The following is a 128,769-nucleotide window of genomic DNA, read 5'->3' on the forward strand; positions in this document are numbered from 1 at the left end:
AGTATCCTCGTGATAAACATGGAGTATTCTTTCATTATTATGTGTGGTTAGCCATAGAGTAGCATCCATGTTGGATTATCTACAATGAATACTATACACGCTGAGGAGCATTTTTGGCAGTGTTACCTATTTTTATAGAGGAACATCTAGTTGGTATTGCTTAATTGTAAGTGCGTCAAATAAAAACTAACAAAGAAATGAAATCTAATGTGTCAGATGGAATTGGAATTAGAAAACGTTGTTTTGATCCAAGTCATTTCAAGAATGGTGTCAATTGGCTGGAATTGAACTTTGTTGTTTTGATTTAAGCCATTACAAGATTGAGTCAAGTGATTCGGTTTGGCTTAATGTTTTGATTCAAGTCATTCCAAACAGTGGGTCTTGTGATGCTTTGTGAGGTCATATAGTATCTTTAATTGCTTTGAAATTTGTTGTGTTGTTTTGCCATGCTTTATTTGTTGTCTCTAGTATTGTTTGTGTTATCTTCTGTAACTTTATTGTATTGATATGATGTCTTGTGTGATTTGAATTATATGATAAAAAGCAAATAAAAGGTTCTATAGTCTAATCAAGACTAAATAAACAAAATAGCATTATATACTCTCCATATTGTTGAAACAAATGTCTATGGTCTGCACTTCAATCCTTGCTTAAATCAATCTGTCTGTTTCTCCTGTGTAGGATCTTCAACAGCATTGATGTGATAGATCCCAGCACCTAATACACAAATTAGACTCCAATTATTCTTCTAAGTCCTTGAGAATCTTCCTTATCTTGCTCAACAGGAATGATAATTTCCTTGAAGTTCTGGCGCTTCAAAATTCTAGCAATCTTATTGGAAATTTTTTAATGTAAGGAAATCTTAGCAGTTGGTCTGTTGAAACTTCAATCCTCTGCCAATGTGTTTGTGCACCAGTTGTTTTGTTGAAACCCTTCTTATTTGTTTTCTACTGCATCCATCCTTTCTGAAGACCTCAGCCAAGAGCTTTTTCTTTTGTTCCAAATGCTTCTTATGCGAGAATTAAAAGCTTTTGTCACTAATGTTTTTTAAGAACGGCCTCTTTCTGAGCTGTGTGGTGGTGAGATGAGACATGCATGCATAGATAAGCTTATGTATCTTTCCCATAAACTTGGAGTGCAAGGAAACCATACACTTTATTTTAAATGAGGTCATCTACGAAGGGTAGTCATTCCAATTCCTAGATCTATTTAGAATGCTATTAAGCTAATCAACTCTTTGAAAGAAAGTGGTGAACATATGCATGAGATATAAATGGATTGTGGTAACCATGTTGTAATACTTGATTACAGATATGTTAATTATGGTGCTTTGTTTATTTGTACAAAAATGAACTCTTAACATATTTATGATACTTGAAATTGAAATTTTTTAGATATAATTTAGGTTAGTCCTCCCTCCCTAATATTGGATCTAATTAGAGTGAGGGTCAGATTTTGACACTAAAAAAATCCATGAGCTCCAATATGCACATTGCAGACCATTTCAATCTTGCATAAACTATCATTTTGTTAATTTTCCTTTTAAATCCTTTGCACAGTCACAGTCATTGAGACATTTTGTCAAACAATTCATGTCTTGTCTGTTGCTTGTTATGGTCTATATGATCATGATGTGACCAAATAAAAAATGGGGTGTATCTTTTTCAAATGCTACACCCTCTTTATTATGTTTCTCGAGGTAATTGCAATTGTAACAGTAAAAAACATGATTGCTTAGATACATGACTGGTTTTACCATCTGCGATTCTACTAAAAGTTGTGTGTGGAATTAGTCTGATCAATATAGTATCCACCATTTTCGTTGTAAGCTGTCGAAAATAGATACCTCATCTGTTGCCTTTGCTCTACTTATTTTCATTTTCTATTCTGTACTATGCATCTATGATAAGAAGAATAAATCTGGTGGTGTGAGTTAGCTTCAATAGCTGATTCTTCTGAACAGTGTATATGCTTTTTTCAATAGCAGTGTTTAGAGTGAATTACGAGTGATGAAAATTCATTCATCTTTACTCTTTAGCCTATCCCTGATCACGAATATGAAAAAATTGTCTGAATGGTTCTTTCATCAAGTCTGACCTCAATCAAGAGGTCCTTCAGGCTGAGGATTCTTCACAATCAAGAGCCCTTGACTGACTTTAGGAGCCTAGATGGATACAACCAACTGGATCTGAAATTTTTACAGTACCACTTTCATCATCTGCGCACCTTACTTTTACTTCTGGGACTACCAATCATGAACAGTTATCTATATAATTTCTATCTATTAATTTAAACAGGTTTATGGGATTTCATCCTCTACTACATTTCCATTTACATTTTTCTTTATTTCTTCAATATTTATAAAAACTTGTTGTTTCCTTGATTCTGGAAGGTTTGGAAAACATACCTGCAATGTTTTATCCTATTGGACCTCTCCATCAAAGCAGCGGGAAATCACCGTAGGCCATTGTTGATCTACTTGTTCTATAGGGGCATATTGTTCAGTTATGTAATTTTTTCAGTTTATCCTCTCCAACTTTTGCTATATTGAACTATGGTTTGAATTTGTCAGATCTACCAAGTTAGGAAAATGAAAATAACTGAAGCAAAGGCAACAGATATACTATGCATTGTTAATGTTTTTTATTTTTTCTATTCTGTACTATTTAGTGTTAAATTATAAGCCTCTTGAACTTATGTTGGGGATGTCATCACTCTATCATTCCAGCAGCCTGACCTGCCTTCAACCATGGTTTTCATCGCTAGTTCCTTTTTTCTGCCTTGCTTTCCTTTTCCTTATTCAAATTCTCCTTCCACATATTGATGCTCTGGATCAATTCTCCCATTTTAGGTCGTTATTGGAAAACATAAATTAGGAATTGGAATTGGATTTGGAAAATGTTTTACTCTAATAGATCATTGATCTTTACTATAATAAATGGATAGTGACAACCATGTCGTAAGTTGACTATATTGAACTATGGTTTGAATTTGTCAGATCTACCAAGTTAGGAAAATGAAAATAACTGAAGCAAAGGCAACAGATATACTATGCATTGTTAATGTTTTTTATTTTTTCTATTCTGTACTATTTAGTGTTAAATTATAAGCCTCTTGAACTTATGTTGGGGATGTCATCACTCTATCATTCCAGCAGCCTGACCTGCCTTCAACCATGGTTTTCATCGCTAGTTCCTTTTTTCTGCCTTGCTTTCCTTTTCCTTATTCAAATTCTCCTTCCACATATTGATGCTCTGGATCAATTCTCCCATTTTAGGTCGTTATTGGAAAACATAAATTAGGAATTGGAATTGGATTTGGAAAATGTTTTACTCTAATAGATCATTGATCTTTACTATAATAAATGGATAGTGACAACCATGTCGTAAGTTGACTATATTGAACTATGGTTTGAATTTGTCAGATCTACCAAGTTAGGAAAATGAAAATAACTGAAGCAAAGGCAACAGATATACTATGCATTGTTAATGTTTTTTATTTTTTCTATTCTGTACTATTTAGTGTTAAATTATAAGCCTCTTGAACTTATGTTGGGGATGTCATCACTCTATCATTCCAGCAGCCTGACCTGCCTTCAACCATGGTTTTCATCGCTAGTTCCTTTTTTCTGCCTTGCTTTCCTTTTCCTTATTCAAATTCTCCTTCCACATATTGATGCTCTGGATCAATTCTCCCATTTTAGGTCGTTATTGGAAAACATAAATTAGGAATTGGAATTGGATTTGGAAAATGTTTTACTCTAATAGATCATTGATCTTTACTATAATAAATGGATAGTGACAACCATGTCGTAAGTTGACTACTGACATACGTGCAAAAAAGAACTATAACAGATTTATTATACTTGAAATTGAAAATTAATTTTAAATGTAATTTAGGTTAGTCCTCTCTCCCTAATATTGGACCTAATTGGAGTGAGGGTCATATTTTGACACTAAAAAAATCCATGAGCTCCAATATGTAGACCACTACAATCCTACGTAAACTGTCCTTTTGTTAATTTTTCTTTTAAATCCCTTGTGCAGCCATTGAGACATTTTGTCAAACAATTCATATGCCTTGCCTGTCACTTGTTATGGTCATCATATTTTGACACTAAAAAAATCAATGAGCTCCAATATGTAGACCACTACAATCCTACGTAAACTGTCCTTTTGTTAATTTTTCTTTTAAATCCCTTGTGCAGCCATTGAGACATTTTGTCAAACAATTCATATGCCTTGTCTGTCACTTGTTATGGTCTATATGATGTGCCCAAATCATGGATTGGACGTAGCTTTTTCAAAATGCTATGCCCCCTTTATTATGTCTCTTGGGGTAGTTGCAATTACAACAGTAAAAAAATTCATCTCATCGATACATGACTGGTTTTACTATCTGTGATTCTACTAAAATATTATTAAAAGTCATGTGTGGAATTAGCCTGATCAATATGTTATACATCATTTTTGTTTTAAGCTGTCAAATATAAGAACAAATTTACGGGCCTCAATATCTGACTGTTGCCTTTGCTTCACTTATTTTCATTTTCAATAACCATGCATATGTTATAAGAAGAATAAATCTGGTGGTGTAATTTAGCTTCAATGGATGGCTAATTCTTCTGAACAGTGAGAATGCTTTTTCAATAGCAGTGTTTAGAGTGAATTATGAGTGATGAAAATGCATGCATAAATCAAGAAGTCTGACCTCAATGGCTTCTCCATTGAATCTGGCCTCAATCAAGAAGTCCTTCAGGCTGAGGATCCTTCATAATCTAGAGCCCTTGACCAACTTCAGGAGCCCAGATGGATACAATTGGGTGGGTGGGTACTCAGTGACTTCTACGAATATGAATAAATTCTAATCCTTTTGGTCTCAATGGCTTCTCCATTGAGTCTGGCCTCAATCAAGAAGTCCTTAAGGCTGAGGATCCTTCATAATCTAGAGCCCTTGACCAACTTTAGGAGCCCAGATGGATACAATTGGGTGGGTGGGTACAGCCAACAGCATTCTTATCTACCTTGAGTCTATCTCTCTGCAAGATGATAGGTGTAGGTTTTGGTCTCTTCCCTATTTGTATTCTTCTATGCAAGATCATTCTGAGGTTTCTTTGTTTTTTCAATAACCTCAATGGTGTTTACAATCTATACTTGATCAGAATTTTCTCGAAAATCTACAATTTAATGCTTATAATTTTGACAGTCCAGTGTGATGCAGTCATTCACACCTGAAAAATGTTGTAATTGCTTCCAGCAACTTGAACATGTTCGAATAATAAGATAAGAAATTGAGTCTAACATTGACAATGGTTTTTTGTTATGGTCATTTTAGGCATATTTCATTTTCATTTTGGTAATTTCAATTTATTATGCCTATTCTTTGCATTTAAAGAAATGATTGTGTTGGTTTTGTTTAAACTAGACAATGTTGCCTGATAAGCACTGGGAAAACTTTTAAGTTCTACCCCAAGCAATCTTTGAAAACATGCGTTGAAAGAATTGGGGCTCCTATTTTACAGGCAGAGATGCCATAATAGTTTTTCTGACTACTGTCAGACCTATGGAAGCCCCTTCAATAAGAGAGATTCGTGGGTTTTATCGTCTTTAACACTTAGACTTAAATAGCCACATATAGAAAAATTAAATAGAGGGATATAGTTAGTTTTAATGGCCTAATGTATGTTGGTTGGTAGCGTAGTCGTGGTAGAGTTTAGGTTAAGAAAAAGGGAAAAGCAAATCTACAAGAAGATTTAGTTGGAACAGTGGATTAGCTTGATGCCTGACTCCCTGAGAGTATAACCAACACCTAAGGATTTGCTTCATGGACGGCCTCTGCTCCAGTCTGCATCTATTTATACCAATCATTTTGGTTTTGTTTTGGACCTCTGAGTTCATTTCTTAGACTAATTCCCACAACGTGACTAGTCCCAATGAACGTTGAAGCCACTATTGTCGGGACTTTAATCCATACATCTGACTTTAAAGTCCTTGTCCCCAAAGAATCCATTGCCATCTGAATTACTGCAACACCATCCAGGTCTGCTGTTACGATTGTCCAAGATTACCATCACATTGCTGGATCCCAAGCTTGAGACCACTATTCTGTATACCAATATAACAGATAAATCAAGAAGATCTGAACTATGGATTTCTGTGCCTGATTCTGCATCTGTGAGGCTTAACTTTTTCTCATAGATGACTGTTATAAATCCCAGAGAAGGATCTGTGAACATGTAGAGAGCCCAAATATTCATTAAGTATTTATGAATTAGATCCTTGTGAAATTATAGAGCTTGTTTTTCAAGTAAAACTCACTTATGAAATGGATGCTGCAAAACACTTAATCTTGCTAGAAAACTTGCATTTCTTGGTTGAGTCCAGTCCCCAGCAAGTAGGCCATATGTTTCATCCAGGGCCCAGTGAGCCCAATCCAAGTCATTCTCGGCAGCAAAAGCCAGAAAGCAATTTATGTATCTATTGTCGTTGACATTCGTTCCCCTCTCTAATCTATTTCAAGGAACATTTTTTTCTTGATGATGGTTCAGGAACACGCATATGGTCCTAATTTTAGTGCTTACAAGAGAACTTTTCATTTTATGCAAAACCAATCCATATATAATCTGTGCTTACAAATATCTATATATAATTTGTGTCTATTATTTTAAACATTTTTCTTTGTTTTTCCAATATTTATAAAATCTTGCTATTTCCTTACTTCCGGAAGGTTCGCAGGATTGCATCCTCTACCGCATTTCCATTTTGAAAATATACCTGCAATCTTTTATCCTATTAACTGTTTGATATAAATTGTATCCTTCCTAGAGCTCTGCATCTAAGCAGCTGGAAATCACCACAGGCCATTGTTTATCTACTATGGGGCATTTTGAACAGGTCTGTAAACTTTTTATTTTTTCCTTTCCAACTTTTGCTTTATTGAACTATGATTTGAATTTGTCAGATCTACCAACTTAGGAAAATGCAAATAAGTGAAACAGAGGGAACTACCATGGAGTGTTAATCTTCTTGAACTTTATGGTTGGGGTGTCATCACTCTATCGTTCCAGCAGCCTGACCTACCTTCGACCATGGTTTTCATCCCAGTTCTGTTTTTTCTGCCTTGCTTTTTCCTTTTCCCTACTCAAATTCTCCTCCTACAAATTAATGCCGTGGACCAATGTTTTAGGTTGTTTTGTTACTGGAAAACATGCACTTGCATCTTTTAGTTATATTTCCAAATGCTTCATTGTCATTACCATCCTTGTGGAATCCCTATTCCTGTAAAAAAGTTAAATGTAAACATATTTTGCTTGGGTGGGACCTGTTTTATGACAGTGACAGGGAAGTGCTATTTTTTTATTTTTTTTAAATTATAAAATTGCACACAGTATAATTCAGAAATCTATTGTAAAAATAAATATATGTAAATTGTTTATAATAGAGCACATTTAGTCTAGACTATCTTTTTATCTTTTTATATATTTCTATAGCAGAGTTAGGCAGATTAGATTTTTGTTTTATTTGAAAGTTTTGTTTTGGTGCATATGTAACATTGGGTGAGTACTCGAATATTTTCATTAAAGTTATTTATTGAATCTTCTTTGCTTTAATAATATTATATTTAGTTGTTTTTAATTTTATTGGATGGAACCAATTCAAATTAAACCATGGTTGATGTTGAGTGTTTGACAGGGTGAACAAGTGCTTGAAAGTTTTTGGTAGCTGCTGAAGTCAACTAATGAATGTAATTTAAATGTTTTAATATTGATCAGGGTTTCTAATTTAAATATTTCAATATTGATCAGGGTTTTTAAATGCAGTATTTAATATCTAAAACAGGTAAAAATGTTGAATTTTTAAATCAATTGTTAAAATTGGTATAAATGTAATTTGTAAATTGAGGCAATTTACAGAATGATCTAAAACTGAAGATGATGTTTTATTTTTAAATCACTAAATGTAATATGTAAACTAATTTATTATTTAATGCCATTATTTTTATTTGGGAGGGGTTGATTTTGCCCCCTTCCTAAGGCTGCAAAGAATGTTCATTAGCCTCTTTCAGTTTTGCGTTAATGTTTTTTTAAGTTTTTAGATTATTTTTATTGCATAAAATTTGTAATTATTAAGTATCATAATATTCTTTAATTATAACAAAGTTTGGTAATATTGTAATAATTAGTGTTGTGTTATTAGCAAGTTGTAATTTATTTACTATTTGTGTGAAGTGTGCGTTTTTTTGACATTTTGTTTGTTTAACATATAATTTGTATGCTTGAATTTTGACACTTTGTTTGCATTTGTATGAAGTGTGTGTTTGAGCTTTGTCATTTAGTTTGTGTGCGTGCTTGAATTTTGGCATACACTAATTATTTGTAAGTGACTTTTAAACTTTTATATTTAGTGTGTTTCACTTTGGCATCTTCACTTTGGCATCTACTAGTTGTGCAAAGTGTGTTTGAACTTTAGGCATTTACTTTGTGTACATTCATTGTTAGAACTTGACATTCATATCATGTTCATGTTTGAATTTTGGCATTCCTTGTTTTGTGTGTTTATATGAAGTGTTTGCTTGAGCTTTGAAGTGTTTGCTTGTGGTACATATTAATTATTTGTTTGAAGTGTCTTTTACCACACTAAACTTTTTTGTTTAGTGTGTTTTACTTTAACATCCACTAGTTCTTTGTTGAAAGTGTGTATGAACTTTAGAATTTATGTTGTGCATATTTGAACTTTGTATTCTTTGTTGAAAGTGTGTATGAACTTTAGAATTTATGTTGTGCATATTTGAACTTTGTATAAAAAATTATTTTACCACATTTTATAGTTGATCCTCTTATTGTTTGTTAGTTTGTGTGGGTGGGTGTGTTTCAAGAGTGTTCAAACTTTGACACACTTATGTGCATCTTAGAACCTTGGTGTTTATTTAATTTGCATGTGAATTGAAATTTTATTTTTTATATTCACCTTGTGTGTTTATTTACTTTGTATGTGTGAATTGTAATTTTATTTTTTATATTCACCTTGTGTTGTGAATTGTGAAGAACTTTGGCATTTACTTTGTGTATTGAACTCTAATATTTACTTCATATGGTTCGAACTAAATTTGTGTGAAGCATGTTTGAACTTGGACATTCATTTTGTGTGAAGAACTTGATTTCGACATTCACTTTCTACATGTTTGGACTTCCACATTCAATTTGTGTAAGTGTGTTCAAACTTTGACACACTTATGTGCATCTTAGAACCTTGGTGTTTATTTAATTTGCGTAAGTGTACTAACTTTGATATTCACTTATGTGCATATTTAAACTTTAGTATTTATTTTGCATGTGTGAAGTGTGTCATTGAACAAATTGCTAAGTGTGGAGTGTGTGTGAACTTTAGCAATCACTTTGTGCTTTCTATACTTCGATGTACGTATACTCTAGTATTTACTTTTTGTGAAACATTTTCAAATTGGGCATGTGTTCTTTTTTGTTTGTTTGTACTTTTGTATGCTCAAACAAACTCCATATGTGAAGTGAAATCAGTTTTATCACTTTGTGCTTTTTGTACTTCGATGTACATGTATTCTAGTATTTACTTTTTGTAAAAAGTTTTCAAATTAGGCATGTGTTCTTTTTTGTTTGTTTGTACTTTTGTATGTTCGAACAAACTCCATATGTGAAGTGAAATCAGCTTTGGGTATGTTTAAATTTAATCATGTACTTTGTATATGTGCAAATTGTGTCTAAATAAACTATATGTGAAATGTGTTTGAACTTAAATATGGAATGTGTTTATATGCTTGAACTTTCAAATTCACATTGTGTGAATAGTGTACTTTGGCATTCATTTGACTTTGACAACTTTGTTGTGTTGTACTTTGGTATGTGTTTATATGCTTGAACTTTCAAATTTACTTTGTGTGAATAGTGTATTGTGGCATTGACCCACGTTGCATGTTTGAACTATAGTGTGAAGTGTGTGTGAATTTTGCCATTCATTTTTTGTGTTTGAACTTGATTGTTTACTTTCTATATGATTGAAGTAATTTTTTTGTGAAACATTTTTAAATTAGGCATTATTCAAAATTTTAATTGGTATTTGTGTCTCTAAAGAAACTTTATATGATATATATTTAAAGTTTGGTAACCTTTTTTATGTTTTTAATTTGGCATGTGTATATTTGAACTTTCGTATTCATTGTGTGAACATTAATGGTTTAATTATCAATGTTGTAGTATTTGCAAGTTGTAATGTAAGCATGTTTGTTTTGTGCTTTATTTACTGTGTTTGATTTATTTATTGTTTATTGAAGCTTGGGTTTGAATTTTCAAATTGATTTTTGACATTTTCTTTGTATTTAATAAGTGTGTATGAATTTTGGCAAATACACTAATTGTTTGTTTGAAGTGACTTTTAAGCCTCCATGTTTAATGTGTTCCATTTTGGCATCCATTAGTTATTGGAATTGTTTTTGAACTTTAAGCATTTATTTTGATAACTTTGGTATTCATTGTGTGCATTTATTTTGAACTTTTGTATTCAATTCGTGCACATGTTTGGATTTGGGCATATTCTTAATCTCCTATATTGATTGAATGCATTCACTGTGTGTGTGTTGGAATTGTATATGAACTTTCCCATTTTGTTTGAGTGATTTTGACTTCCCCTTATTGTTTGTTGGCATTCACTTTGATTGTGTGGACTAAAAATAGGTCATTAAAATGAGTTCTAAAAATGCATTATCAAAATGGGTCAAAAACAGGGGTCACTAAGATTGAATGTATTGAAGTATGGGAATATTGCAATTTTTATTGAATGCATCTTCTCTTTTTGGGATAACAAAAACTCTCGCCACAAGCAAATGAATTCGAATATTTGAAAATAGAGAAATAAATGGGTACTCAAAATGGGTCATAAAAAGAGGGTATTCAAAATGAGTCAATAAAAATGTATTAAAAATTGGTAATCAAAACAGATACTAAAATTAAAATGGGTCTTAAAAAAAGGTATTCAAAATGAGTCATATCTAGGTTTAAAAATACGTACTAAAAGTAGGTCATCAAAATGGGTCATTAAAATGCGTCACAAAATTGATCATAAAAATGTCATCAAAATAAGTACTAAAAAATATATAATAAAAATGGGTACTAAAAATGGGTCATTGAAATAGGTGTTATAAATTGGCCATAAAAGGATCACAAAAATGAGTTGTAAAAACAAATCATAAAAATGAGTCATCAAAATGGGAAAAAAATGGACCATAAAAATGTGTACTAAAAAAGATATAAAAATTGGTCTTAAAAAAATGGTACTAAAAATGGGTATTAAAAATGAACTATAAAATCAAGTCATAAAAATGGATACTAAAAATGGGTCATGAAAATTGATCATAAAAATGTCATCAAAATAAGTACTAAAAATGGGTACTAAAAATGGGTCATTGAAATAGGTGTTATAAATTGGTCATAAAAGGATCACAAAAATGAGTTGTAAAAATAGATCATAGAAATGAGTCATCAAAATGGAAAAAAAAACGGACCATAAAAATGTGTACTAAAAAAGATATAAAAATTGGTCTTAAAAAAATGGTACTAAAAATGGGTATTAAAAATGAACTATAAAATCAAGTCATAAAAATGGATACTAAAAATGGGTCATAAAATTGAGTAATAAAAATGAATCCTAAAAATGGGTCATAAAAATATATTATAAAAAATTGGTACTAAAAATAGGTCATCAAAATGGATCATTAAGGTGGAAACTAAAAATGGGTGATATAAATCGGTCATGAAATGGATATTAAAAATGGGTTGTTAAAATGTTGAAATGGATATTAAAAATGGGTTGTTAAAATGTGATAAAAAATTAGGCATAAAACAAGTTATTAAAATGAGTACTAAAAATGGGTATTAAAAAATAGGCTATAAAAACGGGTCATCAAGATAGGTACTAAAAATAGGTCATCAAAGTTGGTCATTAAAATAGGTACTAAAAAAATGGGTAATCAAAATGGAGACTAGAAAAATAAGTCAAAAAAGTGTGCTAAAAATGGATCATTAAAGTGGATGCTAAAAAATCAGTCATAATTTTTTTTTTGATTTATATTACTCATTTTTAGTACTTATTTTTATGACCTATTTTTATAACCCATTTTTAGTATTTTTTTATGATCCATTTTTATGATTCATTTTAAGTACCCATTTTTAATGATTCATTTTTCGTGACTTATTTTTATTACCTAGTTTTAAATACCCATTTTTAGTATCCATTTGTATGACCTTTTTTTTTATGATTCATTAATATGTTTTTTTATAACCCATTTTTAGTATTTATTTTTGACTCATTTTGTATAACCCAATTTTAATACCCATTTTCAGTACGTATTTTTAATACTCATTTTTATGAACCTTTAAGTACTAGTTTTTATGACCCATTTTTTATGATCTATTTTTATCGCCCATTTTGATATTTATTTTTATGATCCTTTTTTAGTTACCATTTTTATGACTCAATTTTTACCCATTGTTAGTCCCATTTTTAAACCCATTTTAATGATCTAATTTTATAATCCATTTTAATGAGATGTTTTTAATACCAATTTATATGACTCATTTTTATGATCCATTTTTATGAATCATTTTTGGAGTCTTTTTTAACTTTTTTTTAATGAATTTTAGTATTCATTTTTATGACCAATTTTTAGTACCTATTTTTACGACTTATTTTTTATATCATTTTTTAATGACCCATTTTTAATGACTCATTTTGATGAACCCAATTTTAGTACCTCATTATTAGACTTTTTGTTTATGCTATTTTTATGACCTATTTTGAATTTCTACATTTATTACGTATTTTTATAAACCATTATTATGAATTTTTTTTTGGTACCCTTTTTATTGATTATTTTGACTTCCCATTTTAATGGTTTTTTTTACTTTTATGACCACTTTTTAGTACCCACTTTTATTACCCATTTTTATGACCCATTGTAAGTATCTGTTTTAAATATCATTTTTTAATGTCCATTATGAGTACCCATTTTTATTACCAATTTAAATCACCAATTTTTATGACCCATTTTTATGTCTCGTTTTTAGGACCCATTTTTAATGACTCATTTTGATGAACCCAATTTTATTACCCATTTTTAGTAACCATTTTTATGACCCATTGTAAGTATCTGCTTTAAATATCATTTTTTAATGTCCATTATGAGTACCCATTTTTATTACCAATTTAAATCACCCATTTTTATGACCCATTTTTATGTCTCATTTTTAGGATCCATTTTTAGCACCTATTTTTAGTAACTCATTTCATGACCCATTTTTAATACCCATTTTTATAACTCATTTTAATGCCCTATTTTATGACCCTTTTTTAGCACCCATTATTTATGATTCATTTTTATTCCATTTTATCAATACCCATTTTGATGACTCATCTTGATTACCCATTTCAGAATACTTGTTTTGAGTACTTTGACACATTTTGAGTATTCATTTTTAATTGATTTATTTTTATGACTCAATTTTAGTACCTATTTTTAATGTGTTTATTTGAAGTGTGTGCTTGAGCTTTGACATTTAGTTTGTTTGTAATGATCCGCCAAGGAACCCTAAAGGATCTAACTAAACAAACTCAAATAAGAGTGAAATATTTTTTTTGTAACATTAAATGTACATCCCATAATAGTAAAGGAACAATATTAAACCTAATTGCACAAGCGGAAGGAAACTACTAAACTATCCTTCAAGGTTCCTCAACGTCGTTACTATACTACCCATACATCAAAATTACATCATAGATACATCATTTGCCTCGAAGGCATATACATAATACAATTACATCTAATTTAAACATAAGTAAAATATGAAAGATGGATGAAATCTCCACCTAACTCATTGAGCTAACCATATTCAAGAGAAGCAACTAGAGAATGAATGAAACCAAACCACGTAACAATAGTTCAATATCTTTGATGGAAAAAGACAACTACCACTCGACCATGTGGACCCCGAAGAACCACACCCCGTGCTAGGAGATAGACATGAGGCCCTTAAGCACACAAACAAAGGATAAACAATACATGGCTTAAACTCACTTTCACCAGGTAAGGTCACAAACAAGATACCCATAGATGAATCTCATAACAAGAATACTCCAAAGGCTACGAACGCTGAGGCAGGACACTAGTGCTCACAGGGGGAGAGTGTTATCGCATATCTTGGTATGGGCTATCCTAGCAGGTCTCCATAGGCTCCGACCCCCATCCTGGGTTATCCTAGTAACCTCTCCCGACCCCCATCCCGGGTTATCCTAGTAACCTCTCTCGACCCCCATCCAAATCTAATGCGGGACCAATAGGTCTCCATAGGCTCCGACCCCCATCCCGGGTTATCCTAGTAACCTCTCTCGACCCCCATATAAATCTAATGCGGAACCAACATACCTTTCAAGAGGACAAGGTAGTTGATCATGTCATTCCATGCCTTCCCACCTCATCTTGAGCCTAAACTAGCACTCAAGCCATGAGCAGGGCATACATTATCTTAATTAATGTGTTTATCTACCCAACCCCCTAATTCTTTTATTAAGTTATCACTTATTAAGCAACTCCCCCAATGGGTTATCTTGGTGATCACTTTAGGATCCCGACCCCCATGGAGAACCACTCTCCCTTATAACACTATGGCTACTTCAACCCAAATCAAAACATAGGATGAAACATGAATCATCAACAATAGAACATCATAATTTGATTCAAATAAGTCTCTCAACAAAGATCTAAAATGTCATTGCATCCATATAACATTATAATCAATATCTCAACATAGGAGCACATAGGGCTCAAACCAACACAAGAATACATAGAGATAACACCATAAGATAATTAAGAAACCACATACATCCACAAATCAATCCACTTTAAGCAATCTTATCCAAATTTGACTACAAACAAAGCATAAATCTCATACCCGGCCTCTAGAGCCCCCAAGAGACACCCAAACTGATGAATAGAGTCAAACAACAAGTACAAGACTCAAACTGAAATGTCCCCAAAATTATTAAGGATTGATTTCAGATCCTAATAATCCCCCAATAATATATTAATGATTCATTTCAAATCTAAAAATTGATTTACAATTAATCTTGCTAAAACAATCGAAAACAACAAAACTAATCAACTAGACTTGCACAAAGGAACACCAAATTGAATATAATCTTATAGGACGTCATGAAAATATATTTTTATGATATTCAGCAGCAAATTAGAAGTTCTGAAACATGGCATCACACAACAACATATAATATATATTTTATTTCCACAATCTCTACCCAACCCACAAAACCGTGATAAAACTTTACTACTTGATTCACCCAAATCACCACAAAGTGATTCTAGCTGAATAACAAATGGGAATAACCATATATAAATGAGATTAAAACCATAGTAAGAGCAACATAATTCTGAAGCATATCAGCAATTCCCTTCACAACAAAAAAAAATCCATACAACTATACTTGAAGATCACTAAAACAACACAAAGATTTCTAAAAAAACATCCTCTAAATCTCAAGGAATGGGAGTGCATTCAAGACCTCTTACCCAATGTTTACCTAGAAATAAAATAAATTCAAATAATAGAAAAAGAATTGAAAACAAGATTTTTTTTTTAAAACAATAACATAATCATTCTCCTACATAATGGGGTATCTAGATCAAAATTCCAAAAAAAAAATAGGACTGAAAACTAGGGTTCTCTTTGGGCTCTAAAAAAAACCATCAAACCATGTCAAAATAAAAATGTGGAAAATACCCATTTGAGATGGGCGAATCCCCTTTCCATAAATGTAATCAATTTATCCCCATGATCAAACTTAAATTCACACAAGAGGAAAACTTACAAACTATTCAAAAAAACAATCTAAAGAACACACATATTTGCATTGTTTGAACACTCAACAAACAATGAATGCAAATAGCTTTCAGAATGGAACAAAAACATAGAAAATATAGAGAATATAGTCTTTTCAAATTTTTAAAAAAAAACATTTTAAACCATATAATAAAAAATGGCATTCGAATCCAACCTAGCAACTGTAGAAAGAGTAGAAGAAAGGTAGAAGAAAATCTTGCAAAATCAACTCCTCGAGATCTGCACTTCCAATCCAAGCAATAGCAACAATCCAACACCAATCCACAATAGCAATAAACTGCACCAAATCACATACAAACTCTCACAAAAGTTTCACCAAAAACTCACACACACAAAAATATAAATCAATTTAATACAAATATTGCTCTCCAATGCCACACCCAAATCTCTCAAACTCCAAATTTTTTCAGCCATCATTCCAAATTCTCAAGCATCTACACACAACAAAAAACATGTTATTTTTCAGAAAACCCCCAAAAAGAATAAAACAACAAAAATCCCTTTCTTCTGAAAATTTTCTAGAATAAAAAGGTTTCCTCCCTCGTCCCTTCACGAGAAATAGAAACCTCCTTTTAATAAATTACTTCTATTAAAGTTTTTATTTCATTAATTATCTACATCATGTATTTAATAATTTAATTAATTCACCCTTTAAATTATAACTTGATTCATTAATTATTTAAGCTTGTGTTTTGTTTTTTTCATTTAGAACATTAATATAAATTTATTAATTAATTAATAAGGCAAGGTTATTCACATGCATACGCGCGCGTGTGTGTGTGTGTGTGTGTGTGTGGGTGTGTGTGTGTGTGTGTGTATTTAAATTAGATTATCACAAATTTAAATAAAATCTTATGATAAAGGTTTATAATAAAAAATTATCAAAAACAACAAGACAAATAAAACCCATACACAACACAAACATACACTCATACCCAACATAACCAAGGTCATCGAATCTTGCTTATGTGGCATTTCAATTGGGTAAGTACAAGACATGAAACATTGCTCTATTGTCGAGCAAGGGCTAAGGGTTTGAGTAACGGGCCATATGCTATCTCCCACAACTTCCATCGAGATTATGTAGGCATGCTCAGACTTGTGAAATCGGGTGGAGTCGATGCCTCGTACCTGCAACCCTGCATCACTGACAATTGTATGTACACAAATAATATACATAAGCCTAACAATTACATGCACACTGGTGAAGGGGAATTGTGAAATCGCATGTCTCTCCTAAGATAGTGATAAGACATCATCCCCTCGCACCACAATCAGGAACACACACATAATACATGAATCCAATCTCAATGCATTTCAACTATCATAATCAATCACATCTTGATATATAACTAAATCCGATAAAGTATGGGTTAGTATCCATGAAATAATATGCATCACCTATTCACTGCTTACTCATTAGGGAACATAATCAAAATCCATTGCAACATAATTATTAACATGGCATATATCAACTTTAACATCATAGCAAAGCCTCATAAGCATAAACCATCATCAATACCTAACAAGACCACTAGAATTAGGGTGAGCACCTGATATCACCTCACAAATGGTAAACATGGAAGAGGTATCACACATAAACCTAACTTCGGAATTATTCCAGAACATAGAATCAACATCATCAAAGTAATCATAATGAATCTATCAATGTCAAAGAGAAAATCAAGAGCACAAACAAACTCATAAATATCTTACACATCCAATCACAAAGGAGGGATTGAGGAGGGGCACTACATTGTTCATGTGTTTGAATTTTGGCATGCATTAATTGTTTGCTTGAATCGTCTTTTAGACTTTCTTTTTTTTGTGTGTTTGGCATCCACTAGTTGTATGTTGGAAGAGTGTTTGAACATTAAGCATCCACTTTGTGTATATTTATTGTTTGAACTTTAGCAATCACTTCGTGTGCATGTTTAAATTTTTGCATTCACTTATTATATTTTTAAATCTTATTTGAAATGTGTGAGTGAACTTTGACATCTTGTTGAGGGAGGGAGGTGAAGGAGGAGTCTATTTGAACTCATTGTCGCTTTCAAAAAAGTTTTTAACTTCAACCTCTATGTACATGTTTGAGCTTTGGTGCATTTTCATTATATGTGTGAAGTGTGTTTTAACTTTTGACATTCAAGTTGTGTGTTGTTTTTACTTCAAGTGTGATTGAAATAACTTTCTTTAAGTGTATTTTACCTTTGGCATTTACTTTGTGTGTGGTTGAACTAATTTTGGCATTCACATTGTTTGTGTTTTTACTTAGGTGTGTTTGAACTCCAACATTTAATTTGAGTGAAATTTCATAAACTTTGACATGTGTGTTTATCTTTGAACTTTCACATTCATTTTGTGTGTTGTGTTTTAACTTTGTCGTGTTTGAGAAAATTCCACGTGCAACATGTTTGCACTTTAGCGTGGTTTACAATTTTAGCATTCCATTTATGTATGTGGTTGCACTTTTTGGTAAGTATGTTTGGAATTCACTTTTGTTTATTTATTTTTCTTTGTGTGTGTTTTGAAAGTTAAATTTGACATTCACTGCATGTGTATGCATTTTGGAAAGATCTTGGACATTTTTTTTTCTATCATTTGTTTTGGATTGTACAAAATAACTTTAATTTACACTTTGACTGGAATGTACATATAAACAACCTTAGGCATTTTAAAACTTCAACATTTAATTTGAGTGGAATTTTACAAACTTTGACATGTGTGTTTATCTTTGAACTTTCACATTCATTGACTTTGACACTCACTTTGTGTGGTGTGTGTTTTAACTTTGTCGCATTTGAAAAAATTCCACATGCAACATGTTTGCAGCATTCAATTTATGTATGTGGTTGCACTTTTTGTTAAGTATGTTTGGAATTCAGTTTGATTTATATATTTTTCTTTGCATTTGTTTTTAAAGTTAAATTTGATATTCATTGCATGTGTGCACACATGTTGGAAAGATCTTGGACTTTCTTTTTTTCTATTATTTCTGTGGAGTGTACGAAAGAACTTTAATTTACACCTTGACTGGAATTTAAATTGTATAAACAACCTTTAATGATGTTGTATGAATGCATGTGTATGGTTGAAAGTTAACTTTATGTGGTTTGTGTGATTGAACTAATTTTAGAATTCACTTTATTTTGTGTGTTTCAAACAAAATTGACATTCACTTTAGATGGTGTGTGTTTTAAACTTTGTCATATTTAAATGAACTCAATGTGTGTTTGAGGTTTACTTTGACATTCACCTTATGTGTGTGGCTATATTTTAGTATGTTTGGACTAGTTTTTATTTTGTGGTTATACGTCATGTGAAGTATTCTTGACATTATATAGGTGTGAGAACTTTGTTTGACATTGAATTGATGTGTATTTGCATGTGTATGATTAAACTTTGATATTCATTGTGTGTGTGTGTGTTCAAATAAATTTTGATATTCAATTTATGTGGAGTGCATGTGTGTAAACACAAACATTTTTGTTTCAAAACTAATTTGGTGTTCACTTTCTGTCAATTATTTGTCTAATGTCAATAGGCAATCTTGCATAATAATAAAAAAGGTTTTGTTTCTCTTTCAGTTTAGTTTTGTTGTGTTCCTATTAGTTTTTGGTGATTTACTTTAAGAGAATTTTCAAACTCATTTTTTGTCAATTTGAGAACATCCTATAGAGGATCCTAATGGGTACCTGTAGTTTTAATTTCATGAAAATTGGACCAAAATCACTTAAGTTATGGTTGATTGGAGGCTTTGATAGCATCATGAACTAAATTGAAGGTTAAGTGGGTCCCTAAAACCCCCAAACCCCTAATAGATTTTAGTTCCTATCTTAAGCCTCAACGATTCTGATTCCCACTCAAACCCCCAACAAAAAGGAATCTTTCACAAGTTTTGGAATATTGACATTCATTGATTAGTTTTGGGTAGGCCATGATCTTTGATAGAGTAGAAGGAAATGAGAATTGTTTTGAAGTTCGATTGTTCCAAGTTGAGTAGGAACCCTTGACAAAAACTAAGGTGATTTGGTTCCTAGTTGAGTTGGACTACTGACAATAAGGTGTTGGTGCTCTTATTCACAATTGAGGGAGAATCCTTGACAAATGTAAGGATTGTATGGTTCCTAAAGAGGAAAGGTTCATTGATAAGGTGATCAGTTCCTAGTTCCCCTTCGAATAGGAAACCTTGTCAAAGCTAATGTAGTGATAAACACTTATTATTAACATAATGCTTAGTGAGTTAGCAAGCTCTGACAACATGGAATCGTACCTAAAGGGATGAAATCCTTTGACTGATTGGCATAATTTCTTTGCAAAAGTGATACAAGAAACAAGGAGTTCTTAGAACTATTGAACATCGATGAGTTTTGGGTTCTCATTCCACTTTCGATAAGTTTATGTCCTTCACATAACCTCCAACCAAGTAAACATTGAATTTGTATGGTGAAAATGTACATTATTTTTGCCATCACAATTTGAAATTGAATAAATTTCTTAAACATGGGTTGATTAAATAAATGGTGAAAACAATCAAATAATTGTACAATATTAAATCTAAATTGAGGTGTAATACAAACTGATGAACATCTTGAAAGCATAATAAATATATCAAATTTTAAAGATGAAAAAAAAATCTAATAAGTAAAATTTACCATTATGAACACCTAAACTTCTATGTAAAAATATGATATTTTAATTGAAATTGATGATAATATTTTAAAACTAGTGATTACTAATATTCTTAAACATATTTGTAAAAGATAATTTATTAAAAAATAATTTAAAAAAATAAAACAAAATGGAAAGATGTCAATTGTTTGTTGAAATAATGAGAACTCTTTGAGTTTAAATCCATCATGAAGATTATTGACCTAAGAACATCAAATTTCAATAATGAAAAAAAATATTGAAAAAAATCTAATCAAAGCATATGAAAGAGTGGGCTCAACTTCAAGCATCAAAGGTAAACAATATTACACATTGTTTAATTACAACAATTAAAAGAATATAAATGAATACATCTTGTTTAATAAGAAAAATAAGTCAAGCACTACAAGTTAAGGATATTTTTTTGGTGATGAGAGAGGCTTCAAGTGAAAGATATTTTTCCCTTGTCAAAGGTAAGAGGACAACCAATAGGTGGTTGTTTGAATCAAAATTTTAATACTCGGACTCGCCACAGACTCGGCAAACCAAAAATTTGGACCCGGACTCAGACTCGTGAAAGACTCGGCAAAAAAAAAAAACCGTAGTTTTACAAAAAAAAAACATAAATAAATTAATGCATTTAGAGAACATAAGAGTCATAATTGAAACATTGCACATGTCATATGATCTACAAACACTCAATATTTGAAATTTCATCATTCATACTCATAGTTTCAACTCTAAAATGTATAATAGCAGCATAAGTTTATGAATGTTTAAAAAATTACATATAATAATATGTCCAACTCCAAATGTGAAAAACAACAATGAACAAACTAAAGAGAAGGCTACGTCTTCCTCTTTGTATGTCTCCTAATATAGCTCAATTTTTCAAGCCTTGAGCTAGAAGTAGTAGCAGTGGGTGTTGTGGTATCTAAATGGTGAGATGATTCTTCTTCAAAGTCAAATTCCTCATCTTCGTTCTCATCTTCATCCTCCATTTCATCTAGTTTTGCTCCTTCCGCTTCTTGTGTTGCTCCTCTCTCTATCTCTGCAATTTCTTCTTCGGTAAGGAGGACATCATCACCATCATTTTGTTCATTCACGATTCAATCACCATATGGATCAATTTCATCCAAGTCAATGGCCTCATGTGAAACACCCTCCACCTTTCTAACTCGGAGGCGAAGGTTGTACCAAACGAAGACAAGATCATTGAGCTGCTTTTGTGTCAATATATTTCTCTTCTTTGTGTGAATGCTCTCAAATACACTCCAATTTCGTTCACACCCAGAAGCGCTGCATGGCTAAGACAAAACACAGACGACTATCTTTTGAAGATTAGGCATGCTAGCACCATAATTCTTCCACCATAAATCTACAAAAAAAAATTAGAAATATCAGAATTGAGAAAAAAAATGTAACAATCAAGTTTGTAGTTTTTTTCTTGCAGTATTGAACTAAGTTACTAAATTTTTTACCTGGTTGTTGTTTTCCTCTCCTATCAATTGCTAGTTGTGATGAGAAGAGTCTCCCCTTTGCACTCTTGTAGATCTTGAACAATGAACATTTCCAAATTCATAAATAGATAGTCAAAGTGTCGAACTCAAATTCAATAATGAACATTCCCAAATTCATAAATAAAGATAGAGCAATTGCAAATGTCAAATCTCACCTCCAACTCATTAAGAACCTTGTCTCTCAACTTAGGATAAGGTGTCATCTTATCAATGCATGCAATAACACCTACCATGACCTCCTCATCAGCCCTAAATGAATCAAAGAAGCAGAATTTCGGGTTCAAAAAGTAGGTGAAGGCATGTATCAGTTAGTGGAGTTGGTTTGTCCACCTACGATCAATGATGCGCCAAAGGATTTCACATTTTCTTGTATTTCCATGATAGTAATGTGAAATGGCCTCTTTGGCCCTATCCATGGCCTCATAAATGAAACCCATCGGCATGTCCTCTTCATCCACCATACGAAGAACCCTTACCAAAGGTTCTGTCACCTAAAATAATGAAAACAAATTTTAAATAACTATAAAATTAACCCCTAAAAAATAAAATTAGCAAATAGACAAGATTGTATAAAGTTTACTTTTGTGTTTGTTACTTACCGCAGTCAACTCCTCTCCACTTTTGTTGAACCCTTCATAAAAAACAATGCTCACAATCTTCTTTGCTTCAGGTCTTTTGGAGTATGCAAACCCCAACCAAGCACTAGACACAAAAATCTGCTTAAGATGAGGAATGACACTAAGAATGCTCTACAAAGTGATGAAGTGGCTAGCAAATCGTGTCACTCCAAGCCGCACAAGGTTTTTGCCATTTGTGTGTTTTCTCATCAAACAAGCACCCAAGTATGGTTGTAGATGAATTTGGTGACACTTCTTGCATCTTCAACCACCTTTTTCACCCCTCCAATCTTCCCAATGTCCTCTAGCATCAAGTCCAAGCAATGTGTAACACAAGGACTCCATGTAATCATAGGATGCCTCTCCATAAGCATTCTACCTGCTGATACATATGCAACTGCATTGTCCGTGATAATTTAGACAACATTCTCAACTCCAACTTCCTGAACCACCCCATCTAATGGATTACACAAAGTCTCTGCATTTTTTATTTCATTTGAGACATTAATAGACTTTAGGAATACCATTGCACCATTTGAAGCCACCAAGAAGTTGAGAAGAGTCATATTTCGTCCATTTGTCCATCCATCAGATAAAATGTTGCATCCTTTTCTCTTTCAATACCTTTTTTGATCATCAACCACAACTTGTGTATTTTTTACAGCTTGCTCTAGCAATGGCCCACTAAAGTCGTGACCTGTTGGGGCCTTAAACCCCTTACCCGCAACTATTAATACATTAACCAAACCTTCCCAACACACATTGTTTTCTGCATTGAAAGGTATATTATTGTAAAACCAAAAGTTTGATGCTGCTATCTTTGCTTGTTCATGCTTCTCTCTATTCCATCTTGTACCTTCAAGTGAAGGTTGTGCACCTGGAACATTGTGTGGTACAAAAAAAATAGGGTCTGATCTAACATGAGTGTCACTAGCCTCACCCTCATTGCCACCAAAAGATGAAAGTGACAGACGACCATGAGTGTGACCAATGGGACCCAAAGTGGACAATGTGGGATTCATTGCAGCCGCCATGGCTTCTTTTGTTTTTTGCCTTTCTTCCTTTAGCATATCATGCTCAACAAGAAGGGCCTTCATCTCTCTAATAATCTCAGGAGTTGTTTTGGGGCATATCTCCACACCATATCCAAGAATTTGTGCAAGGTGGTATTTCAATCTATTGATTCCATTGGTCATCCATTTTGTACATTCGGTGCAAGTGACCTCCCCCTTTTTGCTTCCTTGAATCCCATATTTCCATGCTTTATCTCTTTGTCTTCCTGACCTTGGGGTTGCCCTTGGATTTGAACTTGCCATTGTTGATTTAACATGAAAAAAAATAAAAAATCAGCAGGGTTTTATGGAAAATCAACCAAAAAAATGACAATGAATCATTTGGGAAAAATAACAAGAAAAAAAATGAGGAAATAACTTAGGAAAGGAAATAGAAAATTTTTTGGCAGCATATCCCCTTGTTTTTCAAGATTTTTTGGATTTTCAAAACATGGAAATGAAAAAAAAAAAAAGAAAAAAAAAGAGGACAAATCCTTACCTAGATCTCTTTTGCTAATTTAATCTTCTTTCCTCTCCTCCTTCAAACCCTACAAACCTGTTATAACCAAGCAAGAATGCCAAATGAGGTGAATTTTTTTTTAAAAGTGACTTTTATTGCTTGTTGGACGTGTTTTCTAGGATGTACGAGTCCTTGCAAAAGAATCACGAGTCTTTCATAGAGACTCATCAGGACTCGCCTTGCGAGTCCTTGGCGAGTCGACTCGTGGCTCCCACGGACTCGCGAGTCCGTGGCGAGTCCATGGTGAGTCCATGGGTCTTAAAACTATAGTTTGAATCGATAGTTTGGAGGATTCTTTCCTCAAATGCTTAGAATATACCTATCCATGAAATCCTTACCTTAGTTTAAGATATAGCCTAATATTTTTAATTTAAGGGAGGTCAATAGATATGTAATTAGGATTGATGGGGGGCTTGTACTAGGGAGTTACTTGATTGGAGATAAGGGTGAAGACTTTAGGAATGAATTGGATATGGGAATTTATGATATAGATTGGTGCTAATGAAGTCTTTGGATGTAAGATCAACTGCACTTGCTAAGGTTGGGATGACAATTACCGATGGATGTGCATTAAGGATTAGGCTTATAGCTTATGCTAGTTGTTTCTTGATATTGATGATTGATGGATAGGTGATTAAAAATTATGGATTATTGGTATTGAAGATATATGGAAGGGTGACAAAATCTCTTGGATGGTTGGGTGATTGGGTCTTGTGCAAAACTGCCTAAGGCAATACAGTTTAAGGTTTAATAGTATTTGGAATGATGCATAAGAATCTTATTATCATCATAGGAATTATATTCTATTTTATTAACAATGCTAGAATCATCTTCATCATCATCAAAGAAAGGATTCTCAATGTCACTTGGGAACTTATCAAAGTAAGACATAACCATGATTTCAAATGTGTATGTAGGATTTGGTTGGATAAGTTGGTGAAGTTTTAGGATTTGGGTATAAGAAATGGTTGAGTTAGTGAATAGAGGTTGATAGGTAAACCCTAACAAGTGGTGAAGTCAAGAAATCAAATACTTTTTGCATTTTTAGTTTTTTAGTTTTTGAAAACTTAAACTAAGTAAAAAACAAAAATATTGAAAAGATATGACTCAAAGGATGACGTCCCCTTTTGTCTTAAAATTGGAAGATTCCAATCTAACAAAAACAAACACAAAAGGCACATGAACAATCCTCAAATTAATCAAGTGGGAGTGTCAATCCTTGTGAACCCACGTATACATCATTTATCAAGTAATGGATAGCTAGGGAATGCAAAGTATGTACTATCTATGCATCCCTTATCTTACAGGCAAAAATTTTACCCAAAGTTGGCTTTATTTCCCCCCTCTGAAAGCACATTATAACTTATATAAGCAACTAGGGAAATCCTCAATATATCACAAGGGCATGCGAAGATTAATCTATAAAAATGAAATTACAATTATGCTAAATAGTTAGGAGAAGAGGGTAACCAACCTTTCTCCTTCACTTCCCCAAGGTATAAATTTCTTAGGAGATTAGCCCAAATACAACTTTCAAGAGGTGCATGTATTAATTCACCTCCACTCTTTATACTCCACTAAAACCGTAGACTTGAGGTTGTTCTCAATGATAAATTCAAGGCAAGCCACCTAATTTTTGGAAATGGAGTTTTTCATTCTTAAGTCTTGCAAAAAAGCAAGACAAGAGCGTGCACGTACACACACTCCTTCAAGGTTAGAAAATAATATTTTTTTGATTAACCAAATTGAAGTGTGTAAGTATATATAATCCCAAAAAGTAGTAATTATAAAAATGATTATCCAAAACATTTAAAAATTAAAAATAGTCTATAAACAAGATGCCTAAGAGTTTGGGCTAGTGATTAGATCTTTATGAATGAAATGTTTATCTAGAAATTGAATTAAAATTAATTTCTAATAAAATTTAAAACATGCATCAATTAAATTATAGTTGGAAAGTACAAATCCATATGAATGTATGGACTACTAAAAATAGTGCTTGAAAAGTGATGATTTTGCTTAAAATATTGTCCTACACCAAAATGTAGTGTTAGATATATAAATTTATTTCTTAACCCTTGGATGCAATCATGGCATTTGTTTGGAGAAAGAAACTTCTAAAAATGTTGGACTCTGAAACTATCTTAATAAAAAAGAGAAATCTATAAAATAAGAAACATCGTGAAGCTTACAAATAACATAAATGGTTAACAAGTTAACAAGTTCATGTTAAGTTCACTAAAAATTTCAATTTATCAAAATAAAAAATTGTAAATAAAAATAAAATAACATACACAAATCAAGTCTTATTTACCTATTTTGAAGAAAAATCCAAGAGCAAGCGCATTGCAATGACTTGCTCACAATATAACATTATATTCAATAATAATGGATTTTGATAAAGTAGAATTGTATGAGTGCTTAATTTATTTATTTTTATGATGAATGAATGGGGGTATTTTAGACTTTTATTGAAAAATCAAATGGATGTGCGTAAATAAGATTTAAGATTTGAGTTAACTAGACAAGTTGTGGAGTAAACACAACTAATAATTAAAAAATTGCCATTTTGAATTCTTAGGAGGATAATAGTGAATTTATTAATTTAAAAAATAGATAAATGAAAAGAAAAAGTTTCTAATTTGATGAATGAGATAATTTGTGAGAAGATTAATACAAATTTATTTCATAATATATAGAACCTTGAATCTTAGTAAACTTCCTAAAATTATTTGTCTTGAAAGAAGGTGATTCGCATTTTCCTTCATATCATAATCCACTAAAAATTTGTTTTGAATTTTTATACTTAGAAGGCTAGGAAGAATTTTGACTTGAAAATGCCTACCTAAAAGTATTATGTGCAAGCAACTTGGATTTTATGGTTTTATCGCTTGCACACAAATCCTTCAAAGAAGCAAAACCATCCAAAATACACATTTTCATGAATTGGTTTAATCGGCCTCCTAATAAGGATTTTTGTACTATGAAATCATGTAAGGGGATATTTAACTTAGAACACACAAACTTAAATTGAATAACATAATCACTAATGTGTTATTTAGATCCTTGGATACACTCAAGTAAATTGATAATTATTAAGTCCCATATTCACCTTGAATTATTATAGAACACTAAATGAGATCAACAAACGAATGACTAGATCCTTAAAGAAGTGAAAAGAATAGTTAATATCATAATCTTGTGTAGAAAAATCTTATCCTCGTAAAGAATCTCTGCACATGCAATTTTGTAAGATCTAAGATGTGTGTTAGAGTCACCTTTCAAAACAAACATTGAAAATTGAAGTGTAATATCAAAGAGAGAAGTGGTGTATGTATAGAATGCTTCAACTCTTCATTATCTTGCTCATTTGGATTAACATCCACTCTCATCTCTATTCGATCTACCTCGTGTTATAATGCATCTAGAGTAGAAAGAGTGATGGTGACTAATGACAATTGAGAACCACCATGAGGGGTGTGAGTGTATATATGTGAGATAAGATAGGTGGATGGAGTAATGGCTTGGGATAAAGGCATGGAAGAGGAATGGTGTATAAGGCTATTTAATGTGTGGTATGTGGTATGGAGTATGGAAGTGGCTTGGCTAAGTGGGATGTGGTATGGAGTATGCAAGTGGCTTGGCTAAGTGGGATAACAATAGGTATAGTGGTTGTGGGTAAAAGAGGTGTGAGTGTAATTCATCATATAGGTAGCGGGTATCATAGGAGTATTTTATCTAGGACTTAGGCCATAAGGAAGGATAAGTGGAAAAAGGATAGGTTCTATTTGGTGGGAGACTAGTGGTCTCTATAATGCCCCATCGAAAAACCTAAAAAAAAACCACACTACAAGGCAACTAAAGGGTACAACAATTTTTTTATAAAAAAGATTAAGTGCATTCATAATAACATTGCACGTATAATAACACAAGCGAGAGTCTAACAATGACATCCTAAAGGGTTACCAACGAAGATTACTTCAAATTAAAATGGTAGTTGGTGTTGTCGCAGGGTAGCAGGTGCTACCATACGGTAGCACTGCTACCGTGGAGTAGCAGGCTCCGCCTCCCCCTGCCTTATGTTTTTTTTCAATTTTTTTTTTTTTCTTAACATTCAATTCATAAAAATGAATTGACGGAGATTTAATGCTTTGTGATTTCATACTTAGAAAACACCACCAAATTAATTTTCTTTAAAAAATTGAACAAAACTAACATACTGAAATTAATCACTGGTAATGAAATTTTACCAGAAAATACAATCTCTGAGACAAAACAGAGATGGAAGATAGATTCCCAAAACAAACAATTTCATTCCCAAAATCAAATTGACTAGGAATTAACTCGATTGCCATTCCCCAATTGGATTTTTTTGCCAAAACAAGCATGGGAAAAGGAGAATTTACACTCAGAATTTTCCCCAATTTTGAAACTACCAGGAAGAATTTTTTTATTTTTTTTTCAGACAAATGAAGACACAACGGGAATTTCTTAGCAAAATTTTGCCAACATGATTCTACCAATTTCACAAAATTAAAAAGCTACAATTACCAGGAACCAAATTCCTTGCATAAACAAAATGAAAGAGTGGAATTTAAACCACAATTTTTCCATGAAGTAACTTAGGGAGAGATTGAAGTTGCATTTTGATAACAAAATGGACAGAGATATTTCAATAAACCTCATAGCAACTAAAATCATAACTCAACAATTATTTAATTAATCTTTCTACAACACCCAGAAATTGGGAAAGAAGCATGAATTTTTTCAAAATAAACAAGTAGAGTTCAACCAACCTATGGAGCTTCCAAGAAGAAATTTGTGAGCTTCTATCCTTCAACATAATTCCAAACCAAAATCAAAATCTTCCTTCCAAAAAATTTTCCAGAATTTCCCCTTTCAAAACAAGCATCCTTTTCCAAAACAAGCCTCCTTCTTTCAAAAATATTTTTAGGGATAAATAGGGAAAATATCTTAACCTAAGCTTTTTAGGTTGAAATATTTTTCTCATGAAAACATTTAAATAAACAAATTGACTTTTTCTATTTTCCTTCAAAAGTAATTGGGGAATTTCTTCCTTTTTTTTGAAAAAATACATTTCTTCCATCCTGAAATTTAATTAACTTTTTCAAAAAAAGTAAAAATCAATAATTTAACTCTATTTTTGTTTTTCTTTAAATCTAAAAGCAATAGAAGTAACTTTATATATTTTACTTTTTCCATTTGATTTAAATATAGTTACTTTTCCAAAATAAACAATCATTGATTTAAACTAATAAATTAACTCAATAAGCTAAGTTCATAACACAAAGGCATAATAATGCATAAATTACTTATACCAACTATGAAATGGCGACTTAAACTCAATTAAATAATCACACCCACTATAGCACGCAAATCGAAAAAACAATACAAGAAACATAAGAAGACTCTGAAAAAGTCACACAAACAAGACTCGAAGGCCGAACAAAAGGAACGGACGATTGACTGACGACACTCACAAGAGTAGACTGAGAGTAAGAATTAGGGTCAACAACTATCTCCTCCACTCCCATCGGACATATAAGGCATGCTCAGACCTATGAAGCCAGGTGGAGACGATACCTCGTACCTACTCGGTAGTTGTACCTACAATATCCTACATCATCGAATCACACATGCATGTATATGAATATAGAGTACACGGCACACACACCGATGAAGGAGAATCACGACGTTCCCTGTCTCACCGAAGTGAGTGAAGGAAAATCGTCCCCTTGCATCCAATACATTTGCAAACACGCAACATATATATGACACATCGCATAGATAAAGTAAAGTGTCAGTACAATGCAATAGTCCATAAATGCTACAATCACAAGTACTGAAATACTGTAAATAAAGTATGTTTCCCATATCCAGATAAAGCATGAAATAATATCAAATACGTTTGAATAATGTTTAGCAGTAATGTATCAACTGAAAGGTAAACCACAACAAAATATCAGTCTAATAAGTCCGATCGAGAAGGGGTACTACATTCTCCCCCCCAAAACTAGGCTTACTCCTGGAAGCCTTAAACAGATAAGAATAGAGCTCTCTCATCTTCGCTGCATCCTCCCAAGTCACCGAGGTCTCATCATTTGGGTCCCATAGGACACTTACCTGGTCGATGGTACGACCCCTGAGGGTCAAATCCCGACGTTGAAGAATTTGCACGGGCTCCATGGAAAGTTTCCCGTCCTCGACCTGCAAGGAGTTCCAATCAAGAACATGAGTCACATCAGGGTGATAAGGTCGAACAACTGAAACATGAAAGACATCGTGGATGCAGGATAGACTCGGTGGCAAGGCAAGATGGTAGGCAACAGGTCCTATTCTCTCAAGGATCTCAAAAGGGCCAACAAAATGAGGTGCCAACTTAGAACCCTTTCCATAACGGATCAAACTCTTCCGCAGACGCACTCTCAAGAACACACGGTCGCCAACAGAAAACTGACAATCTACCCTATGAGCATCTGCATACTTTTTTTGCCTATCCTGTGTAGCTACCAAATTCTCACGAATCCGCTCAACCTGTTGCTCCATCTCTTGAAGAATATCCGGTCCTACAAGCACCCTGTCCTCTAACCAATCCCAACTCAAAGGAGTACGGCAAGGACGACCATACAATTCCTAAAGGGAGACATACCTATGGAGCTGTGATGTCCATTGTTATAAGCAAACTCCATTAGATAAATATAATCCTCCCAACGCGACTGCTGGTCCATAACATACATGCGAAGCATGTCCTCTAAAACCGGATTCACACGCTCAGTCTGACCATCTGTCTCTAGATGATAAGCTGAACTGAAGTTCAACTGAGTCCCTAAAGCATGTTAAAGTGAGGTCCACAATGCTGAGGTAAAGACAGGATCTCTATCAGAAATGATACACCTTGGAATCCCATGCAATCTCACCACATCTTCCAAGAAGACACAAGCCATCACTGCTGCCATATAGGAAGCTCGAATAGGAACAAAATGAGCAACCTTGGTCAACCTATCAACAATGACCATGATGGCATCATGTTGATGTGAAGAGATAGGCAACCCAATAATGAAATCCATGGAAATGATGTCCCATTTCCAATCCGGTACTATATTAGGCTATAAAAGCCATGTCGGGTGCTAATGCTTCGCCTTCACCCATTGACATTCCAAACACTTCGACACAAAATCAGCAATGTCACGTTTCATGCCAGCCCAATGGTAAATCTGTCTAAGATCTGCATGCATCTTCTTGACACCTGGATGTACCGAGTAAGGTAAACGATGGGCCTCATTCATGATCAAAGTGTGAAGACCCTCCAAAGGAGGTACATAGATCCGACCAAGATGACGAAGAAGGCCATCTGCCTCAAGACTAAAACCAGAAAATCTACCCTCTAATGGCCTTCCAGACTCCAACACAGCTATAACATCCTGATACCAAGAATCCTGAGGAAGAACTCCAATAATTCTCTGCCTCAAGTCTACTCCAAGGGACAATGCTAAAACTTCATGCTGCCTACGACTCAAGGTATCTTCCACTACGTTCTCTTTCCCCTAAATATATCGAACCTCAAAATCATACTCGTAGAGGAATTCCATCCACCTTCGTTGTTGAGCATTCAAGTTTGACTACGTGAAAATATACTGCAAATTGCGGTGATCACTATGCAGCTCAAACCGAATCCCTAATAGAAAATGACGCCATCTAACCAATGCATGCACTACAGCTGCCAACTCCAAATCATGAACTAGATAGTTCAACTCATGGTCCTTGAGTTTTCAAGACTCATAGGCAACCACACGTCCATCATGCATAAGCACTGCACCTATACCTTCTAAAGAGGCATCTGTGCATACCATAAAATCTCGAGATGGGTCAGGGACTGCCAAAATTGGAGCACTGACAAGGAGTTCCTTCAAGGTATGAAACGCTGACTCACACTGCTCTGACCAAACAAACTTCTTCCCTTTCCTCTGAAGAAAAGTAATCAGGTGACCTATCCGAGAAAAACCCTGAACAAAGCGACAGTAATATCCAACCAAACCCATAAAACTCAGAACCTCTGAAACATTGGTCGGCGCTGGCCAATCCACTGTGGCTTGGATCTTTGAAGGATCCACAGATACACCCTCTCTCGAAACCACATGACCAAGATAGTTCACCTCAGTCTGGAAGAAATCACACTTTGCCAAATTGGCATAAAGTTGGTTCTCCCTCAAGCACTGCAATACCTGTCGTAAGTGACCCTCATGCTCTTCCACAGATCTAGAATAAAACAATATGTCATCCAAGAACACAAGGACAAAATGATCCAGGTAGGTGCGAAAAACCCCATTCATGAGGCACATGAAAACTGAAGGCGTGTTTGTCAACCCAAATGACCCCACTGTGAACTCATCGTGACCATAACGGTTACGAAACGTTGTCTTATGAATGTCTACATCATGAATGCGCAACTAATGATACCCATATTTCAGGTCAATCATAGAGAACACCTTGGCTCCCTTTACCTGATCAAAAAGATCATCTATACGAGGAAATGGATATCGATTCCGGATGGTTACTTTATTCAGCTGTCGGAAATCAATGCATAACCGAAGAGAACCATCCTTCTTCTTCACGAAGATAACAGGAACACCCCAAGGAGAGACACTAGGACGAATGAATCCCTTGGCCAACAATTCCTCCATCTGCAACTTCAACTCACTCAACTCCTGAGTAGTCATCCAATATGGAGCTCTCGAAATAGGTTCTGCACCAGGAACCAAGTCAATGTGAAAGTCTATGTCTCGCTTCGGAGGCATACCAGGAATCTCCAATGGAAACACATCAGCATACTCTCGTAGAATAGGGTGACCATCAAGAGCAATTTCTCGACTCTCTCCCTCATCCATATCCTCAAGAGTTACTGCAAAAAGCTGACATCCTCTACGCATACACCGCTTAAGTTGCATAGCGGAAATCATACGTAAGGATATCGATCTCTGAACTCCAACGATCCCCACTTTCCTGCCATGGTCATCTAAACACTCTACTGTCTTTTGACGACAATCCACACGAGCACTGTGAGATGATAACTAATCCATCCCCAACACTACTCCATAGGATCCCAAAGGAATGACTTGAAGGTCAACAGAAGTCACAAAGGGTCCTAGGTCCAACTCACAACTAGGAACAAAGGCATCTACGAACACGCTCACCCCGGTAGCCAAATCTACTTGCCACCTATACGCCTGCTTAGTAGACACGAGTCCACACCGCTCCACAATGGACAAAGAAATAAAGGAATCCGAAGCACCGGAGTCAAAAAGCATTGAGATAGGGATATCACACAACACACCTGCAGTCTCAATAATAGTCCCCTGATGCTCAGCCTGGTGGTCATCCACCGCTGCAAACACTCTGTGGGATCTACCAGCATCCCCTACTATAGGCTTTGATGCAGCTGGCCTCTAACTTCCTGTCTGGTGGGAACGTTGAGGACACTGTGCGGCTATATGGCCGAACTACCCACAAGAGTAGCAAGCTCCTCTACCTGGTCCTCTACCTCCAGTCGGCCGATTGGACTACTGAAAGCTTCCCCTGCTAGGGGCCTGAGATGCACTCTGAGAGGACTGTCCTGGAAAACCCTGTTTGCTCCTCTGCCAGTTCCCATTCCTTCTATGATGAGGGTTGCCACCATGTTGGCCCTAGGACTGTTTCGGTCTCTACGGCTGCTGTTGTTGCTGCTGCTATCCACCCTTAATGGGTGCCTGAGGAGTCCTAAATGATGCAACTGACTGGGACTGATTCCCACGAGCTCTGTTCCCACTGAAAGGAACACTCCCTATCTGTACCCTCGACTATCCACCATGCGCACGGTTGAGGTTTTTCTCAACCAATCTGGCTTTCGCCATGGCTACCTCAACTGAAGCTGGCTCAAAAACTCTAACCCCTCCACCGATATGATCATTAAGACCTCTCAAGAAATGTTGCACGAGCATAGCCTCATCATTACCAATCCCGGCATATTGTTTCAACTCGTAAAATCTATGCTCGAACTGGTCAACTGACATACCAAACTGCCGCAAAGTGTAGAACTCGTCTACTCAAGTCTGCCTCTACTACGGTGAGAGAAACTGTGCCCTGAATCTCTCTAAGAATATCTCCCAAGAAACGATGTTGATACTCAGATCGATCTTCTCCCCCTCTAACCTCCATCAGATCGAAGCAAAATCATCAAGACGCATGATGGCACATCTCGCTCTGGTGTTGATGCTATATGGAAACATACCGAAACATCTATCCAAACTGATCAACCAAGTCTCTGCCTCGAGACCTGTGCCTCAACCATCAAAGAAGGGAGGATTGGTTCTCATCAAGTCCTTAATGTGACTGTCAACTAGGACCTCCATCCTTCTAGGAGACCTCTCTCTCTCTCTCTCCTCTAGAACCTGCTGATGCGACTCCCAAACCTGAGCATGGATGGGCTACTCACCCTCAGGCCTAGGGCCTAGCCTAGCTAGAACCTCCTGAAACATCTGTCTCAGCTCTTCCCTTTCGGGAACCTGCTCTCCTGCATGTGGTGAATCCTGATGCACAGACTGCTCCTGATCTACACTCACATGAGCGGGTGGTGGCGAAGGATTATGGCGGTCTGAACCTCGACCCTGTCCCCCACCTATGCCTCTATTGCGAGCACCAACACGGCCAACTCCCTTAGCTTTCCTAGCCATGACCTAACACTGCAAAAGAGAAAACGGCTCAGATCTATGGCAAGGATAAAGCAAGGGAAATTCAAACACTAAGACCTACACAAAAGGTCAAGCTATATGGGCTCACTACATCCCAGAGTACCCAGTGTTGAAACTTGGCTTTGATACCAAATGTAATGCCCCGTCGGAAACCCTAAAGGAAAACCACACTACAAGGCAACTAAAGGGTACAACAATTTTTTTTTAAAAAGATTAAGTGCATTCATAATAACATTGCACGTATAATAACACAAGCGGAAGTCTAACAATGACATCCTAAAGGGTTACCAACGAAGATTACTTCAAATTAAAACTACATCACAATGTTAATCCAATTATCCATCTGAATTAGGGAAAGTCAATTATGATTAATCAATTCAAACTCAAAAACTGATTCCAAATAAATAGGTTCAAATATTTACAATATATATACTTCTAATGATTCATTTATACACAAGATGCAAGATAACTGAAATAACATACATTCCATTGAACTTTAAATTACAACATTTCATACATTACATGGCTTCAATAGAACAATTTAAGTACATAGGTTACAATGCCAAGGTTACAAAGTTTAAAGATACAATGACCACAAGGTCACAACAGTACAATATTCTCGAACATGAGTTGATACAAGAGTCACGAACCAAGAACCACCAACGAAGCCGATCCTCGCAAGAAGGTAAGAACAAAGATATCCGATGGGAAGTGGCACTATCACCCGACCATGTGATCCCATAATGGAACCACCCCACTGTGCTAGGAGATAGCAGAAGACCCTCAAGAAAGCAATAAGACAAGTACGACAGTACACAGGACTCCGCAGAACTCAAGTGACTCAACTCACAAACACAAGTGACCCTAAAGAGAGAGTGTCATCACATGGCTTAAGATGGTTACCCTAGGTAGGTCTCCATAGGTCTCGATCCCCATCCTGAGTTATCCTGGTAACCTCTCCCAAACCCCCAGCTCCATCTAAGCATCATGCGGACCCTACCAACCTTTCGTGAAGACAAGGTGATAGGTTTGCCATTTCATGCCTTCCCACAACACCTTGAGCCTGTACAAGCACTCAACCATGTGCGAGGTACAATATCTTAATTAAATTAATAAATACCCACCCCCTAATCAATTTTTAGGTTATCACTTGTTAACTGACTTTTGAGGGGTTATCCTGCCATCCACTTCGGGTGCGGCCCCCGCCCGAAAGCCACTCTCTCTCCTAGGACACTAACAACAAAGGTCTCTCTATGAGAACTCTATGGCGAAACTGACAGCCATAAATAATCCTGACATAACACATGTGAAGGATCCACAATCATTAACCCAAGATTGACCATATGGAACACATAACACACAATGGCTCAAATCCACAGGGTTTTTACAATGACACCTGACTAAGGGGGTATACATCATACGACATAAAGACAACTCACCAGAATTGCAACGAAATTTAAACTTGACTGGAATTACTATAACACAAGATCCTAAACAGGCAATCTTTTCTTAATGCAGTCAAAAAGCATAAATTACTTGCAATAAAGATTTTCAGAAATAAAGAAATCACATCTATATTAATATAAGGAAACGATGAAGTCACATGTCTAATAAAATTAATTGAAACCACATTTAAAATTTAACCCCCCCAATCATCTGATCATGATTAAACTACAATTAACCCGAGTTAGCTATAACCATGATCTAAATTTAATTCCAAATTAAACATGTATATATAATAATATAATATAATTTCAATATAAATATATATTCATCGAATATAATATTATATGATTATATTATATTAACATATATATATATAAAAAAAATTAATTCAAAAAAATCACATTTATTTTCAGAAATCATGGTTAAGCTTTTATTTTCCAAAATACATAAATAAAATAAATAACCAAAATAATATTAATATTAATATTAATATATATATATATATATATATATATATATATTTAAACTTTAAAAAAAAAAAAAAAAAAAAAGCCGAATGTTAAATTCGGTGGGGGGGGGGGGGGGGGGGGGGGGGCGTTGTTTTTTCTTTCTTTTGGTTAAACGGTGCCCCTACTGCTACCGAAAGGTAGCAAGTGCTACCTTACGGTAGCAGGTGATGTCGCAGGGTAGCACTGCTACCTCACGGTAGCAAGTGCTACCATACGATAGCACTGCTATCGTGGGGTAGCAGCTGCTACCTATGCTACCGTGGGGTAGCAGGCTCCGCCTCCCCCTGCCTTATGTTTTTTTTTTTTTAAATTAAATTTATTTTTTTTCTTAACATTCAATTCATAAAAATGAATTGACATAGATTTAATGCTCTGTGATTTCATACTCAGAAAACACCACCAAATTAATTTTCTTTAAAAAATTGAACAAAACTAACATACTGAAATTAATCACTGGTAATGAAATTTTACCAGAACATACAATCTTCGAGACAAAACAAAGATGGAAGATAGCTTCCCAAAACAAACAATTTCATTCCCAAAATCAAATTGACTGGGAATTAACTCGATTGTCATTCCCCGATTGGATTTTTTTGCCAAAACAAGAATGGGAAAAGGAGAATTTACACTCAGAATTTTCCCCAATTTTGAAACTACCAGGAAGAATTTTTTATTTTTATTTTTAGACAAATGAAGACACAAGGGGAATTTCTTGGCAAAATTTTGCCAGCATGATTCTACCAATTTCACAAAATTAAAAAGCTACAATTACCAGGAACCAAATTCCTTGCATAAACAAAATGAAAGAATGGAATTTAAACCACAATTTTTCCATGAAGTAACTTAGGGAGAGATTGAAGTTGCATTTTGATAACAAAATGGGCAAAGATATTTCAATAAACCTCATAGCAACTAAACCCATAACTCAACAATCATTTAATTAATCTTTCTACAAAATCCTGAAATTGGGAAAGAAGCATGAATTTTTTTAAAATAAACAAGTAAAGTTCAACCAACCTATGGAGCTTCCAAGAAGAAATTTGTGAGCTTCTATCCTTCAACAGAATTCCAAACCAAAATCAAAATCTTCCTTCCAAACAATTTTCCAAAATTTCCCCTTTCAAAGCAAGCATCATTTTCCAAAACAAACCTCCCTCTTTCAAAAATATTTTTAGGGATAAATAGGGAAAATATCTTAACCTAAGCTTTTTAGGTTGAAATATTTTTCTCATGAAAACATTTAAATAACAAATTGACTTTTTCTATTTTCCTTCAAAAGTAATTGGGGAATTTCTTCCTTTTTTTTGAAAAAATACATTTCTTCCATCCTGAAATTTAATTAACTTATTCAACAAAAGTAAAAATCAATAATTTAACTCTATTTTTGTTTTTCTTTAAATCTAAAAGCAATAGAAGTAACTTTGTATATTTTACTTTTTCCATTTGATTTAAATATAGTTACTTTTCCAAAATAAACAATCATTGATTTAAATCTAATAAATTAACTCAATAAGCTAAGTTCATAACACAAAGGCATAATAATGCATAAATTACTTATACTAACTATGAAATGACGACTTAAACTCAATTCAATAATCACACCCACTATGGCACGTAAACCGAGAAAACAATACAAGAAACATAAGAAGACTCCGAAAAAGTCACACAAACAAGACTCGAAGGCCGAACAAAAGGAACGGACGACCGACTGACAACACTCACAAGAGTAGACTGAGGGTAAGAATTAGGGTCAACAGCTATCTCCTCCACTCCCATCAAACATATAAGGCACGCTCAGACCTGTGAAGCCAGGTGGAGGCGATACCCCGTACCTACCTAGTACTTGTACCTGCAATATCCTGCATCATCAAATCACACATGCATGTATATGAATATAGAATACAAGGCACACACACCGATGAAGGAGAATTGCGACGTTCCCTGTCTCACCGAGGTGAGTGAAGGAAAATCGTCCCCTTGCATCCAATACATTTGCAAACACACAACATATATATGACACATCGCATAGATAAAGTAAAGTGTCAGTACAATACAATAGTCCATAAATGCTACAATCAAAAGTACTGAAACACTGTAAATAAAGTATCCATCCCATATCCAGATAAAGCATGAAATAATATCAAATACGTTTGAATAATGTTTAGCAGTAATGTATCAACTAAAAGGTAAACTACAACAAAATATCAGTCTAATAAGTCTGATCGAGAAGGGGTACTACATTGTCTCAGTACTATGAATATGAATAGTAGTGGATGAAATAGTGGTAAAGATTGTGTTTATGATGGAAAGGAATGGAAGAAAATGAGCTAGTCACAATAGAAGATCAGTATAAACCACTTGGAAACTCTCTAATCCATATGGTGTAGCAAACACAACATAAAACATATATGTTAGTTGTATCAGATTTTTCACATTAGCTAAACTAGCCAAGTCACTTTTAAAATCTTGAGTGCTCACATGAGCATCATTATCATAATCCTCATTCTCATGATGGGCATCAAAATAGAGTTCCTTTACATTCATTCATATCATACTAGGGTTTAGACAATGAGTCCTTCTCAATGGAATAAAATGTGCTAAAGAAGTTCAATGTGATGGAAACTGTAAGATGTCATAACTCTATTTTTGTTAGTTCATGTTTCAAGGCCAAGGCTTAACAAATGTTTATATGTGCTCCTACACATTTAAATAGTACTCAACATGTTGCAATTTACTCATTTACTATTGTTCTACTTACTTTTCTTGCTTATAATTCTGATATTTGCTCTCTAATAATATATTATCACTACAAATCAAGTAAGCGATTTAGCAAGCAAAATATCTAATCATGGAGTGGACGTATTATCAACTTTATTTCATGTAATTATGTAATCAATACACATTGTAAAGAAAATAGAAAAGTAACAAAATCAATTATGATGTGGTAATAAGATAGGCACAATCTAATTATTGATTGAAATAATGTATATAGTTCTAACACAACCCAACACTTAAATAAAAAAGACAATTAGCAAACAAGGAGATGTTGTGACCACATCTCAAGATGTGTCTCCTATGTCCAAGCACAATAATAAGTCCACCTCTTCCATATCACAAAAACTAAATGTTGTGTTTGAATCTTCTTCTATGTAATAAAAAAAGAAACCTATTATGTTGAAATTTGTCTCATAGAGAATGTTATACCAAACACTTTGCTTCATGTGAAGTCAAAACCCATTGTGTGGGTGCAAGAATTATGGATAATAGATAGGGAAGATAGATCTCAAAATCAAAGGTTTTGTAGTATCTTATGTTCCCAAATATTCCAAACCCATCACATTTGTGTTTCATGGTAAACTTCATCCAAATGCATTGGCCTTCATTTGTTCATATCAATGGTGCACATACCCCTAGGATATCCACATAATACCCTTGATGAAATATTGCACATGTCATTAAATAGTGTGCATTTGTGAACAATCTCATTCAAAGTCTTATGTTTTTGTACTTCCAATTCAAGGGATATGCACTCTCCTTCCTTAACGGGGTGGCATTGACCTACTCTCTCATCTACCAAGGAAATTTTTTTGTTTGTGACAAATACAAGTGGACATGTCAAGGGAGAGTTGATACAATGTTGTTACAATTCCCACTATTGGTATAAATCATCTATTGAGTGTAAACCTCAAAGCAAAGTTGATCTAATGGTAGAATTAATGCAATGTTGTATTTCTATTGTTGATATTAGTTACATGTTTGAGTTACATGGTAGAAATGTTATTGTGAATACTCAAGTCATACCTAGTGATTTGTCTTATTCCATTTGTTGATGTTGAGTTGGCTTGTGGATGCCTATGTAACAACTTGTGTGGTGTTAAATTTTTTGATTGCTTGACAATTCTTAATGTACCTAAACCCCAAATTTGTTTAGATTGATAATTTTGAGATGTTTCTCTTACATGTGAGTATTCTGATTAGGGATAACTTTAAGAAACCACCCCCGGGCAACTGTGTAAAATCCTAGCGAATCAGACATTATTTTCGGGGGCGAATTTTCATATTGATAGCGAAATTTTTTTTCAAAATAAAGAAAAAAATTATTTTTTATTGGCGATTTTTTTCTAGGGTACGAAAATTCCATAAATTTCTGGTGAATAATACATTGTTCTATGGGGAAAATGTATATTGTAGGAGGCGAATATTTTTTGTTAAAAGGAACAAATATATAATTGTATGGGCAAAAAAATTACTTCAAAGGAAAAATTATTTAAATGTATTGGCGATTTTTATACACCGCTTGAAAATTATTTAATTTGTTTTGGCAAATATTTTGTTATTTATGGAAAAATATATAATTTATTGGCGATTTCATGAATTCATTGTCATTAATAGACAAGGCACATCACATCACATCAGTACATCACATTGAGTCTGGACTCTGCACAATGTATCAATAAGTGCGACCTCTTTGACACATGAAGGGTGACACATACCTAAAATCCATCAATGATTTTAAATCGTTTGATGATCGTAGATCAATGGCTGAAGTTTTATTTCGGCTCAATTTTCTGAAGAGAACATAGCTCACCAGAAAATGCCCGGAATGGAATTGGATTCAATAGACACGTATCAAATGTCACGAATCACGATCGATAATATCGGTCATTTAATATATATCTATTCACTAACTACAATCCACTCTGTCCCCACGACTTCCAATGTGGTACTTGCCAACTTGGTACTAGTTTATAGTTGTTTCCAATTTCACACAGTAGTGCATTTATGGGAAAGATTTGCAGAGATATGAAAGATTTAAAAAAAAATTAAAGCAATTAATACGGTTAGAGAAGTAATTATTATAATCAAGAGCTTCAACTATTTATATGCGATCTCTGCTTCTTTCATCTTTAATTAGCCTTTTCCATTTGGTAGATAAATCGTCGGAGCTCACGGTATTTAAATTCTTCCTCTGGTTTAGGTTTATAGGCTTAGGTTGTTTAATTTGTTAATCTGATTTCTCAAGATGGACACTCCCATCCGCTTGAGAAGCATTTCTGCAGAGGACCAAAGGGCCTTTCTAGGCTTCATTAGAGACCCAACCCTCCAATCAGTCTACAAGGAGGTTTGGTCATTCACTAATGAGGTTGTGTGGATGGTGTCGGACAGAGAGTTTTTGCGAAATGAAAATAGACACTGTGTTAACACAGACATTACATCTTGGTTCTTGGCGTCTCTTCTGGACCTCGAAGGAGACAAGGTGGATATGTTGATGTTGTTCAGGAAGGTTTTTTAAGCAAGACTTCCTTGGAGACGATATTACTGTTGTAGTCCTTGTAGAATTAGGGGTGAGGATCCCTTGGGCAAGTGAATTATCCAAGCTTCTTCTCCTTGACCAAACAGTGCCAGTGGCCAGGCAACCGTTTCTTCTGAATCTGAATGCGGAGCACTTGACGCGTCACAAGAAATCGGTGTGGATTGGCAAGGAATTTCTTCGAAAATGGTTGCTCCTGGACGAATTTCCAAACTACATGTGGCTTGAAGAATTCTCTCAACTTATGTTGTCTGAAGAATTCTACATGGAAGGAGGGCCAGATTCTTAGGATAAAGTTGTAAACCATCCACTACATGTGCCCTAGCTCCAGCCCCCTAGTAGAAGTTATTTGCCTATGTCCTTGAAACCTCACTGGCTCAGTTGATCACTCATTTTGGCTTTTAAGTTTTTGAGGGACTCAAGTCTCAGACGTAAAAATTATAAATTTCCAAAGCATAAATATTAATGATAATTTTTCAAATTCTAGTTTGTTTCAGTTTGCCTCTTAGAGTCTTATGGATATAAAAATGCTTTCTATAATTCTATTTCACTTTTATTAATGAAATTTTTTCAAATGCTTTTTGTCTATGAGCTACGTTATTTCAATATTTTGTTAAACAATGGAAATAAATTAAATATTGTGATCTTTTTTATGTAATGCTTCTTCCTTTATATTTAATATATATAAAAAAAAAATTCAATTCGTTCCATTAATTATGTGTACATTGATTATGGTTGATTATAATTTTATAAATATATAAAATAAAAAAAGTTTATCTCGCGAAAAACAAGTGAATTAAAACTAAAAGTCCAACTTACTTGGTGTTCAAGTTTTGAACTAGTGCATGTGCGGGTTGGTGTTGGGTACATGCTATGATTTATAGTTAAGATTTTGTCATAATGAAGAAATTTGAGACATTTATGAAGGGTAGATGGGATCACTTTCATGAAAGAGAATCAAGGGCAAGGATGTCCCAACTTCACACAAAATTGATCTGAAATAGGATTTAGGAATGATAGCAAAAATGACATCTAAGCACTTAGTACCAACCTTAACAGGAAGAGTAATAGAACCTATAGTAGGACAAGAGAAACCATCTAAGATCTTAACCACTAAATCAAATTTATCATATCAATATGTTACTTCATGCAATTGTAAAGTATAAAGATATTCTTCTTATTGCATTCACCATACATGTTGGATCAATCATCAATGAGAACCCCTCGTGAGAGTATGTATTTGATCTTTGTAGGTGATATATAGACTTATAGTGGGCCATCGGGTGTTTCAAATTTCAATAGTCTCACTAGGATCAAAGGTAATGCATATTGCATAGGTCCTTAGGAGGTGCAGGTTTATCATAAAGATTCACCACATTATTAGACTCAACGCCAAGGTCATTAGAAGAAAATTCAAGAGTCTAGACTCAATTAGAGAACAGGATTAGACTCAATTAGATCAACGGCTTAGGGTGGATTTTTCATAGAGGCTATAAACTTTGTTGTAAATACAATCATATAACTTTTTTATAGTCTTTATTTGTTTATTAAATTAATTTGAACTAAATTAAATTAAAATTATATTAAATTAAAATTATATTAAATTAAAATTTACATTAAACTAAATTTATGTTCAACTTTTATACATATTTTGAGTCTTTATTTATTTATTAAATTAAATAAAATTTAAATTTCTATTACACTAAATTTATGTTGAGCTTTTATATAGATTTTTAAACTATTTTTTAAAATTATATATCGTAAACATATTTTTAAATAATTTTGTTAAACTTTAAATTAATATTTTAGATTTAATATTGAATGTTTTCTTTTTTATATTAAACTTTTACCTTTCAAATTGTATATCAAAATTTATATTTTTATTTAGTTATTTTTTTTATTCTAGAAACTAAGTTTCATGTTCTATACTATTTTTGAATTTCATATTTTTACAAATAATATTAACATTATATTTAATAGTTATCTCAAACTATTGCACATCTTTAAATGCCTCTTATTATGGGACCCGCCACATCTGACAACAGGTACCATCGTTCGTTGGATGAGCAAAGATCAACGGCTTAGGGTGGATTTCGGCCTGAATGTGGTAAGTAAACACATTTGTGAGAACTTTGCCCAGAATTGAACGTTTTAAATTTAATTAAATATAATTAAGTCTATAAAACTCTTTTTCGAGCGAAAGTTTAAAATGATTAAATAGACTTTAAAAAGTAGTCTTGAAAAGTGACATGAGTATGGTGACGTGCCCGAAAAATGGCAGAAATCATGGGACCCACGACATCTGACAACAGGTACCATCGTCCATTGGATGAGCAAAGATCAACGGCTTAGGATGGATTTCGGCCTGAATGTGGGAAGTGAACACATTTGTGAGAACTTCGCCCGGAATTGAACGTTTTACATTTAATGTCCTCATAATTTAGACTGAAGTAATGAATGTTTTGTCCTTCGACGGCGAATAGATATTAATAATAATTAATAAAATTACAACATGATTCTAGATATTTTGCCCTAAGTATTACTTTTGTACTTTTCAGAGTTTTCAAAATAAGTTACTCGTAAATCATAATAGTATTTCATTTCATGGACAAACCAGTAAATCGAGGGAGATTCAGAAACAGCTACTAGATTGAGGAATGCAAGTTGCAACAAAGACTGTCTGCACCAATCTAGTGAAATAGAAATTTCGGGTAAAATCTAGAACATATCCCGCCTTTTTAAATTTTTTTAATTTCGTGGTGAAATTTGAGGGTTAGCATTTTTAGGTTTGTATATAGCATTATTTTGAATTATTAACAATAACAGCGATGGGGAAAACGGGAAGCAGTAGTTCAACAGGAAGCCAAGTGAAAAAAAAATGTACCTAACCGAACTGGTTAAAACACCAGGTTTCACTTATGAATACCATGATATTTATGACCCTGCTATTCATGGTGAAAAGCGTATCATAGATGTTAAATATGCATTGTCTAATAAGGCGGAAGATCCATCTAGGGCAAAATTTACTGTTTTCAACTCAATGTTAAAACTAACAACAAATAAAATCGCATCGTGGGATGCTGGATTGGGAAGCATGGTGTTCCCTGAAGTATTCCCTTGCCCTGATTTTGTCATGTTGTGCGTCGAAAATTATGACGAAGATAAAAAAGCAATTGTCAATAAAAATACAAAAGAGGAAATTTTATCCATAAACGTGGGAGAATTTGCTCGTTTGTTGAACCTAATGTTTGAAGCACAAAACTCAAACGTCCAAATTGATCTAGGAAAGCTGGCAGAGAATTATGAGTGTCTCGATCCAAGTCACAGAGATTCATTTATCAAAGCTCTAATAAAGCGTGATACTCAGTTGGATCAGAATCATAAGCCTCCTTATGATTCTAACATTTTTGTTCCATGGGTTGGGGATACTATTTCCTTGTTGTCGTTTTGCCTGGGATTGGAAAATGATAGGGAAGTGGGTGCAAGCCTTCTTGAAATTATTTTTAATATCCATTGTGTAGGTCAGCCAGTAAGATATAATTTTATTGCGCACATTGTTCAATCCATGCAAAAATAATTACTAATGATCAAAAAAGGTTCATGTAAGACATTTAGGTTCTCATCCTACTTGTGCTATCTCCTTCTATCCAAGTATCATGCAATATTCGAGACCAACAATCTTCAAATTGTGCACTATAAGATTGATGAGAAGACTCGGAACATAACAGTGTCCAATATATGAATGGACACCAAAGATAAAGATGCATGGTAACAGAAAGAACTACAACCATTTTGTAGACTTCTTTTTGGCACCAATGTATAATGAAATTACAAGCATTCCAATGCCTAGATTGTCTGTGTCTTGTAGAGATTGCATTCAACTCGGAAGTCAAATACAATTGGTTGACTGGTTCTTCATGGAAGAATTCACTTTGTTAAGGTTTTACGAATCAACAGTAAAACCATATAGACTTCCAATACATGTGATAGAGACGGTATTTGCATTGGAATATTTACGGGAGTTGGAGAGCATAGATATGCACTTCCATGATCAACAAAAGAAGAGCACATTTCCTTCTTTGCCTTTCTCATGTGGAGGGTTCACATTTGAGAGAAAAGCATTCAATGTAGCACATGATTTTTTGACAGTTTTTAGCTTTGGTGATGAGGGTCTCTAGCAATATGATCCAATTGATGTAGTTCAATCAAGGCCTAAGAAAAATGGAACTCTTCAGTGTTATGTCAACATGAAAGTAAACCATTGCTAGAAAATCTTAGAAGGGCTCCTGGGATGAGGTAAAAAAAGAGATGGAGAAAATTGTCGCTGACAATAACATTTCAATAGTAGAAATGTCATCACAAATTATGGCATTGCAGACACAGAGGACAACTGAGGAGGGCCTAGGCATCCAAAATAGGAGGTCTTACAATTTCTACCCAAAATCTGCTAATCCATCTAACAAATCTATTCCCAAATCAATTATGTAAGAATGTAAAGAGAGTTATTGGACTCAAACCAAAGTAAATGATTTTTGGACTATGAGGACGAATCTCGATGAACCAAAGACCAGTGCAGAATTTGAGACCATCGACGAGGATGAAGAGTTTAGCAAATTGTGGAATATGGAGCATCCCACAATAGCATATGACAGGAGTGAAGATGATGATGAGTATGAGGTTGAGCCCACTCCAACAACTACTACAGTCCCTAAAATATTAGGTGGAGTCAATGAGTCCATGAAAGAAAAATATAGCAAAGGGGCAAACATTGTGGAAAAAATGGGTTTTGAAGGTGGTGGTCTAGATCCCAAAGGAGAAGGCATTTGGTATCCACTTGAGGTACAACTTCCATCAGATTCAAAATCAAAAGCTCATGTTAAACTAGTCATTGGACTTGATTCTTCATATTCATCACGGAAAGGTACTACTCATTACCCTCAGGGTCCACCTACATTTGTTTCAGGTTCAAATCCACAACCACCACCACATCATGGTATTCCCATTGGTGGTGAATCAAGTGCCACTGCCACTGGTGGGGAATCTGGGGATAGTATTCATATTAGTGTTCAGTCAAGTGCCGATGTGATTGGTGGGGTTGGCATGGGTACTACTACTGATACTAGTTGTCTTGGTGTTGGACAAGGGCTACAACAAAATATCTCTCGCAAGAGGCCACTAGTGGTAGATACTCAATCTCATACTATTCAGAATCATATATCAAGTGCCATTGACACTACAAATCAATCATTTGCAACTTCAGATCACACACCTCAAAAGATTATGAAAACTACACATGAAAGTGTCAGTGGGACAGGATCAGGAAAGGTTGTTGGTAATCCTAGTAATGCATTAGTTAAAACCACAGGCATAAGTGGAACTGGAGCCTCTATTATTCCTATGTCACCTTTCAAACATTCAATTGCTTCAGCAAGCCCAGATTTTCAATTTCATGGTTACTATGAAAATTTTGAACACACAACAAATGCAAATAAAGAAAAAAAGAGAGCATTTCATAGGGTTGCCTTGACTGAAGTTTTAGACGAACAACCTGCAAAGAACAGGGTATTTCCAACATATGACCCACACAAAGATATGATGGAGTTCATGGTTGTTATGCCCCCAAATAAAGATAAAAATCCACCACACAGTCAGATAGATCCCTCTGAATTTTAAGTTAGCACCCTCCAAATGGATTTTTCCAAAATACATAATGTGGACAAAATTAGTGTGTCAAAAAGGACTAACGAAGTGGTCTATACTTCACTGCTAAAGGTGGAGAGAGAAAAAAATAAACTGGAGAAACAAATAGAAAAGTTACAGGCAGACCTGGCAAACGAAAAATCAAAGAGGAAAGCAACAGATAACAAGTGCAATGATTTACAGAAAAGGATAAAAAATTGGGCTCTGCAGTAGAAATTGCAGAGCAGGAGAAGATGGATGCAAATTTGAAGGACCTGGGAGAAAAACTAGCTAAAAGCAGTAAAAAAATTGATGAGGAAAGAGCAAGTTTTCAAAAATTATACAAAAGTTATGAGTCTACTACTGCCGATATAAGAAAAACACAAGACCTATTGGATCATGAGAAGGAATAAGAAAAAAATGTGCACAAATGAAAGAAGACCTGCACAATGCAAATGATAAAATTAAAACTTTGGAAGATAGATTGAAAGATAATATGAAAAATACAACGAAGTATATACAAGAAAACATTTGGCGGCAAATAATGCAGAGGAGTGACAAGTTGTGTGAATGGTTTGAATTGAATGAAAGTCTGAGAGTGATTTATATGAAAATCAAAGGGCACTTTGAGAAGAGCATATATGTTTATTCAAAAGAGGATATGGCAAAATAAATTCTGCAAGTAGTCTACAGTACCAGTGACAGCTACTTGGCATCCAAGGGAATTAAGAGCCGCATTGATGCCACAATTAAGACATCATCTATCATTCAAAAATTCCAGAAACTAAGGGAAACATCAGAAGCTATGGATAAATGTGGCAAAAAGATACTGAAGCTGCAAGAAAAGAAAACTAAATTGATTAAACTTGGTTTTCCTAAGACAATTGACCCATCAAATAAATTCATTAGAAAAGAAGCTTACAAAAAAGCATGGAGATAAAAATGAAGTCTGATTTAGACTTACTTCCTAAGGACAACTCCCCAAAGCTTTATGGAATTCATCCAACCATTTACAACTCTGAATTCGGTATTGGGTGAAACAGTGATGTCAAGTCACTCTTCTAGATATGGAATGTTGACGAAGTTGCAGTTGACTTTCCATAGTTTACAGAATATTGACCTTCCATCAGACGAAGAGTGGAGCACCCTACAAAAATTGGCACAGAAATATTAAGAATCATAGTATGTATTGCACAATTTTCTTCTTTTACTCTTAATTTCAAGGTTTTATGTTTTTTCTGTTTGGAATTTGGCATCGCTTGAAATAACTCGGTTTTATGAATAGGAAAAAACCAGCAGTCGCTATTACTAAATTGCTAATCCAGCCTATTAATCTATGACGCACAGTGCAAAACTTCAGCCTGTAAATTTGTATTCTCAAATTCTCCCAAGCTTTAACATTTCTGCATTTCTCTATATCTGATTACTAGGTTTTGGGCACTGCTATTATCTATATTTAATTTGTCATGGCGTGAATTAATATTTAATTTTGAACACTATTTTTTGAACAAGAGACATCAGACATGTAGCCATTGTTAAATTGCTAATTCGACATGTGATGGCCATGTAAATATGTGTCGAGTTTGTGATTTTGATGTTGAGTCTTCACAAGTTGCAATTCGACCTGAAGTTGTTGTTGCTCCCTTGTTTTTCTATAAAAGGGAATTCAGGGTCAATTGCAAAGGGTTCTGAAACTTTGTATTGACTTTTGCATGGAGAATCACATAGATTGGTGTATTACTATTGAATGAATTGTATCTGATGTCATGGAAATGGGGACAAGGCAACAACAAAGTTCAATGTTAATAAGTTAGTTTCAACCATAAAAATAAAACAAAGAACTAAAAACCATTCCAAACATATCAAAAGAGATTTCAAAAAGCATGAAAGAAGTTTAACAAAATAAAAGAAAGGAGAAGAGCCTCCCTAAGATGCTTCCATGATGCCTTTCAATGCTTCTCCCTTGTTTCTCCCCTCTGCAAGTCCCAAATGAGTGTAGCTCTCAGCTTTTAGCACTAGCCATGGATGCCATATGGAGATTCAAGATGGTTGAATATGATAAGCAAATGCTATGCAAGTGTAGATAGTGATGCTATGAAAAAGCTCTATGCTAATACCAGTATAACAACAATACTCTAATGCTTCTTTTTTGGCTTGAGGAGAAGGGTTCTATTTATAGAAGAAATGGGGAAATGAAGGGTTAAGATTGAGGAATCTTAACAAGGGTTAGGATTGAAAGATATTCAATCCATGTGAGACTTTCAACCCAATCCCATGTTGACAAGTGTCACCATGAGGAGGCTTGAGAGGAGAGATAAGGAGCATTAAATGTTTGAGGGGACATGATGGTTAACCTAGTCAAAGAAATAAATGCTTTGAAGAGACACATGGGTTACATGAGGGTTAAGTTAGGGGTCAAAGTCCTTAACCATGGGTGCAAGTGGAATTAACCATTAATGGTCATGTAAGAGCCATAAGTGGTTTGGAAGACTTTAGAGGTTAATTTGTTGAACACACAAATCATTAATTGTTTTTCAAAGACTTTGGAGTCTTTGAGAAGTGACTCCAATTTGCTTAGGAATGTGACAATATTTAGGGGATGGATTAGGTTAATTAGGAAAGGTTTAGAAGAATCTAGAAGGGGTTTAGGCATGCAAGTGGATTTTGTAGGAAAATGCAAGTGGGAGGAATTTTGGTATTTTCAATTAAAATAAAATCATTTATTTCAATTAAATGGTGTAATTTGCATTTGGATAAATATTCAAATAAATATTAATTTATTTAAATGAGAAAAAGGAAGATAAAGCATTAAAATGCTTGAAGACTTTGAGGGAAACCATTAAAGGCTTGAAGACTTTAAAGGAAGCAATTAAAGTCTTAAGAAGACTTTAAGGGAAGCCATTAAGTTTGAAGATTTTAAGGGAAACCATTAAAGGCTTAAGAAGACTATAGAAGGAAGCCATCAAGTTTGAAGACTTTAAAGCCATTAAGTTTTGAAGACTTTAAGGGAAACCATTAAAGGTTTGAGAAGACTCTAGAAGGAAGCCATTAAGTTTGAAGACTTTAAGGGAAACCATTAAAGGTTTCAAGTGGGTGAGGATAAATAGGATTTTAAATAAATAATTTATTTAAAATAGTTGTGCAACTTGCATTTGTAGGAAAATGCAAATGGGTGGAGGATAAAGGTGATTTAAATAAATGATTTATTTAAAATAGTTGTGCAACTTGCATTTGTAAGAAAATACAAGTGGGTGGAGGATAAAGGTGATTTAAATAAATGTTAATTTATTTAAATGTGAGAGGTGGGATTTTGGGGGAATTTAAATAAATATTAATTTATTTAAATGTGAGAGAAGATTTAATTAAATAAATATGATTTATTTATTTAATTAATGGTCTGAATTTGGTTAAGTGAATTAAATCAAATAAATTGAATAATTTATTTAATTAATAGGAGAAGAGGGTTAAGATGAATTAATTAAATATATTAATTTAATTAATTACTGATTGATGGTTAAATAATCAAATAAATACTAAATATTCATTTTAATTAAGTGGACAGATTTATGTGACTACAGTATCATATGGCTATATTTTGAAAGAATTAATGAAAATCTAAGTTCTCAAACATGTCTTAATAAACAATAAACATCTATGTATCAATAAACACATTATGGTATTTTATAACATCTTTGTATCAATAAACACATTATGGTCTTTTATTATGCTATTTTAAATCTGGAAATAGAAAGTTGAAAAATACAATTACAAATCAATATTAAATTCTAATTGCAAAAAGTAATATGCTTTTGTAATATGGATGATGAGATACAGTAATAAGATTAATAAATACAAATCTCTTACAGTTGTCATTCATCCTCATCAAATTCAGAGCTTTATTGATTCTTGTATGTGGTTTCTTCACTCTCAGTCTGCATACCTTCATTGAACTGCATCTCAATGCTACCAATAGGTCCAGTACATGAGTCAATAGTCCCACTGGCACTTTGGTTTGAAGTGTTGCCCAAACCTCTTCTTTCACATTTGGACCTCTAGATTTGCAGTGCCCTATCGTAAAGAAAAGTGTGGACATCATACCTAGATGTATACAGCTTCAAGCAATTTTCCAAATTTTTGTCTAGTTTGTTTCTTAGCTTTGATTTTAGGAACCCCAAAGCACTGAAAACTATCTCATCTTCCACCGAACCCAATATCATGGTAAGACATAAATTAGCAAGCTTCAAATATTCTTCTATTGAATCACGCAACATTGCGTTCTCAGCTATATATTTCCAAAGCCTTGTTACTGATCTCTCTTCGTGGGAGTTCTCCATTTTGCCATATTGTTCTCTCGTAGTGTATGCAAAACAAGTTGATTGCTCTCGAAGACGAGTTTCATCTAATATTCCATTTATAGTTACTCCATTCAATTGTCTGGATATGCAAAATTGTTTTATCAAAGTCAGTAGCTTACTTTGAAAATCAGCTGCACTATTGAGGCTCCAATAATGAGGAAACACAATAGACAGAAGGGAATCTGCTTCTAATTTGTGAGGAAAAATCATATGCAATTTTCTTCACAGAAGTAGTTACAGTCTCAACAATCTTGTCGAAACCTTCCCTTGTAACTCTTGCTAGTTGCTTCCTGGGGCGCTTTCCTGGTTCCTCGGGGTCGACCATGGCATAGAAGTGCACTGGTATCTCAACTCCCCGTACATTGGCACATACCTCCCTGTCTGCACCAATTTGTAAAAATTTATCATGATTGTTCAAATCTGTGAGTGTCTGCCACTTAACAAATTTTTCATCAGATAGTGTTGGTTGATTTCAATAGAGATTGTCAAGGGTCATGCATGTTATCTTATGCAGCGTAGCATATTCTGCAATATACAGAGCTCTTTTTTGAGAAGCCTTCATAATATTCCTCATTTCCTCTAGCATTGGCAGAAGAGATGCTAAAGTTAAGAGTGTCTCTAGATTACTTAACCTCCGAAGAAGGTCAGAAAATTTTGATTGATTTGATTTGTCGCGAGTTGTGTAAAATAGTTCAATCAAGGATGGATATTCTGAAAAAACTCGATGCGCTGGACCATCCAAAGAGATCCATCTGGTATCATTATTCTTGAGAAGCCTGTTCCCATCGGTTATTCCATTAGCAAAGTGTTGAAATTCCATAAATCGCTTGGGACTTCGACAGAAGTGTGAGTAGAGCTCTCTGATTAAAATTTATTTATTTTTTACCGAAGCAAACTTGCTCACAATTCCAAAAGCTAGATTCATTCTATGAGCCATGCAGTGAATTGCAGTAATGTGCGATGCAAATGAAGTTTCAATCTTTGTACAAAGACCGCTCATGTGACCTTGCATTACTGAAGCTCCATCTGCTCCAACACAAACCAATATTTTGGCAACCGTCATGTCATCCATACCTCCATATTCAATTAAACTTCTCTTTACTAGTTGATATAAATTTTCCGTTGTTGCACTCTCCTTCATTTTAGCAACAGATAGTAGATGAAGTTGGCAAGTATGATTTTCTATAGTATAAACATGCATGCATACCCATGAAGTATTGTCTATTGTCGTAACTTCGTCTAAAGAAAATGCAATAAAGTTTGACTCTCTTATTTTTTCCTTTACATCTTCTTTTTCAACCTCAACAAGACAACTTGCTCATTCCTATCCACTGTTTACTTACCAGTGTCTATTAGGATAGTTAGAAACTTTCAAAAAGTGTAATAAACCACTAATTGATGGGAAATCTATCATAGCACACCCTCTGCTTAAAATATAAAAAACAACGCTTAATTGGACAACTTTTCCCAGTTGTTCTATTTGCATTGCTTTTCCAAAACTAGCTTCAATAGAACCTTTAACTTCAGCAGGTTTCGTCTATATTTTCTCATGAAAATAATACTCTTCGGCATTCCTCACATGCTTACATTCCTCCTTTGTTTTCCATCTTATCACTGATTTTTCAACTTCATCTATCATTTGTTTTTCATAAACTTTACCCATATGCTTTTCTATGGTGTCAAATTTTAGCTGCAACCTAATTTCCTTGTTATGTTTCCAAGTGCAAATCTTACACCTGCATTCTATTGGAGGCTCGCCTTCAATTGGATTCTCCATTGGTTCAATGAATGGATACTTTGATGCCCAATTAATTTAAAAATTCCTCACTGACATATCCCACTCCCGATCCATTTTTTATTGTGGTTCATCCTTTTTTGATCTGGCTTTTCTTTTCCCCTTACGTGCATTATCATCAATGGCATTATCACCCAAGTCGATTATATCATTCCAGATAACTTGGGCATCTACCAGATAATCTTCTTCAAGATATCAGGTTCGTCGTCGTCTTCAACATGGGGTGTAGGTTGTGAATTTTGTACTTGTACTTGTGATGATGTACCTTCCTGATTTTCACCACAATCTTTTCCAAAGCCAAAGTACGAAGACAACGTTCTGCTTTTTGTTGGCCTCTCATGGCCTTCCCCACATTCAGGTTTCCTACCCTTCTTCCTGTTTGACATCTCCAACGAAATAAAGGCTACCAAAAAAATATCAATTTGTTGAAGAAGCAATAATAGACTATAAAGCATAATATATGTTTCATTGGCCCTACGACCTACAATCTAGATGTTTGAGGTCTGAATGTCCCGGCTGACCACTTGGCACTAACGGGTCGCCACTGAATAAAAATGAACTCAACAATGCAAACAAATATAGATAAATTCATAATAACATTATGACACTTCAAAAATATGATCGCTCACCTTTAGGTCACTAGTAGTCGCCAATACAGTCAACAAATATGATTTTCCTTAGTCAGAAACTTTGCTATTGATCAAAATTCAGAGCCAAGAACCCACCGGATTGTGTAGAGATAGATTTGATCTTTGCATGTATTTATACCAATCTTTATATGGCGAATTCCGCGGAAATTTTATATGGTATACGAATATTTGGCGAATCTCGCGTAACTATAACACGACATATGTAATTTTCGAGGCGATTATGGGTCGTCCAAATAATTGGCAAATACAATATAGTTGGTGAAGGTTGGGGTGAATGGAGACACGAGTTGACAAAATGTCGGGCGAATTGGGTCCTCCTAGCTAACAAATCTTCACATGCCTATAGGCGAATTATGGTCGTCTATTAAGGCAACCTTAGAGAGTGTAGACGAAAAAATTAAATTTACCGTGTGTCCACCGTATATTGTATTGACGAAATCCTCGCATAAAAACATTTAATTACATAAAACATCTAGCAATCGGGCTGTGAATTTGACAGAAATTGATAATGTTCTGGCGACATGGCCACCCCCAGTCGATACAAAATATTCGTCATTTCCCAGGTCGCCGACGTGAAAAATTCGCCATTGGCGAATATTCGCCACTAAAGTAATCTTAGATTTTGATTGTACTTTTAGTTGCTTCATTTTGGTGGATAATGGATGTGTGCATTCCTCCTCATTGTGCACTTGTTTGAGTTGTTTGAAGTTATGGTTGCATGTAATGAGAGTTTTTTGCCTCCAATATTGTTGTGTTTATGTTGCTTCAAGTTGCTTAGATGTCAACCTAACAACTAAGACATTTGAGATTTTTTGATGATGATCCAAAATTGTACCAAAGATTATTAGTGAGAGACTACTCCTTTCGCCACTTGTTGATTGGCTAGATTTGGATGCAGAACATATTTGGAATGCCCCTAATGAGAGATTTTGAGATTGAGATACGATTGTCCTAAAATTATGAGAGTTTAAGGAATAGTATAAGTGAATGACTATGTATTAGTCACATTAATTGCCACTATATATGGTGTGATAGCAATTGAGTTTATAATTCTAGGCATTGGATTAAAGATGTTTGCCTCAGATTCTAAAATTATCTTGATACGATCAAAGACTGAGATATCTAGATCAACATATTTTTTAGTGACCACCAAAGATGAAAGTAAATTTCATGGTCAATATTTGAGTTGATTCACCATTTTCAATGATGATCATACACTCCCTAACCTCCCACTTCATCTTTGGGACCAACTCCTTGAGGAAGTGGGTGAGGCTTTGGGAGATTTTCTTATGGTGGATGTGGAGTCCTCTGATATCCTTCACTCCACTATGCTCGTATTTTGGTAGATATTGATGCTTCTAAGGGGCTACCTGCAAAGATCAAACTTTCAACACCCAAGGGTTTCTGGATTCAACCTTTGGATTATGAAGGGTCTCCCTTCATATGTAGAAGATGCTTCAAGACTAGGCATGTCGCGGCTAAATGTGATTTAGAGAAAGTTAAACTGAAGAATCCCTCTTCATGGTGGAAAGGTGCCTCTTCTCAACATTATATGGTATTCAAGAGCTCTTCTCGGACGGTTGGGTAGGATCTTCCCATCAATGGTTCTAAAGAGCCTATGGTGGATTTTGTTGGATGTGTCCCCTTGGTCTCTAGGACGAGATCTGATACTCCTTCAATGGATGTTGTTGATGGTGTTGTCCCTTCTACTAACGTTTCAAATGGTGTTCCTACTTTTATTCCTTCTGAGCCATCTGGTGGCCCTGATATTTTACAGATTGTTGGTTCTGCCCCTGTAGCTAGGTGTGATAGGATTCTGGATGGTACGTCTGCTGGTGTTGCCCCTATAGCTGTTTCTGTTTATGTTTTTGTTTCGGCTCCCGATGCATCTGTTGGAGCTATCCCTTTGTCTGTTTCTTCTTCCAGGGATGTGTCTGGCCCTGGATCTACTGGTCCTGATGGCTCTTCGATGCTTGCTAGCCCCTCCTTGGGCGTTGGGTTTCCTGCGTTGGATTCGTTGGAGTGGCAAGTCGAGGCTGCTAAGGTTGAAGAAGGTTGGATTTCACTTAAAAGCAAACATTCTAAATGGTCTTCGCCCTCTTTTGACATGACCCTTAGATCCCAAAAGAAGGGATCCAAAGGGAAATCCTAATGTTAGTTGTTTGCTCCAGGTTTGGGGGGGGTTGTTGTTAAAACCCATTTGGGCAGCTGCTTTTTTATTGCTCGTTTGTTTTTCCTTTTGGTTATCGGACTGCCTACAGATTTCCCATGTATATGCTTTTATTTGTCAGGCAACTTTTCTTTTTGGAGGGGTCAGTCTTTTTCGATCCCCTTTCTTGGCTTTGTTTCGTCTCGTCTTATCTCCGTTTTGTTAAAATCTGAGAAACATATTACAAACCAGAATTGAATTGAAAGAGCTAGATCAAATAAATTGTAAATACAAATGAAATAAAAAACATAATAGTGATACCGAGAGAAAACTAATGTGAAGTGCTCCAAGGCAAAATAGCATCAGATTACTATCTCCAACTATAAGAAAATGCAAGCAAGGTAGCATGTTTATATAGACTCAAGAGAGGGGTGGAGGTGGCAATACCGGCCAATGAGGAGAGACTACCATGATGGTCTAAACATAGTAAATGCACCTCCTCATAGCATGTCGACACCTCAATACCCACTTGTCTTAAGTAAACATGCTTTATTAACCTAAGCAAGCTTAATTAAAGTGTAGGAAAAACCTAGGAAAAGGGAAAATAATAAACCCAACTAGGAAGATAAAAACCTACACCCCTTAAGCATAGCTTAGGTGGGTGAAAATATGGGTCCCGACAAATGAAGCTTGATGAGGTACCCATGTACATAGTCATCCCCCCCAACAAAGAAGAAGCTTCCCCCAACAAAGGAGAGTACACCCCCCCCCCCCCCAGAATAGAGAGAAAAAGAAAGAGAGAAAAAAAGGAACTAAGAAGCCCCCCAACAAAAGAGAACACCTGTCGCACCCCAAGCAAAGATCTCAAATGAATGAACTTGCTTTCAGTGAAGGGTTTGGTGAAGATGTTTGCAGTTTGATCAGATGTCGGACAATACTGAAGATCAAGAACCTGCTCATGAATCAGCTCTCAAATATAGTGCATGTGAATCTCAATGTGCTTGGTCCGTTGATGATGGACCGGATTGCGAGAAATCTGAATAGCACTCCGGTTGTCACAAAAGATGACTGTAGGCTTTCGAAAGGAAATGTCAAACTCGGTGAGAATGTTTTGAAGCCAAATGGCCTCAGTAGCAGCATTAACTGCTCCTCAATACTCAGCCTCAATAGATGAAAGAGCAATAGCAGATTGTTTCTTGCTCGACCAAGAAACTAGACCAGAACCAAGAGAGAAGCAATACCCTGAAGTGGACTTGCAATCCTGAGCATCACCTGCCCAATCTGAATCTATATATCCCACCAAGACAATATCCACGCCCGTTGTATAATGAATCTCATAACTGTGAGTACCCTGTACATAATGAAGAATCCGCTTAGTTGCTTTTCAATGTAGCTCATGTGGCTCCTGCATGAACCTGGAGACCAGGCCCACTGCATATGAAATATCAGGCCTCGTGTGAGTCAAATATATTAGGCTTCCAACTAATTGAGGATACAAGGTAGCATCCGCCAAGGGTGAAGAACAAGAAGCCTCAAGTTTGACTCCTGACAGAAACGGAGTCGATGCGGGCTTCCAGTCGGCCATGCGAAATCTCGAGAGCATATCAAGAGTGTACTTAGGTTGTCCAATGAAAATACCAGAAGGCGACTGAGTGATCTCAATCCCTAAGAAGTAGTGGAGTAGGCCTAAGTCAGACATCAAGAAGCGATCATGAAGGGTAGTTTTGACTGCCTTGATACGGGATGAGTGACTCTCAGTGAACATCAAGTCATCAACATAGAGAACAAGGAAGGTGAGAGTATCATCCTGGTGCAAAATGTAGACGTTTGGATCAGAATGGCACCAAGTGAACCCAACTGACAGAAGGAAGGAGTCGCATACCAGGCACGAGGGGCCTATTTAAGGCCATAGCGAGACTTCCGAAGGCAACAAACAAGTGAAGGATTCTGGACGAACCTCTGTGGTTGCTCCATATATATCTACTCCTAAAGGTCACCATGAAGAAAAGCACTCTTCACATCCATCTGATGAACTTCCCAATGATGGGTTGCAGCAATAGCAAGGACAAGTCGGATGGAATGCATCTTGGCAACTGGCGCAAAAGTCTCAGAGTAGTCAATCCCAGCAACTTGGGAGAATCCTTTGGCGACCAGGCGAGCCTTATACTTATCAACCGACCTATCTGCAGCAAATTTGTTTGGGAGATCAGATCCACTTGCACCGAACAAGTTTCCTTCCCTTAGGAAGAGGGACTATCCCAAGTATGGTTCCTCTCCAAGGAATTGAACTCCTGCATAGCTGCATCCCACTCGGGGACACCTGAAGCTTCCCAAAAGGTCTATGGATCGGAAGTTGTAGCAAAGAAGAGATGTGGAGCATGCTCAAATTGCGACCTTGTTCTTCTCTCATTTGAAGGATCACCAACCCAACCACCTTCTGAATCCAATGTCTGACGAACCCAAAGAGGCCCAGTAGCTAGAGAATGAGGAGAATCTAGAGGAGAATCATCACCCTCTGAAGGATGACTAAGAGAAGAGGAAGATGAATCCTCGCCATTGTCATCTGAAGTGGAGGAAGAAGACTCCTCAGAAGAACTGTCATCATGAAGTTGCAATGTCTCCATGGGAATGAAAGATGGAGAAGTGGTAGAAGAAGAACTGGAAGTATCCTCCTCAAAACGAAAAACTCCTCTCAATGAAAAGCTCATGTGTGGTAGGATGGAGAAGCCTATAGCCTTTAACACCATCTGGATACCCAACTGTAAAGCGGAAAATCGCGATCGAACCCTAGTTGGTCTCCCCTCTTCCGACTCCGAGGAGAGAGAAGGGAGGTTCGCTAGGATTCGATGGGTTTTCACTTAAGGGGAAGACTTTACATTCAAAAGAGGGGTTGAAACTCATAAGATTCAATCCCACACAATGTAAGATTGGATGCTAAATGAATTTCAAGGGTTAGGAAAGCAAGGCTACCCTCTTTTGTAAAGAATGTTGTTAAGGAAATTAAGCCAAGAATACATAGAAAGTCATAAAGATTCGCTTATAAACTGAGTTTAGGTTATAGGATGAAGCTGCGGACCTGGAATTAGCAGTAGAATGTCGATACGGCGCTGTCCTGCAAATTTGAGCAAAAGTTGTCGGGACGATGGCGCCCGGCGCCACGGTCCTCCGAAAAATCCGTCAAACGAAGGGGGATCGGTTCGTCTCTGCACAAGGATTCCAGATCTTCAATCTCAGCCGCGTACCTGCAACCTACACACAGAAAAGCGAAGACGATGGGGGGTTAGGGATTAGGGGTTTGCCTTTAGGTCAAACCCCGGTTTTGGAATTAACCAAGAAATGAGCAAGTGCTGTAAATGTAAATGACTGTAATGTAAAACAAGTACTAATACCTTGTTCTAAGGATGTTTGTATCCTTATGTGCAAAGGTTTAGATGTTGTATGTTGTATGTTGTTTGTAGCATGTAGTAAGTGATCTCCTCTTCAATGGTTGAATCCTTGTCTTGAATGCAACACTTAGCCTTGAATGGAGACTTGAAATGATTGATTGCTTGAATGCTTGAATGTTTGAGTATAGTTTCCACGCTTTTTTCCGTCATGTATGTGTTATCTCCTAAATGAGAGAGAAAAATGTAGTTTATATACTTGTCAATTAGGGCTGATAGACTGATTTTCCTGACCTTAGGCCGACCAGGGAAGTATATTTCCAAATTGCAATCAAAAAGACCCGATATCACTTAGGAAACCGGGCCCAAAATAGGACCCAGGGACCAGGGCGCTGGGCGCCATGGTCCTGGAGGACCAGGGCGCTGGGCGCGTTGGTCCCACCTCCGGGACAGCGGGGTGCAAGGAGGTTCAGGCCAATGGTGCTTGAAAAATGCAGTTTTTGGTGTCGTGAGCAAGTTTTGGGGTCTCCATTCAGGTTGTGTGTTGCGTCGCCATCGTGAAGACCGAAATGCAGTCGAAATTGCAAGTGTCGCAATTTTAGGACGCTACATTTAGCCCCCACTTTAGCGGGAGTATGTATGCTCATACTTCCGGTAAAGTACAAGGAAACAACATTGAAAGACTTTCACCATGTCAAGGAGGCAAGACACACCAAGCCCCCAGTGGACTAAGGATCTTACGACTTCGATTGACAAAGTAAAAGGGAAGATCACGAGGAAGAACTATGACTGTCAGTAGTAAGGTTCCCTCACTATGAGTCATGTAAGAGAAATACCGAAAATTTTCAAGGCAAAGCTAAGTTCGCCAAGAAATTTTCAAGTATCGTGAAGGAATAGTCAGGGTGTATGCCCCCCTACGTTAAAGCGATCGCACGCGCCTCAACGGGGGTGATTGTTTTAACGTAGTGATACACATAAGAAATGAGAAAGGAAAGGAGCACGTTACCACAAGGATTTAGCCCCCAAGTGTGAGATAAACCCAAGGATAATAGACACAAAACACAAAACACGAGGTGACTTCGCTTTCCTCGGGGTCAGTATACTGTATGATAAGTCATGTATATATCATATGTATGTATGCATAATTGTTCTTCATTCCCCAATCAAGGAAGGTCACCTAGAAGAAGGGAACACATGTGTCTTTTGAGTCAACATGAGAGAGACCAAAGAGATCTCAATGCTTTGCATCGTCCTCAAGTAGACAACACTAAGGACGACAAATAGAAGAATGAGAATAACATATAGAAGAAGTAACAAAAGAGAGGGGGAGAGAATCTACCATGCTAATGTAACTAGTCTAGCATGTCATCTACCCCCCGATCTTGCTGATCAATGTTTCGGGAAGGCAGGGAACACGCTAGAGGAGGAACATCCAACACAGCAGATGGAGCTATCACAAGATCCAAACAAGGGCTATGTTCATGTTCCAAGCCACGTTGTTCTTGTCTAGGAGCTAGGATAAGTGCTTTTGAAAATTCATTAGATAAATGGTTGTCAACATCAACAAGTTCATATTCACTATCAGAAGCAAGAGGAGTAACATTTTCATCTATATCGTCATCAAGATTTATAAAAATAGGATCTTTAACTCGCACAGGATCAAGACCATCATGCATCTTATGTTTAGGAGATTTAGGCTCAATGTCCGGCTGAGGAGAAAATGGAATAATGCTTGTTGAAGGTGTTTTTGGAGATTGTAAATTTTGAGAAGCGGCTGCTTGAGCCCTAAAACGACGTTTTCGTCGGCGTTCGCGTGCAGAACGATTACGTCTAGTCTTAGTAGGAAGTGTAGAAGATAGAAGAGGAGGAATGTTCTCATCCTTATCACTTGGGTGTTTAGGTTGTGGTCTCTTAGGCTGGATAATAGGAGAGGAAGAAGGTCTCTTCTCTCTATAAAAGGCAGGAGGAGGAACTGCTCCATATAAAGGAGGAATTTTTGGTTTAGGGAGAAGACCAAGTCCATCATGACGAGGAGGTATAGGTCTACTCTTAGAAGGTTTATCAGGCATAGACATAGTCACATCCATGGGGACGGGTTGGGAATCTTCTTGAGGAAAGACATTAGTTTTATCTTTCAAAGGAAGAATTTCCTTCTCAAGAATGATAGGAATGTCAAGTTTAGGTGTTCTAGGTTCACTTAGAGATAGAATCATATCTGTTTTCCACTTTTGATAAGATTTAAAAAGATGATCACTTCGCGGAGGAAGAGATTGGAATTGTTTAGGCCAAAAGTAATCAATAGGAACACTAGAGGTTCTTTCAGCTGGTTTAAAGAGACTATGATTGACAGTAACAACTTCACCATTATGGGGAAATTTCAAACACTTATGTATAGGAGAAGCAATAGCCTTCATGGAAGATAGCCAAGGATAGCCAAGCTTCACACGAAATTGTTCGGAAGAAGGAATAATAGCAAAGTTCACATCAAGAGATTTATTATGGACCTCAATAGGCAATGTAATAGAACCAATTGCAGGAGAATAAAATGCATCAAATAGTTTCACAATCACATCTGTTTTGTCATAGATCACTTGATTCAATTGCAAAGTAAAAAGAAATTCTTCAGTAATAACATTAACCATGCACGAAGGATCAATAAGCACTCCACGGCAAGGTGTATTTTTTACTTTTGCAACTATGTATAAAGGACCATCAGGTGCTCTAATGGTTTTACTAGAATCAAATGTGATGGAAGGTTCTTTAGGGATTTCTTGCTGCTCTACAAAGTTAATCACATTCGGAGTCATAGACACAAGACCATCAGATGAGAAAGAGGAATCATTAGCCTCAATCGCATTAGAGGTATGAGAGGTATGAGAAGGTAATGGATCAGTGAAAATCTGAAGATTTTGGTTAGGAGGAGCTACAGATGTGTTGCCTTTATCATTCACTCCAGAAACAGAGATAGTATTATTATCAATCAAATCCTGAATTTTACCCTTTAAAGAAAAACATTTTTCAGTATCATGACCAGGCTGACGATGAAAATGACAAAAAGCTTTGTTATCAAAATAAGGTGAAGTAATCTTTGCAGGATCAATTTGTCGTACAGGAGGAAAAGTAAGCACATTTTGTCCCAATAACTTATTCATAATATCATGCAATGATTCATTCAAAGGAGTATACTTTCTTTCTTTCCTGAAAAATTTAGAAATAGGAGGCACACCTGATGCTGCATTCACATTGTTGTTGATGATGTTTTCATTGAATTTGATGGAATCTTTGTTCGGTTTAAACTTCCCAAATGGTTGTTGACTGCTATCACCCTTATCACTCGGAGCCATAGGATGTGATTGTTCCATTTGACTCACAGTCAGTTGATAATTGTGAAGAGTGGCACACAACTATTGGAAAGAAGTAAACTCAGAAAACAGAAGTTTGTCTCGAATATCTTTTTGTAAATTAGAAATAAAGATTCTTTGAATATCATTGTCAGGCACTGGAAAAGAAATTTGAGCATACAAATGTTTATATCTACCAATGAAATCAGTCACTTTTTCTTTAACACCTTGTTTACAATGCATTAAATCAATCAAAGTAACCTTAGGACTTATATTGTTTTGAAATTGTTGAATGAAAGCATTTGCAAGTTGTTCGAAAGAAGTAATAGAATAGGAAGGCAACGAGCAATACCATTGTAGGGCTTTGTCTCTTAATGTTCTAGTAAACAATTTTGCAAGCAACCTTTGGTCATAAGCAAAATCAGTACATATTGTTTGAAAGGTCTTAACATGTGTTAGAGGATCACCCTTACCATTATAAAGCTCCAAATGTGGAATTTCAACATGTTTAGGGGGAATAGCTCGAACAATGTCAAGAGAAAGTGGGCTCGCAACATCAAATGTGGGCACACTAAACTTAGATTGATTCATAGAGGCAATTTGTTGCTGTAAAGAAGAGACAGTTTGTGCAAGATTGTTAATGGTCGCTTCAGTCGAAGAATTCATATTAGATGTGTTAGATTGAGATGGAGGTGTTATGTTATTGAAAGAAGGTAAAGAGTAAGGTGGTGGGACTCTATGATAATTAGTCATAGGAGATGATTGGACAGGAGGAACACTACAAGGAGGAATGGAATGGTTAAACGAATTGCCCCCTTGCGTCATGTTCATTTGTGGAGATATAATAGGGACACTCATTGAAGGAATGAATGAAGAAGTCGGATTAAATGAAGGAAGAGGGTTAATTGAAGAAGGGTTGCCCCCATGACTGGTGATCATAGGAGGAATGTCTTGTGTAGAAGTAGCCATTATGTTTGATGTAAAGGTAGGTATGCTAGCAATAGAAGTCATCAAAGGAATAGAATGATTGACTTGAGTAGGAGGTTGTGTATAACCTAAAGATTCGGCACAACTCTTTATAGGCATCACGTTCGAATTCACAATGTGTGAAATACCACGCAAAATATCAATTCCATTCTTATCACTTTGAAGCATATGTTTTAGACCCTCAATTAAAGGAAGAGCTTGACTATCGGGATACTCATGAGACATCCATTGGTGAAAATCGTCAAATTGGTTATCCAATTTGGAAAGTTGTTCAACGGAAACTTCATGGGGAGCTTCTTCATCATTAGGAGGATTAGAGGAATTACCCATATCCTCGTTAAAAAGGCTACTCAAATTAGGTTCCATCTCCTCGGTAGTTAAACCTCGGAAGGACTTAATTCTACGGCTTCGTCTAACGGGAATAGTGTAAGTAGGGCTTATTGTTGTAAAACTCATGCACTAGAAAGAGAGAGAAGATTTTGATCTTAGAGGTAGCAATTTTCAGTAAAACCAGCCAATCTTCCAGATTTAAGCTGTTAAATGCAATCACAACAGTCTCCCGAAATTTTGGAAAAAATGTCCAGGACCGTGGCGCCCGGAGTGCAACACGGTCCTTGCAACTTTTTTCGAAATTTGCAGGGATGAAAGGTGTGATGATTTTAGAGCTAATCTGAAAAAAATTGAGTGATTTTATGATCTGTAGATAGGCCAAATTAAAGTTGCAATCTCAAAATTGAACCCTATCAAGATTGTCAAAAAATGCAAAATTTTGAGTTTTGAAATTTTGAATCTTATGATTTTAGAGGGAATGTCAAAAGCAATGCAAATTTTGAAAATTAAAAATTGACTCAATTTCACGCAAAATTCAATTTTGAAAGCGGAAATCAAAGTTGTTGTAATTAAGCACTTAATTTCAAAAGTCACAAAATGCAAGAATTTGAATAAAGCACTGAAATTTCGAATGAATGTAGACACACTTTTCAGATTTATGATAATAAAAACGCAATTTTGACACAAAATTTTAATTTCGACAATTTTTGAATGATTAGGAGCCCTAAAGCAAGCAATCGCAAGACCAACTTTGACTGTAATTTTGAAGGTGTTATAATTGATAAAATCAGCCAAAATTCTGGATTTTAGCAGGAAAATACAGCAAGATCTCGCTCCCGAAATTTTGGAAAAAAATGTCGGGGACGATGGCGCTCGGAGTGCAACACGGTCCTCGCAACTTTTTTCCAAATTTTCAGGGATGAAAGATATTGTGATTTTATTGCGGAATCCAAAGTTACAGCTGATTTGGAGATGTTTTGATTGGTCAAATTGTCGGACAAAGGTTGAATTAAGAGGGTTTCAAAAATTAGGGTTTTGACATTTAACCACTTAATTTTCAGAATTAAAGCACAAATATAAATTGAAAATTTGTAATAGAAAGGCAGATCTGAAACAGGCATTAACATTTAGACATTTCGCAAGTTCAATTACCAAAAAGAAAATTTAGGGTTTTTATGCAATCACCTCTAAAATTTTGCAAAAGATCAAACATGGAAATGTAATCAATTTTTTCAGATCTAAGCATGAAAAATCAGAAAGGATGTTCACGTCGGGTTCACCAAAATGTAAAGCGGAAAATCGCGATCGAACCCTAGTTGGTCTCCCCTCTTCCGACTCCGAGGAGAGAGAAGGGAGGTTCGCTAGGATTCGATGGGTTTTCACTTAAGGGGAAGACTTTACATTCAAAAGAGGGGTTGAAACTCATAAGATTCAATCCCACACAATGTAAGATTGGATGCTAAATGAATTTCAAGGGTTAGGAAAGCAAGGCTACCCTCTTTTGTAAAGAATGTTGTTAAGGAAATTAAGCCAAGAATACATAGAAAGTCATAAAGATTCGCTTATAAACTGAGTTTAGGTTATAGGATGAAGCTGCGGACCTGGAATTAGCAGTAGAATGTCGATACGGCGCTGTCCTGCAAATTTGAGCAAAAGTTGTCGGGACGATGGCGCCCGGCGCCACGGTCCTCCGAAAAATCCGTCAAACGAAGGGGGATCGGTTCGTCTCTGCACAAGGATTCCAGATCTTCAATCTCAGCCGCGTACCTGCAACCTACACATAGAAAAGCGAAGACGATGGGGGGTTAGGGATTAGGGGTTTGCCTTTAGGTCAAACCCCGGTTTTGGAATTAACCAAGAAATGAGCAAGTGCTGTAAATGTAAATGACTGTAATGTAAAACAAGTACTAATACCTTGTTCTAAGGATGTTTGTATCCTTATGTGCAAAGGTTTAGATGTTGTATGTTGTATGTTGTTTGTAGCATGTAGTAAGTGATCTCCTCTTCAATGGTTGAATCCTTGTCTTGAATGCAACACTTAGCCTTGAATGGAGACTTGAAATGATTGATTGCTTGAATGCTTGAATGTTTGAGTATAGTTTCCACGCTTTTTTCCGTCATGTATGTGTTATCTCCTAAATGAGAGAGAAAAATGTAGTTTATATACTTGTCAATTAGGGCTGATAGACTGATTTTCCCGACCTTAGGCCGACCAGGGAAGTATATTTCCAAATTGCAATCAAAAAGACCCGATATCACTTAGGAAACCGGGCCCAAAATAGGACCCAGGGACCAGGGCGTTGGGCGCCATGGTCCTGGAGGACCAGGGCGCTGGGCGCCCTGGTCCTGAGGGACCAGGGCGCTGGGCGCTCTGGTCCCACCTCCGGGACAGCGGGGTGCAAGGAGGTTCAGGCCAATGGTGCTTGAAAAATGCAGTTTTTGGTGTCGTGAGCAAGTTTTGGGGTCTCCATTCAGGTTGCGTGTTGCGTCGCCATCGTGAAGACCAAAATGCAGTCGAAATTGCAAGTGTCGCAATTTTAGGACGCTACACCAACAAATATGCAAGGCTTGCTCTGCGGATCCATAGCCTTGCGTTTCTCTGCTGGAATGTGGGCCCATGCAGAAGACCCAAACACTCAGAAGTGTTTGATTGTGGATTTCCGACCAGTCCAAGCTTGAAAAGGAGTTACCCCCTTCACAGCTCGATGAGGAACTCGATTCTAGATATAGCATGCATAGTTGATGGCCTCTACCCAATACTGAGGTTCCAATGATCTGGAGTGGATCATACAATTAGCCATTTCCTTCAAGGACCGATTCTTATGTTTTGCAACTCCATTTTGTTGTGGAGTGTAGGGAACTATGTGTTGAAGATCAATGCCTTCTGAGATACAAAACTGCTCAAACCTCTGGTTGACATATTCCCCCCCATTATCGGTGCGCAGAACCTTGATGGTTTTCCCTGATTGCTTCTCTACAAAGGCTTTGAATTCCTTAAAAGACTTAAAGACCTTAGACTTTTGTTTGAGAAAATATACAAAGGTGTACCAAGAAAGATCATCAATGAATGTCAAGACATATTTGGCCCTGCTGAAAGAAGGATTTGGAAATGATCCTGCTAAATCACTGTGAACTAGCTCCAAAAGTTGTGTGGCTCTCCATGCTTTGCCTTTATCAATTTTTTCTTCAAGGTGCTTTCCAAGAATGCATCCTTGACAAACTCCATCAAGAAATCGAATAGAAGGCAACCCTATAACCATGTCATGCTGACTGAGCTGTTGCAAGTAGCGGTAGTTCAAGTGGCCAAACCGTTGATGCCACAAATGACTCACCTCATCTGAGTGAGTAAGCAATGTAAGTGAAGGAGAATCAAGAACAAAGTGAGAAAAGTGATACAATCTAGACTGATTATCTGTCTTTCCCACTGCAATTGTAGGCCCATTATGCATCTCACTAATTACCACTGTGTCTGGAGTGAACTCAACCCGCTTGCCAAAGCAGTGTGAGTGATCTGATAGACAGATAAGAGATTAGTTGATAAAGATGGAACACAAAGGACATCCTGAAATGTTCCATCACCCATGTCAACAGAACCTCTCCCATGCAGTTCAATAGGCATGTCATCACCCAATAGAATAGATGGCATAGAATATGACTCCGAGAAGGAAAAACTATTCTTTGATGAAGTCATGTGGTGCAAAGTACCCGAGTCGATAATCCAAGAATTAGGCTGGGAAGCAACAGCAATAAGGGACTTGTCCTTTCCTTTCCCCTTGTGTCCTTTGAAGATTCAAGAGATGAACTTGGTTTGACAGAATCAGGCACCTTGATGTTGTTCTTTTCTAGAAGATGAGTCAAATGATCAATTTGCCTCTTTAGACATTTATGTTCATCATGACCAGGTTTCTTACAATAGGAACACTTAGTTTTCTCCTTCTTGGGCTTGTCACCCTTTGAAGAAGATGCATCATTAGTTGCTTTTGAAGTAACTAGCTTATGTTCTTGCTTCTTTTCTCCTTGGTTCTTTTGTTTCTTTTCTTGCTTAGAAAGCCCATTTTGATCTTTTGTACCTTGGTTGGCAACCAAGGCTTGAGATTTAGAGGGCTTAATTGTGCCCATTTGAATCAGCTTATTTTGTTCTTGTGTGAGTTCTTTTGCAAAATCGTCAAGAGAAAGCATTTAGAAAGCTAGTTCCTTAGGCACTTTTTGTAGCATAGAAAGTAGGCACAAGAACTAAATAGTTTGGACCAAGTTTGGAAAGAATGCTTAGAATCACTTGTGAATCTTTCTTATATATCCCACATGCCTTCACTTGCAATCTTATAGCGTTTAGTTTTGTGAAGAAGTCCTGAATTGTATCAAAATTACATGGATTTATCCCTATTAGCTCATTCTCCAATTGGTGTCCCCTTAACTCATCTTGTTTACCAAACAACCCTTCTAATGTTGCCCATACATCATTTGGAGTTGTAGCAGATTCAACATGAAAAAGAAGATCAGTAGATACAGACATACATAGAGTACCATAAGCTTCATCACATTTGTTAAACCATTTTGGCTTTTCTACAATTAGTGTTGGTTCAGTTTCAAGTCCCATAGTTACTCTAAACAACCTCAACTTCTTAAGATAGATTGTCATTTTTTATTTCCACTCATAGTAGTTGTAAGGTGTGAGTATTGGTACTATATTTTGATCCATTTTAATGCAGAAAGTAAGATTGTTTGTGTAGGAAAGACAGACGAAAAACTTAGAGAGAGCACACTGGACCACCCCCTCTTTGTACTAGATCAGAAATCACCTCCACCCCCTAGAAATTATAAGGTGAAACTTTATAATTTAGTGCATTTACAATGCTGGAGTTATTTTCCAGAGTTTTACAAAGTCCAAAAAATGGACACAAACGCTGAAGGCAAAAATAATTTCTCATAATATGAGCATCAAAACAACACCAATGTATTCTAATTGAAAAAATATCCACTTTCAAAAAAAGAATGACCTGAATCCGAGATCATATGTGAAAGTTATAGTGGTTTGAAGTTCATAAAACAGGGACTGCCCTTCAAATCTTCTGATAAAACTTAATTTCTGGAAAATTGGTAACTTTTAAGAAAGCATTGATTGCACCACTGCAAAAAGCACGAAAAAATACCCCATTTCAAAAAAAATTGCACTGAAAAATACCTTTGTATGACTAAGAAAACCTCATTTGAAAATCAAATGCAAAAATGAAAATTGCAATGGTGAGGGGTCTGGCTGAAGCTTTCCGACACAATTTTCAAAAGATCTGTTGAGTGAATAAAACATCTAGCAATGACGTAGATGGTTTTTTCCAGCGGCAAAACAAACCCAGAAAGTGTTTTTCTTTATCACTTTCAGAAAATGGGGCCACAGTGTTAAAAACACACACCTTCAACAAATAAAAAAAAACATGCAAAGCTTCTGGTGTCCGATCTGCACACACTTTATATGAAAACAGAGGTTTTTGGGTCTTCCAAACACAAAGGAAAGGTCTGTTATGCCTGAAAACACACAATTTGAAAGTTCCTTCACAAATCTAAGCTTCAAAAACCTTGTTTTACAAAAAAAAAAATATGTAAAACAATATTACCGGATCTTCATAAACCTTTGTTGGGTTTTCAGATCATGCAAAATACAAAAAAAAACACAGCAATATTTTACAAGATCTCTATAATAATCTAATCTTTCAAAACAGAGTCTGATACCATGTTAAAATCTGAGAAACAGATTACAACCCAGAATTGAATTGAAAGAGAGATCAAATAAACTGTAAATACAAATGGAATAAACAGCATAACAATGATACCAAGAGAAAACTGATGTGAAGTGCTCCAAGGCAAAATATCATCAAATTACTATCTCCAACTATAAGAAAATACAAGCAAGGTAGCATGTTTATATAGACTCAAGAGGGGTGGAGGTGGCAATACCGGTCAATGAGGAGAGACCACCATGATTGTCTAAACATAGTAAATGCACCTCATCATAGCATGTTGACAGCTCAATACCCACTTGTCTTAAGTAAACATGATTTATTATACTAAGCAAGCTTAATTAAAGTGTAGGAAAAACATAGGAAAAGGGAAAATAATAAACCCAACTACGAAAATAATAAACCTACACTAACATGTTTCATTTAGTGGTTAATGCTAAATATCTTTAATTGTGGGTTTCAAATTCCCCCATATTAACCTGCTTTGTATAGGGTTTTAGGTCCCTTCAAAACTTGTTTTCCCTTATTCAAAAATGATGATCATACACAATAATATAACAGTCATCCATTGGGGAGTGACATCTCAAAGTATGTCATTTATATTTGATGCAATGAAAACGAGGATTAGTGGAAAACCAATATGAGTTCATTTAAATAACATGCTCAACCATAAACATAATGAACCCAAACCCTGCCAAAACAAATCAAGAAAGATAGGTAAACAAGAAGATAATTAGGAAATAAACAAAACAAAATGAACTTCCCCATGATACTCCCTATGTCATGGCTCTTCCTTGTCCTCCTCTCCAAGATCCTGCTGCTATTTGATGTATGCCCTCGGTTTGAGCACTTAGCACAAAAGGGATGTCAAATGGAGGATGGGATATGGCTGATTGTGTCAAGTGTTGAATGAGGATGCAAATGTATTAGAGGCTAAATAGCAATTCCAACTAGTGGAAGAACTAAAGCATAATACAAAGGGCTTCCTACAACAAAACACTTAAATTATAAGTAACAATGATAATGCATGGATAACTTCTATGTGTGTGTGTGTGTATCTACGAGCCTTAACATTGAAGAAATGGGTTCTATTTATAGAGGAAATGGGCAAATGAAGGGTTAGGATTGCTTGAAGAAGTGGTGATCATCAATCCATGTGCTCCCCTTCAAGTCAATCACGTGTTAACAAGTGTCAACAAGGGAAGGCTTGAGAGGAGAGGGAAAAAGCATTTATTGCTTGAAAAGACAAGGTTATCCTAGGTGGTTTGGTTAAGGTTAGGTTAGTGGATAAAGCTTTTATCCAAAGGATAAACTCTTGTGCAAGGATTAAAGGATAACCATTGTGAAAGCAATGAATGTTTTTAAAGATCCATGAGTTAAATAGATGGTTAAGTTAGAGAGAAAGTCTCTAACCAAGGGTTGAGTTTGAGTTGACCATTAATGGTTATTGAAGACTTTAGAGGTTAACTTGTTGAAAACATAAAGTCTTTAATGGTTTATGAAGACTTTGGAGGATTTTGAGAAGTGGCCTTTTTTTTAAGGAATATGTAAATGTTTAAGGGGTAATTAGGCAAATAGGAAGTGATTAGAAGAATTTAGAAGGGATCTAGACATGCAAGTGGATTTTGTAGGAGAATGCAAGTGGGAAGATTTTTAGGATTTAATTAAAATAAAATTGATTTATTTCAATTATTGGTTGCAACTTCCATTTAGATAGATATTTAAATAAATATTGATTTATTTCAATGTGAAGAAGATATTTAATTAAATGTAGATTTAATTAAATGTGAAAAAGATTTAATCAAAAAAATATGATTTATTTAATTAAAAGTCAAAATATAATTTAAATGAATTAAATCAAATAAATTGAATAATTTATTTAATCAATCGGAGGTGGTGGTTAGGGTGAATTAATTAAATATTAATTTAATCAATTGTTGATCGATGGTTAAATAATCAAATAAATGCTAAGTATTCAATTAATTAGTGGACATATTTGGGTGTCTACAATATTTAATGTTAATTAAATAGAGGACTACAATCATTTTGAGTAGTTAATTGATTGTTATACCAAGTGTTAACATAATTTTCTAGAGGCTTAACACCTTTTTTTTGTTTTTTTTGCTAAAGTAACATATGCACCTCCATTGGCTTGAGAGCTTTAAGTGATAGGACTTTGACCCATACATGGATGTATTTGTGTAAAGTTGTGTACAAAACTTGTTTCATTATTGTAGGGTTACTTGGTTGGATATATATACAATTTTTTTTTGCTCTTTGATACATGATGGTGCAATGGACCCAGTTACGAGATTCGTCCCTTATAACTTAATTTGCAACTTCAGATTTGAAGGGGCATTATTGGCATGTTCCCATATGTTGTATCTAATTTTCAGTATATCTTGACATTCAATTTTTAAAGGGGTTTGTTGAATATGCTCACATACATCATATATCTATGCTTGTATTTCCTTGGTTCTATTTCACCACATCAGTGATTAAAGAAGGGGCGGTTGTAAGGTATTTAAACCACCTTGTACTTTGCATATGCATTGATTAAAAATTAAATTTGAGGAATGAAGATGGTATTGTCATGTGGTCTCTATGTTTGTGTTCATCTCATTGTTTGTCATCCAGTCATCTTTCAAGTGTAACGAAGTTATGACTTGGACATAATTTTAACATAGCACAAAAGAAATCAAATCCTATAAAACATGAACAAGGCACTATTATAAGATGGCAATGCTTGAGATGGGAACAAGATCATCTATTATAGATCATACATCTGCATTCTATAAGGTAGCAATGTTTTGGAAACAACCACAAACCTACAGTCATGTCATTGTGGGCAAAAATGAGGTGAATAACAAGGTACCTTTGGTGACACAGCCTAGATAAAACCAAGAGAAAAACTTTAGTTAGGGCCCTGATAAATAAAACCTTGAGAAGGTTAAATTGAAAAATCATTTAACTACCATTTTTTCGCTGCACAGCAGATCAGATGATTTAAGTATGTCATGCAATCTACTTTTCAAGATAACAAGAGATGAGAAAGTTATATTTAGACTTCAGAGAGAAAAATCTATCACATTTATTTTCCAAACTGTAAATGAAGCTTTTCATTTCAAAAGCCTTAAATTATAGACTAATATTAGTGGAAATAATAAAACTTGAAAATCATATTTTTTAATTTTGACAGATCAAATAATTATAACTCGGATAGTTTTCTTTTCAAAAATTGCTGGCTAGCTAATCGCTCTTTTATGTTGAGAATTTCTAATCAATAAAAGACTCTTGTCAAAATTGCCCAGGCCAAATCCACATGGTAACACAAGGAAATTGAGAAGTCATCCTTAAATTATAATTTTATGCACGTCATAAGTATCTTGGATAAGAAAATCAAAACAAATATCCATAATGAAAACCAATTCCCAAGTATAACCTCATGTTTTTAATTTTCTGCTATTGAACTCTATAGTCAAGTAAAGCTGCCATCCTTCATTTAATAGAGCTACATGTATCTGGTGACCAAAACCGATCATCATTGGAGTGAAACGAACAGAATTTCAAATTGACGATCCTTTGTCCATGCGAATGAATTATTAATTGTAGTTAACTCTTCTATAAAGATGACTAGTCGGGATACAAGCAAAAAGCTCAGCATGAACCAATACTAGAGCTAGTACAGCAACATAATGTCGTAAATATTGTTGAATGGCGACATAGACTTATAAGTACAAGCCCATTAAATGAGATTCTGACTTCCCAATCATTTACAACTACAGAGAGGGCAAAGCAGAAAACCAATAAATTGAACCAAAGAAAAAAAGATTACTGTGTTTTTAATCTTCTAAGAATTCGCCATTCCCAAATCAGCGTTGATAAACAAAAATTGTCATTGGATATTAGGCCAATTTAGCTGTATGCAACTTCTTGTTGAGCAGCATCCTCATATTCAACCTAACACGGCAACATTCCTCATATCAAACTTCAATCTTTTTTCTCCAAAATTAGAGATACAATAGACTGTTATTCGGAAAAAACTATTTTGGAAATTCCCAGAGTATTCACAATAAATATAGATTGCTATGAAATTTAGTCCTAACAAGAAATAATAGTAAAGAGATAAAATATATCATAAACGAACCTTCAAATTATAAACATGCTGTCAACTTTATAAGATGCCTATTAGTAATTTAACAGTAAAGTAGGTATGTTGGAGGGCTTTATCCAGAAATAACTAAAGAACTATGTTGTTACAAAAGTCACATGGTGGAGGATTTAAACAGCACAATGCATCGATTACAGAATCAGCAAAGTACATTTATTGAGCTAAGATTAATGTTCATTGATGGTTCTTCAAAAAGCCCATCCTACTAAGCTACATATAACTATGATTAGGTATCATAAAACTGTTAAAATTGTTGTCAATCGATTCTCTAGTCACATGGAGTAGTGACACTATTTGAATCAGGGTGCATAAGTAAATTAATAAGGGTATAGGTATATTATACATAAACAGTCACCAGAAGATGTGGAAACTAAAACGAATACATTCCCTGCCCCTGTACTGAAGTTACTGGTGACTATGCCTGGTTTGAATTAACCTTTTAACTGGAACATTTTAACAAGGTAGAGGGTTTGCAAATATGATGAATTTTGTATGTTTCTGCAACTCTCCAGGACAGGAAGACAAGGAATATCGGGGAACATTTTCAGATGCCAAAAAAATCTCCATATTTTGGGACAGCAGGAAATGGCAAGTAAAATATATACACCTTTCTGAGTTAAGGCTATCCTCAATCAATTTCACTTTCCTCATTCAATACGTTTTAATTTTGTGATCAATGCCATTCACAGACATGACACCAGAAGCAAATTGTATTCATGGTAGACCGTACTCCTAATGAACCAGATTATCACAAACTATAGGACAACCTACTTGCAGAAAATTCCAGTCACTCTTCCGCTTCTGCCATTGCTAAGATTCACTTCCACTCATATCCTAAGAAAATTGAATAGGTAGTTGCATTAAATGTTGGAAACAATGCTTTGAAGAATAATACTTCTCCACCATAAAACCATGTTCCAAACCCCAGTACCCTTCCCTCTAGTTTTCTTGAGAACGAAATAGCTAAAGCATGAGAGTTTACAAACCATATAATTTCTAGCCTACCAATCTAATGCATGAATGCTCTACCAATATGCAATAAATGAAAATAAATTCAGAAACTTTTCAGTATTCCAAGGCCACATTTGAGTTTAGCCCGTTAATGGGCCTGCTCGGGTTAATCCGGCTGCCGAAGGGAAGAGATAGGTTGAGTGGGTCCCCCCCGAATGTGGATGGACAAAGATCAACTTCAACGGTGCATCCAGAGGTAACCCGGGACCGTCGAGTGTTGGCTGTGTGGCAAAGAATTCCCTAGGGGTTAGAGTGGGTGCAGGTTGGCAAAGGCTGCCAGATGGACCTAACAACGAAGCTTCTCACTTAGAAGGCTAGGGGTGACCAAGCTCCACTTGGAAGGGGATTCCCAAGTGATAGTCAATGCCATCATCCGTGGCATCTCGCTAAGCTGGAAGATTAATCGTGATATTGAAACGATCAGGTCGAGCTTGGCACATTTCGAAGATTTCAAGATATCCCACGTTTTCCGAAGTGGTAATACGGAGTCTGATCAATGTACAAATGAGGCGATGGACTTGGGGGTTGGCGCCTTGAGAACTGCAGCGTATGATTAAAAAGTGGTTTCATTGGGCCCTTTTTTGGCCAAAGATATCCGCTATCCTTGAGATGACGAGCATTTATTGTAGGTGATCGAATGAGCTTGGCGGCGATACGGGGTGACAGTCAGTCGTTTTTTATCCTCCCCCGCGTAGCTGTTAGCTTTCTTGGGCAGGGTGGCAGAGTTTGTGCCATGGCCATATGTGGAGCAAGTTGGAAAGAGGGTACATGCATTTAAGATGTGCAGATGGTACAGGCCTCAAAGATTTTCGGAGAAAGATATGCATTTAATGTGGTTGATATCGTGCCTGGAAAGTTTATCAGCTCTTGGTTATCGGCCGATGCATTTTGAAAGGCAATTATGGAAGTGTCTGTTGTGGTTGTTTTAGCGCTGTCATAAAGCCGAATTTTTCCCTAAGAGCGACGTGTCCTATGGTGGCTTTTTGGGGCGCCATTTCGGAATGAGCGACTTTCTAATGTATTCAGGTTTGAAGACCAAGACTTCCTCAGCAGAGTGAAAATTGTTCTTGGAGATATGTACATTCAGGGGGAGTTCAAATATCGCACAAACGTGGATATCGCGTCTATGTTTGCTGCATGGGCGTCTGAGCTGGTGGGGGTTGATAGAGTTCACTGGGTGGTAACTAACAGTGTAAAGGAGGACTGGAGGGGTGGATTGGAGAGTTTCATACGGATGGCGCGGGATGGTGAAGGATTTGTGTGCCCGAACGGAGTATGGTTGCATTCCGGTGAGTTTCTTCCCCCCTTGCGACCATTTCTTCTGTGGAGCGTGAATTGTAGCAAGGAAGTTCGCAGAGTGCCGGCCCAAATTGGAATGCATGGGGTGCAGGAGTACATCCGGGCGTGGGAGAAGGCGGAGATTCGCAGGGAATTGGAGAAATGGAATCCCTCCATTACAAGGAGAGTGGGAGGGGATTCTAGTTCGGGATCTTCACCGAAAAAGAAGCGTGGAAGGCCTCGGGTTGCAAGAAAAACCAGGGAGGCAGGTCGTTGTGGATTGGCTTCCCCCCAGAAGCTCATGATGATCATGTTGATGAAGAGGACCAGCGTGTGCGCGGTTTGGATGGATGCGAGAAAGGCAAGGAGATCGTGGTGGTTAGTGCACCACAATAGTTATCGTATACGCTGTTTTTTTATTTCTTATTCAAGCTCTGTATGTAGTATCAGGCTTATTTTGAACTAAGATGTATGGTGGCTGTAGTGAGGATGGGTTTCTTTTGATTTGAACTTTTAACGTATGTTGGAGACTGTAATTTTTTTTGAAATATCAATATGAAGTATCATTTACCGATCAAAAAAAAGGCCACATTTGAGGTTAACAATCGAATCTGGGGTACATTTCCCATTCTAGAGACAGGTGCAAAACATTTCCAATCACATGATATTTCTCGGTCGTGTTTCCGGGCATTTCCTTTATAAAACTCCTAAATCAGGTATGTCTCTCTCAAAAAAAATTAAAAGTAAAACAAATTAACAAAAAAAAAGCCTTCTTTAAAATTCAAATGATTTGACATAGGATTCCTTGTTCAACTACAATGATAACTGGTTCCAAATTTCATAGTTTCTGCAATTTTCCTGTTATAGGTTTGCATGTCTTCCATGTTTTTATGTCATTAATGTTCGGCATTTAAGTTCTAGGTTTTGGTGTGAAATGTAAACAAAAACAAAACATTATAGTCAGCTACGTTTAGGTTTTGACATGAATTGCTTGAAGGCAAATATATTTGTTAGGATGGTGTTATGTGCACTCAAATATCTATGGAATGAATCTGCACCTGACACATTTGAAAATATGAGCAACTCTCATGAACACCTTGTTTTATATGCCTCCCTCCCGTATGTGCCTTGGTTTAGTATTTAAATTTACTTTTAATATTTCGTATTATTATTTTAAATTAATACAACTTTTGTATTGCTTCTTAATTTATGAATTATTAGGATTCTAATTCAATAGAATAATTGTCTTTTTAACTTAAACTCTTTAAAAATTTATTCTTTTAATTTTAGTTTCTATAAAATTTAAAAAATATATTTAAACTTAATGTTTATAATTTAGTTTTTAGTTTTAAAATCTTAAATTATGTAAAAATAGAATATTTATCGTTACTTTTACTTCAGTTTTTAATTTTAATATTTAAAATTTTAACCACTTTTTATTCTACCTGTATATTTGTCATCTACTAGTACCAGTCTCCTATTATTTTTAAATGGCATCTCAATACCAATACCGGTCTCCCATACCAGTAACGATATCAGTCTCCTAGCAATTAATTCAAAAACCCTAGTATTAAAGCCAAACAATGAAGTAAAATAGTGAGGAACAAAGAGTTTCACTTCATAAACCAAGGCCTCAATCCCAAGGGATCTTGGGCACCTTGTAGTGGCAATGGAGACATTTTAATCTTAATTGCACTTTTATGTAGCACACAACATTTTCTCCAATACAACCAAGGACCAAAACCATTTTAAGCATTAGAATCAATAACATTTTCTTCAAGTACATGCCTATTGATATGATAATCTTAAAATTCCATTTTATAAGGTACTGATTCATACTTCAAAAGATTATTTCAATTATAGACATTTTACATTCAATCTGTAATGCCTGTTTCTCCTTGACTTCATTAATATAGGCATTTTTTTTGTTAGAATCTTAGAAGTTGCCAGCATACCTCTTTCTACCAAGAACCCTTCAACTTTAACTCATATAGCACAATCTTTTTCTTCTTGCTCACTATGCTATTCCTTCTCAATTTTAGTAGCTCTGGTTTTGGCCTTTCTTCTACTTTTAAAATTTTGCTCTACAATTTCTTCCTTGACTGTTCTTGAATCTCTGGCATACTCATCAACTTTTTTGGTTCCCACCTTTTATAAATTTTCCTCTTCTTTTTCTTCTTCATCAGGTACTTGGTCTTCCATATCCAACATTTCTTCAGGCTCATTTGAGTCTAAGTTTTTATCCAGCACTATCTTAGTGAAGTGCACTTGTTCCTTACTAAGCACCCATGACTTAGAGTCCATGATTCCTTGCAAGAAAAACGAAGCTTCTTTCTCTTGAGCTAGTTCTTGGTGTCTTCCTCTACCATCTTTGTACTAAATCGGGGTGCACAATATCCCTTCTTGTGTGGGACTCCCTTTGATTTGCTAGAATAGTATATTTTTATGAGTGATTTATATTTTGGTTTCTATAGTGGCTCTTGAAAAATGATTGAATCAATAATCGAATAATATTGAATTAATTAATAACGAATATACAAGTGTATATAAAGGAATTACAAGACGGTGTTCTAAAAAGAACAAACCGTTAATCTAAAGTTTCAACATGAAGCTAAAACACTTAAAACGCTAAATAAAGCTATAAGTTAAAATCGAAAAAGCAGACTATGTGTTCTTATAAAAGAAGCAATAGTTGCACTTAAAAGACTAAATGAACTAAAAAGCTAAATAAGTCGACAACTAAGATGACGAACTAAAAAGCTAAATGACTAACTAAATGACCATTGATAGAACCACTAAAAAGGCAACTAACTAAAAGAATTAATTATTCTAATACCCTCTCTTAATGGTCATTGTATCAACTAAGTACCCAACATAGGAGTACACAAATGGAAACACAAGAATTTCACTCACAAGCACGGGGACAAGGTATTTCATCTGTGGAATTAGCGGCCACTGCAATGGTGGTATGAAGGTGGCAGTCACCATTTCGGTCGGTAGTTCCACCACTCCGTCAACCAAGACTACGTTGGTGCATACCAATGCAAGACGTGTCATAGATCTAGGGTGTGTTGGTGTTGTTGTTTGGCTCTCTTATTATGTATGTGATCTTGGCTTAAATGGAATATGCCTTTTTGCCAGGGAAGGGGCAATGCAATTCAAATACCACAGTTGCAGATGTTTGCCCCAGCAACTCCAAGTGCGACCCAAACTTGACTGCAACAAAGCACGATTTTTGAGGAAAAAAAAGTCAGACCCTGAAAACAGGAACCCTCCAAAAGAGAATTCACGATTTTTTAGAAGAAAATCGAAAAACCAAGAAATCTAAGGTTACAAATCATCGTTTTTGTGGAAAAAAAAGTAAAACCCAAATAACCAAAATCTCATGCAAACATTGCAGATCACGGATGATAATTTTAAAGGAAAAATGATAAACACTGTTAACAATTGTTGAGGGAAAAATCATGAAAACCCTGCAAACAATTCTCAAGGAAAAAATTGTGAAAACCTTGCAAACAATTTTTTGAGGAAAAAATCGTGAAAACCCTAAAATGTCGCACAGCAAAACACCAACATCAAGCCGCAAAACCCTAATTTTTGAGGAAAAAAATCAAACAAAACCCTCCCATTATTTTTTTGTGGAGAAAAAACCAAAAAAACAACAGACAACAAGAAAAATTGTGAAAACCTTGGGACTTGTAGGACAAGAGGACTTGCCCAAATCAATCTGATCAAGGCAACGATATTCAAATATCGTCATAATGCGTTGTTTCCAGGTGTTGTAGTTGTGGTCATTGAACTTCTGACTGTTCCAACATGATATTGGTCAAAGATGCCATCACGGATACCGAGGTTGAATAAGGTCGACTTAGTGAAGGCACAAGACAAAAGAATTTGATTAAAAATAATAATCGAAACAGTTGCACCAAGAATCTGAAACCCTAGAGCGGAAATCGAGGCACGAATCCCAATGCACAAATTGGTGAAAACGCAAAAAAAATCTTGCGAACCCTAGGTCACAAAAAAATAATCAGCAACAAAAAGTGGCATAGCTCCCGAGGCAAAAATCTTGGCACAGAACCCAAGGCAAAAATCTTGAAAAACCCAAAAAATGTTTCTATGAACCTAGAAAATATTTCGGAAGACCCAAAAAAACCGTTGAAAACTAGACGATTTTCACAAAAATTGTAGAGAAACCCTAAGTGCCACAAAAAAAAACTCTGCAGAATACCAATAATCCCGTGACTCAAAAATACAGACAAAAAAAACTTTCGTCTTGTGAAAATCTTGAAGGTCACGAAAATAACCAAACTGTTGGTGCAAATACCTTAGATTGCAAAAAATACAAAGCCAAAAGTTGCAGGTAAAAAAAAACGGCGCTGAAAATACACGACACCGTCGAAAAAAGCTTGGGTAAAACGCAAAAAATCATATTGTTAAGGCAAAAAAATTGCGATTTTCCTTTGGTGAAATCCGCACTAAAAAAAATACAACCTATAGAAATATAATCTACCCACGAACCCTATCCAGCAAAACACGACCTCAAAAGGTCGTGATTTTTAACACGTGACTTCGTCCAGAACAAATACAAAAACTTGCGACTCAAAACTCAGAAAAGGGCATAGAAAACCCATGAACCAGAAACCCTCAACGCAAGAACAAGTACAAAAACGCGATCCTTCATTGTCACTGGAAAACCTTAGAAAATTCTGATTGTTTTTTTCATAAAAAATAACCTCAAAAAACTATGGAATTTAAATCCAGGTAGCAAGAGGCTATGAATTTTTTTTTTAAATTCGCCAAACTCTAAAAAATCCCATTGACCTGGTTTGATACAACGAAAAATAATTGATTCAATAATCGAATGATATTGAATTAATTAACAACGAATATATAAGTGTATATAAAGGAATTACAAGACGGTGTTCTAAAAAGAACAAACCGTTAATCTAAAGCTTCAACATGAAGATAAAACACTTAAAGCGCTAAATAAAGCTAAAAGCTAAAATCTAAAAAAGCAAACTATGCGTTCTTATAAAAGAAGCAATAGTTGCACTTAAAAGACTAAACGAACTAAAAAGCTAAATAAGTCGACAACTAAGATGACGAACTAAAAAGCTAAATGACTAACTAATTGACCATTAATAGAACCACTAAAAAGGTAATTGACTAAAAGAATTAATTATTCTAATAGCTCTAAATCTAAATGTTCTTTATTCTACAAGTCTTTTCTTTTTACCATGTTCAATGAACTCCTTAGAGACTTCTTTTGATTTTGACTCTTCTTCCTTCCTCAACCTTCTTAAGTATTGTTGGTGTACGTTTTATCATTCACCGAACATTAGAATAAAATATCCAAGGATACTCTATCCTCTCCTGAACAAAATCACTACTTGTGCCAAGATTGCGAGAAAGACCACAAGGCAACTCTAAGGTCTATATGTGCAAACAGGCGATTTTATGTTGGATAGCTTCCTTGGTTATGTATGCTAAAATACAAGGGGAACTTACGCTTGACAACTATCATTCACAAGTTAGGACCTAGATGAATATAGCAATGAATACTTTTTTTTTGTTTTTTTAGATTTTCAGATTTAGGACTTCCTCAAAAAAAAGGATAAAAAGATAGGGGTTCAGAAGTTCTATGCTACTTCTAAGCAATTCCTATGAACTCAAGAGACGGTAAAGAGTAGGTGAAACTAATAACGACACTTTGTTTCGCCACACTTGGACAACTATGCAAAGCGAGGGCAATCTTCTAAGGTTGTGCTTAAGATTTTTATACTTGTGAATAATACCATCAATCGAACAATATTTACTCCAAGTAAAAGTTAAAGCATCCATATTATAAGCTCAGGTTAACTTTACACAATGAACGAAAATCATCTATCCAAAGAAAGTATGAGCGAAGTTTCACCAATCTATACTATCAAATCCTTCATTCATCTAACAACTTTGAAAGCAAAATTTACTTTAAACAAATCTATTCTACTCTATTCTATTGTTGAAGAAAGATACGCAACCATGCAACCACTTAATGACAACAAGATTTCAAGGCAAACACTTGCAAATGAACTTTTGTTATTCAAGTAGCTCTAAGCAACAATTTCATAAATCTCTCTACAACAACACAATGAAATGAGAGTTTATATAGAGTTCTGAAAAATGAATGAATGGCCGAGATCAATCTAAGATCAACGACTGAGATTAAGACACCCCAACCCTAGATAGAGTTTCTAAAAATAAAACTAGAGACAAATGCATGCTAGACAAGTGGCGTAGTTAGCCATCTCCTAAGAAAGTGCATCCTTATCCTCGCGGGCAGCAGTGTGTTCAATGAATCTAGACACAATTGAGTCGACCTCTTCCATGGTGACATGTAGCAACATGTTAACCATGTATTCCCATCCGTCCAAATCATTTGTGCAAGTGGCAAAAGCAATCTCCCACTCCAGCTCCTGTTTCTGGAAGGCATCTTGAATGGACAAGAATTCTGATGCCTTAGCCAAATTTTGTTTCAAGACTGGTCCTGTGATGGGGAAGAAAATCTCCTGAATTTTGAGCTTTAGGCTTTCCAACTACATATCACTTTCTCTAATTGTTTCTTTCTCAAGCACATTTGCAGCTACAAGGAAGATCTTATCCTGAATCTCTTTTATCTACTCCTCAACCTTAGCACTATTTGCCTTTACCTTCTCCAAAACTTCACTACGTGCAACTAATGTCCAATGCCATGCATTAAAATCATAGGCCGCCCCTGCTGCAATTATCTCTTTGTTAATCAGTTCTTGTTTATGCATGCCCTTCAATACTCTAAGGCACGGGATAATCCTATCTTGAATGTCCTGGAGGTCAATCCATGCTTCCGCCATACTTGCAATTCTGGAGAGTGGGAAGGAAGTCTGCCATATGTCAGTCTCAATTTGTCCACAAATGTTGCTGCTTCTTTTCCATTTGCCATCCACTCTTTAGTTTCTCTGGCCGTAACTGCTTCTTCCTCAGAATATCTGACTGTCTCCTGTGAATTTAAAAGTGGAGGAACTTATGAATTGGCTTGATTGAGCGGCTTAGTCAAGTGCTGAATGTATTCACTCAGGCGCTCAACTTCTCTTTTGTATTCCCTTTTCTTTCGTACTTCTTTATCCAGTCTTGCATTCATGGAAGAGACTGAATTATTCAAGTCTTCAACTTCCTGACTCTTAGTAGTTGGTCCCAAATTGATTGTAGTGATTGCATATTCATGAGGAGCAATATCTTCTTTTGTTTGGTCTACTTTTGGCACAGCAATCTGCACCGTGCAACAGTCGGCTTCATCTCTCTAGATGGTGGAAAACCTTTTGGTTGGCTTGTTTACAGCAACCTATTCTAATCTGGCCAAGAAGTCGATCATATCATCTTCTTCTTGAACTTCTATTACTTGCGTCTTTACTTTCAATTTTTCCTTCAGCCAATCAAGAATAGTGGGTTGTTCAATGCCTTTCTCTTCCTGATTGCCTTCCTTACATGAGACATCCTGGGCTCCTCGAAGAACGGAAATCATTCCCTTTAAATTCACCATCAAAAATATTCATTTCATCATCTGACTCCAATATTTTTGTGCCTGTAGGAGATGGGGGCTCTTCATCTTCTTGATGGACTGACTCTGCGTTTCCTCCATGAACTGGGGAGGGAATCTCCATATCTGCCAATGACTCGTCAATAGCCAATGTATCAATTATATTCCTTGATGCGGCAAAACGAGATGGTTTTATCCTTTGTTTCTTCTGAGCAGGTCCTTCATTTACAATTGTCTTCCCTTTTGTTCTTGAAGAGCTTCCTACTTCTCCTTTGCTTTTAGCACTTTCAATCGGTTTGCCACCTAGACGTGCTTCTGCATTTGAAGAACATTCTTCTGCTTCACCCATCAAGTCATAAGTCAAGGTCAAATTTCTTTATCTTAGTCCATGAATTTGTTGATCGACCCACCAACGAGAATACTTCACAACTGGCCGCATCAAAGTAGCCAAGTCTGCATGCTTAGGTTCTAACCATCTGATAGGCGGAAGAGGTGTATTCTCGTCAAAGCGTGGCTGAGTGTATTTTGCATTGTGTTCCAACTGATTGGGCACACAGAAAAGTTCCATTGTTCTAATCAAGCTTACTGGTAATCTGGACCATAGTCTCTTCCTGATGTCAAATTCATCTGGAGCATCTGCCCAAAAATCTTCTAAGTCCACTCTATGCATGTATCTTTCTCCATTTACTGTCCCAATATTGCTGTGAGGATCATAGTTAGCTCTAGACCGGTAGAATGTGAAGGGATACCATTGCATCTCTAGCCTGGCACTTTCAGCTGCCTATGCTGTTGGACAAGACTCCAGCATATTTCCAATAAAGAATGGGAAGGAAATAGCTGCCTTCTGCCTTATTCTTTTGAAGCCCTAATATGTTTCCAACTGTCTAACAACTTCTAGTAGGACCATTCTATTGGTGGGATAGATCAGAAGTCGGTAAGGACGACCGACAAAACCTTGAACTCTTATGTATGTGAATTTCGGAAACTGGATATACCAGGATCCATACTTGTTGATTAAACTCTTAGCTTCAAGAGATAGCCTTTGATGAGTTCCCCCTTGTAGTGTCCTTTTGATATATACCAGGAATGCATCATTTACTCACTTGAAATGGCTCTTCTCACTAAGTTGCAACTACAGATAACAGTCATAAGACCTGAATTCATTTTCACCATTGCCAACTATGCCTCTACAAATCAGTCCGGAATATCTATAATTTCTGGCCAACAGGTAGACAATGTAAGATCTCATATAAAATGACTTTGTCCTTTCTAAATTTGTCAATTGTTCATGAAGATTGTTACTAAATATGCGGGACCAATTGAACATCTTAACTCCCGAGGTGATTTCATCAATGAAGTAATACATGCATGTTTCAAATGGCGCACCTTGGGGGCTGCCCATTATTCTATTCAGCAGTAGGATAATGTCACCATATTTCTCTTTGAAGTATGGGTGTAGCAGCTTCTTTGGCATTTTCTTTTGGGAAGGTCTTGTCTTTTCCAACCATGACTTGTTGATATTTGCCGCACAAAGTTCAGATTGGTCATCAATAGATCTTTTGGGTATCTTCTTTAATTTTATATGAGGTTTTATTGTAGTTTGGTATTCCAAACACTTCTTGAATGGCTAATTCTGAAAGATTAGCTAATACCCTTCCATCAGATGCAATGATCGCTCTTTCTTGTGTATCATAGTGCATAGCACATTCAACCATCAACTCAGCACATTCTTTAGCTAGCGGAAATCGAGCTGCTTGGATGATGTCATTCCTCATCATCTGGCGAACAATGGGTGTTGGCAGGTATCCATCATGGCCATACATTCTCTTTTTTAAGTCTTTGAAATCCACATGCCCGAGGCCAGTATCTGTGACATTCTTCCACTTGGATTTGATCTTTGATTAAAGCTGCAATCCTTTGCTTGCGAACTTCATCTTGAGCTTTCCTGGAAGGAACTCCTTTGGTGGTCTTTAACCAGCAAAACACATGAAAACTTAATTTTATTTTCAAGAAAACTTGAAGATTTTAACTCTGATTTTAGACCCTTTTATCTGAAAATTTCTCTTACAGCTTGTTAAAAAAGCTAAATTTCTGCAAAAAAGCAGACTGAAAGTGAAGAATTTGGCCAAGAAATCGATATATTTGTAAGAAATAAGACAGAAAGGTGAAAGAATTTAATCAAATTCAGATTTTGGGTCTTTGAAATTGCCGGTGACTGAAATCTACCTTCAATTCTGAAAGTTTTGTCTTTGTAAATGATATTCAAATTATGTTCAAGTCTGAAGTTGTATAATATTGTTATTCTTTTACTGATATTTTCTGTTGCTTCTTATGTCACAGGTTGCTGAAGATAACATTAATTATTTTCTATGCCTCTACAGCATTTCATTGACATATACTTATAGACAATGCCCACCGATCAAGGCATGCCTTGACCGGTCATGTCTTTTGACATGCCCGATCAAGACATGTCTTGATCGGTGCATAGGCACCGCTTCACTTAAGTGTTATACCGATAACTATCGGTCACGTCATTTAACATATTAAACCGATTCCCAATCGGGTCACGTCAAATAGTATAATTAACCAATTAACAATCGGTCACGTCAAGTAATATAATCACCCGATAAACAATCGGGTTATGTCAAATAATAATCATCAGATAACCGATCGGTATAATGTGAGATTAGGATGATAACTATTATAGTTATCATATGATATCATCAATCGATGCTATCATATGATAGCTATGATAGTTATCATAAATCTGGTCTGATCTTATAACAATCACAGCATGAGTAATATGATTATAATATGATCGATTATGCATATAAGATGATTATAACAAGTTCATTTATTTAACCATGAGGTCTACATTTAGATTGTAGTTATATCGATAAGGTAGATGATTGAATGAGAGATGAATGAAATCTCTCATTCAATCATTTATCTTACCGAAGCTACTAAGTTTCAACAGTCTTAAACTCAAAAAAAAACACTTTTTTTTTACTTCCAACACTTACAAAAATTTAATTCTTCAAAATTCCTTCTTGAAAATCAATTTTCCACAAAATCTGAAAGAGAGAAAACTTCTTCTCAATTGCACTTCAATCTTCCAACCTGCTAATCAATTTTCCACAAAATCTGAAAGAGAGAAAACTTCTTCTCAATTGCACTTCAATCTTCCAACCTGCTAATGAATTTGAAAGTGACTAGTTGAAAATATATAGAGTTAAGAATTTTAATTTTAGGAGCTCCATGTTTCGTTTTTTTGTTTTTGTTTTTGTTTTTTTTAAATTTTTTTTGTGTTTTAATGTTTTAAATCTTTCCAAAATGGAAAGTTTTATTTTTCTCTCAAGAATCCATCAATAACTTAAAAAAGCAAAGAATCTTCTAGATCTTTCTATCAAATTGAATTTTTCTTGAATTTTCGAAAATAATATTGTGTTGAAAATATTTAAAATATTCCTATGTGTCAAGCTCAATTTTTCCAACCCGTTCGTTTGATCGACCCTTGATTTCATGTGCTATTTTGTCAGATTTGTTATTCCTCTAGCTATTTTTATTTCCTCTTCAAGGCAAGTTGATCATCTTCATGTCTAATCTTCAAATCATGGGCAAATTTTTCTTGTTTAGGCATCTTCACATATTCCATTTATGCCTAGGTGAACTTGGTTAGTGTCTTGCCAACTTCCAAATCTTCACTTATGCCTAGGCGAACTTTGCCTTGGTCATGGCACGGTGGACTTCATAAGTGTCTAGACAATTTTCTTATACCTTTGTCTTTGCCAACCTCCTCTTCTCATGGGCGGACTTTGAAGCATGTTGGACTAGGCAGAGTTGGAACTTCATAGGCCAAGGCGAACTTGGCACTTGGTTTGGACATCTTTCATGCTTATGCTTGGCAGACTTGAATGTTCATTTGCCAAGCTTTTTCCCCTTTAAGGCGGACTTCATACATGTTTGTGCCATCTCCTTGGGCAGACTTGGAAGGTCATTGGACAACTTTCTTTTATTTTGCTTTTATCTTTCACATCTTTGCCAAGTTTGTTTTGCTTTCTACATGGCGGACTTCATAAGAGTTTGGACATCCTTCATGGTTGGACGGAGTTTGTGTTGCCTGTGCCATGCACTTGGTAGGGCAGAATTCAAGGAAGCTTGGACATGCTTCCTCATGTGCCTAGGCAGACTAAATGCAAGTCTTGCCAAGAGTGGGCGGACTTTGCATTGCCTTTGCCATCTCTTCTATACCTTGACAGACTTGGATGATGTGTGGACAGTGCCTAAGAGGGCAGACTTTAAGTTGATCAAGCCGGCTTAACATTTCACCTTGGGTGGACTTGGAAACCTTTGCCATCTTCAATTTTGGCTAGGTGGAGTTGAAGTGCTTTAAGCCAATCTTCCTTTGAGTTGGGCGGACTTCATCTTATAGTCCTGTCTAGGGTGGCAGACTTCATCAAGGTTTGGCCATGGGTGATTTTGATCTTGCTTGAATCTCGCCACTCTTCGAAACCATACTTCCCTTAAGACTTCATCCTTGTTCAAACTGGATCTGCCATGTTCATACCTGGATCATCTGGAACAAAACTCTAACCTAGGGCTTTTACTCTTCTTTTTACACTTGGAGACATAATTTTTCAATTCCGACATGGGCACTAATCATACGACCTAACGAACAAAACCCTAATTCTACTTTCAAAAAAGCAAGCCAAAAGAAGTTCCTTCCCGGATTGGGCCCAAAGTGCCAAAAACAAAACTTTCTAAATTTAGAAAAAAGCAAAAAGCAAAAATTCCTAAAAATAGAAAGTTGTCAGAAATGACTCAAAGCAATCGCGATCCTCGTCCTTCGAACCTTCTAAGCACTTTGACAACGTTCAAACACTATTTTGAGTACAAATTCCCTACTTGGCTCGCGATGACTTCTCAAAAACTCTAACTCAAAACTCTCAATGAAGAGACTTACAAAATTGCAGAGCTAGGACAAAACCCTAAAAAGCAAGCTACTAGGGGGTCACCATTCGCAATGGGGCGATGTGTGAAATAGGTCACAACAAGTATTTACACATATTTCCTTTCCTAACACCCTTAAAACTCTTTCAAAAGGCAATGCAGCTTGGAAATCATCCAAATGTTTCTGATAATATTTGAACAGTCTTATCAAACTCTTCTTCCAACAAAATCTAGTTCTTTATGTAGGATGGACTTTTCCTTACCACCTGCACATATTTTTCAAAGGTTAAGGCTGCCCTCACAGCTTTGTATTAATCTTGATATCTCTCCATTAATCTAGCCCCTTCTTCAAACTTGTTCATTATGTCTTGATTACTCATATTTCATCTTGGTTCTTCTCTATTTTTATCCATGTATCAATAAAATGATCTTCATTGTTACCATACATTATTGAGAACCTTTCCATGTCCCACAAATTGGCAAGAAAACCAGCTCTAAATGCACTTTACTATCGCTGACAGTTATTAATGTCAATATTCTTCAAATCTTGTGCAAATATAGAATTTAAATGATATGCTCTAATACAACTGTCATATCTCAGCCAAAGATTTTAGAGTTAATAAATTTCTGATTTAAAAATTTAACTTGAAACCAATGTTCCACGGAATTTCCTAACTGGACACAGAGACAGGTTTCAGGGACAGGGGACCAAGGGCCTAAAAATGGGGACGGTGAGGAGACGGCGGCAGAGCAGTGCTGGGGGAGTGGTGCTGATATAAAAATAGAGGTCAATTGAAATCTTCAAGGCAAAATCTGCAATATAACACCTCTGTGACTGCCTCATGAAAGGCGTTAGTTTTCGCGAAGTTAAAGGTTGCAATCAATATGTAATGGCATGTGCCATATAGCAAGTGACCCAGCAGCGTCCCCGAAAGAGGTGGCAGAGGTGGTGGAAGTGATGGTGCTGTGGCATGACGTTTCCCCCAAGTCCCCAAGTCTTGGAAACATCCCCCTACAAGGGACACAAGTTTTTTGGGGGGGGGAGGCGTCTCGGTGGAACATTGCTTAAAACAATCAAAAACCCAAAATTTCCCCTTCAAAACCCTAATGTTTAAACTATTATTAACAATTATTCTAAACAAATAAGTTGCAAGGTCTAATTGTTTGATCAGATTTAGTAAACCCAAAAGTTTTTCTTCACAAAAACCCTAAAGACTAACTTTGATCATTAACTTTCAGCTTTAATATTTTACCTAAGCTAACAAATTCCAAATTTTCTTATGGGCTTTAAGATACTGATAACCAAGCTTACAATATTATGAGAAACCAATTATAGAACCTTTCGGTTTGAAGGCAAATTCTAAAATTACATTCAAGTCCTCAACAACAGTAATAGAAGGTAATAGAGTGAGGTCAATGACTGCAACAATAGAATACACAATAAAAAATACATAATGGAAGCTTGCGATAGTTTGTTTGTCATACTCACTCATTGCAACTTGGAACCGTGACCACAAAGTGCTTTTACGACCTCTAGATGGGACCATCCAATGGGGCCAAAGGGTTTTCATCCCCTAGCTCTCTACAAATCCAAGTTGTTTCGTCCTCAAATCTAACAAGTTGAACACACATGCTCTGAACAGTTTCAATTAGGGTTTATGTACATAGAATGGAATCATCACTATTTGAATGCATCCCACTTTAGATATCCTTCAAATTGATGGCAGATAAGAGCTCTTGCACAAAACCTAATTGTCTTGCTTAATAGAATCTGTGCACCAAAGAAATCAGTTACAGTAATGTGCAACTCTGCCTCTGAAAGTGCAGTCTCCATCTTGCAGATTTGTTTAGTAAGAGCAGTTCCAATTCTCTATTATCACCCATGGTATTCCTAGATATGGAAAATAAAGAGAACCCACCCAAAACTGGGGCACTGCAAGAAATGGCAACAATGGGGTACATTACTACATTGAAATCTTTATTTGGGATTCAGATTACAAACAAATGGCGGCATACAACAGCCCCAGACTTCTGTGATACTTTAAGCTGTTTTTTTTAATTTCCTCTGTGCCAAGATCAAGATTGATAAATGATAACTGGTGGAGAGCGTTTAATTTAATTGATAAGTCTAAGTTTGTTTTCTAACTATTTTTTTTGCATGCACTGAGAATAATTTGTTTGTGGAAACCTTGAAACATCAAACCTTTGCCACACTTGAATTGACCTGATTATCTGCATATATTTGATTGTAGATCAAGATTCCAGAAATAAAAGGGCACATTTTTAAATGCTTCGCCAGTGAACTTTAGTCTGTGATATAATCTCAAACACATCACCTCCCAGCCTTTTTTAACAACAAGAATGGAGGTGAAAGTATATATAATTAATAACTATTCCCCCACAACCCCCTGCTGTACCCAAAATTTAGTAATTTTTTCCCATCCATGCATCCCCCCATCCCAAAAACTTGGAGAAACACTAGTTATCTCTCTTCCTTTATGTATTCACACATTATATTTACTGATGAACTCAAAGAATAGGATAACAACTCTTTCTCTCTTCATTTTCTGAGTTTGTATCATATATTTGCTTGCTTTTCTCTATAACTAGGCACATTCTATATATTTCATTTGATAAAAAGACAGCTGGAACAAAGGCAGAGCATTGAACAAAGAATGCAAACAGTAAGGATGTGGATGATTTGGATATTTAGTGATAACACAAGGTATGTACAATGCTAACAGTGCTTTAATAGGTAAGCTGCAATGCAATAAATATATAAATCCTTACTGAAACTTTATATGTAAAGTATTTCATGCTCTTTGAGAAATTGATCACAGGACATTTTGCAGATTACCTCCACATAAGGTCTTGTTTTCCTCTTCAACTTTGTCTTAAAATTATCTGTGTCAATCTTCCTTTGAGCTGACCCTGACTCTGTCCGTGACTTCTTTGTCTTCACAGCCCCAACCATATTCACATCTTCGGCATCTTGATCCATGTCATCTGTATAAATGTTTTGTAGAAGATTAACAGAAATAATAATTACAATAAATCAGCAAATATTGAAGATAATTTTTTTTATCTTCACATTTATTCTTGACTGATGTTTGCATTTATAATAACTATACAAATCTGATAATACTCTTCAAACTTTCTACCTTCATCTGAAATTGATGGACCTTCATCATCAACACCAGCAACATCAAAGTCTTCCATGTCATCTTCTTCCATTTCATAGTCTTCCACATACTCTACTTCAGGCTCCAGCTCCTATTAAACAAAAGAACGTAAAAAAGATACTGAGCAAAAAAAGAATCAGCACCATGCATCGGAATGATAGTTAAAGACACAAAAGCACCTATATAAATCTGAAGCAATCAGATAATGTGCCTACTGCAGAGACAACATCAAAAATATAACAAAACGGTGCTACAAACCTCCTCTGCATTGTCTTCTTCCTCACTAGCTGCCTGCATTTCCTCCATTTCTAGGACCTTTTCATATTCTTTGACAGGGAAATTGTATATGTCACCATAAGTGCCACTTTGTAACCTTTCTATTAGTTCTTTCTCTATGGCCTGGTCAAGATTCAAAATCATCAGCGAACTTAAAAAAGAGTATAATGATATCCAGATGAGAAAGAACAATTCAGGTATCCTACTCTATCTAGAACGGCTGCAATTTCAGCTTTTGCTTCTCTCCTTGCTTCTCTCTTCCTCTGCTTGGTAGGCATAGTCAGGACTTTCTCCCTGAAAGACAAGAACCAAAAGGAATAAGGAACTACCACCATTTTTCACTAGCCTGTATATATAAGCATGTAAATTCAATCAGAACATGAAGTACTTAATCAATTCAATATGTTGAAGGTGAAAAAATACTGACTGTTTATGTGCTGTAATAATAGAGGGTACAGCATATCAATTATCATGGGTACACTCAAGGTGGTCACTAAGTGGAAGATGAATTTGACAGAAATTATTAGGTATGGCTCATTTACAGTGTTTACAGTCAACTTTGACATTTGAATTGCTTATTATTCTTGTAAGTTGCAAGTGTGAAACAGAAAGCCAGAAATAATATACCAAATAATGTCACAATGGAAGAATAAAATGGAAGACATAAAAATTTGTTTTGAAGAAAAAATGCACAATACAATTAGACTTTCCTAGTGAAATCCAGTGCAAATCACCAAGATAGGCAAGCTACACCAAACTAAATCACTAGATATTCACATATTAAATCTCTTATAGAGGTTTATAAACTATAAGATAAACAAGCAAAAATAATTATTCAGTGTTCCATGGGGACACATCCCTGTCAGTAATCCCCCCATCCCCGAAATATTTTTTGAAGTACTCTATATATAGTTCCCCCTTGCACCCTCCCCCCACCGATGATCCCCAAACCTAGATCCTTGGTCCCCCCCATCCCCCCATCCCGAGACCCCATGAATCACTGCAATTGTTAAACATGGATATACTATATATTTAATTATAGAGTCTGAAACTCAACCAACAATGCTGCAAAAATAAATAAATATGAGAGAATACAAGAATTTAATTATAGAGTCTGAAACTCAACCAACAATGCTGCAAGAATAAATAGTAAATACAAGAGAATACAAAAATATTTTGGTACCATCTGAAAATACTACAGGAATACTGAATATTATTTTTACTGCTTTGGATGGCAGTGATTACAAAAGTGATTCCTCACAATGATGGCATCACCTATGGACTGTCATGTCCCCTCCTTGATTGTTATATATAACCTAAATGAGGCAATTATTATTTATTAATTAATATAATATTTATCAACGAATGATTATTTGAAATTTATTTATTAAATATTATTATTTAATTAATATTTATTAATTTTCATTATTAATAATACTCTTGAAATATTCAAGTAAAAATAAATTGTAAACATTAATATTATATTACAACTTGTTCCATGTTTTGTGCCATAATTAATAAGAGAAGATTGTCTTGGAACAAGACTTTACAATCTTCTGAAATTCAACTCGATTCCCTTTGCAAGAATATGAAGCACACCACGCTATAAAATGTCATGCATAATGACTTCGATCCATCTTACACATGTGGCCCTCAGATGAAGTAGGCATCCAAAGAAATATAGTGAGCGGTAAAGATCGCAACACCTTGGAAAACAAATCCTTATGATTCTGGCAAAATCATTACAGCGTCGTTGAAGGATGAATGTGATAATATAAGAGTGATATTAACATTGATATTCTTATATCTATCGCTCCAATACCTGTAATGTTTGGCAATCACTTTATGATGAGTTCTGCCTACAATTGAAGGCATGAACACCGGCTCTGAGAATGTTGAATGTGAAATGCGTAATGTATCGATGGTCAATCTCCTTGGGCGATAGTCAACCATTTTCCTCTGTCTGATGCATCCAGACATATAAGATGATATGCAGCAGGTGATTATTTATAGTATGTAAATCTTCTTTGGGAACTAGTTCATTATCGTGCCACTGAAGTTAGGGAGGTAGGGAGCGATTCAATGAGATACTAGTTAAAGCCTTGTTAAGAAAGTAACAGCAATTCCATTATAAGTACAAGAATTAACTCATTGAGGGGTGTGATATTTGCTTGCAAGAAGGAAGTAGTGCAACAAGAGAAAGTATGATTACCAATAGTAAAGAGATGCAGTTTATCAAACTAATGCAAGTCTCTTACCTTTACTAAAAAGCCACAATTAGTCAGAGATGGGATTATGTTATATAAGATAATGAAATTTAGGAAAAGACACACTACTTCATTAATGATTGAAGAGTCGCAACTCTTAATGGAAGGACATATCAGAGATATATAAGGCAGATCTAAAACATTTTGGGGAGGGATAGGAGAAGGAATGGAAGAATAGGAGATTATTATCATCTGCAGATCCATATTCACTGACAGGCAGTAATCATCTTTGTTCTTAGTGATGTGTTTAATAAGTATGCTTACTATATGAAGCTCGATAATGTTTTTATGCAGAATTTAATAATAATATTAACATAGAGTGCAATATTTATAATAGTAATACCTAATTCCATAACAGTGGCAGACCAGATCTGACATACATCAGAGCTGTCCGCCTTTACCATAACTAATATTTTTTAGCAGTGGTAGCATTAATAATTTATAGAATAGGTAATTAGCGAAAATATAAATTATTGGTAATATTATTTAATTCATTTATTTATTTATGTATATATATATTCCAATCAGAATAAGGAATAATATAAGGGTTATAAATATAGATATTGATACAATAATAGATATTACTATAATAATTATAATTTAAAATATATATATCTTTTAGAAACTGCTCTGCAGTAATACATAATAATTCATATAATTAGTAATTAATAAATATGTAAATGATTTATAAATGAATCAGAATAAGATTAATTATCTAGTATGGTAAATTAGCAAGTACTTGATAGACTAAAGAAAGAATATCACAGATTTGTTTCATGTTAAGATAGACTTGTCTCATAATCAACTTAGTTTAAGTCATAAGTATATTGAAATAGCTTAGTTATGGTTAAACTTAAAACAAGTCTAAACCTAGTAGGGGACATTACAGGACTCCGAAAAATCAAAGATCTTCGATCACATCAACTCTGCCAGACGATTCTCAAGATCTACATTCCAACACATTCTAGGCTGGACGCACATTCTTAACAGATTGAAAAGTCACTTTAGATGATAACAAACCTCCTCCTACCACATGTGATGGAGCTAGTGTGAGTGGCACTACAGTTACTTGTTGTTCAAATGAAATCGAACCAAATAATAACTTAGATCAAGATGGTTTCATTAAAGAGCAAGATATAAATTTCTTATCATATTTACTATTTTCAAATTTTGTAATCATTTGACATATATGATAACACTTAACTATCAATTATAAATTCTTTATCACTATCATAATATCAAGTATCAAATGTATTTCCAATTCTATATAGCGTACTTATTTGTTTATATATATATATATATATATATATTATGAATTCTTTATCACCATACTCAAACCCATTCCCATTCCAAAACCAGGAACTTAGATTGTAACCAACTTTATGTTAATTATTTGTCAACTTGTGAGTAGTTGCCAACAATCATTTTCTATTTGGACACCATTGTGTACTTTATATATGCTTCTTGTAGTCAAGAAAAGTAATCTGATTAATTACAATGTTACCCCAAGTTTCTGGGACGGGGACGGCAGGGGGTGGGGGTATGTGTTTCCAGGACAGTGATTTTTTTTTGCCAATTTTGGGGACGGCTAGGATATGGCAAAGGGGACGGCTATATAAAAATAGAGAAATTTAAAAAATATTCATATGAAAACATGGATAAAGCATGCACATATACATTATAGAACCTTAACATATAAGAACTAGCAGAGTTCTTATGGCAAATTTGTGTTAAATTGAGAGTCAAAGTCAAATTGCTTATAGAATTCATTGTCAAAATTCACTGTCAATATGCAGAATTTATGGGGATTTATGGGGATGTCCCCTAGGAGTCCCCTATCCCTGGGATGGGGACACCTGAAAAAAAAAACCGGGGACACATCCCCAGGTAACTGCTCCTTGGTCTGCATTTTGTATAGACACTAAATTGAATCAATAAAGCAATCAATGATAGTGGTCTACAATCTCTTAGTATGTTCTGTCATTTTGAATTCATTGTAAGAAGTAGTGTTGAGATTTGGCAATAAACATTTGGCATTGTTGCCTTTAAGAAGTTGGATCGGATTTATAAGAGTTAGTGTCATAAATCTTAGAAGCTGGCCATATAAATGGGATGATTAGTCAAGGGAATAATGGAATCCAGCCAGCTAAAAGAGGATAATCTCACAAAGAATCTAATGTATCTATGGGATATATAGTTATATTTGTACAAGAGCACACCTACAAAAAACGCAAAAAGGAAACAAGTTATTATAGAAACAATTTGAAATAGTATATTGGTGACTGAAAACAAAGACAGGTTCCTTAAGCATTTTCCCTGAATCCTTGCGAGATCTTCATATATTACAAGACTTTCGTGCCTAATGATATCATGATGCACATAGGTAACAAATAAATCTAAGTCACGAGGAGAGGAGCCATCATACCAAAGTCATACTTCACAAAATCAATACCCTTAGACCCCAACAGAAGTGAGAAGAGGCCAAGGAGCAAAGCAAGAGATTATACAATCTCTAAGAATGCTGGAGCAAAGAGAACAAAGAAGACTAGTGGAAGCAACCCAGGAGAGACCATCAATGCAAATTCAAAGCCAAAGTAGAAGTCCAAGTCAAAGAAGAAACTGAAGTCAAAGTGTAAGTTACTATGTCGAAGTCATAATCAAGAGCAAAGACATCAAAACATTCAACCAACTACAAACAACCATACAAAGAAAGAGTTGGTTGAGATTGCTAGACATCTTCCCTTCCCTAAAGAAGGGTTGTGTGGATCTCACAAACTAAGTTCTATACAAATTATTGAAGAGCCTCCTCTATATGGGGAAAACCTTTGCTGGGAAACAAAGTTTGAGGACTTCTTCACAAATGGAGAGAGGGAAGCATATGAGAGCAAACATCAAGGCATTAAAGACTTGTTGATAGAAGAAGAGGAAACCAAGCCAAAAACTCCAGGTCAAAGGATTGGATCTGAGAAAAGAGGGCCCAAAGGTGATAAGAATATGCAAAACACTGAAGTCTTTGAAAGAGTTCAGGATTCTCACATGTCAAAAAATTCTAGAAGAACACTACAATGTCCAAATCAGAGCTTCTTGACAAGCAACTTCCAAGCATTGAATTAGCATCAAGGCTAAGTCATGGTGATTCACCAACAAACTTGAATATAGAGAGGCTAAAACTACCCAAGTTTATGGCAAATGGATGTCAAGAGCCAGTAAAGCATTGAAAGAGTTGTGACAGAATTTGAGTAGCAAATAGGCAAAATGTCAAAGCATATTGGTTACAGTCATTCCTAGTCAACAACTGACTAGTACACAAAGATTGACCTGGTTAATCAAAATATGAGGAGAAATTGCAGAAGACTTTTGAAGAACAATTTAGATTGCATTAAGATGAGAATGTGTAATGTCCTCACTTTGAAATACAATTTAATGATAAATGATAATAATAAAATTGAAATTAAAATATAAAAGAATGCAATTCAATAAAATTATTTTTTTAATTAAGTTAATGAATGGTCAAAGACATGAAATGAAAAGTTGTGACTCCCTCAAACATGAGATATAAAAGGGAGAAGAGAACCTCATTTGAGGGGATAATTTGGGGAATCAGAAGTGCAGATCTGAATGTGAAAGGTTGTGTTCCTTTCAAAAGGCAGATATAATGAAGAGTTGCACTCTTTCAAAAAGGTGCTAATGGTGGAAAGGGTGTGTCTCTTGCCAAAGGGGCATACATGATGAAGAGGTGTGACCTCTCCCTCACATTGGAGGATAAAGTCACATTTGAGGAGGACATCCAAGGGAGATCAATTTGAAGAATAATTTATTATTCTCAAAGGGCAGCAATAAAGAGTGATGACTCATTTCTTATGAAGAGGTGTGACTTCCCACAAATGAAGATATAAAGAAGAGATTAACTCGATTGAGAAGGGGGAATTGGAGGAACCATCCATAAGATTAAAGAAGACAAGAAAGTCAATGGATCCATATCTAATATCAGAACTAATAAGGGTGAAAATTAGCAGACTCTGATATTTACAAGGGCAAGATTCAGGGAAATCCCAAAAGGGGACATTACAAGTGGTATCAGAGCATAATCTTGCCAGCCTATAGGGTAAGGATAAATCGTTTATGCATTCTAATCAATAAGAAGGGATGTATTAACTCCATCCAAAAATATGGCAACTAAATGACAATGGCAAGACAATATGAAAGATTGTTAAACATGCGTGTATTGTGCAAAGAAGACAATCAAGTATATAATATATACATTAGATTAAGAGAGAAAATTATGGAGATCTAAGGTGAAGTATATGAAGAGTTGGTAACAGACTTTTGAGAAGAGATTGTGGATACTTTATGACAATATTATGATCAGATTATGGAAGACTTTATAGCAGATTTGTGGAAGAGATTTATTGTATATTATGGAATAATGATTACCCCAAGAGATGGTTCTGGTCCTGGTTGGACGCTCCTGCCTCTTGTGAACTGATTACTCCGAGAGATGGTTCTAGTCTAAAACAATGCGAGACACGCAATGGATTTCAAAGAATCGATGTTGTTCAATTAATCAAGGAGACAAAGCTCCTTTAAATAGAGTTACAAAGACGATGTTTCTAAAAGAAACAATCGTTAACTAGAGGCGAAATTAGAAACAACTTAAATGACCATTAATAACACAAAGAGAAAGATATTATTCTAATACCCTCCCTTAATGGTCATCGTTCTAACTACCAAGAGAAATAATAGAGAAGGTTGCCCCCTTCTTCTCAGAACACGCTGCAACAGAAGACAAGAGCCTGCCACTAACTCTGTCACTTGAGATGAGTCTGCCACCAACCCTCCCAGAAACTGCAGAACTTCTGGAGATACCCAAAACAACACCAACCGTCCAACCTGATGTTGGAGAACTGTTCCTCCCTGTAACTAGAGACACACCAAGAACAGTTGTCACGATTTTGAGGAAAAAATCGGCAAACCCTCCAAACTATTGCAAATGAGCAAGATGCTCGAAAATAGACTGCAAATAAGAGACTACTGCAGATGTTCGCACAACTCCAGGTGCGACGAAAAACAGACTGCAGCAAAGTACAATTTTTGAGGAAAAAATCATAAACCCTCATGATTTTTACTTTTTTTTACAGGGACAAAAAATATTTAAAAACCCACAGATAATTTTTTAGGACAAAACTATTAAAACCCACAGATTTTTTGAAGGGAAAAAATATTAAAACCCATCAGAATTTTTTTTAGGTAAAAAAAAATTAAAAACCGAAACAAACATCGATGCCCATAAGCCATCTTCACGCTTTCCGACGCACGAAAATCAAGGTACTAAGAAGATGCTAAGTGCACAAAACCTGACTGCCTTCCAACATCAAGTTGGTCAATGACGCCATCTTGCACGTTTCCCAATGCACGGAAAACGAAAAACTGAGAAGAGGCGTTGCCACAGAATTCAAAAAATTCGAATCCCAATGCAGAAACAGAGGCAGATGCAAGTACAGACTTCAAAAAAAATGAAGTACGGATTGCACGGATTTCGAAAAAAATTCCGGCTGACCCAGAAAAATCTGAAGACAACCCAGAAATCCTTGCGAAAAACCCAGAAAGAATCTGCTATTGGAATTTGGATCCGCTGGCTCAAAAATTGAGGCACGAAAATCGAGGCACCCAGAAAATTCTGACGACAACCCAGTTGAGATCTCGAAAAACCCACCAAGAATCTGCAATCAGAAAAAAATTTCGACTGAATCTGGAGGGTCAAAACCCTAGCCAAAAGTCAAAAACGCGGGTTTGACCAAGTTGCAGGTTGCAGAAAAAATGGCGGGTCTGTACCGCGCCGGAAACTGCCAAAAACCCTCGCCAGACAGACGCAAATAGGAAGAATCCCATTACACGACATAAACACAGTCCATAACGGATTTTTGAACACAAAAATATTTTTTTTCGAAAATCTGCAGCAAAACTAAGGCCCGAAAAATCTCGAAAAAGAATTCACAAATTCTTTATTCAGGGTCTGATACCATAAAACAATGCGAGACACGCAATGGATTTCAAAGAATCGATGTTGTTCAATTAATCAAGGAGACAAAGCTCCTTTAAATAGAGTTACAAAGACGATGTTTCTAAAAGAAACAATCGTTAACTAGAGGCGAAATTAGAAACAACTTAAATGACCATTAATAACACAAAGAGAAAGATATTATTCTAATATAGTCCTGGTTGGACGCTCCTGCCTCTCGTGGGTAAAATGATAGATTGATTGGCCCAAGAGATTGATCTGGTCCTGGTTGGACATTCCTGCTTCTTGTGGACCAAGTAAACTATATCTACATGTGTAATGCTTGTATCTGAATATATCCATGTGTCTACTTCGTGTATACTTTGTGTTTTCATGTGTATGCTTCGTGTTTTATGTGTATACTCCGTGTTGGGCATATCTACTACATGAATATTTTACTTCATGTATACTTTGTGTTTTCATGTGTATGCTTCATGTTTTATGTGTATACTCCATGTTGGGCATATCTACTACATGAACATATATGATTACTGATTTCTATCATTTTGAATTCTATTTTTTTGTTGACCTAGAAAGATGAGTTTATTTAGGAAAGAATATTGCAATTAAGGTCTTACATGTGTGTCATGCTTCTAATCCTCTTCTCAATGAATGAGGATTTCACCTTTGTTATCTCAAGGAAACAACCAAACATGGTTCTTATGATTGCAATTGATGAGAGAGAACTTGTCTTAAGATTACAAATCTTCAGGGGTTAGTTAGGAATCCTTGCATTGGGAAAATTTAGTCAAATTGATCATTGCTTGAGGACAAGCAATCTTGAGTGGGGTGGGCTGTAATGTCCTCGCTTGAAATACAATTTAATGATAAATGATAATAATAAAATTAAAATTAAAATATAAAAGAATACAATTTAATATGATTAAATTTTAATTAAGTTAATGAATGGTCAAAGACATGAAATGAAAAGTTGTGACTCCCTCAAACATGAGATATAAAAGCGAGAAGAGAACCTCATCGAGGGGATAATTTGGGGAATCAGAAGTGCAGATCTGATATAAATAAGAAGTGCAGATCTGAATGTGAAAGGTTGTGTTCCTTTCAAAAGGCAGAAATAATGAAGAGTTGCACTCTTTCAAAAGGTGCCGATGGTGGAAAGGGTGTGTCTCTTGCCAAAGGGGCATACATGATGAAGAGGTGTGACCTCTCCCTCACATTGGAGGATATAAAAAAGAGAAAGTCTCATTTGAGGACATCCAAGGGAGATCAATTTGAAGAATAATTTATTATTCCCAAAGGGCAGCAATGAAGAGTGATGACTCATTTCTTATGAAGAGGTGTGACTTCCCACAAATGAAGATATAAAGAAGAGATTGATTCAATTGAGAAGTGGGAATTGGAGAAACCATCCATAAGATCAAAGAAGACAAGAAAGTCAATGGATCAATATCTAATATCAGCATTAATAAGGGTGAAAATTAGCAGACTTTGATATTTACAAGGGCAAGATTCAAGGCAATCCCAAAAGGGGACATTACAGAATGAAATTGTTGCAAATATCTACACCACCTAGCAAGGGAAATACGAAAAATGTAACAGTTTATAGTCATGAACTCAAGGAACTATTAGTGAAATTGGAAAAAGAGCCAACTAATGGATTGAAGAAAAGATGGTTCATCAAAGGTCTCATTCCTTCATTGAAGAAGAAAATGAAAGAGGAACAGAGCTAATTCACTCCTGCCTTTTTGGATAGGACAGAAATCGGTCGAACGACAATGTAATATAAGCCCCAGGTGGCAGTTAAGTCCCAACTTCAGCTATGCAGAAGTGTACAACAAAGCAATGGGCATAGAAAATGAGGACAAGATGTCTTCATGATCGAAAAGAAAAACTAATTAAGAAGGTGACTTGGATGCAAGCAATAATAGTGGATCTCATCAATACAAGTACACATAGAAGAAGAGGACAAGATGTCTTCATGATCCAAAAGAAAGACTAATTAAGATGATGACCGGAATGCAAGCAATGACAGTGGATCTAGTTCAATACAAGTATTGCTGAGAAATAAGCTCTACATGATAAAAGAATTGAAGGAAAACAACGAATCTAGGCAAAGAACCTAGAGATTTATGGCATATTGATTGTCGAGCTAAAGGCCACACCAAAACAAACAACCGCAAAAAACTGTCCTATGATATTTGCCAAAAAACAGGTCATTAAATCAAAAAGTACCTGTATAATTTGAAAGGAATATCTTAGTACTCTTTACACAAAAAGAGTAGTCTACTCCACCCAACACTCCATTGAAGCCACAAAATAACAAGAACACATCCTCTAATGGCTATAGGAATCAAAAATGTAATAATAATAGATTCATCGTTCAACAACAATAGTGAGGGAGATCAAAGTCAGATACAATACAACTCCAAAGGCCATCCATTCTACAATGTAAACCATGTAGTGAAGTGTACACCTTGCAAGGGACTCTTATCAAAGCCAAAACAAAATAAGAATTACTGTGTAAAATGGTGTGGACTCAAAGACCATGATGATCTTGGATGTCTGAAGCAAAAGGTGAGCATCGATGTGACCTATGTAGAAAGTAACAATGAGGCACTAGATGTCACTACAGCCCAAGCCAAGAAGGTCATGTACCTAGACCCTATAAACTATGTAATGAAGAAGACACTTTAGGGAATTGCTATCAAAGCTAAAACAAAATAGGATTACTGTGTAAATGGTGTGGAATCATGTCTGAAGCAAAAGGCAACCATAAAGAAACAATGAAGCACTAGATGCCACTAAAGCCCAAGCCAAGAAGGTTGTGTACTTAGACCCATGTATTGAAAGAGAGACTTGCTAAATCATAAGCAAAAGTGTAGCATGCTATGGCAAAGGAATGTCGTTGCTGCAACAAACATGCATGTATTCCAACCCACAAAATGGAATCAAACAAAAATAATGCACGTGTTATGTCCCCAACTCAAGCCATGAGGCTTAACTATGCATTGGCTGTCCTTTCCTTGGATTACCCAAGAGGAAGACGACATAGAGCATCATTGATTAAGTGTTAGAGCCTCTGGCTTGTTCTCTATTCTATTCTTAAGTTGTGGGCACGTCTTTTTATGCAACTTAAGTGATTTTAAGTTGTGGGCATGTCTATTTATGCAATTTAAGTGACTCTTAACCTAAAGACTTAATATTTCCCCCTTTTCAGTTTAATGACTTAAAAGACATGTACTTTAAGTGATTTTATTAAACATGTTCCAAAAAGGTCAAGGGGGCACTGGAAAATAAAGAGCCTATTGGTTCATTTTTTGGGGTTTTATTTGTGTTGATACATGATAGCCTCGGTAAGATAAATGATTGAATGAGAGATAAATGAAGTCTCTCATTCAATCATCTATCTCATCGATAGACTATGATAAGACTTCAGTTATCATTCCTTTGTCTGATGATTATTATAATTACTCTTCGATATGTTATTTTCGGTTTTTCTTATACCAATAATCATATGCATGATAACTCAAACTTATGTAGATATTCACATATATACGATCTTGCTGTGATCGTATTCTTCGATTTATATATATATAACCTTGCATATAAATCCCGATTAACATCGGGTTCTTAACCAATGCCTAACTACCGATTAACATCGGTTACAAATCGTAATGCACAGAATACCGATTGGTATCGGTTTTATTTGTTAATTGCATACACACCGATTGGTATCGGTTAACACGATTATGGTTTGAAGAGGCGCGATCAAGTAATATCTTGATCGGTCATGTCTAACAGACATGACCAGTCAAGGTATTGCTTGATCTCCTTTATTTGCATGTATATATATCGATCGGTGAATGTTGGAAGATCATCGAAATTTATAAATGCTCTTTCTCCATCTGCAACATACCATATAATAATCAGACTTATTATATAGTGAATTGACAATTACATGAAAGATACAATAGCATTATATATCTTGCTCATTGAATAGAAAATTGAAAACATTTACATGGTATCAAAGCAAAGTTAAAATCGAACCAGCGGCTTTTCAATTTTGTGTTAAATTCAAGTCAAGAATATATCCAACATCACATTTCTCCAAATGGCAAGCACTATCAGATTCGAAGATAGACTCGGAGGAGGCGATGATTTCTCAGCATGGAAGTTCAGAATCTAGATGATTCTAAGAGAAAATAAAGTTAAATCATTTGTAAAAGCTGAAACCACAGAACCTAAGACTGAACCTGACAAAGCGACATGGATAGAGGGAAATGAAGAGGCCATCAAAATCATAGTTGATGGGGTGAGGAATAATATTATGCCTATCATAAGGAAACATGAAACGGCCTACAACATGTTCAAAGCACTTGAAGATGCATTCGAGATATCCAATGCAAGTAGAACCTTGGCTTTAAAGAGAGAAATAAATCATATAGCTATGATCAAAAGGGAGACAGTCAATGCCTACTTCATGCGGATATCAGCCCTAAGGGATGAGCTAGCAACCCTTGGATATGAGATCCAAAGCAAAGAATTAACACTCATTGCTCTAGATGGGTTGCCTAGTATATGGGAAACATTTGTCCAAGGCATCAGTGCAAGGGCTAAATTTCCAAAGTTTGAAAGGTTAAGGGCAGACTGTCTCCAAGAAGAATCAAGGTTAAATAAGAAAGGGATCAAACAAAAGAATATAGATGAAGATCTTCAAGTCCTAAATACAAACTCCAATAAGAAAAGCAAAAAGAAACAATTTAGGAAAAGGAAAGGTCATCAAGGCAAGAATATCTCCCAGAAGGATCTCTCTCATATCCAATGTTAAAGATGTGACAAATTCGGACATTATGTTGCCAAATGTCCGGAAAGAGCCAAACAACAAGCCACATTTGCCAAAGCAGGAAAATCTAAAGGGGAAGATGACTCCGAGAAGTATGTACTTTACTCAGCACTTACAAACCAAGCATCAAACAAGGTTAACTCCTGGGTGATCGACAGTGGCTCATCTAGACACCATTACAGGGTTTAGAGAAGTGCTAGACTCCATGATAGAGGAGAATGATGACGAAGTGACTATCGGAGATGACTCCACACATCCAGTCAAAGGAGTTGGAACCTACACCATCAAACTGAAGTCAGGCGTATCATTGCAACTTAAAGGAGTACTATATGTCCCAGGCATCAAGAGAAATCTAGTCTCTATATCAGTACTAGAGGATAATGGGTACAGAGTGACCTTCATGGACAACAGAGTGTTGGCTTCGCCAAAGAATTCATCTATCAAAAAAGCTAAAACCATTGGTCAAAGACAAGGCTACTTGTATGAGCTGTGCACAAAGCCCAACCTAGCCCTAATCCATGAAGCTACAGATGCTAATGAAGTTTGGCATAGAAGACTAGGTCACCTGAATTTTAGAGCTTTATCATCAATGGGAAACCTTGTCACAGGTCTACCTAAGTTAAAGCAATATCCTTCAGGGGCATGCAAGGGATGTGCCCTAAGTAAAAATACTAAGGGTGTTTTTCAAAATAGTACTAGGAAAACAAGCAAAGTTTTAGAGTTAGTTCATTCTGATGTATGTGGACCTATGTCCGTACCTTCTTTAGGGGGATTTTTGTATTATGTAATATTTGTTGATGACTACTCTAAGAAAACTTGGATCTACTTTCTGAAATGTAAAGAATCGGAAGAGATCCTTAATAGGTTTAAGGAATTTAAATCACTAACAGAAAACTACTCAGGAAATAAAATTAAAACCTTAAGAACTGACAGTGGGGGGGAATACACCTCAGATTTGTTTAAAGATTTTTGTAAAAATGCTGGGATTAAGAGGGAGCTTACTATACCTTATAATCCTCAACAAAATGGGGTAGCTGAGAGGAAAAATAGGACAATTGTAGAAGCTGCCAAAGCCATGATTCTTGATCAGAATCTAAATACCAATCTTTGGGCAGAAGCAACCAACACTGCTGTATATATACAAAATAGATGTCCTCACTCCCATCTTGAAGATAAAACCCATGAGGAAGTCTTTACTAAAACAAAGCCAGATATCAGCCACCTTAGAATATTTGGGTGCCCTGTCTATATTCATGTACCTAAGGAGAAAAGATTAAAATTAGAGCCTTCTGGAAAAAGGGGAATACTTGTAGGATATAGTGAAACCTCCAAGGCCTACAGAATCTATATACCTGGTCAGAGGAATATTGAACTGAGTAGGAATGTAATCTTTGAAGAAGACTTAGCCTTCAAAAGAGCCCAAAGCTCAATAGAACCTGAAGCCTATATCCCTATCCCTAGCATAGATGAAGACCCTGCCCCTGAGCTTCAGAGGGAGAGTCTTGAGGAAAATGAAGGTGAAACTCAAAACCCACCTAGAGAAAATTTCAAGAAAAGACCACTATGGGCCACCAAAACTGTAGAAGAAGCTCAAAAGTATGCTGCCCCTTCAGGAACCTTCAAAGAAAGCAAAAGGCCTAACAAACTTACCAACTACGTTGCTCTCATGAATGATCTTTCAAAAGCTGAACCTACTAATGTATCAGATGCACTTAAACATCAAGTATGGAAAAATGCCATGTCTGAGGAATACCAGTCCATTATGAAAAATGATGTTTGGGAGATTGTTCCTAGGCCAACTGGAAAATCTGGTGTCACCTCCAAATGGCTCTTCAAAATCAAACATGCTGCAAATGGCAGCACTGAGAAACACGAGGCTAGATTTGTAGCCAGAGGGTTCTCACAAAAGGAAGGAATTGACTATGAAGAAACCTTTGCACCTGTAGCCAGATATACCTCAGTAAGAACAGTCTTCGCCATTGCAGCAGCAAAAGGATGGAAAGTACATCAGATGGATATAAAGACAGCATTTCTTAATGGAGAGATTGCACAAGAAGTATACCTAGAGCAACCTGAAGGGTTTGAGATTCATGATGTAGAATCTCATGTATGTAAACTCAAGAAAGCTCTTTATGGGCTTAAACAGGCTCTCAGGGCCTGGTATAAAAGAATTTACACTTATCTCTCAGGGCTAGGCTTCTCAAAGAATGATACAGATCCAAATCTCTACTATAAGCAAGACAAAGGTGATATGCTGATGATTTGTTAATCACAGGAAAAGATCACCTCCTAGATCAGTGTAAGAAAGACCTTGCTAAAGAATTTGACATGAAGGACTTGGGACTCCTTCATTACTTCCTAGGTTTGGAAGTATGGCAGAATTCTGATGGCATTATACTAAACCAAGGTAAATATACCTTGGACATTTTGAAGAGATTTGGAATGCTAAACTACAGACCCGTGACCTCTCCAATGGAAACAAACCTTCATAAACTTAAGGAGGCAGCAGCAGAATCACAACCCTCAAATCCTACTCTATACAGGCAAATGATTGGGTCCCTAATGTATCTTGTAAATACGAGACCAGATATCTGTTATGCAGTTAATACCTTGAGTCAGTTTATGTGTGAACCAAAGGAGATACACCTGGTAGCAGTAAAAAATATCATGAGATATCTACAAGGTACCCTAAAACTTGGTCTCAAATATGAAAGAGTTGAACTAGATTTACACGGATTCACAGATTCAGATTGGGCTGGAAGTGTAACTGACAAGAAAAGCACCTCAGGATGTTGTTTCAGTTTAGGTTCAGCCATGATATCCTGGATCAGCAGAAAACAGTCATCGGTAGCACAGAGTTCCACTGAGGCCGAATACATTGCAGCCTCCATGGCTGCTCAAGAGGCAGTATGGCTTAGGAAGTTGCTTATGGGGTTATTCGGTGAACCAATGAAGCCTACAGTTATTCATTACGACAACCAAAGTTGTATAAAACTTCCAGTGAATCCGGTGTTTCATGACAGATCCAAACATATTGAGATTCCATATCATTATGTACGAGACATGGTAGACAGGAATGTGATCCAGTTGATATACATTTGTACAGGAGATCAGACAACAGATATTCTTACCAAACCACTTTCAAGGGTGAAAGTTGAGCACTTCAGAAAAAGTCTTGGTATGATTGAAATTTAATTTGCTTTGTACTCCTATACTTATTAAGATGTTTTATGTGTAAATTTCTTTGTCATGTTAGGACTTTTATGGGTTTAACCCCCTGTGTTCATGTCTAAGAGGTGACGATCTCTCAGATAATGAACACTTGTATGTAGACATTATAAGGTGACGATCTTATGATGTTCAAACTAGTTATCATGTTGGATCTCTGGTGTGCCATGGATGTGCCATGATTGTGTTGTGGTAAAACATTTGGATAAAATGTTAGTGCACATACCACAACTTGTATAAGTTGAGAATTTAACTATTCTCGTGTGCTTATTCTTAAAGTATTGTGTGTTTAGGCAATACCGATATCACGTGCTTAGGTGATATCTTGTCATCACAAGTTGATGTGATGAACTTTTGTATCACGCGTTTAGGTGATACTTCATGTCACATGCTTAGGTGATGTGATTTCTTGTATCATATGATTGATGATACTTCATGTCACATGTCTAGGTGATATGATCCCCTAGAGAGTAAGATTATAAGACTACATAAGGAATACTAACCATCATGAGAAATGCGATGCTAGATATGTTGTCTTTCATTTATCTCCCCTAGCTAAGAGGGAGTGTTGATACATGATAGCCTCAATAAGATAAATGATTGAATGAGAGATAAATGAAGTCTCTCATTCAATCATCTATCTCATCGATAGACTATGATAAGACTTCAGTTATCATTCCTTTGTCTGATGATTATTATAATTACTCTTCGATATGTTATTTTCGGTTTTTCTTATACCAATAATCATATGCATGATAACTCAAACTTATGTAGATATTCACATATATACGATCTTGTTGTGATCGTATTCTTCGATTTATATATATATAACCTTGCATATAAATCCCGATTAACATCGGGTTCTTAACCAATGCCTAACTACCGATTAACATCGGTTACAAATCGTAATGCACAGAATACCGATTGGTATCGGTTTTATTTGTTAATTGCATACACACCGATTGGTATCGTTTAACACGATTATGGTTTGAAGAGGCGCGATCAAGTAATATCTTGATCGGTCATGTCTAATAGACATGACCGGTCAAGGTATTGCTTAATCTCCTTTATTTGCATGTATATATATCGATCGGTGAATGTTGGAAGATCATCGAAATTTATAAATGCTCTTTCTCCATCTGCAACATACCATATAATAATCAGACTTATTATATAGTGAATTGACAATTACAAGAAAGATACAATAACATTATATATCTTGCTCATTGAATAGAAAATTGAAAACATTTACAATTTGGAGCATTGGATTCGGCTTGCAATGGATCTCTGGTTGAGATTAAGTCATTCTTTTGGGGATAATTACATAACATATTATTGTTCTGTTGGAGCTCATTATGTGATGAGTCTTTTCTCTTTTGCTGCTGCAATCTTTGCCTTGAGTCTTGAAACCCTTGAGTATCCCTGGTTTGTGATGCCCTAGCATATCATTTTCAAAGCTGCTTTTCCTTATCAGGTTTGGAGGCAATTTTGGGGATGCGATGCAGAATTATCAGCATCAGATTTGGACCACCTACAGCAATATGTCGGCATGTTTCTAAGCATCATTGAAGCTAACGTCTGAAAGGACAAGTGGGATGTCAGTGTGCGATCTAGCGCTGGTTTTCTGAGGGTTTTGGCAAGGGCAGCTAGGGTTTTGAAGACATTTCTAAGGTATTTAAGCATAAATCTGCATACTGCCGGTCATGTTCATCTCAGGAAAACAAGGAAAAAATAATGTAAGTTATTTCTGAAAATTCTGAGCAGGTTTAGAGTGCTTTCTGTAACTTTTTCATAATCAGAAATATTCATAAATATCTATAAATTAGCAGAAAAATCAGATAAATATACTAAATCCTAGATCTGATTTTGTTGAAGGGAATTTTATTTGCAAATAAAATTTCAAAACATACTGTTGAATATTTTTGGAGATATTGTTGTTTTCCTTTATCCCTATTTGGGGATATAACATGCATACATTCCAACCCGCAGATTGGAACCAAGCAAAAGCAATGCACAACAAGTAATAGTGACTAATGTACTGGTCAAGATGATAGACTTACTACAAAGCATTCTAAAACTTAGGGATGCAATTGCCACTTCAACAAGAGAGTGGCAAGATAGAACAAGAAATGGCCCATCTATCATCTAGAGAAGAGAATTAAGATATAAGGGTGGAACTAGCAATATGCAAGGACTAAGTGATCGATCCAATCTTAATAACAATTAACATGGCAAAGAAACAAATAGTGATATATATGGACATACTAGGAAAAAATCTCCCTAATATAGTCATTAATGGCAAATCTAGCATAAATGTACTTCTCAAAGATACTTGGAGAAATCTAGCCAAGTTGACCATTTAGCCTTCAACTTTTCAATTGATAGGGATCAAAGTAATTGGAGTTCTAATGGCTCAAAAAATACTTATCAAAACTCAAACATTTTTATTTAACTTTGTGGTAATCTCATTACATAAACAAGTATACAATGCATTGTTGGGTCAAGATGCCTAATAGTAACCTAAGTTGACCACAATTGGAAAATAACGCTCTTCATTAAAAATAAAGGCAGAAAATGCATAATTAATCTAAGGAACTAGGTAAAAAGTATGGACAAAGATTCCTCAAAATCATCAAATTTGCACTCAAGGGAAGGGTGTCCAAGGAAAGGTAAAAGGGCCCATGGAGCCAAATGTTGAAGGAATCCTAGAGCTGCAACCATGTTCATAAGAGGAAATTAGTTCCTTCAATGGTTTGTTCCATTGGCAACTAGAAGACTACAAAGTACTCTAACCGGATTGTAATTTGATCAAGATAATGAAGATTAATGATGTATGATCCTAGAGAAACCAACATCACTTGTACTAAGTGGACATAATTTGCCTCTTAGGGGTTATTCAAGGATGCCAAGATGGATAGGAAAACTATGGCATAGGAGGAGCCAAATTTGTAGTGGACTATACATGCTGACTTCTTTGACTGCCTCCTAGCCATTTGTTTGTTATCTCAAGTTTCTAGCTCTTCTGCTACTGAGAGGAAATGGTTTACTTATAGCTCCATCCACTAAGAGGCATAGGCTTACCTCTAGGAGGGCAGAGAAGCTTGTGGCTATACATAGTGTCTTGAATCTCATTGACCATAACACGCTTACGTACAAGGAGAGTCAAGCATCACAATGTTGTTGTGTAGCTAGGTCGGATCCCTTCTAGGGCCGACCTAGTGCACAAAATGCCAAGTGGCCTGTTGGCCTTGGCATTTGGATATCTCAGTTGTATGAGTCTAATTTGGGGCAGGCCCTATTTGGGCAAACCACTTGTGTGTAACTTGTGATTAAGTTAAATGTAACTTGCAACTAAGGGAGACTCATATGTAACTTGTAATAGGTCTAACCCTATCCTTGGCGCCAAAAGTATATGGCCGACTTGAGGTCTATTAGGAGGTATTGATTCATATATATGCAAGGTCATGATTGCATCAATAGATATGAATTCAATAACATTAAGGAGATGTAGTGTGCTCGGGGTTGATGATAAGAGCTTATCGTCTATGGTTGGGAAGGCAACAGATCTGATGTTTGCCTATGGTTAACGAGCACCACCATAAAATCAACATGGTATCAGAGCGGGTTCCTTCTATAGAGCCTAACCGCTTGAAGGTAGATCCTGTGCTTTTGAGGGAGTTCAATCAAAGTAATTTGCAGACTGAGAAATCTAAGTGCAAGCAAAAGTCGATTACCAAGCCTCTCAACTCAGACGTGAGCATCGCATATGCTCTGTTGCAAGTAATGACCTTTGAGGTGCCGATGATCGCCATAGATCTGTCGTTAGTGCTCAATGACAAATTCAGTCCAATGCCTTGGCGTTGAAAGTCGCCAAGCCTAGTATCGAAATGTTGACCGTAAGTGGAGTCGCTATGGAGTATGGACATCTTTGTCCGTTTTAACATTCTATATTTGAATTCTTCATTCGAGGAGGAGAACATGTTGTGGAGGATTCTCTCCGGCGATCGTAACATTTTACTAGCAAATGACGGAGATCGCTCGCTTCACAGCGCTCGTGGCTAGAGACATCGACAAGGTGGAAGCAAGGATTCTGAGGATTCAAAGATGCGACACCAGTCAGTATCGTGCTATCAACTGCTCAATGTAATGGAAGGTTGAGATCAAGCAGCAACATAGTGGCGAGTTTTGTGATGATCACATTAAGCCGTACACAAATGTGAAATGTACGTATGGGGACGAAAGCGAATAGAGGCACCTAACGATCAGGAATGATGGAGAAGGCCTCCGTGCAATAACGGCTTGCAACAACTCTCACATCATCCTAGAAGCTTCAAGAGTCACATGAAGCATTCGTTTCGCCGAAACCTGCATAGGCATAATTGGATGGGGTTGCGAATCGGATGATATTGCAACTAAAGGTCCAATTATTCGAGTTCTTACTTATGTTGCACTTGAAGATCATCTAAAGTTTGTCCTAGGATGGGCACTGCAGCTTAGCATTCTGGCACACCCTGCTACAGGTGGATTTTTGTCGCATTTATGTGGTTGGTCCATCACTTTGCTGTGAATGGTATTAAAGGCAGTTCTTCAGATGATGCTTAAGCTATGCACGGAGCAGATATTATGGACAAATGATGAGTGATGGCGAGGGCCAAAGGCCACGCAGCCATCAGATCATCACTAGGTGTTTCAGTGTGATTAATCCAAGTGAATGGAAATTCCATTGCTGAGCAAAATTATAAAAGATAAGTACTTTTTATGTTTGAATAATGTTCATGAATTTTTCATTAAGTCATGCTACATCATTGAATAGTGAATAATGCATTGACATTTCCCCTGACTATCATTATCTCTCTCTGAAATGCTTCCAGGACGAATCAAAGATTGCATTCAAGGAAAGAAGATTTTGAGGCATCCTGTGAGGAAGCATCACAGGCTGAAGTCTAGAGACAGCTTGCTGCCATAAAGCTGAGTTGGTGATGCATAACTAGAGGTAACCTTGGACAAGGAGATCAAAAGATTGATTTCAGCTTCAGGGGGAGCTTGACGCTTCAGCTTCAGGGGGAGCTTGACGCTTCAGCTTCAGAGGAAGCATGACATTTCAGCTTCAGAGGGAGCATGACATTTCAGCTTCAGAGGGAGCTTGACATTTCAACTTCAGAGGGAGCTCGACATTTCAACTTCAGAGGAAGCTTGACATTTCAGCTTCAGAGGGAGCCTGACATTTCAGCTTCAGAGGGAGCCACGTCATCATGAAGATTTGGTTAATGCATTTTTCTCTGTGATGGAGAAATTTGAGGTGAAAGCCCTTGTTAAAGAGTTCTTCTCTATGAGGGAGAAGTTCGAGGTGCAATCCCTTGTTAATGAGTTCTTCTCTGTGAGGGAGAAGTTCGAGGTGCAATCCCTTGTTAATAAGTTCTTCTCTGTGAGGGAGAAGTTTGAGGTGCAATCCCTTGTTAATGAGTTCTTCTCTGTGAGGGAGAAGTTCGAGGTGCAATCCCTTGTTAATGCATTCCTCTCTGGGAGAAGTTTGAGGTGAAAGCCCTCGTTCCACCCTCTGCGAGTAGGCATGGTGGAGATGCATTCTTCTCTGGGAGAAGTCTGAGGTTAAAGCACTTGTTCCACCCTCTGCGAGTAGGTATGGTGGATCCAACCTCTGCGAGTAGGCATGGTGGTAATGCACCCTTCTCTGGGAGAAGGTTGAGGTGAAAGCCCTCTTCTACCCTCTGGGAGTAGGCATGGTGAGCCCACCCTTTGCGAGTAGGTATGGTGGGTATCATGGAAGAAAATCCATGATGTGCTTGTTCACCCTCTGGGAGTAACTATGGTGAACGTATTATTCATGGGAGTAGCCATGGTGGTAGTCGCTATGTGACTTGGTTATTCAGAAGGAATCCTCCCTAGCTAAGAGGGGGTGTTGTTGTGTAGCTAGGTCGGATCCCTTCTAGGGCCGACCTAGTGCACAAAATGCCAAGTGGCCTGTCGGCCTTGGCATTTGGATATCTCAGTTGTATGAGTCTAATTTGGGGCAGGCCCTATTTGGGCGAACCAATTGTGTGTAACTTGTGATTAAGTTAAATGTAACTTGCAACTAAGGGAGACTCATATGTAACTTGTAATATATAGGTCTGACCCTATCCTTGGCACCAAAAGTATATGACCGACTTGAGGTCTATTAGGAGGTATTGATTCATACATATGCAAGGTCGTGATTGCATCAATAGAAATGAATTCAATAACATTAAGGACATGTAGTGTACTCAGGGGTGACAATAAGACCTTATCGTCTATGGTTGGGAAGGCAACAGATCTAATGTTTGCCTGTGGTTAACGAGCACTACCATAAAATCAACACACAATGGGATGTAAAGCCAAAGGAGCTAACACAAGTTGATGATGATGCTCAACAAATAGGGGGTGGTTGGTATTTGTTTGTAGGAGATTGAGCATGTGGATTCAAACAATTCTATTGATGAGGAGATTCGGGATGATTAGAGGCCTCACTTCACTCCTTTTTGTTATTTTGAGCATTTTTCATTGTAATCATCATTATGAATTTTGAGTATAATAAAAATTTCAAATTTTACATTTCCATTGTTAATGTTCACTTCAAAATTCAAATGTTTAATGCAATCATTGCAATGTGCTTACAACTTTATGGGTTATCGTTTAGCGGTTTTACTAGTTTGCCAGATTTTCATTTGTAATTCTTATACTTATTTGTAATTCATATAATTACTCCTATAACTTTTTATAATTATTTTTCAAATACTATATGTAATATGCATTGCTACACAAACAAGGTGGATGGCATTTGTTTGGAGGATCTTGAACATGTGGAGTCCAACAGTTCTATTGATGAGTATGGGGATGATTAGAGGACTCACCTCACTCCATTTTGTTATTTTGAAAATTTGTCATTGTAATCATCATTATGAATTTTTGAGTTTGATATAAATTTCAAATTTGACATTTTCATTGTCAATGTTTACTTCAAAATTCAAATGTTTAATGCAATCATTACAATGTGCTTACAGCTTTAAAGTTTATTGTTTAGTAGTTTTACTAGTTTGTCAAAGTTTCATTTGTAATTCTTATATATCTTTTTTATAACTATTTTTTCATGTGCTATATGTATTTGTGTTGCCCCCACCCCCATTGTTGTCACCTTGTCATTCTAAAATTTAAACCCTTGGTCCCCCCATCCCCAAACCCATTCCCTTGTCAAAAAACTCTCTAGAACTAGACAAGGAATGAGAGGTAGGAATTTATTTTTGCTTTTGTTTTTGTGTGTTACTGACTTAGAAGTACTTATAGGATTACTTAATTGTTTCTTCATTAAAAAAAAAATATGCATATATGTTTTGCGGACAAGCTCTTCTTGGATTCAGCTAAGCTTGGTCCAACTTCATCCAAAGTTTTGCACGTCTGTGGGTGCGACTCAAGTACATCGTTAGTTTTTCTAGGATGCACCCAAACTGAACCCACATGTTCAACCAAAACCCTAGCCAAATCTAGACTAGGATCTATGTCTAATCAACCTACAACATGGGTTCTAAGCAAACTCAGCAATAAAGCTTTGGGAGGGATCATATATACCGAACATGCTAAAATTGGAGAATGCACTCACTTGAAAAATATGCATTTAACACTTATAGAAGTCGTTAGAACCATTGGTTGTGATTTGAATGTAAATGGATTAATATAATCTAAGTTGTCAATTCAAGTACAAGTGCAGGTACGAGATACAGGTGCAGGTATGGAGGCACCACAATTTTTTCCTTGTGTACGGGTATGGCGGCACCGCATTATATATAAACTCTAAATTATAAATTTTAAAAGAAAATTATATTAAATATTATATATTAATTATATAATAATATTATGTATATTTATATTTAATAATTTTATATATACATTTTATATTAAATATACAAACATTAAAATAACATTTCATAACACTGAATTAAGATAGATAAATATCTTGAGCATGTCCACGCGCTTCAATCTCCTCAAGCGCATTTGACACTGAAGGCAAGGAAATGTCCGACTGAAACAGTGGACAAGGAAATGACACGTAGAGGAAACCGGTGAAGGAGTTCGAGTCGGAGGCAGACCCTGAGCAAACCCAAGGCCGTCCTTAGTCTGATTCCGTACCTGACTCGTATTTATGCAATATGGGGGCCTATAAAGCCGAACTTGGAAACAGAGAATAAAAGATATAAATTAATTGCACACCCCATGGGTGGACTGCAGCACAAATTATGCTCATCTTTAGTCATCGTATTGTCTAATTTTCATCTCAGTGCATTGTCTAATTTTTGTTTTAGTGCATGGTGCCATGGAGTGAACTGTTTTCCTCTTCCTTGTGGAGATAGATCTATGTTGGCATGCTTACCATTTTATGCTTCTTTGTCTAAGGGAACAATCGCTCAACTTAATAATTTTACAACAATTAATTTCAAATAAAACAGGCATACTGCTTATTCAGTGTAATAAATGAATATCTTCACAACAATATTCCCAACAACCATGTCAGACATGAAAAAGATAAATACCTGACTTTTAAGGCAAGTTTCCTCCTACGTATTAAATATTGTGTCATCTTTGTCAGCCGCTGTTTGTTCTTGTGAACAAGAAATTTTGGCCAATATTGCTACCCATCCAAAGAAAAGGCAACTAATGAAAATGCATACTCCACTAACCAGACAATTATGCACTACTTTTGTTCTTTGTGATGAAATAGAAGACAACGATTCAAAAGAAGAAAGAATCTAATTGTGAAATTGTAAATGCTCACATAAAAAGGTAAAATTCAGCATATATTGAAAATATGCTACAGAATTGCCTTCTCATAAATGCATTTGAAATAGACACACAATATGCTACAGAATTGCTTACCAAAAATTTATCAATTGTTTCCAGTGCTTTCTCATAATTTCTTGGAAGTTTAACCCTTTCCCATAGTTTGTTTGGCATATGAGCTCTTTCAATTGACTTCATGTACAAATAGAGAATCCCTGCAAAAGAATGTAATACAGTGCCCATGTCATCCATCACAAGCTGACTAATGGATTTCAATAGAAAAGATGCAAACCAAGATACAAAATAATGTCACAAACAACTTGGCAAATGGCATTGGAAACAGACCTCTAAGGTACATTGTCCAAATAAAATACAAATGATCAGAGTTACAGATAGCACAACATTCAAAAGTCATGTAACAAGAAAAGATGAATTGGAGAATTGAAAATTGTGAAAATTGATCGGTACATCCTGCTTGGACAAATAGCACTTAAAGATTAATTTACAGTATATATCTAAATGGAAGGTCAGTTCAGCAGTCTATCTCAAAGAGTCTTTGAATCTGAGACAAAGACCATGGAACTCATGCCACAAAAAAGAATTAAAAAACGATGCCCTTCAAAAAGTAGTCAGACAAACACTAATATAATTCATAAATGTGTTTTAACAATTCACAGATATATTCCAATTGAATGAAATGAGCCCAGCTGTTAAATCATTGGAGCTTTCAAAATGGGTTCCTGGAGAAACATCTCAAGGAAACAGGATGAGGTGTTGACTGGTGGTAAAATTCACAAATTATATTTCTGATCAAATGAGATAGGCTCAAGTGGGAAAATCATTAGGGTTTTCATAGGGGATCCCTGCATCCAAAGCTTTAGGTGTGGTTAAATCCAGCGAACAAGACCAGAGCTGTGTGAATTTGATAGAAGAACCTAAGTACAAGGTCACTCGACAAGGGGAACTTAGATAACCAGGAAAAAAAATAAGAAATATATTTTATACCTTCATGTTCCCGAATAGTTGCATATCTGCTGTTGGCAAGTGGGCATGAGCTCCTGTTACAAAGCCCAGTAACATTGTACTCGTTTCGGCAAAAATTTTGTGTTTGTGTTCTGTTTCAAAAGAAATACTGATTTAGAAATAGCTGCAGAAATAAACCAAATCTTGTGCCGACACAAATTCAGCTTACAACAAGCGTCCAAGCAGCTATTAAACCTCCCTTAATGCTTTGCTTTCAAGAGATTTAGTATCTTAAAACAAGGAAAATCGAATTTATTGTCATGTTGATACTTCAATTTACTGACCAAGCCACTAAAACCATCCCCACTCTGACTTTTTTTAAAACATTAAAAATTCTCTTCTTCTATTAAGCACAAAGAAAAGGGAGATATTACCACTTACTTGGCCATAAAACTGCAATGATTGTGGCGAATGACCTGCCATATTACCTCGTCGTGCTGCATAGCGACTGCTGTCTACAATTTCAAATACCTGAATATCCCCGCTATCCTTTACTGTAAAATACAGCGAAAACTCCCTTGCCCTCAAATATTTTTAAATGTATGCACAGTAATTCCACCGCCTGGTTTCTCTGTGTGTAGGATTATGTGAAGACTGAGCGAAAAGCAATTTGTGCAAATTCCTAGTTCGCACGAAAAAGGAGTTCATTATCGTTATGAGAGAATTAATATGGGAGAAGTCTTAAACCTCAAACCCTACAAGGGTTATTTAATAACTTTTTATTTAAAAAAAAAAATTGGGTAATGATATTTGTAATAAGAGAAATTTATATTCATATTATTTATTTTTTTAGTTTTATACATATTTTAAAGAAATATTTGTGTATATGGTAACAAATGGCATAATCTACACCGAGGAGGAAAGGTCTCGAAGCCCTTCTCAGGGTTTAAATCCGGATCACAATGTTCTTGAGCCTATCCAAGCAGTATTAGGAAACGATGTGACTCAAAGAGAGGGTGGGATTGGTGAAGACAATTAGCATGCTTTTGCTGATGGGATTGAAAGCAAAAGGGAGGATGAGGTGATTTTTGAAGGAATAACTCCAAGATCCCTTCCCTTAAAAGCATTAGAGGAAGTCAAGTCGGATAATGTAGTAAGTATGGAACCAACTGCAAAACATTTGGCAAAGGACTGCCCTAGATCACAGGATGACAAAATCTAAGTGCCTTCACCTAAAAAGGTCAAGGCATTTGAGAATGAGACTGGGGAATCTATCACCCAAGTTTCCAATGAGGTCATTAGCAATCTCATGGATAGGTTTGTAGAGGAGATTGCTGATGAGGATGAGTTAGCCTTGCAGAAACAAGTTCTAATTGCAAAAAAATTAGATTTAGGCAATGAGGAAGAGGATTTGATGGGGGATGTCGATTTGATGGTGGAACTGAACAACAAAGATAATGAGGGCAGGGAGGATGCCCTTGGAATTTCTCAAAACGAACCTGGAAAGGAAACCTCGGACTGTGCTAAGCTGAGCAAAAGAAGAGGTAGAAAATCCTTATCAGAACTTAGAAATTTGGATGGGTCAGTTGAAGGCCAGGTCAAATTGACTTCTATGTTTGATACAGGGAAGGGGAAGTACCTTCCCAAGGAGCCATGAAACTCCTTTCATGGAATGTTAGGGGCATGAATTCCCCTAACAAACAGCAGATCATAAGACACTGCATTTTAACATCTAACTCTAAAATAATAATGATTCAGGAAACTAAACTAAATGCAGAAGAATCGGAGATCTTCAGGAGAAAACTAGGCATTAGAGAAATGAATAGTTACCCAGCTAACGGAGCCTCTGGTGGCATAGAGATAATTAGGGATCCAAGAGCGGTATCCTTTGAAATAGATAGGAATCAGGCAAACCGGATGAGCGGGTGGGTAAAAGGCATTAAAAATAATATGTGTTTCCTTCTAATAAATATTTACGGTCCAATACAAAATAGGGACAAAAGAAGGATTTGGAATGAGATAGAATTATACCTGAGGCTAATCCCTAATCAGAATTGCATCATAGGAGGTGACTTTAATGCCATTTTGGATCAGAATGAGAAAAGAGGAGGGAGGAGAATAATCTCACTATCTGAAAGGGATTTTTGTGATTGGGTCCACAAGACCAACCTCATGGAGATCAAAACGGATGAGGATACTTATACATGGAACAACAAGAGGAGAGGTTTTAGCCACATTGCTGAAAAACTAGATAGGTTTTTCCTTAGAGGCAGTCTGATTAACTTCCCTAATTCCTTATCAGCGGATATCCTTCCCATCTTAGGGTCGGATCATTACCTAGTTCAGCTATCCATTAGTGAAGAAGTTAAACCCAAGATATGTCCTTTTATGTTCGAACAAATGTGGCTAAAAGATGATAAAGTATTAGGGTTGATTGAGCAATGGTGGAAAGGAACAAAAGTCTCAGGATCCAAGCTATATAGAGTCGTTTGTAAATTAAAAGTGATAAAGAACAATCTGTTGAGGTCGAATAAAACTCATTTTGGCAACATTTTTTAGGCAAAGGTTAAATTAGAAGAAGAAATGAGTAAGGTTAACAAGATGGTAATTGAAAAGGGAATGGATGAGACTCTTTACTTGGAAGAAAAAAAAGTTATTAGCGGATTATGAGGATATTCTAGCTAAGGAAGAAGTTTTTTGGCACCAAAAATCCAGAGAAATGTGGCTGAGTGAAGGTGACGAGAATATAAAATTCTTCCACAACAGTACTAGACAGAGGAGATTAGTAAATAGAATAACCAAAATTAGAACTAGTGAGGGTTCAATTACTGAGGATCATAACCATATTGCATCACAGGAAATGAAGTATTACGAGGGAACCTTTAACAACTGGGCGGAATCCAACTTGGGCTCTAGGGATGAAATCCTTGCGAACATCCCTAAAATCATCATGGATGAGAAAAATAAGTGTCTTGGGGCTATATTGTCAAAAATAGAGGTAGAAACAACATTAGTGCAGATGAATCCAGACAAAGGAGTCGGGGCTTGATGGGTTCCCAGTAGCTTTCTTTCAGAAGTGTTGGCATTTTATTGGGGATGAAGTTACAGAGGCATTGGAAGGAGTAAGAAAATCAGGCAACATGATTAAAGAAATCAACAACACATTCATCACCCTTATACCTAACAAAGATAAAGTGGATAACTTTGGTGACTTTAGGCCAATAACACTGTGTAATACTATTTACAAACTATTCACCAAAACTATTTGCAAACAGACTGCAAAAATTGCTCCCCCTCTTAATTAGTGATGATCAAATAGGTTTTGTCCCAGGCATGTTCATATATGATGGGGTCGTCATTGCCCAAGAAGCTATCCATTCTATCTAGAAGAATAGGGAACCTGGAATTCTTATCAAGTTAGACATTAAAAAGGCTTATGATAAGGTGGAGTGGCACTTCCTGTGTAAATGCTTGGAAGCATTTGGCTTTGCCAAACCTTGGATCAACCTTATCTATGCATGCATCTCTTCCCCCAGAATCTTCGTCCTTGTAAATGGAACCCCGAAAAGTTTTTTTAGCATCTCTAGAGGGTTGAGGCAGGGGGACCCCATATCCCCCTTCCTTTTTATTATCATGGCAGAATCTCTGGGTAGATCCATCACCAAGGCCAGGGAAAGGGGTACCCTTAATGGTATTCAAATAGCTAGCGGTTTGGACCCTATCACACATAATCAATTTGTAGATGATACCATGTTGTATGGCCAAGGTAACAGGCATGAAGCACGATCCTTTAAAGAGTTACTTAACTCCTATTCTGAAGCCTCGGGACAGGAAATTAGCAAGGAAAAGTCAGAAATCTTCTTCTTTAATACCAACAAAGATACGAAAAAAGGCAATATGTAATATTCTAAAATTCAAAGAAGGGGAGCTTTCATGCAAATACCTTGGATTACCCTTAGACAAAGCCCTTAGATCTTAAAAACTCTAGGATCACATGGTGACCAAAATAAAGAACAAAATTGAATCTTGGAAGGGTAAATGAATCTCTTCTGCAGGAAGAGCTGCCATGATTAAATCGGTACTTTTGGCTATGCCCATACACCAACTTTCATGCATTGATCTATCGGTTGCTAAAAAAGAAGAGGTGAACAAATACCTCAGAAACTTCTTTTGGCAAGGATCAGGGGAAAAAAAGAATTTGGCTCTATTGGCTTGGGATAAAGTTTGGAGGCCTAAGGTGGAGGGGGGGTAGGAATTAAAAACATGTTATTATCATGGCAGAATCTATGGATAGATCCATCACCAAGGCCAGGGAAAGGGGTACCCTTAATGGTATTCAAATAGCTAGCGGTTTGGACCCTATCACACATCATCAATTTGTAGATGATACCATGTTGTATGGTCAAGGTAATAGGCATGAAGTGTGATCCTTTAAAGAGTTACTTAACTCCTATTCTGAAGCCTCGGGACAGGAAATTAGCAAGGAAAAGTCGAAAATCTTCTTCTTTGATACCAACAAAGATACGGAAAAGGCAATATGTAATATTTTGAAATTCAAAGAGGGGGGATCTTCTATGCAAATACCTTGGGTTACCCTTAGACAAAGGCCTTAGATCTTAAAAATTATAGGATCACATGGTGGCCAAAATAAAGAACAAAACAAAAACTTGGAAGGGTAAATGGTTCTCTTCTGCAGGAAGAGCTACCATGATTAAATCAGTTCTTTAGGCTATGCCCATGCACCAACTTTCATGCATTGATCTCTCGGTTGCTAAAAAAGAAGAGGTGAACAAATACCTCATAAACTTCTTTTGGCAAGGATCAGGGGAAAAAAAGAAGTTGGCTCTATTGGCTTGGGATAAAGTTTGTAGGCTTGAGGTGGAGGGGGGGATAGGAATTAAAAAGATTAGAGAACAAAGAAAGGCCTTAGGAGCAAAGTTAATTTGGAGGATGTTCGAATCCCCCCATCTAAAATGGGCCAAAATCCTTTACCATAAATATTTAGCTAGCAATAACCCCAACAGTATTTTTAGGACTATCAATCCTCCTATACGATCGCAAATTTGGAACTTCATGATAGATTGTAGAAGTATTAAATTATAGAGAAGCTATCATGGAATCTTGGGAGGGGGGATAAGGCCCTGTTTTGTCAGATTCTTGGGGGGGGATACCCTATGATTAACAAGGTTGTCGACCTTAGAAATGCTAAGACCCTCTTGGAAGAAAGATGGGATAAATATGTTTATAATTACATTGAAGTTGAAATGGGTGACTATGTTAATGGGTGGAAGTGGAAGTCCTTAGATAAAATCAATATCCCAGCCAAAGAAAGGGAGGAGCTTATTAGAATCCTAGGTTCTCGAAATATTACATTTCAGCCTTGTCAGGATAGGCTGGTCTGGGATGGCTCGAAAACAAAGACCTGTAGCTCTAAGGAAGGTTATAATCTCCTGATGGGAAAATAGCTAAGACCAAGAAGCAATATCCCATTGAGGTTGTGCTGGAATACGAAGTGCTTAACTAAGGTTGGGTTATTTTCATGGTTGGCACTACAGAATAGGATCCTCACCATCGATAGATTTAGAAAAATGGGGTATGTTGGTCCAAGTAGGTGTCCTCTTTGTGAAAAGGATGAAGAAAGTGCAGATCACATTATCATGTAATTACTCTCATCAGTGTTGGAATTTTCTCCATAGTAAACTTGGGTGGATCTCAACAATTCCAAGTTCTATCCTGAGTATGTTCCGAGCTTGGCCTATCAAAAACATGAGTTGCTTGTATGGAGGTCTTTGGATTGTTGCTCCATCTATTGTCACATGGGAATTGTGGAAAGAAAGAAATAGATGAATCTTTAAGGGGGAAAGGTTGGGTTGGGAATAACTTACCAATAAGATGGAAGCTACCATTATTGAAATTATAAATAATAGAATCATGAAGAGCCAGGGTGGGGAAGCAGTCATGACCTTTTGGGATGAGAAGATGAGAGGTCGGGGATGGGGTTCAAGATTCCTCCTTTTATTGGACCAGGGGCTGAGGAGGGCAAGCGCAAACGAGAAGGGTGTGTGTGGTAGCCTCCCAAGAGTGGGTGGTTCAAGCTCCACTTTGACGGGGCCTCCAGAGGCAACCCTGGTCAAGCAAGCATTGGATGTTGTCTCCACAACTCTAAAGGGATGGAGGTGGCAAGACTAGCAAAACCAATAGGTACAAAAACTAACAACAAGGTAGTACGTGTGGCTCTTGTGGAAGGACTAGTAATGTGCATAGAGAAAGGGGTGGAAAAATTGGTTGTTGAAGGGGATTCAACCATTGTGATTAATGCTCTGAGGAAAGGGTCCATGCCAAACTGGAGATTGGATGCAATACTCAGGAGGGCGTTGAGCTTAGGTTAGTCCTTTAAGAAGATTACATTCAATCACATCTTTAGAGAGGGAAATTCTAAAGCTGATGAATTAGCAAATATGGGAGTGGATGGAATATCTATAGGTTAAATAGAGGCTCTCGTGGAATGTTGTATGGTCACCTAGGGTTGGTAGACTTCTAGGAATACATTCACTTTTTGGCTCTATGTATTTAGTAATTTATGGTGGAATATAGTCTTATATTCCTTGGATCTCTCAATCCTGGTTTCGTTTGGTTCTCCCATTTATATGTGTATGTATATGTATATGTAGACATAAATATATATATTGAGATTCTTTTATGTTTTGTTCTTTGCTTGCCTTTTATTCCATTTTTTCATATAGACACTTTTTTATACAGCTAAATGCAGATATTCTTACATTACATATGGGTGGGTAATAATATATATATATACAAGATGTATATATATACATATACATCTATATGTATGTGTATATATATACATCTTGTATATATATACATATACATATATATATATATATACACACACACACACATATATATATAGATATATGTATATATACATATACATGTATATACATATATATACATGTGTATATATGTATATATACATACACATGTATATATATATATACATACATATAGATATATATATATATATACATGTATATATATACATATATGTATATATACATATATGTATATACATATATATATGTATGTAGATGTATATACATATATATATATATACATGTGTATGTATATATACATACATATATATGATTAGAAGGTCAAATGAGCAAAAACACAATGAAATAAACATGAAAATGCTAAAAACATCAAGAGACCATTTTACCTTGCTATTTTACCTTCTCTTTCGGATTGAGCTTGATGAAGTGAAGATGCCCCTTGATGATGCTCCACTTGATATGCTCCTTGCTTGATTTTGGATGTGGAATGCTCTCCTTTGTTCTCAATAAGGTGGATTGAAGGATTTGATAGGATTGGATTTGAATGATAGATTAAGGATTTGATAGATTTGAGGGAGGATTAGAAGAGGATGAGAGAAGAAATAGGCAGCATGACAATGTATGAGAAGTGAATTATTTGTGAGGAGGATTGGCTCCAATTTATAGATTGGAGAAGGCCAATGGAGGGTCAAGATTGATTTGATTATGAAGGGTCGAGATTGATTTTAGATAGAAGGCATGGATCAAAGGTGCCTTGGGAAAATAAACAAGAATATAAAATTCTTTTGGAAAAAGGGGGGAGAAATTTGAATTTCAAACATGAGGAATTAAAAATTCCAAAATAAGGATGCATTGAGAGATTCAAAGAAATTTGAATTTCTTTGAGAGGTTCAATGTTGATGTGACATGAGTGGGAATTAAAAAGTAGGAGAATAATGATAAGCATGATTATGAGAGATTCAAGGAGGATTAATTAGGTTGAGTGGGATTTGGAAAAAGTGATTTGTAGGAATCACATGACTAGGTTAATTAATTAGAATTAATTAACTGAGTGGGTTTAGAGGAAATGATTATTGGAAGGGACTTTAGAGGAATATGGAAATACTTAATTTATTTGATAAATTAATTATTGGACTATAGTGACAGGATTAATTAAATTATATTTAATTGATTCTGAGAGGAATAAGGATAACACAATTAAGTTAATTAATTATGTTGATAGGCTTAAATTAATTGAATATTAATTTTAGGTGTCTACATATATACATATACATATACATATACATATATAAATGTATATATATATGTGTGTCTGTGTGTGTGTGTATATATATATATATATATATATATATATATATATATATATATATATATATATATATATATATATATATATATATATATATATATATATATATATATATATATATATGTACGTGTATATACATATATATATAGACATATACATATACATGTGTGTGTGTGTGTGTGTGTGTGTGTTGGCAATATAACAAGGATATTGAAAAGGTTGTTGATGATTATGGACATAACTGATTAAAGATGTTTTATTGTCTTGATATTATTATTTTGTCATTGATGTCAAGAAATTGATTTTCTAATTCAGTATGATGTTGCCATATCTTAAGAAACATGATATGAAGATTATAAAGAAGTTGATAAAGACACAGGAAAGAATATGATGAATAAAGGGATAAGTTATTCAATGGGCAACTCTACCGAGTCAGACAATGATGAGATCTTGATGTTTTAGATTGTTTTAACATCATACATATGTTGTAAAATGTAAAGGTTAATACTACACTATGTTATCAGGCAAAGAACCTAGTCGGTAAACCCTAAGGAACCTAGTTGGTAAACCCTAAGGTTATCGCAGTCGATTAATGAAGATAGAATGTCTACCGAGTAAAGTTTAGTATTCACTGAGTTGTAACCGAGCTATAACAGAATGCATTAAATGTTTACATGTGATATTTAATGAAAGAAGCTGATGAGTTGGAGCGGATCAATGATTGGCAAGTCGTGAAAGAAGTTTGTTAACAAATCTAAGGCAATGGAAAGTCAGCAAGAAGATCTACAGCTCAGATTGAACCGCATTACCCTAACACAAGTTCCAAGATGATTGTGCAAGTTCCGAGGCAGGGTAAAACGTTTTTCAGATCGTAAGATACAATAAACCTGGACAAGATTGAAGATCTGATGGTTATGATTGATCATGGGAAATGTGATCAAGGAGATTAAGCGGTTAGATGATTGTTTATAAATAAGGAACTGTTGATAAACAGTGTATGCACAGGGATGCTACATAGTGATCACCAAGCACAGAAGCTTGAAGACCTGTTGGAATAACAGAGTATTGATGCCCAACAAATAGACAAGAATAGTTCTATGTCTAGATTGTGTTGAACAAATAAGAATCTGCTTTAGAATTTTAGATGTAAAGTTGCAGATAGATTGTATTACTGTTAGCTTGTGAAAGTAACAGGAAATCTCTTAACCGAGTGGACTTAACAGTTTTATAAGTAAATCCTCTAACAAGGTGACATTCTAAATGAGTGTTTGAAATCCTTTGACAAAGTCACTTCTAACAAAGTGAAGATCCTAACAGATCTGAGGGAAATCCCTTAACCGGGTCACATCTAGCAAT

At 35.9% G+C, this 128,769-nt stretch overlaps 2 protein-coding genes and 1 long non-coding RNA gene across 3 annotated transcripts in view; 1 reads left to right on the forward strand and 2 right to left on the reverse strand.

Moving 5' to 3' along the window:
• Positions 1-8,036, forward strand: part of LOC131047944 (uncharacterized) — a 9,300-nt gene extending 1,264 nt beyond the window's left edge. Inside the window, exon 2 of the long non-coding RNA XR_009106329.2 lies at positions 7,692-8,036. This is a non-coding gene — a long non-coding RNA (uncharacterized LOC131047944). The remainder of the gene's footprint in view (positions 1-7,691) is intronic.
• Positions 8,037-58,082: 50,046 nt separating this feature from the next.
• LOC131874212 (secreted RxLR effector protein 161-like) lies at positions 58,083-58,517 on the reverse strand. Its single transcript, XM_059217478.1, has 2 exons — positions 58,365-58,517; positions 58,083-58,283 (listed from the first exon to the last, which is right to left on the reverse strand). Exons 1-2 carry the CDS (start codon positions 58,515-58,517, stop codon positions 58,083-58,085), a joined length of 354 nt encoding a protein of 117 aa, XP_059073461.1.
• Positions 58,518-74,058: 15,541 nt separating this feature from the next.
• LOC131047894 (uncharacterized) lies at positions 74,059-120,001 on the reverse strand. The gene is made up of 9 exons (XM_057981706.2): positions 119,695-120,001; positions 119,296-119,405; positions 118,387-118,505; positions 118,044-118,141; positions 93,335-93,422; positions 93,111-93,251; positions 92,832-92,943; positions 92,528-92,676; positions 74,059-74,665 (listed from the first exon to the last, which is right to left on the reverse strand). Exons 1-9 carry the CDS (start codon positions 119,754-119,756, stop codon positions 74,621-74,623), a joined length of 924 nt encoding a protein of 307 aa, XP_057837689.2. The 5' UTR covers positions 119,757-120,001; the 3' UTR covers positions 74,059-74,620.
• Positions 120,002-128,769: the final 8,768 nt, after the last annotated feature.

This window comes from Cryptomeria japonica, chromosome 3 (assembly GCF_030272615.1).
Source record: "Cryptomeria japonica chromosome 3, Sugi_1.0, whole genome shotgun sequence".
In the NCBI taxonomy this organism is placed as follows: domain Eukaryota; kingdom Viridiplantae; phylum Streptophyta; class Pinopsida; order Cupressales; family Cupressaceae; genus Cryptomeria; species Cryptomeria japonica.

Bases quoted from the DNA above. Each gene is read 5' to 3' on its own strand.
- LOC131874212 (XM_059217478.1), bottom strand. From the start codon at position 58,517: ATGGCCGACTGGAAGCCCGCATCGACTCCGTTTCTGTCAGGAGTCAAA. The intron at 58,284-58,364 runs GTGGGCCTGGTC...CATTATGTACAG, and splicing joins GGCCTGATATTTCATATGCA to GGTACTCACAGTTATGAGAT.
- LOC131047894 (XM_057981706.2), bottom strand. From the start codon at position 119,756: ATGCAGCACGACGAGGTAATATGGCAGGTCATTCGCCACAATCATTGC. The intron at 93,252-93,334 runs GTAGGATACCTG...AATCTTGACCAG, and splicing joins TTGCAGCCGTTCTAGATAGA to GCCATAGAGAAAGAACTAAT. The intron at 92,677-92,831 runs GTAGAAAGTTTG...ACATTTATACAG, and splicing joins TCCATCAATTTCAGATGAAG to ATGACATGGATCAAGATGCC.